Source organism: Rhinatrema bivittatum, chromosome 2, assembly GCF_901001135.1.
Source record: "Rhinatrema bivittatum chromosome 2, aRhiBiv1.1, whole genome shotgun sequence".
Classification (NCBI taxonomy): domain Eukaryota; kingdom Metazoa; phylum Chordata; class Amphibia; order Gymnophiona; family Rhinatrematidae; genus Rhinatrema; species Rhinatrema bivittatum.
The window spans coordinates 213,909,641-214,053,819 of NC_042616.1; positions in this window are offsets into that span (position 1 = coordinate 213,909,641).

Genomic DNA, 144,179 nt, shown 5'->3' on the forward strand with positions numbered 1-144,179 from the left:
GAATGACGGCTACTGCCTGGAGATAATACCCTTATTCAATAAACATACACGGTTAATGCAACTCTAACATTGCTCTAAGCTTCAACGGCAAGAGGTAATGTGGAAAAAAGGATTTGCATTCACAATAAAGCGGGGAGTAGCTTGCTTGTTACGGCGGTTACTACCCCAAACCAAATAAGCCTGATACTTCACTTTCAATGCATATCCAGCATAGCTCTCTGCTTCAACGTCAGAGGAGAAAGACTGATACTTCACGCATATCCAACATAGCTCTCTGCTTCAACGGCAAGGGAGAAAGACCGATACTTCACGCATATCCAACTAGCTCTCTGCTTCAACGGCAGGGGAGAAAGACCGATACTTCACGCATATCCAGCATAGCTCTCTGCTTCAACAGCAGGGGGAATGAAGAAAAGTGGATCTATATACAGACAACAACCAACAAGGACTGAATTACATAGTCTGTGTAAACAAATAAGCATGGGTGTAGCTTGCTTATTGCGGCGGTTACTACCCCTAACTAAGCTAGATATTTCACTTAGATGCAGTTCCAACACTGCTCTCTACATTAATGGTGGGGGTGGAAGGGAAATAGAAATGGGGGTGGAAGGGAAATAGAACCAAAAGGTTACTAAGAGCCAAGAGAAACAGATAAGAGTGAGAAAAAAAAAAGTGCGAAGCTTGCTGGGCAGACTGGATGAGCCGTTTGGTCTTCTGCCACATTTCTATGTTTCTATGTTTCTATGTTCATTAGTTGCATTCATTTTCACTTGCCATTAAAGTCAATGGGGTAAGTATTTGCAGCCTATTTTTGGCTGCAGAATTGGGGTTTTCTTATCAATTCTGATGAAACTTCTGGGGAGCAATCATCAGAATGAGAAAGAGCTCCAAGGTACTTAGACTGTGGCAAAGAAGCACCAAAGTGGCATGAATAGCCTAAGGCACTGTAAATGGGCAAAGGGGTACCAGGAGTGGCAAAAGTGCTTTAACAGAGGTGCAAAGCAACAGCGAGAGTGTAAAAAACACAGCACAGCTTCAAAAGAGAACATCGATAAAAGTTTCATGAACCCTCGAAGGCAGCATGACAGGCAAAGTGGCAGGACAAGTGGCATCAACATCCTAAAGCACAATGAAGGGGGAACATAGCAAGCAGAGTGTCAGAAAAAAACACAAGGCGCCGATAAAGGGACAAAGCAGCAGAAAGACTAGCAGCAACACACTGAGGAACCATGATAGTGTCAAGAACACCACAAGACCTTGCCTCGACGCCACCCGCTGTGAGCATGGGGCGAAAGAGAGGGAGTCCGCCATCCTCCCATTTCTGCAGTGCCGGGATGAACCCGCGCCGGCAACTGCCGTGCGTCTCTGGACGCGTGGCATGTTCGACTGGTGGGCCCGCCTCCTTTTCTCATCCCGCCATGGAGCCGGGAACTGAGGGAACGCCAGCTTCTCCGAAAGGGAAAAAGAGGGTGGGCGGGTTGCCTGGCGCCCTGGACGGATCAACATCCCTGGGGCGGGGAAATTGGCAGGCAGGCGCCGCCTTCCTCCCCGCCCCGCCGCACGGGATGTGGAGGCGTCCGGCAGAGCACCCTTCCCTCCGCGAGTTCCAGGTACTTAAGAACATAAGAAATTGCCATGCTGGGTCAGACCAAGAGTCCATCAAGCCCAGCATCCTCTTTTCCAACAGAGGCCAAACCAGGCCACAAGAACCTGGCAATTACCCAAACACTAAGAAGTTCCCATGCTACTGATGCAATTAATAGCAGTGGCTATTCCCTAAGTAAACTTGATTAATAGCCGTTAATGGACTTCTCCTCCAAGAACGTATCCAAACCCTTTTTGAACCCAGTTACACTAACTGACTAACCACATCCTCTGGCAACAAATTCCAGAGCTTTATTGTGCGCTGAGTGAAAAAATGTTTTCCCCGATTAGTCTTAAATGTGCTACTTGCTAACTTCATGGAATGCCCCCTAGTCCTTCTATTATTTGAAAGTGTAAATAACCAATTCACATCTACTCATTCAAGGCCTCTCATGATCTTAAAGACCTCTATCTTATCCCCCCTCAGCCGTCTCTTCTCCAAGCTGAACAGCCCTAACCTCTTCAGCCTTTCCTCATAGGGGAGCTGTTCCATCCCCTTTATCATTTTGGTTGCCCTTCTCTGTACCTTGTCCATCGCAACTATATCTTTTTTGAGATGTGGCGACCAGAAATGTACACAGTATTCAAGGTGCAGTCTCACCATAGAGCGATACGGAAGCATTATGACATTTTCCGTTTTATTAACCATTCCCTTCCTAATAATTCCTAACATTCTGTTTGCTTTTTTGACTGCTGCAGCACACTGAGCCGACAATTTTAAAGTATTATCCACTATGATGCCTACATCTTTTTCCTGGGTGATAGCTCCTAATATGGAACCTAACATCGTGTAACTACAGCAAGGGTTATTTTTCCCTATATGCATCACCTTGCACTTGTCCACATTACATTTCATCTGCCATTTGGATGCCCAATCTTCCAGTCTTGCAAGGTCCTCCTGTAATGAATCAAATCCGCTTGTGATTTAACTACGCTGAATAATTTTGTATCATCTGCAAATTTGATAACCTCACTCGTTGTATTCCTTTCCAGATCATTTATATATATATTTAAAAGCACTGGTCCAAGTACAGATCCCTGAGGCACTCCACTGTTTACCCTTTTCCACTGAGAAAATTGACCATTTAATCCTACTCTCTGTTTCCTTTCTTTTAACCAGTTTGTTATCCACAAAAAGACATCACCTCCTATCCCATGACTTTTTAGTTTTTTTAGAAGCCTCTCATGAGGGACTTTGTCAAACGCCTTCTGAAAATCCAAATACACTACATCTACTGGTTCACCTTTATCCACATGTTTATTAACCCCTTCAAAAACAATGAAGCAGATTTGTTAGGCAAGACTTCCCTTGGGTAAATCCATTTTGACTGTGTTTCATTAAACCATGTCTTTCTATATGCTCTACGATTTTGATCTTGAGAATAGTTTCCACTATTTTTCCCAGCACTGAAGTCAGGCTCACTGGTCTATAGATACCCGGATCGCCCCTGGTGCCTTTTTTAAATATTGGGGTTACATTGGCCACCCTCCTGTTGTGGAGCGCAAGGAGAGCGATCCCACTCCTGGGTGATGTGTGTCCCTGGGCCACGGCTCGACCCCAGAGGGCTCTGAAGAAGTGCCGTGGGAGGCGTGGCATGCCCGAGCATGGGCTGGACGGGAGCAGGGCTGGAGTGACAAGGAAGACAGGCTCTCCTCCGGACCTGCACGCTTCGGAAGACCCAACAACGCAATGTTGGTCTTGTGAACAGTCCTCCGACCGTTCCTAGCCCTTTCGGACCTGCCGCAGGGTACGGCACGAAGCGGCAGGCCGGATGGAGGCCAGGGCAGCGAAGACTGGAACATGGATTCAGACGAGACTCAGGAATGACGTAGACTCAGGCTTAGACGTGGACTCAGGACGAGGTGCAGGATCCATAGACGTGGACTCAGGCATCGATGCAGGATCCTTAGACGTGGACTCAGGCATAGACGTGGACTTCAGGGACGAGGTGCAGGAAGCATAGACATAGACTCAGGCAAGACGTGGACTCAGGAACGAGGTGCAGGATGCATAGAGGTGGAGTCAGGAACGAGGGCTGAAGGAAGACAAGGGCACCGTCCCTCAGGGCGCCCTACTCAGGCCACCCGCGGGACTGAGTCGCGGACCACCCTGTCCCATGCGTGCCCTACACAGCCCTGGAAGGCTGGTCGCGGACCACGCAGAGAGCGGGAGAGCACAGGAAAGAGGAAGCAGGTTCGCTGCTCTCCAGGCAGCACAAGGCAGGAATACGCTGCTCTCCTGGCAGCACAAGGCAGGTTAGGCATCAGGATCAGGAACAAGGATATCCGGAACAGCAGGAACATCAGGACTGGAACACATATACTGGAATAGGAGACACACCTCTGGGCTGGAACATGGACATCAGGAACATCAGGACTGGATCAAGAGACAGACCTTGGGACTGGAACGGCAGGCAGACATCAGGACTGGAACCCTGAAGACATCAGGACTGGAACACTGAAGACATCAGGACTGGAACAACTTGACAAGAAGCTTCAACAGGAAACATGGAACACAGGACCTTGCAGAAGGCTGGAATGCAAGGCAGCTCCTGGAACGAGGATCTCAGGAGTGACCAACTCCTTGCGAAGGCAAAGACACACTGAAAGCTGAGCCCTTTAGTAGGGCTGAGGTGGACAACGCCCAGGGAGGGGTCAGCAGGGGGCCACACCTGGCTGGCCCTTTAAGAGGAGCAGAGAGGCACGCGCTCGCGCCCTAGGAGGCTGGAGAGAAGAGCTGGAAGCTGGTGGCGTCCTCAGCCACGTGGAGGGCCCAAGGAAGCCGCGGAGCAGCCCTGGACTGGAGCTGGGTGAAGGCAGTTCAGTGGAGCAGCTCCCAGCCGCATGGACAGAAACAGAGAAGGTAAGGCTGGCTGCTGACACCGGCAGAGAGAAGTGCTGGCTGCAGAGGAAGCGGGGGAAGGGCTGACTGCAGGAACGGCTCCATGCCGTGAAGACAGCCCCAGGAGCAGAGGTAAGAGTGCGGGCACTGGCAGGGACGGCTTCCCAGCCAGGCAAGGACCCGGGCTTGAAGCAGGCACTGGGAGAGACGGTCTCGCTGCTGGCTAAAGGTCCCGGGATCGCAGCAGCACATCGGGGAAAAGGCAGGAACAGTAGCAGAGAAGCAGACCGCATGGCAAGAGCTGCGGGGACAGCCCCAGCTGATTCAGGGAGGAAGCAAGCAGAGTCAGCAGCCCGGCTGGCTGTGGCTGTGAGAGGTAAGAGCCTGCCCATGCTTCTTGCGGGCAGGAGCATAACACCTCCAGTCTTCAGGTAGAATGGATGATTTTAATGATAGGTTACAAATTTTAACTAATAGATCAGAAATTTCATTTTTTAGTTCCTTCAGTACCCTAGGATGCATACCATCCGGTCCAGGTGATTTGCCACTCTTTAGTTTGTCAATCTGGCCTACTACATCTTCCAGGTTCACAGTGATTTCATTCAGTTCGTCTGACTCATCACCCCTGAAAACCATCTCAGGAACTGGTATCTCTCCAACATCCTCATTAGTAAACATGGAAGTAAAGAATTAATTTAGTCTTTCTGCAATGGACTTATCTTCCCTAAGAGCCCCTTTAACCCCTCGGTCATCTAATGGCCCAACTGACTCCCTCACAGGTCTCTTGCTTCGGATATATTTAAAAAAGTTTTTATTATGAGTTTTTGCCTCTATGGCCAACTTCATTTCAAATTCTCTCTTCGCCTGTCTTTTCAATGTTTTACACTTAATTTGGCAATGCTTATGTTTTATCCTATTTTCTTCAGATGGATCCTTCTTCCAATTTTTGAAGGATGTTTTTATGGCTAAAACAGCCTCCTTCACCTCACCTTTTAACCATGTCGGCAATCGTTTTGCCTTCCTTCCACCTTTCTTAATGTGTGGAATACATATGGACTGCACCTCTAGGATTGTATTTTTAAACAATTTTGGACTTTTATAAAATATGGAACATGCAAATAGATGCTAATTATGTTCATCTATGCTAATTTTTATACCATAATATTTTGAAAATTCACCTTTATACATGCAAGTTTGCTAATGCTTTAAAGCTCAATTAGACAAATTCATAACTTTAATGATAATCAACACTTCTGTCTGGGATAACCATTCATATTGAGCCGAACTTGTTCTGCAGTCTGACTATGACTCATCACAACTGATGGAGCATTTTGACATTGTGCACAACTACTCTTGATTTTACTCTGGAAAAACTTTGCAAATTGATCAAGCTGAAGATGATCCATCATATCAGACTTGCCAACAAAATTATTATTAGAGCACCTAGTCAAGTGTGCAACAACACAACAATTCCCAAGAATTATTACCTGCCTTTTGAATAGATTTATAAAAAGAGGCTGGTTTTGCTGCCATTATTATCTCTCTATAAATTTTCAGTGCAGCATTATGTTTTAACAGGGCATCTTCTGATTGCTTTTTTCGCATGATCTCTTGCAGCAGCGCAACTGTGCTTTTGCAGCTCTTATGACTCATGAGAAAACCAAGAGGCTCTATTAGTTCTTTTAACATTACTAATTTTTAAAGGGGCAACTTCATTCAATGCACATTGTAATGATTCATTCCAACAATCCACAGATTCCTTAAAGCTTTAGTCTATTTATTTAGTCCATTTGAGGCAACCAACAAAGATTGCAGGCTATCTAAATCAACTTCATACTTTTAAATATACACAAATATTAAATAAAATTAATAAAAATATATGTATATTTCAGAAATTATGTCACAAAGTTTAATGAATATATCATCTATGATGTTTAGGGGTAAACTGAAAAAAAATTATGAAATACATACATTTATAAATTAAAAGAAATTCATACTGCATTGGCTGAAAGCAATTTCTGAAAATGGCTGGCTGAGATGAATATAAATGTTTTCCCCTTATTACTCATACTCACCATACAAAAATAATTTAAATTCTAATGTCACCATAGTAACAGTGACAAAAACCTTCTTTAATTACCAAGTATTTTGTGAAGTAACACAAGATCTAGAAAGTCACTCATAATCTATATAGCAAAACATTACTAACAAAACAACTGTATCACAACAGTACTAAATCCCAGAACTCAAACAGCAAAAACCTTACCTATGAAAAGGCAATATTGTATATATTACATCAGGCTCTAGAACACAAAAATTACTAGTACTACTGCTATTTAACATTTACATAGTGCTTCAAGGTGCATGCAGCACTATACAGATGTACAAAAGAAACAGTCCCTGCTCAAAATGCTCAAAAAGGCTTACATTTTAATCAAGACAGACATTGCAAAAAGCACCTCTCTTCTATAAAATATGCTTGTAACAGCAAGAGCCTGGGGAGGAATGCCATTCTTGGCCTCCCATGGCCTCTTGGTATGCCTGTGCCAAACAGCCAAACATGTGAATTAGTACCTAATAGCACTGGGATGCAGGTTCCAAGCTGGGAATCTGGACACATCAGTATCAGAGCCTCTAACTTTCTGGCTTCCTTGGTATGGTGCTGGGGAGATGCCACTGTCACCACTATATATCCCTTATAGGGGCAACTGTGAGTTGTATGACAGCACATCATCATAGATGAACGTATACAAGGGAGACTTGGGCCCACTATCCAGTAAGGCTTGGGGTGGTGACACATGCCATTTGGAAAGGGACAATGGTTTCAGGCCCTGCTAGCCCCTCTGGCATAAGGATCCCAGCCCAATCAGATGGATTCAGGGGTGACTGTGAGCTATCAACATGTTGGGCTCCTGGGTACTTCCCCTTCTCTGGAACTTTCATTGTTTCCTTAATTTGGGAAGATACATACTCCTCCTCATGCAGCTGGAGGGGGACCTACATTCTCTCAGGGCCAGGGTTAGCATTTTTGCTGTCCTGTGTGAAAAATTGCCATGCTGCCCCCCCCCCCCCCCCCCCCCCCCCACACACACACACACATTCTGGGTTTTTTTTTTAATGCAAAATTGTTGTTGCTTTCCCCAATAACCAACACATAATAGAAACTGTCAGTCTCATGCTCTGTCCCAGGCCCCCTTTCACTGCCGAAAAAAGCCCTGCTCCCTCCGGCAATCCAAACTGTCAAAATTAACACTCCCCACCCAGAACCTATTTTACATCATCCTCAGGTTCAAAATTTCTAAATTGTGCAGGAATGAACCCCAGATGCTCCTACCCTACCTACTAGTACATAAAATTGGTGCCAGCTGGGCCCCGTAACCAGCCCCAGTTTGTTGTACAGAAGGCAGGCACTGCTGTGGTGCCATCCAGAAAAACCTGCAAAAATAGACACTTGGAACCCATATAGTATTAGGACTATTATTATGCGTTAGGTGTGAGTTTATCTTGTGGATAGCCTTGAGTAAACTGAATGACAACAATATAGTAGAATTTCCAACACTGTAAGCACTCAAGAGCAACCCTATCTATTAAAAAGCCAATATTACATCAGGCCCTAAAGCACCTCCCATTAGGAAAGCAGAACAAACCAGTCTGCTCTAAATTCCTACATAGAAACTATACATGCTAGCAGAATACCTCACTTTGCTTACACATGCAGAACCCAGACAGATCCTCACCAAATACAGAATATATATACAAAATATAATAGAAATGCTAGACTCTGTATGCAATGAAGCAATATAAAAACATTACTAGTTCTCATAAATCAAACAATAAAAACAGGAAATATAAATAAATCAAAATAAAACATACTAATAAAAAGAATATTGCCAAACAGATGACAAATAGAACAATATCCAATAATTAAGAATTCATATAACACATTTAAAAACATTCAAAATGGGAATAAAATATTTAAAAATAGCAGACACATCAAATACCTAATAATTATAACAAGAATGGAATAATCCCTCGCTTCTTGTACTTGAAAACTTTTGATTTCCAGTTACCCTGAGCCTGTTGTGGATTAGTGGAGGTGGCACAACCTTTTTCACACACGCCCACCCAAGCAAGCTCCCATTCTCTCACACACACATACAAACACATATACACACCCACCTCTCCCAGGTAGGCTCCCATTCACACATAGCCATACCCCCTCAAGAAGGTTCCCATTCACACATACACTCATACATCCCAGGCAGGCACCCATTTACACACGCACACACACACACACATACCCCTCCCAGACAGGATCCCATTCATACCCACCCATCCCAAATAGGCTTCCATTCACATCCAATCACCCTCTCACCCTAGGCAGGCTCCCATTCACTCATCCATCTCAGGCAGGCTCCTATTCACAACCAACTAACTACCCACCGATCCATCCATCCATCACAGGCAGGCTCTCATTCACACCCAACCCACCCACACATCCCAGGTTGGCTCCCATTCACAACCACTCATTCCAGGCAGGCTTCCATTCACAAACACACGCAACCTCTGCAGGCAGGCAGGCAGGGTCCATGGGATTTCTCTTTCTGCTCCCCTGCTGTCTCCCAATATCTCATTCCTTAGAGGAGGACAGGATTTGTTTCAGAGCTGTAGGAGTCCTTTCTGCGGCAACTCCTTGTGTGCCGGCCGACCCCGCAGTATTTAACACTCGTGGTGTTAGTGCTTCCTCTATGCTCATTTTGCAATGCACGAGATGAGCATACAGGAAGTGCTAGCACCGTGAATGTTGAGTACTGCGGGGCTGGCTGGCACACGAGAAGGAACTGTAGAACAAGCTCCCTCTTTTTCAGCCAGAGTGTGGGCCTATTTCTTCTTCCACTGCCAGTGGCATGGCTGTCCACAAGTAGAGATGTGAATCGGAACTGGAATTGGTTTGGTTCCGGTTCCGATTCAAATCGTGCATTTTTTTTCGTCCGGCCCGATCGTTTTTTTTTATTGACTGCGTCCGATCCGATAAAAAAAAACCCACCCCGACCCTTTAAAACCACTCCCTTAGCCTCCACCACCCTCCCGACCCCCCCAAAAACATTTTAAAATTACCTGGTGGTCCAGCGGGGGTCCCGGGAGCGTTCTCTCGCGCTTGGGCTGTCGGCCAATAAACAAAAAACCCACCCCGACCCTTTAAAACCGCTCCCTTAGCCTCCACCACCCTCCTGACCCCCCCAAAAACATTTTAAAATTACCTGGTGGTCCAGTGAGCTCCGGGAGTGATCTCCTGCTCTTGGGCCGTCGGCTGCCACTAATAAAAATGGCGCTGATGGCCCTTTGCCCTTACCATGTGACAGGGTAACCGTGCCATTGGCCGGCCCCTGTCACATGGTAGGAGCACTGGATGGCCGGCGCCATCTTTAAAAATGGCACGGGCCATCCAGTGGACAACCGGTGCCATGTTTAAAAATGGCGCGGGCCATCCAGTGGACGGCCGGTGCCATCTTTATAAATGGCGCCGGCCATCCAGTGCTCCTACCATGTGACAGGGGCCGGCCAATGGCACGGTTACCCTGTCACATGGTAAGGGCAAAGGGCCATCGGTGCCATTTTTATTAGTGGCAGCCGATGGCCCGAGAGCGGGAGATCGCTCCTGAGGCCCACTGGACCACCAGGTAATTTTAAAACATTTTTTTGGGGGGGGGGAGGGGGTGTCGGGAGGGTGGTGGAGGCTAAGGGAGCGGTTTTAAAGGGTCGGGGTGGGTTTTTTGTTTATCGGACGACAGCCCGAGCACGAGAGAACGCTCCCGGGACCCCCGCTGGACCACCAGGTAATTTTAAAATGTTTTTTTTGGGGGGGGGTCGGGTCGGGAGGGTGGTGGAGGCTAAGGGAGTGGTTTTAAAGGGTCAGGGTGGGTTTTTTGTTTATCGGACGACAGCCCGAGCACGAGAGAACGCTCCCGGAACCTCACTGGACCACCAGGTAATTTTAAACGTTTTTGGGGGGGTCGGGAGGGTGGTGGAGGCTAAGGGAGCGGTTTTAAAGGGTCAGGTGGGTTTTTAGGTTGTGTCCTAACTCCCGTTAGTGTGCACTAACCCGATTAATGATTTTTTCACGATAAATCGGTGGAATTTCTATTGTATCGCACTCTTTAACGATTAATGACGATTTAAAAAATATCGGACGATATTTTAAATCATCAAAAAACGATTCACATCCCTATCCACAAGTGAGCCTCTTACTGTTCACTTTGGTAGGCCCCTTCCACTGCAGCTGCTGCTCTGCTGCCCCATGCAATTGCATGGTTTGCAACCTGAAAGCGCTGGGTCTGCATTCTCTCTTGTAATGCCTTGACCTCTCACACTTATAACACATATCAAATTGCTTATTGTGTCTTTCAGATGTGGGCACATTGCTTCTGGACTGTTTGGGCAGCCCTTCCACTCCTTTTGTGGAGGAGCCACTCTTGTTGGGACATCAAGTCTGATCTGCAGGACCCCCTAGCCTTGACTCCAACTCATGGATTCTAGTCTGGTATTTCTTTTCAGTGGACTAGGTGGGTCCATGGTGCCCTCCCCCACCTCTTTCTTTCTGGGGAGCCTGAACTATAGTGGGGAGTTTCTGGATGATCCAGGAGGGTCTTAACATTTGTCGCAGAAAGAGCTCACCATGATGTCTATTTATAATCTCAAAAGCCAATCCTTGTCTGGATTTTAAAGGCAAGGACTCAAAGTGGAGGACTGGGCTAGAACACTGTTAGAAGTCTCCAATAATGCCATAACATCTAAAGTATTATCACATATAGGAGAAAGTTCCTGATAGCCTTCCCTAGTTTCTTCATTTTTGAAAGGAGGAAGATAATAGATCCTTGCCACCAGAGGCAATGCTTGTTCAGGAACTTTACAGTAAATATTTCCAATAGATAGCATTTAATCATTTCTCTAGCAGAAGTCTGTGGTAACTTATGAAAATTGATAAAGCTCATTCTTCCTTCTAATAGAGTTCTCAATGTTCTCCAATTAATTGGACAAGAAAACCTTGTCTTTAACCAATAAATCCTGCACACATTTGATTTGTCCCACAGAATTTTCAATTCAATTACTTAAGAGGACATTTCTAAATTGGAACTTTCCATGGCATAAACACAATTTTCCAAAGCTAAATTCCTCTCAACCAAAGGAGTTATTTGATATGACAACTTTACCCAACCCTTGTATAGCATCCTATATAGCTTCTAGGGTAAAAACTGATGGTCTTACTAGAGAATAAACCTCTTGACCAACTTGAGAAGCAGATTAAGAAGTAACAAGTACACTGCTTGAATCTCCTTGATGTTCTCTTGCTGGGGTAAAGCCATGGAAACAGTGCTTCCCTCTATCCTGCTCACATGGAAGAAATCACCATAGAGTCTTAATTCGGTGTCTCTCCTCTCAGCAGGGTAGACTCTCTGGCCATGGCAGGAGCCATTGGGGGCATTCTTGTTGCTGAGCTCAGTAATGGTAAAGAGCCTTAGGAGAGATAGAGGTAAATCTTCCCATCTTGAACCCTAGTGGCTCTACTCCCAGCAATACAGTGCTTTGGAGAATATGAGCATCCATAGGCTCCAAAGTTGGCATCTCTGAAGGAGCTGTTGGAAAACTCCCTTGTATGGCCTCTTTTGACCCATAAAGCAGGTAATATTAAAAGAAGAAAACTCCAGGAAAAGCCAGATCTAGGGATAGGGACATGCACATGCCATGATGCCTGCAGCCATCTTGAATCCACCAAAACAGGTTTTTTTAAATCAGCTCTATAAGGTGTCCTTGTGGCAGACTCCCTCTGTATTCAATTTAGAATGGTATTCAGGTATATCAGGAGGAAAAAGGTTTGGGATCTTTCAAGGGGGTGGTGAACAGAAAAATGGCACATGGGTGGCAATAGCATGGATTAACAGAGACTCCTGCATTCTTTAAACTATTTTTCAAAATAATCACTTTAGTTTTATGAGGCAAGAGGCTATTAGACAAAAAATTATATTCCATTCCCATAACACAGCAGTAGTTGAAGCCATTAACAAACAAAGCACTCTACATTAGTGAGATTGTTGAGGGTACTGGTACTGTAATGTCTCTCTATCTACATTATCAGTCTGATCTAAACGTGTCTGCAATGCAGAATGAGATTGCTGATATCCTTTCCCAGTTCAAGTTAACTTCTCTCAAGACATTGGCCTCCAACACAAATGAGAAAAAGACTCCAATAACAGGCGACATTTTGATAAACACATCCTAGAAACAATCTTCAAAAGTCATTGGTATTGGTTTAAGGAACAACGCTGTTCTCATGCACACTTATATGTGACTTGCTTCAGCGTTGGTAGTCAAAGAGGGCTGTACTTGCATCAACAAGAAACACCACAAACATTGTTTACAAAGAAATTCTACAATAAGATCATTCATTTATTACTAGAATTGAAATTGTTGATTCATTTTACATTGTGTAGGTTGTCATATTTGGAGAAATGTTAAATATAAATACAAAACTACCAAATTGGGCAAAGAAAGGGTGCTTCCGTTAGTTTCTATTTAAGAATTCTTTTTTTCTAATTATATTTTTTATCTTATTTTACACAATAAATGTGAAGGAAAAAGACATGACATGGACATCTGGAAAACAGTTAAGAATAAATAAAAACATATTTATTAATTTTAAAATAGTTATAGCCCACTTATAACAAACCAGTCGTGCTAAGCTAGTTGTAATCATCAAGCAGGAAATACAAAATGAGGAGGCCAATATCTAGCACCATTAAGCCAGATAAATAGGGACTTAACCGGCTAAGTGTTAGCCACTGAATATCCAACAGTATTCAGCGGTTGCCACTTAGCTGGATAAGTATTTATCCAGATAAGTAGACAGCTGGATATCTTGGGGGGCAGGCAATGAGTGGATCGAGGTGGGACAGCTTATCCGGTTATCTTAACTGGATACAGTAAGGGGCGGATTTTAAGAGCCCTGCTCGCCTAAATCCGCCCAAAACCGGGCGGATTTAGGCGAGCAGGGCCCTGCGCGTCGGTGAGCCTATTTTACATAGGCTCACTGGCGCGCGCAGACCCCGGGACTCGCGTAAGTCCCGGGGTTCTCCGAGGGGGCGTGTCGGTGGGCGGGCCCGGTCGTCGCAGCGTTTAGGGGGCGTGCCGGGAGCGTTTTGGGGGTGGGCCCGGGGGCATGGCCGCGCCCTCCAGACCCACCCCCAGGTCGCGTCCCGGCGCGCTAGCGGCCCGCTGGCGCGTGGGGATTTACGCCTCCCAGAGGGAGGCGTAAATCCCCCAACAAAGGTAAGGGGGGGGGCTTAGACAGGGCCGGGTGGGTGGGTTAGGTAGGGGAAGGGAGGGGAAGGTGAGGGGAGGGCAAAAGGAAGTTCCTTCCGAGGCCGCTCCGATTTCGGAGCGGCCTCGGAGGGAACGGGGGTAGGCTGCGCGGCTCGGCGCGCGCCGGCTATACAGAATTCATAGCCTTGCGCGCGCCGATCCAGGATTTTAGCGGATACGCGCGGCTCCGCGCGTATCTACTAAAATCCAGTGTACTTTTGCTTGCGCCTGATGCGCCAGCAAAAGTACGCCTATTCGCGTTTTTTGAAAATCTACCCCACTGTGCCTATATTCAGCCTTAACTGGTTAAGTTAATCAAATAAGTTAGACCTACTCAATAGCAGATCTAAAGTTATCTGGATTTAACTTATATTTAAATATGTTTATTAAGTTCAAGGAAACAGATATAAAATCACAAAGCCATTTCACATAAACAGGATCAGGTTCATTGTTTTACACTGCCCAATGCCTGTATACTTATCATGTATTTGGATATAACTTATACCTTCTAAGTTAGCTGGATAAGTTATATCCAGATAATTTAGATAACCAGATCTCTTTGAATATTGGGCCCATTGTGAAGTCCACAATTGAGGGAATAGTGGGTGGGTTGGGATCCTAAGACAAATGATAAGGAACAAAAAAATAAAGAACTATGTCAATTTTATTTTACTTGCTCGCAGAACATTTTATTTGCAACTCCCAACTTAACTAATAGTATCTTCCACAACTGGAGGGGCTAGTAAGGGTGCAACCATGGTTTCCTCAACAAAAATGCTCAGTTGTTCAGGATCAAATAAAAGAAACTTAATCTTAGCATCCAGCAAGGGGTTGCAATTGTTACGAAGGCCGGCCACGAATCCCGGCGGCAGTCAGACAAAGTCGTAGGCAAGCAGAGGTCAGGTTCCAGCAGCGTACAGGCAATGCGCGGCACGGCAAGGATGCCACCACGATTTACCTCTGGGCCTTCACACGCGGCTCCTCCGCCACCAAGCCCCGTTCTGGCCAGGGACTCCCCTAGTGCATGCACGCGCCTCTCCCCGAGGTTTATAGAGGCCACGACGTGCTAGGGCTGCCGGCCCCCCCTTGATGACATCAGCTCTACAGACCTATTTAAGGCAAGCTCTGACTACCATTGCCTGTACGCTGCTGGAACCTGACCTCTGCATGCCTACGACTTCGTCTGACTGCCACCGGGACCTGACCTCTGCTTGCCTAATGACTTTGTCTGACCTGCCTGCCTCCAGCCTCAAGACCTCAGCTCGTCCCTTGACCTACCTGCCTACCTGCTGCCTGCCTTCTGACTTCAGCCTGCCTGTGACCTCATCTGACCTCCAATATCTGACCTCTGTCTTGTTGACCATCCCACAGTCTGACCCCTGGACTTTGACCTTTGCTTGTCTGACTCTGTCCCTAGATTCTGACTCTGTTCCTTGCCTTGTCATCACCTACGCTGTTCTGGTCCTCCTTACTCCATCGGACCTCCAGTCTCGAACCTGATCGCGCTCTCCCTGTCTCCGTGGGCACTCCGGACTTCTACTCTCCCAGGAGACCCTGCGAGGCCCACCTAAGTCCAAGTGGCCCAGGTCCCTACGGGCTCCTACCGGGGGGACCTCAGGCTTCCTCAGGCTTACTACCCCAAACCAAATGTGCCTGATACTTCACTTTCAATGCATATCCAGCATGGCTCTCTGCTTCAATGGCAGGGGAGAAAGACTGATACTTCACGCATATCCAGCATAACTCTCTCCTTCAACGGCAGGAGAGAAGAAAAACTGATACCTCACGCATATCCAGCATAGCTCCCTGCTTCAACGGCAGGGGAGAAGAAAAAACAACCAATAAGGGCTGAATAACATAGTCTGGGTAAAACAAATAAGCATGGGTGTAGCTTGCTTATTGCGGCGGTTACTACCCCTACTACCCCTAACTAATCAAGCTTGATATTTCACTTGGTTGCAGCTCCATCACTGCTCTCTACATTAATGGTGGGGGTGGAAGGGAAATAGAACCAAAGAGCTAAGAGAAACAGATAAGTATGAGAAAAAATGTGTGAAGCTTGCTGGGCAGACTGGATGGGCCGTTTGGTCTTCTTCTGCCGTCATTTCTATGTTTCCAGTTTTGAAGCTCTTCACAGCCTCTGTCTCCTCCAGTGCTCTGCCCCCTGGGGGCAGTTACCTCCTGTTCCCTTTCAGGAGGCGCTCCTTCACTATCCCAGGACAAGGGTCCATCCCTGAGCGCAACAGCAATTGTACACCTTCAGCAAGAAAAGCTTAACTTTTTTGTTCCTAGTTCTAAAATTTTGTCCTTTTAGGATACTGTCACCCACTGTACAAAATATCCAAAGGACGGTCATTACAGTAAATGGTTTGGACTATGGAGATGAAACATTAAGAGGGTTCAAATTTGCCCCAGGCAATTTGATCTCATTATTTTCTTTGGGGATGTATCTGCAGCCCTGATCAGTTCAGGGTCTAATGACTTGATTCTTCCGAACCTGGTTTAGATGGTCTTATTTGTGAGGCCTGCAGCCCAGTGAGCATAAAAAGTTCACCAGGACCTGATCAGCACACCTTGAAAAATGAATCCAATAGCTATCAATACAGCAATGGTCATAATGATATACTCCTAAGGCAATATTTTCTCCAGAGTGCTCAGATGTGCTACCAGCATATATTTGGAGCCTCTGAGGAAGAAAAAAAATGTTTACAGATAGACTATATGCAGTATTTCTCTTGGCCAGATTTTTGTCACTCTTGTCAATGACTTGAGGCAAAAGTAATCAAAGCTTTTGTTTTTTCAAGGACTGGAAGCCTTCAAACTTTTGAATAACAGATATTTAGAGCTTCTGTGAAAAAAACAAAGATGTTTACTTACTTACTAGCTATTCATCTATCCTTTGCGTTAGCAACAGTCATCACCTAAAAAGGAAAGGCATTGTGGCCGTTTGCCTTGAGGAACTATTCAGTCTTCAGTTCTCTTTCTTTGCATTTATGCCCTTTCAAATAAAAGGTTCTTGCCCTCTAAAAGAAAAAAAAAAGTGACTGGCATTTCATTTTGTGGAGTAGAGAAGAACCAGAGAGAGTGAGTGCAAGGAAACAGGAGAAAAGAATGCATCAGAAGCATTATGGATACTGCTTCAATGGTATATACTTCTGATTGGATTGCTAGTTCTTTTTATTACATTGCAAAGCTGTAACAAGCCAGGCAGACCTTTAACTTGTGAGTGTGTGTGTGTGTGTGGGGGGGGGGGGGCTTCTTTATTAGAGGGGGACCTTGCATGCCCTGGCACTCCATTACAAGGCTATGGCAAGCCTGGCGGGCTCACTGGCGATATTCATGAAATATGTACTTGTGGGGTGGTGCAAACTATGCCCCACACAATGTAGAGAAATCAACCTTGCGAATAATAAAAAGAAACCATGGTATACTTCCGAACTCAGAACCCTGAAAATTAACCTTAGAAAACTTGAAAAAAGATGGCTCAAAGAGCAAGCCCCTGCCATACAATCGAAGTTTCGATCCTGCCTCCACGCCTATCGACAAGCCATTGACAAAGCCAAAAAAGACTTCTACTCACAAAGAATTCACCAGTTTCAATTCAACCCACGAGCCATCTTTCAATACGTTTCCAATCTAATTACATCTCCCCTAAATCCCTCCCCCGACCATGACAACCAATCCAAATGCGAAAAACTGGCCTTATTTTTCCACGATAAAATTGTAACACTGATGTCACGCTTCGCCGCCCCACTCACTCCCACTTTCACCCTCTCAACTAACTCTACGTCCAACATTCCCACTCAAACAGCAAACACCACTGCTACACTTGCTTCATTTGAGAATACCACCCCATTAGAAATAGAATCCACCCTCAAGAATATCAAACCGGCAGTCCATCCCTCGGATACCATCCCTACCAAGACCCTCTTCACCATTCCCAACATTATAGCTAAACCCATAGCCAACATTATTAACAAATCCATTTCACTTGGTGTGGTACCAACACAACTTAAACAGGCCATTATAAAACCCATTCTAAAAAAAACAGGAAAATCTTACAAGGGGGGTTACACAGGAGAGACCAGTTTTTGAAAACATGTATATATGAATGTAATGTTTGATAGATTGTAAGTGGAGGTTTCCACAGGGAATCATGTTTGCAAAATTATAGAAGATATTGTTAATACGGGTATATGCTGGCCTTTTGTGTATCTCTCTTGCCAGTATTTTAATGTGTGAATGAGTGTGCGTGTATGTTTTTAATTGTTGGACACATTCCTTATAATTATTTGTGAAAATATATGAATAAAATTGTTTTTCTCTTATGTTGTGTGATGTAGGCTATATAGAGAAAATTTTCTAGTTACCCAATGTATATAATAAGTTAGAACATTTGTGGGATGGTATCCTTTGAGTTGTTGCAGAAAACACTCTCCCTACCTGAGAAAGACAGATTTTATTATCTGCAGATCCAACATTTTTCGAGAAGGACAGAAGCTGAGAGCGACCTGTTAAAAGAGAAGACCCTATGTGATCATGCAGACAAAATGACCAGACTGACTTCTAAAATGTATACCATTCTTAATAGCAAATTGGAAGGAAAGCCAAGCTATCAGTTGGCTTAGGAGAAAGATTTAGGTAAAACTTTGTAAGAAAAAAGAGTGGGGGAGTTGCTTTATATGCACGGGAAAGAACTCTGTTTCTGCTTTACTTATGGAAAGTTATAAAGTAGTATATACAGTGCATACAGAAAGTATTCTGCAAAAGGTGCCTCAGGAAAGTACTGAGTAATGGGTCAGAATACTCCTGTAAATGTGATATTTCATTTTTTTTAAATTAATTTGCACAAATTTCTACCAACCTGATTTCGCTTTGTCATTATGGGGTATTGTGTGTAGATTGAGGAGAGAAAAATGCATATTATCCATTTCAGAATAAGACTGTAATGTAACAAAATGTGGAAAAAGTGAATGGTGTTACGTGCCCCGCCCACGGCCGTCCCGCGCACGGGCCTGCTCACCTTCATAGTTCCACAGCGGGTTCCGGGACGACCTCCCTCGCGGTAGTTGCCAGTCCTGACAGGCCCCGGCGTCCTGCGGCGGCGGTCGCCGGGCCTTCCACTGCGCGCCAGGCCTCACGCCGAGGCTCTGCATCCTCTGCCATGTTAGCCACGCCCCTACTCGCGATTACGTGGACCGCCCGGACTCATGTAGGGCCAGGGGCGGGTTTTAGTTCCGCGGTGAGCCCTGATTGATCCCTTGATATAAGGAAGTTCCTGTCTCTGCTTCCTGGCCTTGGCAATCGGGTCGGTTTGTCCTGATTGCTTCTGCATTTGTTCCTGTTTCTGCTTGTTCCTAGTCTCATTCCAGGATTCTTCTGTTCCAGTTCTGTTCCTGACTCGTTCCTGCATCCTGTTTGTTCCTGTGTTCGTCTGTCTGTCTACCCAGGTAGTACTCTCGGACTTTCTTACTGGTACTGACTTCAGCTTGCTCCTGACTTGCCTGCCTGCCTGCCGTCTGCGTCAAAGACCACAGCTTGTTCCTGACCTGCCTGTCTGCCTGCCGCCTGCCTCAAGACCTCAGCCTGCCTTTGACCTCATTTGACCTGACCCCTGCTTTGCTGACCATTCCTTGGACTGACCTCTGGATCTTCACCTTTGCCTGCTGACCTTGTCTCCAGATTCTGGCTCTGTTCCTCGCCTTGTCATCACCAACTCTGATCTGGTTCTCCTTGTTCCATCCAGCCTCCAACTTCGAACCCAATCGTGCTCCCCCTGTGTCCGTGGGCACGCCGGACTTTCATTCTCTCAGGAGACCCTGCGAGGCCCATCTAAGTCCAAGCGGCCCGGGTCCCTATGGGCTCCTCCCGGGGGGACCTCGGGCTTCCAGTGGTGAAGCTCTTCACAGCCTCTGTCTCCTCCAGTGCTCCGCCCCCTGGGGGCAGTTACCTCCTGTTCCCTTTCAGGAGGCCCTTCTCCACTGTCCCAGGACAAGGGTCCACCCCCGAGCGCAACAAAGGGATTTGAATAATTTCTCAAAGCACTCCAGATGGTACCTAACATCTGAAAAATTATATAAGTTGCATCCTAAATTGGGTGATAAATGCTGGAGACGGTATGGAGGTAGGGGCACATATATACCTTTATGGTGGGGAATGCCCATTGATAGCTCTTTATTGGGACACTATAACAGAGTTTATATACAAAGTTGCTGGGTTAAAATTCAGAAGGGATCCCAGGCTTATGCTACTAAATATACCACAAGAATTTCAAGACTGGGACCCGCTTGATCTTGTTCAGTAGGATCTTAGTGGCAGCAAGATGTGAGATAGCATAGAGATGGAAGGAAACATCAGCATTGGCAAAGGAACATACAGGTGATTGGAGAGAGTGTATTATCTGAATAAGTTAACAGCTTTGAAAAGAGACACTTTGCAGAAGTTTGAGCAAGCTTGGCAGCCTTATGTACAGTGGAAGCAGAATAAAACAATTTCGGACATGACTTGTACATAAAGTGGGAGATGGATTTTCTTCACCAACATGGTTAGAAGAGAAATTGTGAAGACCATGGTATTGCAACAAAGTGAGGGGAGGAAGGGAGGATGCAAAGGGAGTTTGTTTAAACTGATAATGTGACGTGGGATCAACATTGGATATCCTTCTGCAGCAATGGCTGGAAGACTATATGATGACTTCTTGATGTTAAGCTTTTTGGAGTATAAAATGATGAACATGTTTATGTGATGCCATACAATGTTGCTGGTTTAATACAAATTATTAATCACAAAAAAGTAAATATAGAAAGAAAGATATATGATGGCAAAAAAAAAAAAAGACCGTATGGTCTATCTAGTCTGCCCATCTACACAACTGCTCTACAGTACCTATCACACCCTCAGAAATCCCCTGTGCTTGAATTCCAATACTGTCTGTCTCCACCACCTCCAATGGGTGGCTGTTCCACTACTGTTTACGAGTAACATTGATGGTTAGGCTTTTATAGTTGTCCACAGGAGATGGCGTTTGCCAAATAATGTAGCCATTGTGGATTGTTCAATATACTGTGGGTTTAGAGTTTTTCTGTGGTAACTATGTTTGTGTGGCTGAGAGTTTAGAGTGTTCTATGTTTGGCAACTGACAGTTGCCAAAGAAAAATTACCATTTATTTATTATTTATTTGTAACCCTTTGCTGGGGTGTTGGTGGCTCCCTTAGGACCATAAATGTATTTATAAGTCGGGGCTCTCCTTGCCATCCTTCCCCTCCTTCCCGAACTTCCCAGGGAGTGAGCTCTTTCTGTGGGGGAAGAGGAAAACTTCTGTGGCCCAGGTGATGGAGATTCCCTTCCATAGTGTGTGTATCTTTCTGGTGAGGTGTTCTCCTCAGGGACAGACAGGCTGGACTCAGACTTGGTCTTCAAATCATATTTATTGATTAATTCCAAAAGGTCAATCACTGTCCCACAAACATTCAACAGCTGAAACTGTACAGCTGAATTATTTACAAGGTGTGTCTGCTGGGGTGCTTGTGTCCATCTCTCCAGCTCCTAGAAGGGAGCTTGCCACTGCCCACTTATCCATGCAACAGCCCAGTAAAGGGGGAATTCTATGGGGAAGCCCCTATGCCACGAAAAGATCCTACCCGAGTCTAAAGTTCAGTCTGATGCCCACAGCCTGTGTCCCGATCCCTTTGGGGTGGAGATCTGATTGGGAGTCTCTCAATGCATGATGATGTAACCTTGAAGGATCTCTCAGGGAGAGAGGCACTTACAGCTATCTCCACCAGGTTATGCAGAGAGGTGGGACAAAAACCTCCATATGAACAGACAGGGAGAAAAATCCGAAAATCTCTATCCAGAATGTCTCATGCTGGGTAGTGCTGTCATTGGTCTTGCTTCCTCTAGGGAGTAGAGCGGTTGATCACAGGTCTCCAGCCCCTGCTCTCAGGATTAGAGGGGGCTGCTCCTTTCCCAAGGTACAGAGTGTTCCCCAGAATAAGAAAAAACATCAAAAACTACCACGGCGCACGCAAGGGGGGAGCAGTTATGCAATTCCCAAGTGGTGACGCATCACGGCCTTCCCCAGTTCCCTTGCAGTCTGCTCCAATTAAGGAGTAGACTGGGAGGGAACTTCCCTACCCCCCTAACTCACCTTCCCTACCCTTCCCCTCTCCTCCCCTCTCCTCCCCACCCTCTAAACCCTCTCTCCTTCCTTTCGATTTTCTTATTTTATTACTTTCTGCTCCAACGGAGCAGTAGCAACTTGCGTTCACCTTCCGTCCCTTCCCCGGTACAGTGGCCATTTGCAGTCTATAGCCCCGCCCTTCCCCGCCCCCCTCCCCGCCCCCCTCCCCGCCCCTTTAACTGGACCTGGCACTTCAGCGCATAATGAGGGTTACGCGCGTGGCCGGGCCCCTTTGAAGATGCGAGTGGTGTGCACAAGGCCCGGCCACGCCGTAACCCCCGTTTATTGCGCGCGTGGGGGATTTAAAATTTGGCCATTAGTATATAGGTAGGGTCCCTTCGTTTTCATTTGAAACTGATTTTTACCTTTAATTCCCCTGCTTTGCAGCTTAACTACCCTCCCACTATTGGTGGCTGAGGTGTTATATTAAGAAGGGGCATCACTGGTAAGGTGTCCAGACATTCAGTCTGGACACCTTACCAGGACCAATGGGATTTTACCCACCCAAGCAGTCTCTTGGAGTTAGAGGGATAAGGCAGAGGCTTTTTTTTAAATACAAGAGTAAGTGAGATGGAATTACCAGTTTAAATGTTCAAGATTTATTCCTGTTAAATTGCAAATAATAACAACTATTTTCATTCACATAAATGTATAAATAAAACAAGTAACTTATTCCATATATGTAATCTATTCTTTGTTTTACCTAAAAATTACATTCTTATGTACATAAAAATATGACTTTGTGTTGGGGTTTTTTTTATCTTCTACGTATGCACACCTGAAGGACGATACTTCAAGAATCTAGTTCTTATTCAAGACTTATATCAGATTCGTATTAATTATTAACTGAAATTCTTGCATCATATATCAAATTGTCTTTGATAGTTATTCTTAAAAGATTGATCCTTTTGTGTCTAATTTTATGTCCCACAGGTTCTCCGGACCCATAGTACTGACTTTCAGAATACTCCAGCTGAATAAATATTTGTTTATTTCATTCAGGGCTGGCATGTCCTATCAGGCAAACTAGGCAGTCACCTCGGGCGCGACCATTAGAGGGCACTGAAGAGCAGCCATGTGGGGCTGTGAGCGGAGCCTATCCCGCTCGCGGCAAAGAAGAGTAGAGACTCGACGGGCTGCGAGCAGTGCCCATTCTGCTCGCGGCCCAGAGAAGCACACACTTGGCAGGCACGAATGAGGTAGGAGTCGGGGCCGAGACCGGGGTGCGGGCGCAAGGCAGAAGATTCGCCTAGGGCACCTAAAAACCTTGCACCAGCCCAGCTTTCATTATATATATATATTTTTTTTCTTTTCTTTCTTTCCTCTTTTGCTTCTCTGTTGTACATATATAATTGTATCTCTTTTTTCTTTATTCTGTTGTTAAACCTTCTTTCACTTTCTTTTTTTGTCTCTATACCTGGTGTTGACGGTACCACTAGAGTTGGTATGTGCCCACACTTATCTTTGTCTTGATGACATTTTCTTCCTCGCTCTTCTGTCTTGGTTCCTCTTCTTACTTCCTGCCTATAAAAACTCAATAAGAAATTCTACCTCCCTTTACCAACAACTCTTCTGCGGACTATGAAGTTATGAGTTCCCTCGGTGTGTTTCTCTGATGACTTATTGTAAACTGAGTCTAACTAAGTAAAATAAATAATCATAACTAAAAGGGAAGAATGAAAGGGAAGAACTGAAAAAAATGTTTTGCTCATCCACACTTCACACTTCAACACAGTATTTTTTTGGTTTTGTTTTGTTTGTTACCTTACAAAACAATCTAGCTAAATTAGGTAGGGTTAAAGAGTTAATCACTCCTCATAGCTGACTGGTGGGAGACAATGTGAAGTATTAATGTATGGAAGTATCTATGAACTGTGGCAATATTACATCAACTGTGGCAGCATACCATCTGCTATTTTTTTCAATAACTTTCATTTTTCTCTCTCTCGTGTAATTCCAGACACTTCGCTAGCTTCAATAAGCTGCCAAAAGGTCTCTGCATTGCATCATAATATTAACTTTAACTTTCCCTGACCTCATCTTAGCTTTATAGGATACAATGGGGTAGATTTTCAAAGGGTTACGCACGTAATATGAGTGCTTACCCCTTTAAAAACCCTCCTGTGCGCGCTAAGCCTATTTTGCATAGGCTCGGTGGTGCGCACAAGCCCTGGGACGCGCGTATGTCCCGGGGCTTTGAAAAGGGGCGGGAAGAGGGCATGGGCGTGGCACAGGTCCGGGGGCGGGACCGAGCCCTCCGGCACAGCGGCTGTGCAGGGGGATGGCGCACCAGCAGCCGGCCGGCAAGATATGCCTGCCAGAGGCAGTCGTAAATACTTGAAATAAGGTGGGGGGGGGTGGACTTAGGTAGGGCTAGGGGGTGGGTTAGATAGGGGAAGAGAGGGGAAGGTGGGGGGGAGCGGAAGAAATGGGGAAAGCCATCGGGGTTCCCCTAGGGTTCGGCGCGTGCAAGGTGCACAAGTGTGCACCCCCTTGCGCGCGCCGACCCTGGATTTTATAACGTGCTCGTGGCAGCACATGCATGTTATAAAATCGGGTGTACATTTGTGCGCGCTGGGTAGCGCGCACAAATGTACCCTGCGCGCGCTTCTTTAAAAATCTACCCCAATGTGTTTTAGCATTCATTCATACATCTCATTCACTCATATATATAGAGGTAGATTTTTAAACGCGCGCTCGATTTTATAACATGCGCGCACTGGTGCACACATGTTATAAAATCCGGGGCGGCGCGTGCAAGGGGGGTGGAATACTGCAATTTTGTGCGGCAACGCATCACAGCCTTCCCAAGTTCCCTCCCAATCTGCTCCAATTAAGGAGAGGACTGGGAGAGAACTTCCCTACCCCCTACCCTAACCTCCCTTCCCCTTCCTTCTCCTCCATGCTCCCTATCCTAGCTACCCCTGTTTTTTTTATTTTACATTTTGCTCTTCCAAAGGAACAGGAGCAAGTTGTGCGTGCCGGCACAGCGGCAAATAGCCGCTGTACCGGCCGCCTCCAGTCCTTCCCTGCCCCGCCCCCTGGTCCGCTCCTCCCCACCCCCCGGGCTCCTCCTTTGCGGAGGCCCAGCTCTTATGCACGTAACAGGGTTTACGCGTGCGGCCAGCCCCTTCTAAAATGCACGCGGCGCGTGCAAGGCCCAACTGCGTGCGTAATCCCCGTATTTTACGCTCGCAGGCAATTTAAAATCTGCCCGATTTTCAGTTCTTTTTCCTTGTTTTAAAGTGTTTGGTCACTTTTTAGAGGCCGTTTTAGCAGAGCACTTTGACAGAGCTTCTGCTCTCATTAAACTCAGCCTCTCAACTGCTGAAATTCTAAACCGTCTTTTCTTTTTCCTAAATTCCCTGAATCTCTGTGCTGAGATGTCATTGGGCTCTATTTTTCTTTGTTCATATTGGCTATTCGTTTATTCTGCATTGGTTAGCTTATTTAAAACATTGGATCACCCAAATATCACTCATAGTATTTTCCTATTATTCTATTTTAATTCGGAGATGTCTAAATTTTCCTAATGAATTTGTGCTTTGTCCAGTTCCAGTGATAGTACACCGACCTGTTTACTTGTTTCTAATGAAGCTATAACTATGTATCCCCGGGATACAGCTTTGGAATTTTCTTAATTTCTGTTTTTTATGGGATGCTTCGGTCATGCCACTGGTTTTAGGGGGACCAGATGCTACCTTTAGCTGTAGAATATTAATTTTATTGTTACTGTAAATGTTTAAAAGTATTTTTCTCAATCATAATTAAATTATCCTACTTTAATAAAATTTCCACAGGTCAAGTCCAGTCTCAAAAGTCATTTTTAAGTTGTCTGTAAACATTTATTTTTATTATTCAAAATTTTCTAATTCCATCTTTTAAATTCCACCTGGGCTGAAGTTTACTGGGTCCCTCTTGGCATACACCATCAAAATTCCCTGGTCTGCAATAAATTTCAGGGGGGTTTATCCCTCAATTAACAGTCTCTTCTGAATGGGTCTGGCAGAGTTTTTAAACGTTACCCTGGGGATTAATAAGTGGGGTCCATCAGGTGGCCAGGGTCCTTCCACCTGGACACCACCTTTAGTTCACCCAAACTTCATATAATTTTCTCTGTTTTTCACAAAATTGGGTGCCTCCCCAGAGTGATGGGTGTCCCACTGATGTCATTGATGACATTATTGAGCAGGCCCCAGCGCTAATCTCTCCTTTAAAAAAAAATAAAATTAAAATAATTCCTGTGGTGGTGGTGATATTGAGAACTTAGCCAATCGGTGGCAGGAAGTGGTAGCAGGATCAGGGCTGTCATCTGTGATGGCTATCGGTGGTGACAGGATCGGGCCCAGCAGCGCATCAAGCAGAGGCAAGACATCGGGCCAGAAGGTTGTTAATACAAATAAAAAACATACTTTGAAATGTCTGTATGCCAATGCCAGAAGTCTAAGAAGTAGGATGGGAAAGTTAGAGTATATAGCACTCAATGAAGAGGCAGATATAATTGGCATCTCAGAGACCTGTTGGAAGGAGGATAACCAATGGACATTTCTATACCAAGGTACAAATTATATCGCAGTGATAGGGTAGATCAACTTAGTGGTGGGGTAGCACTTTATGTTTGGGATGCCATAGAGTCTAACAGGATAAAGATCTTGAAGGAGATTAAATGTACAATAGAATCTTTATGGGTAGAAATCCTATGTGTGTTGGAGAAGAGTATAGTAATAGGGGTATACTACCCTCAATCTGGCCAAAATGATCAGATGGAAGATGAAATGCTGAGAGAAATTAGGGAAACTAACAAATTTGGCAGAACAGTAATAATGGGAGATTTCAATTACCCAGTTATTGACTGGGTCAATGTAACATCAGGACATTCTACAGAGATAAAATTCCTGGATGGAATAAATGCTTCATGGACCAATTGGTTCGGCAGCCAATGAGAGAGCGAGCCATTTTTGATCTAATTTTTAGTGGAATGCAGGATTTGGTGTGAAAGGTAACCGTGGTGAGGTCACTTGGCAATAGTGATCATAACATAATCAAATTTGACTTAATGACTGAAAACTTTGATAAAATGAGGAAAATAGAAAAAAACTGAAAGGTGCAGCTACAAACGTTAAGAGTGTACAACAAGTGTGGATAGGTTTAAAAATATCATTTTAGAAGTCCAGTCTAGATGTATTCCTCACATTAAAAAAGATGGAAGGCAGGCTAAAGGAATGCCACCTAGGGTAAAAGGTGAAGTGAAAAAGGCTATTTTAACTAAAAGAAGTTTCTTCAAAAATTGGAAGAAGAATCCATCTGAAGAAAACAGGAAAAAGCATAAGAACAGCAAGTTAACTGTAAAACTTGATAAGACAGGCTAAAAGAGAATTTGAAAACTCATAATTAAAACTATTTAAAATATATCCGAAGCAGGAAGCCTGTAAGGCCATTGTGGAAAGACTAAACAGATCTTAGCTTTGGTGTTTACTAATGAGGATGTTGGGGAGATCCCCATTTCGGAAACGGTTTTCAAGGGTGATGAGTCAGATGAATGAATCAAATCACGATGAACCTGGAAGATGTAGTAGGCCAGACTGACAAACTGAAGAGTAGCAAATCACCTGGGCCAGATGTAACCTATCATTAATATCATCCATTGTACCTGAAGACTGTAGTGTGGCCAGTGTAACCCCGATATTTAAAAAGGGCTCCGGGGGAGGGGGGGGGGATCCAAGAAACTATAGACGGGTGAGCCTGACTTCAGTGCTGGGAAAAATTGTAAAAAATATTCTAAAGAACAAAATCACAGAGCATATAGATAGACATGGTTTAAAGGGACACGGCCAACATGGATTTACCCAAAGGAAGTCTTGCCTCACAAATCCACTACATTTTTTGAAGGGTTTAATAAACACATAGATAAAGGTGATCCAGTAGTTTTAATATACTTGTATTTTCAGAAGGCATTTGACAAAGTCCCTGATGAAAGACTCCTAGGAAAATTAAAAAGTCTTTTTGTGAATTGTAAACTGGTTAAAAGATAGGAAATAGAGAGTAGGATTAAATGGTCAGTTTTCTCAATGGAAAAAGGTAAACAATGTAGTGCCTCAGGGATTTGTACTTGGACCGATGCTTTTTAATATATTTATAAATGATCTGGAAAGGAGAACAACGAGTGAGGTAATCAAATTTGCAGATGACACCAAATTATTTAGAGTTGTAAAATCACAAGTGGATTGTGATAAATTGCAGGAGGACTTTGCAAGACTGGAAGATTGGGCATCCAAATGGCAGATGAAATTTAATGTGGACAAGTGCAACGAGATGTACATAGGGATAAATAACCTACTTTGTAGTTTCACAATGTTAGGTTTTCAGTTTACATTTTATTAAAAATTATGAATTGCTAGATGCACATGGCTCTTAGTGATTTACAATAAGAACATGCATAATAAATAAAACAAATCAAGTAAGACATAAAAAGTAACATAAACAAGGCCTAACTGACAAAGTAATACAAAAATGTCACATGAGACCTAAAAGTGAGGCTTGCAGTCACATATAAGAACATAAGAACATGCCAAACTGGGTCATACCAAGGGTCCATCAAGCTCAGTATCCTGTTTCCAACAGGGGCCAATCCAGGCCATAAGAACCAGTCAAGTTAAACAGGTATGTCTTCAGACCAGCTTCCATATTAGGAGTTATCACCCAGGAAAAAGATCTGGGTGTCAAAGTGGACAATGCATTGAAAGCATTGGCTCAATGTGCTGCAGCAGTCACAAAAGCAAATAGAATGTTAGGAATTATTAGGAAAGGAATGGTTAATAAAACGGAAAATGTCATGCCTCTGTATCGCTCCATGGTGAGACCGCACCTTGAGTACTGTGCGCAATTCTGGTTGCCTCATCACAAAAAGATATAATTGCACTGGAAAAGGTTCAGAAAAGGGAGCCCAAAATGATAAAGGAGATGGAATGGATCTCCTATGAGGAAAGGCTAAAGTGGTTAGGGCTGTTCAGCTTGGAGAAAAGATGGCTGAAGGGGGATACGATAGAGGTCTATAAAATCATGAGAGGAGTAGAATGGGAAAATATGAATCGGTTATTTAATTTTTCAGTAATTAGGTCTTCAGGTTTTACACCAGTAAACTAATTTCATTTTAGAACAACACTCTGTGACTGGATTATTTTTGGAGTATAAGAAGGCTGCACTAACCCCAAGGGCCCTGAAGTATAACTTTCCTACCTGTTGGAGAAACACACAAGGGGTCCTCATACTACTTAACATTTCTACAGTGCTGCACGACATATGGAGCGCTGGGGAGGAGCCGGCTGTAGTGGTACATGTGGGTACCAATGATATAGGAAGGTGCAGGAGGGAGGTTCTGGTGGCTAAATTTAGGCTCTTAGGTAGGAAATTGAAATCCAAAATCTAAGGGTTGCATTCTCAGAAATGCTTCCCGTTTCACGAAGAGGACCCCAGAGGCAGGCCGAGCTCCAGAGTCTTAGTGCATGGATGAGATGATGGGACAGGAAAGAGGAAATTTGGTTTTGTTTTTTTTTAGGAATTGGGGAACATTCTGGGGAAGGGGGAGCCTATTCCAACTGAATGGGCTCCACCTTAACCAGAGTGGAACCAGGCTGCTGGCGCTAATTTTTAATTAAGGAGAGACAGCAGCATCAAGGCCCAGCAGTTCCCAGAGGTTTTGAAAGGCATGGGAAGGTTTACATTTATGTTAACTTACTGTTTATCACTTTGTCAGCTGCATTATTACTGTTCATATACCCTGGTTTGGTGATATAATATAATTATGTACACAAATAGAAAAAAAAAAAAAGAAAATTTAGCTTTGAAGTTTATGAAGTGCACCTTTTTGCTTTATCCACATGGTGGGGCAAGATACATGCTTATGAGGCTTGTGAATCCTGCACCTAAGTATTCATTTAGCCTGACGCACTAAAGACTACATCATGCCCTTTCTCTCCACCGCTTGACGCATAGCCCAAGAATGATATATCGTGCTTTAGATTTGCTCATTAACATATATTCCATTCCAAAAAGATTTATTCTGACCTCAATATTGTATGCTTAATTCAAGCGGGTACAAATGTTTAATAGCTGAATTTGTTTCACAAAATAACACTGGGAAAAGTATCTTAGAGATGATAATTTTCAAAGCCGTTTTCATGGGTAAATAATGATTGCTCATAGAATTTAGCCAGCTGAATACTGTCCTCACTCAATACAGTTAAACGTGCGCACTCCTGCATTAAGGAGCGGCATTCCTGGAGGGCATGTTTTGAGTAGAATGAGAAAGTAAAACACGCAGATTGTATTTTCTGTATAAAATCTACCTGCACTAAAAGCAGGTGCATACTTTCCCTTTGAAACTTGATGGAACATGCACAGGCAGAAAGATTTTTTTCTCAGCGATTCAAGGCTTGGCATAGAGCAAAAGGTCCTCTGCTTCTTTTCTAGTGGCTCTCCAGATACCATGGAGCTGCTGAGCAGCTACCCACTAGACAAGGTGTAGGCACCTCTCTCCTATCTCCACTGATGTTTTCCTGTTTATTCACTGTTGTCCTGCTTTCACAGTGCCCTGCTTCCACTGCAGCCTTTCTGTTTCTAATGCTGTGTTCAAACTTTTATTCTACATAGTTTCCTCGTTAATGTTATACTGCCAACTGGTGGTCATCCTGCGTGCTCACAGCTTCTGCTGTATTCGGTACAGCTGGCTCTAAAGGGTTAACCTCTGACTGGGAAACAGGGGTGCCTGGGAGTTTTTGTTTCATGTTTTCAGTCAGCTCTGGTCAGTCTATGGGATTCATCAGCTAATCTAATTCAACCGTGCTGAATTATCCTCATTTTACCTGTCTTTATTTCAGTGGCTCTGACTGCTGGTAGTTGTTATTTGTTAGTTGACTCTGCTGGTCTTTGTTATTTGTTTTACTTGTTAATAAAGTTGGGAGTTGAAGACACGGCCTCCTCTGTCTTCTAGTAAAGACTGAGTTAAGCTATTGTTTGAAGTTGCACCTAGGCATACCTGGAAACTTTTGACTTGTGGTCACCCTGAGATTGCTGCTGATTAGCAGATGGCATGGGGGAGGGGGAAGAATGGAATAATATGTATTAACTTTCTCTCATTCTTTCCCCACCCCCAGCTTTCTCTCTTTCACCCTTACTCCACTCCCACCCCCACAGTCTCTCTCTTTCTTCCACCCATCACCATCACCTGTCTCCCCTCCAGAGATTATTTCAGCATACGTCCCCTTCCTCTTTTCCTGACCTTAGCACTCTCTTTGCTCCCACCCCCTATAAGTTACAGCTGCTTGACTTGTGCATCTTTACTCTTAGCTGAGTGAGTCCCAAGTCCTGGAATCACAGCTGCAGACTGAGTTTTGTGTGTATTGCAGCCCATCTCCAGTTTCTCACCACATGCTGCTTGCAGAGTCTGCTCCAGACTCACCCTATTTCTCCTGTTCTCTGCAGGCTTACTGAGGAAGGGGAGTGGCTGAGCTGTATACAGAGAGGCCCTAAGATTTCTAGTGTTTCCCCTGAAACCCTGCAATTGGTGCAAATTCCCTGAGTATCAGGGTGAAATTCTGAGAGTTCCCAGCTATGCACATAGGAAAAGCAAAGTGGAGACAGAATAAACGCCAGTCCTGGAGTGGCACAAACAGGTTTAGTTTTCAGGACATTTATAATGAATATGCATGAGATATATTTGCATGTAATGTCTCAATTGTATGCAGATTATCTCAAGCATATTTCTTTGTAGATATCCTGAAAACCAGACCTGTTTGTGGCACTCTAGAACTGGAGTTACAGACTCCTGCACTAGGCTCTACAGTGAGTTACAGGCCAGCAGGGTGTGCTGCAAGCAACAGCAAGATAACTAAGAATGTGAAAGTTATAACCCCCTATAGGACACACTAAGGCAGGGATGGTGTACTCCAGTCCTCGAGTGCCACAAACAGGCCTGGTTTTCAGGATATCCACAATGAATATGCATGAGATAGATTTGCATACAAAGGAGGCAGTGCATGCAAATCTTTCTCATACATATTGTGGATATCATGAAAACCCGGCCTGTTTGTGGCACTTGAGGACTGGAGTTCGCCATCCCTGCGCTAAGAGGTTGAATTAGCACAAGTTTGAAACTTGTGAGCAGCAGTGCCAGCTGTCAAGGCTTCAGCCCTTTTAGTGACAATGCATAGTGCTTCAGTTTAGTACTGTTTGCTCACTGCTAGAATTCAACCTAGACTGAATTTAAGGAGGGTAATTTTATAATTCTCCACATAGTGGTAAAGTCTGTGTGTACAGACTTTGAAAATCCTTCCTGATTCGCCAGATATGTGTAGATCGGTCCACGCACAAACTTACATGTGCTCCAAGCAGGAAGTAACTTGTGCAGGGTAACTTAAATGCACACTTTCAAAAATACACTGGGCCAAGGGCTATTTTGTAACAGCCATTTATGTGTATAAAACTGGGTAGTATGTGTGTAAATGGCTTTGAAAATCAGGCCCGGAATAACTGATACTTGTATTAACCTACAACCAATTTTCCAGCATTAGAATATAAAATGCGTTTCTATCAAACCATAGCCAGGCAGTTTGGCACCCATGGCCAAGTGAAAAAATACACCATCATCACATACACAACACACGACAGCTGAGAGACTCTGCTAAATGATTTTTTTTGTAAATTTAAGAAGATAGCACTGTTATTTATAATCCATAAGTAGATGCACATATGACCCTTAGGTCTATATGGATGTGATCTTTAGCCTCCACCACAACTGACCCTTAACATCTACTTAACTGATTAGTATCTTTGCCTTGTTACACAGTAGGGTTGAGAAAAGAGTAACTAATTTTTTATTATATTAAATGACGTAGGTTTTAGATCTTATTTACAGCAAAGCGGACTCCACCTCCACTACCAGGCACATTGGGATGCTCCACAAAATCCTGCCCAAAACACACCCAGAACCTTTGAAACACCTGCCATCTCATAACGGCGCTAACACTCAGCAGCAGCCCTTCCTATGCACTGCAAATACAGTGACGGGCCCTAGAACACCAGTGCAAGCTCTGATGGAAAAAGAGAACAAGAACTAGACTGGTACAGATTCTTACAGAAAAGTTAGACACTAACAAAATCCTTCACCTCTGTCACACATGCAGGTCAAAGACAGATCCTCGCCAAATACAGAACAAGGGACTACAAATTAGAAATAGAAAAGTACGGACAAAAATTGACTGGGAACCCCTATGATGCATACCCGGAAACTTTTGGATTCTGCTCTCCCTGGATAAGCGGGGGGGGGGGGGGGGGGGGGGAAGATTGCAGTGTTCTCCCCTTCTCACCCCAGGATTGACTCCAGCACTTTACCCTCCCCAGGATGGACCCCAACATTCTCTTACTTCCCCCTCCCCAGGATGGACCCCAACATTTTGCCCCTTCCCCTTCTCCCCTCCCAAGACTGGATGAACGCTCTCTCTCTCTCTCCTCCCCACTACAGGCTGATCCCCAGGAACAGCAATTTTCTCCTTATAACCCTCCCCCCGGGCTTGCTGTAGGGATAATGGCACCCTATGAAAATGCCAAAAGTGGGGCTCTCCTCAGCAGGGGCGTAAGGTGACTGATCAAGTTGGTGGTGCATCAGTATGGGCAGGGCTGGGCTGGGTCCCGCCCAACCACCACCCCTGATAAGCATCAGGGCTGGGAACCACCTTGGCGCCCACTCGCCTCCCTTCCCACTGTCATCCCTAAAAAATGTCATCGGTTGACCATGAGACCGCGCCATAATGACATCAAAATGGCACTGGTCTCAGGGCTGGTGAGCTCTAATTTGTTGTACGGCTATACAAGAAAATAGTATTGACTGATCTTTACACCGGCACAATTTTCACCCCGGGGAATCCCCCAGGAGGCCTCAGATCAGGCCCAGGGCTGGTGCAAGGGTATTATATGACCTAGGTGAACTTTATGGCTTTGTATGCGCTCTCCCCTGTTGCACCCTCCTTGCACACAATTAAAATATTATGCATTTATAATAACAGATTTTACATGGAAAAGGACAATGAAAATACAGTCTTATGAGGCAAAAATTATATTTACATGCACTGTTGTGGTGCCAAGCAAAAGACAATGCAAAAAAGACACTTGGAACTCATGTAGTATTAGGCTCATTGTAATACGTGTTGGGTGGCTTGGCCCTCAGAAAGCCATGAGTAAACTGAATTACAGTTATAATATAGTAAACCTGCCATTCCAAAACAGTACTAACCACCATTCACTGCAACTATTACACCAGACCCTAAACACCAATACACCTCCTATTAGGAAAACAGAACAAGCTAGGCTACTAGAAATCCCTACGCAGAAACTACATGCCCTCACTAAGGTCACACTTGTAGAACACAGACTGACCCTTACCTAATACAGAATAAAGACACCATAAAACATAAAATAGAAACATGCAGACAAAAACTGAACTGGAAACCCCATACTAGACCCTGTATACAGTACAACAATGGAACAACAGAAACATCACTATTCGTCATAAAACAAACAGTAAAATCATAATAGTAGAAACAAACTAATAAAAAGAACAAATATTTTAAATCAACTGACAAATAGAATAACATCCAATAAATAAAACTCATGTAAAAATTTTCCAAATATCATGAAAATAATTCAAAACAGCAGACCCATCAAATAATACTCAATAATTAAAACAAATGAGGATTTAAAAAATCCCTCACTCTTCATACCTGGGAACTTTTGATTTCAGATGCCCTGAGATTATTTTGGATTAGCAGGAGAAGAGGAGAGGGGTTGTTGTGCACAAATGTTCTCCTCTCTTTCACCCACAAATGCACATATACACTCTCTCTCTCTCTGTCTCGCTCACACATACACACACATGCACAGACTTGCACGCTGGCTCTCACAAACACACACACAGACGCACATGCTCTCTTGTTCACACATACACTTGCCCTCACACGCAAATACACACATGCACATGCTCTTGCTCACACACATACACTCACACATGCCCTCTTGTTCTCACATACATACACACACGCACATGTTCTCTCACTCTCACACATGCTCACACAAACATACACACACACTCACTCTCTCTCACTCCCCCTCTCTTCTAAAGGCACATGCAGTAGCAGCAGCCTCCTTTTTCAGCTCCCACAATTGATGGGATGCTTCTTAATTTTTCTGGCTATGGGGGCTGCAGCTCTGCTCTTCCTCCTGTTCCTGGCCATACACAGGCCCCATAGCTTTTCATACTGCTGCTACTGAGGTCACTGGCAAGCCCTGCGGCTCTTTCTCCTGCCACTCCCAAGGCCCCAGCTGGGCTCCGTGGCTCTTCCTCCGGCTTCTTCCATGGCCACAGGCAGGCCCTGCAGCTTTTCCTCCTGTTGCTCCTAACACTGGGCAGGCCCGCGGCTCTTCCTTCTGCTGATTCTGAGGTTGGATGAGTCCTGCAGCTCACGTTTTTTTGCTGCTCATGCTCATTATTACTTAAACCCATGTAGTAGCATGCTCGTGGGGGTGGGGGGTAGAAGCAGCCGTAACATTTCCTCCTCCCCCCCCCCCCGCCTACACTACTTCAAAAACTACATCTACTTCCACTTCCATAACATTTCCTTTTTTCCACGCGGATGGAAAAGAGGAAATGTTATGACCAGTGCCGGCCCCAGAACAGTAATCCCTGGGCCCCAGCAGAGGTTGGTGGTACATGGCACACCACTTTTCTCAGCTGGTGGATCCCTGTGCACCACTGTGCACTAAGGACAGTTTGCCCCCTGCTCTTCAGAAAATTGGGATCGGGGAGAGGCTAGCTGTAACCATTTCGCATCAAGTAATAATAACTAAAATTCAACATTCATGTTATGTGTAAACCGTTTTCAGCAGTGGCCTAGGGCTCAGAGCAAAGGGCTGAGAAGCATGGCTCATATCTCACTTCCTCCACTGACATTTGTTGTGACCTTCAGTAACTCACTTTATCTCCTTTTGCCTCAGGTACCAACTTAGATTGTAAATTCTTTGAGAAAGGTACTTATTGTACATGAATTCTTTAAAACATGCTGCAAGCTACCTTGCAAAAATACATTAAATATGGTAAAAAAAAATATGTTTCACTTATGTTTAATGTGATGGGTGGGCCATCCTGTTCCTGATGTTCCAATCTGAATTAAAAACTGATATGCTTCCCCTATATCAGGTCTGTTCCTCTTGCACATTTTCCCCTCCATCTCAAGTGCTTACTCTCAACCCCAACCCTCATCCTAACCAAGGGGGGATATGATAGAGATCTACAAAATCATGAAATGATTTGAACGGGTAAATGTGAAACGGTTGCTTACTCTTTCAGATAATAGAAAGACTAGGGGCACTTCATGAAGTTAGCAAGTAGCACATTTAAAACAAATCGGAGAAATTATTTTTCACTCAACGCACAATTAACTTCTGGAATTTAAGGCAGCTAGTGTAGCTGGGTTTAAAAAAGGTATGGTTAAGTTCCTGGAAGAGAAGTCCTGGAAGAGAACTGCTATTAATCAATATTTATTTATTTATTTTATTTATATGTTTTTCTATACCGAAATTTAGCTATCTGCCTTCACTCTGGTTTACACATACAACAACTTAATACATTCTAACAGAAATTGATACAAACGGGTTAGAACTGTAATTAGACCGGAAGATGGTCACCAACTAATACATTTTGGCAACGACTGATATAAACAGGGATAACTGGAATCAACTGGGAAAAGTGAGTATGTAGTATAGATCCTGGTGGTGAACTATCAAGTTTAAATGTTCTCTGACATAGTCTTTAGATTGTTCTTGCATAGACAGAGGTCAGGATCCAGGCAGCGGACAGAATGGTCAAGGAGAAGGCCGAGGTCAGTACCAGAGAGACAGTCCGAGGGTACTATCTGGGGAGACAGGACAGACAGGCGCTGGAACAGAAGGACGCTGGACAAAGCTGGAACAGTAGGACGCTGGAACAGTAGGACGCTGGAACAAGACTGGAACAAGACTATGAACGCGGAGGCAATCTAGTACACTTACAGTGCCGACCCGATTGCCAAGGCAAGGAAGTGCAGGCAGGAACTTCCTTATATTGTTCGTTCAAAGATGGCGTGCCGCGGAGCTAGTACCCGCCCCTGGCCCTACAAGAGGCCAGGTAGTCCGCGCGCACGTAGGGGCATGGCCAACGCCACTGGAGACACTGAACTGGAGAGGCCTGGTGCGCAGTGACCGCCGCCGCGGGATGCCGATGCCTGGAGGAGCTCGCAGCTGCCGTTGGGGAGGCTGACCCGTGACCCAGAGGAACTAGCGAGGTAAGCTAGCGAGGTGAGCAGGCCCGTGCGCGGGCCGGGCGCGGACGGGGCACACAGCACCAGCACTGGGACCTGGCCTCAACCACGCTCTGGCATCGGACTCAGGCCTAGGCGTAGGTCCGGGCCTGGTCCTTAGATCCTGGGCTCATTTTTCTTTTACAGTGAATTCAATGGAGCCTTTCCCCACTGACTTCATTGTAAAACAAAAATGAATGTAACAGATGAACAAATTTTTATTGTTTTGAAACTAATGAAAAAAATTGAGGTGCCCCCCCCAAAACAAATTAACGAACCAAACCATATTTTTCCCCTCTTCATGTCCCCTCTACCTAGCTGTACCAAACCTTGGGTCCTATTCATTAAGGCTTTTCTCCTATTTGTGCCTATGGGAAAAGCCCTTAGTGAATCAGGTCCTTTTTGCAGAGGAAAGACCATGGAGGGACATCATATTTTTTCACTTTTCAAAGCTGGATAGTTATTCAGAAGAGCACCTTTTCAAAAGAAATGCATTGGGGAGGGGGGTTTGAACCAAGGCCATCTAGAATGTCACACCTTCTTGTTTTACAGATTCTAAAGAGCTGCATCCAGATTTTCAGCTATTACCAGTAGACGGGCCCAGAGGAGGTTTTCCTTACCAAAGAACCTCCTGCCAGGGTGGGCAGTTATACTGATGACTGAGACTGATTTCTTGGAACTTTATTTTCTGCAGTAACTGTGCAGTAAACAAATCTGAACCCTCTGTGAATTTTGCCTGTAATCAAATTTTACCAGTAAGGGATTTTATTGTGAACAATACTTACAGTGGTGATGTGTGCCTCCTACTGGACTGTTGCAGAGGACCTCCAGAAAAAAAAATTCCTAAGGACTTTGAAAGAATTGTGGGAATAACCTGGGAGCGTGGGAGCTGGAACAGCCCATGACCTATCTCATGAGCCCTTGTCGCCGAGAAGGAGTTGGGCCAACTAATACAAATAAAATTTGAGTTTGCCTTCTCTTCTTCTCCATTTCCATTAGTATGCAGTGAAATAAATATAAAGTTCCGAGTATATTACATTCATTCTCTTAGCAGGATTACTGCTCACTTTGATTTGTTTTTCATAACAAACGTCAGATTATGCTCTTAGAGCCCATACTCAAGGAACATATTGTTCCAAATGTTCAACAAATCTCTTGATGTCAGCAGGAGTTTCAAAACTTCTGTTGTTCCTCTTGTGAGACTCCAGCAGCTTTACTGGGTATTTTGCTAGGTGAATTTGCTATCTTTCTCGAATAGCTGCAAGCAATATAGGGAGATTTCCTTTCTCTTTGCAGTGACCTGTGCAAAGAAACCCTGAAAGGGAAGCGGTTTGTTACCTTGGTGCTCGAAGTTTCTCATTGATTTGTACACACTGAAAAGCGAAACGTTTTCTGCAAAGTTAAGTATTCTGGTAATAACTGGCCTGGGCATAGACGTATTATCTCTGAGTGCTCCAGGCCTATGAATTTTCTTGAGTTTAATCTGCATGTTCTCCAGTAATCATTTTCTCTGGTATTAGCCGTTTCACAGAAGTGTGCCGGCTATCTCTATTGTTTATGCCTTCGGGAACACCATTAAACATATTATTACGTCTATTACTGTCCTCCTGGTCTTTCATTCTTTCTTCTAGAATCTGGTTCTCTTTCTCCAAGGTTGCATGCCCTCTTTAATTTCTTCTTAAGCAGAGATAACAATTTTCTGTTTCTGTGATGAGATTGTTCAGGGTGGTCAACTGCGAAGATTCCACACCGCGTGCATCTTCTGTAGTCAGCAGCAGGGAAGTTTGGTTTACGAAGCACATTCCTTTCACTGCACAGAACCAAAAACCCTAGCTCTAGTCAAGTAGTTCTTTAAACTCAGCCAGATCCCAGCCTAGCGTGTGCCTGGTAGTCAGATCCCCTCTCGAGTGGTCTCTCTGCGTTTCCCTCCTGTAGGCTGTCTCAGCTGGGAAAGGTGCTAGTGAAAGCCCAGGCCTTTGTCTCCCATTTCCTGTCTTTCCTCTTTTTCTCACCTTGGGAGTCTTCTTCTAGGGCCTGAACTGTGGAGTATAGACTATGTACAGAATGCCTCCATAATCATGCAATCCCTCCTCTCAAGTCACTACATTGGCTCCTCATTCACTTCTGCATACAGTTCAAGCTTCTCTTACTGACCTCCAAATGCATTCACTCTGCAGCTCCTCATTACCTGTCTTCTCTTATCTCTCCCTATACCCTTCCTCGTGAACTCTGTTCATTGAACAAGTCATTCTTATCTGTGCCCTTCTCTTCCATCGCTGAATTCCAATTTGGGTTTTTCATCTTGCTGGGCTATATACCTGGAAAAGACTTCCTAGGTGGTGCTTCATGCTTCCTCTCTGTTCATATTCAAATCTAGTCTAAAAGCTGACCCTTTTGAGGGCTGCTTTTAAATCTTAACCACATTTCTGTAATCATTTCCCATAGACTCTTGTTTGTCTCATCTTTGTGTCTCGATTAGATTCATGGGCATAGCATTCATAGTGCACAATGGTGCACAGGCACCACCAACTTTAAAACGGGGTCTACCGTGCACCACCAACTGCGTGTACATCTAGGAGAGTGGTGATAGAGAAAAGAACGAGGCCTGCAAGGCCGCTGGTGGACCCCCATCTCCCCACTGGCTGAGAAAAGGAACAGGCCCGAGAGGCTGCCGGCGGACCCCATCTCGCCAGCAGCTGAAAAGAGGAAGATGCCCGGGAGGCTGCCGGTGGCCGAGAAGAGGAAGAAGCCTGTTCTCCTGCTTCTGTAAGTGTGCCAGCCTTCAAACGATGTAAGGTCAATGTGCTCTATGCTGATCTCATGCATCACAAAATCAGCATAGAGGAAGAGCTAGCCCCGTGAATTTTGAATAGCGTATGGCAGGCACATGAGGAGCAGTGGAAGAACGGGGGTTCCTTCCTCTTCTGGGGGCCTCCTGGGTCTGTGCCTCTTCTTGGCCTCTGGCGATATCGGGATTGCCGATGGCCTTCCGGACCTGATGGGGAGCCTGCCTATGTTTTGTTTTTGTGTATGTGAGTGATTGGGAACCTGCCTGGTTGTGAGTGTGTGTGTGTGTGTGTGAGAGAGAATTGTAACATACCTGTGTGTGTGTGTGTGAATGGGAGCATGCCTGGGTGTGTGTGTGTGTGTGTGTGTGTGTGAATGTGAATGGGAGCCTGCCTGAGTGTGTGTGAGTGAGAGAGAGAGCATGTGGGTGTGAGAGCCTGTGTGTAGGTACAAGGGAGTGTATGGGTGTGTGGGCATGTGAGCCTGAATGTGAGAATGAGAGCCTGTTTGTGTGTACATATGTATGGGAGTGGGAGCCTGCATGTGAGAGAGAACATATAAGAACCTGTGTGTTTGTGTGGCAATATGAAGTTTTGAGAGAATGTGTGTGTCTGGGGGGGGGGGGGGGGGGGGGATGGGAGCTTGCATGTGAGAGCCAGCATGTGAGAGTGAGAGCCTGTGTGTGTGTATGTGAGAAAGTGGCAGCCTGCATGTGACAATGAGAGCCTGTGTATGTATGTATGTATGAGAGTGGGAGCCTGCATGTGAAAGCCTGTGTGTCTGTGTGTGAGACAGCAAATAAGAATGAAAGCCTGTGTGTATCTGAGGGGGAATGGGAGTGTGTGAAAGAGCATGTAGGTGTGAGAGCCTGTGTGTGGGAGGGAGTGGGAGTGTTACACTTTTCGCCCGCAGCCGTCCCGCGCACAGGTCCGCTCACCTGCATAGTTCCTCAGCGAGTCCCGGGACGACCTCCCTCACGGTAGTTGCTAGTCCAAATAGGCCCTGGTGGCCTGCGGCGGCAGTCGCCGGGCCTTCCACTGCACCCAGGCCTCACGCCGAGGTTCGGTGTCTTCCTCCATGCTAGCCATGCCCATACGCGCGCGCGCGTGTGCGTGCGGCCTGCCCCAAAACTTGTAGGGCCGAGGGTGGGTCGGGGTTCGCGGTGCGCCCTGATTCATCTATGATATAAGGAAGTTCCTGACTTCACTTCCTTGCCTTGGCAATCGAGTTAGTTCTCTGCTAGATTGTCTTCGCGTTTGTTCCTGCTTGTTCCTAGTCTCATTCCAGGATCCTTCTGTCCAGTTCCGTTCCTGACTTGTTCCTGTATCGTCGTTCCTGAGTCCTGACTGTTCCTGTGTTCATCTATCTGCCTTCCCAGGTAGTACCCTCGGACTGTCTTCTGGTACTGACCTCGGCTTGCTCCTGATCTGCCTGCCTGTCTGCTGCCTGTCTACAACCCTTGCTAGTTCCTGACTCGTCTGTCTGTCTGCAGCCTGCCTCAAAGACCTCAGCCTGTTCCAGATCTACTCGCCTGTCTGCTGCCTGCCTCTAGACCTCTGCTTGCCTTTGACTACATCTGACCTCCAGTATCTGACACTTGCTTCGGTGACTACTCTTCGGACTGACCTATGGACATTGACCTTTCGTCTGCCTGACCACGCCTCCAGATTCTGACTCTGTTCCTTGCCTTGTTGTCACCAACTCTGTTCTGGTTTTCACTGCTCCAGCTTGAACCTGACCACGCTCCTTCTGAGGCTGTGGGCACGCCAGACTATCATTCTCCCAGGAGACCCTGCGAGGCCCACCTAAGTCCAAACGGCCCGGGTCCCTACGGGTTCCTCCCGGGGGGACCTCGGGCTTCCAGTGGTGAAGCTCTACCTAGCCTCTCTCCTTCAACCTCCTGTTCCCTTTCAGGAGCCATTCCATCCTTGCCCCAGGACAAGGGTCCACCCCCGAGCGCAACAGGGAGTCTGCATAGGAATAAAAGCATGTAACAGTGAGAGCTTGCGTGTGTGTGGGAATGGGAGTTTACAAGTGAGAGATAGTATGTGAGAATGAGATCCTGCATGTGAGAGAGAACATATGAGAGTGGGAGCCTGTGTGAGAGAAAGCTTGTGTGTGGGAGCCCGCATGTGAGAGACAGCCTATGTGTGTATGGAGGAAGGAAAGAAGACAGGATGAGAGAAAAGAAACAGAAAGAATAAAAGAGACCCTGAAAAAGGAATAAGGAAAAGCAGACAAGGGGAAAAAAGAGTCTGGGACCAAGTGATTAGAAAAATAAGATCAGACAACAAAGGTAAAAAAAAATTATTTTGCCTTTCACCGGTTGGAATATGCCATCTTTGGGAATGTGCATTTCTTATATATTTGTATTTTGCTTTTTCTTCAGTATTCCAGAGTTCACAGAGTCTGGTTTCTCTGGCTTTCCATTTCAGTTTTTCTTGCTTGTTTCTCTTTCTAATTTGTAGTCCCTTATTCTGTTTTAGGTAAGGGTCTGTCTGTTATGCACATGTGTGACAGAGGTGCAGTATTTTGACTAGGGTGAAGTTTCTCTGTACAGATTTGTGTTATGGTTATGAGGTATTGTAGTGGATTCTTGGGTACTGCAGTGATGGCCACTCCCATGGGGAGGAGCCCCGTGAGGAACCTCAGTACCAGGCTAGACTCTATACATGCAGACACAGAGAAGTTGTATTTATTGTACAGCTCGATGGTACTGCCCGGGGAGTGGGCTGCAGTGAAGGTAATCCAGTGACGTAGTCCAGGGGTCCTCAGCAGAGGAGACCAGTCTCGCACGGCGTAGCAGAGACAGGTCCCAGATGTAGACACAGAGCGCTGAAGCTGAAGGTGAGACAGACTGAAAGGGTTAGTACTCACTGAAGCAGAAAGCTGTATAGTTGAAGGTCCTGGCAGGCAGAAGTTGTTCAGTGGCAGGCACCAGATTAGGGAGAGCAGGCCCTCGAGGAGTGAGTACCCGGTATCCCAAGATAGGTACCTGAAATAGAGCAGAAGGGCCTCCGAGGAGCAGGTACCCAGGTTAGTGAAGAATTACCCCGAAGGGCAGAGAGAGCTTCCTGCAGCAGCTGGGAAGCGGCAGAGCAGCTTAGACGGAGCGCACTGTTAACCTGCCCTTGGACGCGCATTTTCCCTTACCCCTTATTCAGTAAGGGGCGGAAAACGCGCGTCCAACTCGCGGCACCTAATAGCGCCCTCAACATGCAAATGCATGTTGATGGCCCTATTAGGTATGCCTGCGCGATACAGAAAGTAAAATGTGCAGCCAAGCCGCACATTTTACTTTAAGAAATTAGCGCCTACCCAAAGGTAGGCGCTAGTTTCTGCTGGCACCGGGAAAGTGCACAGAAAAGCAGCTTTTCTGTGCACCCTCCGACTTAATATCATGGCGATATTAAGTTGGAGGTTCCGAAGGGTAAAAAAAGTAAAAAAAAAAAAGAAAAAATTTTTTAAATGGGCCGGCGGCTGTCGGGACGAAAACCGGATGCTCAATTTTGCCAGCGTCCGGTTTCTGAGCCCATGGCTGTCAGCGGGCTCGAGAACCGACGCCGGCAAAATTGAGCGTCGGCTGTCAAACCTGCTGACAGCCGCCGCTCCGGGTCAAAAGGAGGTGCTAGGGACGCGCTAGTGTCCCTAGCGCCTCCTTTTGCCCGTTTCTACCACACCACCTAATTTAAATACAGAATTGCACGCACAGGCAAGTGGCCTGTGCGTGCGCCGGGAGAGCGGGCGTTTGTCTGCTCTCTCGCGGACTTTACTGAATTGGCCCACTTGTTTGTTAGCAAACAAAGGGCAGGCTAAATACCAAGACGTGATGACGTCACTTGGAGGGGACGCCCCCGAGGTTTTTGCCATGACGTGGGTGGCGTGCGCACGCGCTCTCTACGACGCCCTCAGGAAAATCATGATCACCATTGCCGTTGCCGATCCGGAGACCCAGAGAGAGCGGCATGAAGACACGGCAGCAGCCATCTTCCCAAGACTTGAGGAGAGAGAAGGAAGAAAGGTGAGGCACAGAGGTCGAAGCCGTCTGAGACCGACGGACGTAACAATTTGTAGCAATTTGGCTTTTTCTGGTTGCCCAGTAGGCGGTGTAATAGTGTTCTAGGGCCTGGTGTGACACACACAGGCATATGTGCAGGAGAGAGAGCCTGTGTGTGAGAGCATTGTCATGTACAGTATATGAGAGAGGGAGTGTGTGAAAGAAAGCATGTGTTAGTATGTGTGTGTGAATGGGGGAGGTAGGAGATCTTTCTCAATCTATGATAATCTCAGGGGGAATGGAAATCAAAAGGTCCCAGGTGAGGAGAGCAGGACATTTTTTAATCCTTATTAGTTTTAATTATTAGGTGTAATTTGATGTTTCTATTGTTTTGAAATATTTTATTGGGTTTTTTTTGGAAATATTAGAATATTTTTTAATTATTGGAGATTTTATTCATGAGATTTTTTGAAATATATTATTAATGACTGGGAAATATTAGAACAAATGTATGCAAGTTTTTAAAATTACTGGATATTCTTTGGTTGAGTTATTCTTTTTATTGGCATGGTTTTAATATTATGAATGATTTTATTGCTTGATGTTTAGCAAGGAAGAATAATACAGTTGGGCTTCTGGTTTCCAGTACAGCTTTTGGTGACACATTTCTAGTTTGTATTTGGTGAGGGTGTGTCTGTATTTTAAAGGTCCAGTTCTTGTGTAACTTGAATTCTTGCTGTGAAAATAAAAGCTTTAACGGCATTATGGTCCTCTTGTCCTCATTTCCATTGTAAACAGAACTTTGTTCTTTATTAATTTCATTTGCATGCAGAAAGCGATTTTGAAGAAGGTACAGAGAAGGTACAGAGAAGGGCTACCAAAATGATAAGGGGAATGGAACAACTCCCCTATGAGGAAAGACTAAAGAGGTTAGGACTTTTCAGCTTGGAGAAGAGACGACTGAGGGGGGATATGATAGAGGTGTTTAAAATCATGAGAGGTCTAGAACGGGTAGACGTGAATCGGTTATTTACTCTTTCGGATAGTAGAAAGACTAGGGGGCACTCCATGAAGTTAGCATGGGGCACATTTAAAACTAATCGGAGAAAGTTCTTTTTTACTCAACGCACAATTAAACTCTGGAATTTGTTGCCAGAGAATGTGGTTAGTGCAGTTAGTATAGCTGTGTTTAAAAAAGGATTGGATAAGTTCTTGGAGGAGAAGTCCATTACCTGCTATTAAGTTCACTTAGAGAATAGCCACTGCCATTAGCAATGGTTACATGGAATAGACTTAGTTTTTGGGTACTTGCCAGGTTCTTATGGCCTGGATTGGCCACTGTTGGAAACAGGATGCTGGGCTTGATGGACCCTTGGTCTGACCCAGTATGGCATTTTCTTATGTTCTTATGTTCTTATGAATGTTCTTGCAGAAAATATTTTTTCATTCATATATTTTTATTGTAACTGCTGTTAGTAGTTTAGGCGATTATTTTAAGGTATGGACTTAGCTAATTTTCCCTCTAAGGGTTGGGTTGCTATGAGCATAAAATTGATAGGCTTTTTGCATTAGAGAACGTAGTGGTCACAAGGTAATGTAGGAGGGTGGACTGTGTTCTAGGGCACCTGGCAGCAGCAAAGTTTTTGGTGCAGCACCAACTTCAACAGTCATCATACGCTCTTATGTGCATCTGTACTGCGCTGCTTACATCTAATAGCATTTTTTAAATAGGCTGTAGCATGTAGCAGACTCTGTCAAAAAGCAAGAACTCTTTGAGTCTGTCCAGAGAAAACTGAATTTTGACCAATTTGTTTGGTAGTGTATCACAGACTCGCTTTGAAAGTTACTTAGCAACTTTCATTGGATAAGATGAAAATAGGGTGAACTGCTTCCTCTGCCATCTTCTCATCTCTCTGTTTTTCTTTCTCGGCTGGAGCCTTCTGAGATTTGGAGGTCATTTCTGATTATTTTTTTTTTACAACAAAATTATCCATAAACCATCAGGGTGCGTGTTAGATGTACTGTATGCTTTTCACTTGTACAGCAAAAGTTAGCACGAAATTTGGCATTTAAAGAGCTTAATTGGGTACATGGGAGTTGCTATATTGCGAGATAGCTCACCATCAGATCATCACATGACTCACCCAATTTGCATATTATGGTTATCTTGAAAAACAAACCTGTTTGTGGCTAACGTATAATTGGCCTTTTTAAAACTGATTTGTATTATGTATTTTGTGACTGGTCAGTCACTTCAGGTATGTATTGTAAACCGATATGATTTGTTAATGATACAAGAATGTCGGTATATAAGAATTCTAAATAAATAAATAAATGTATATCCCTGTCACTAGAGGGCATGCCATCTAAGGGGGTCATATACTTAATTGTGGTATTTTCCCCAGAGGGGAATACTGCAGCTTAGTAAACCCTGCAGTATTTTCTTGAGTGAGGAGGAACCGGAGCTGGTAGACCGAGGCGCTAGGTGAGCAGGCCCAGTCGTGGCCCCCAGTGCGGCCGGGATGCAGAACAGTTTGCCCTTCTCCAAGGAAACTGGCTCAAAATCTAAAACTTCAAATAATTTTCTAAAACTTTAATCTTCAACACTCCACTCTCAAAAGCTCCAACTCTAAATACATTTCACTCTCCTTGGGCACCATCCACCAGGGAAGCTGACCAACCCTTCTGGATCAATTCTCTTTGGGAGAGACGGTGACCATGATTACATGCTCAGGGAGAAATTTATATCCCTGAGCCACAGCACACAAAAGGGCAGGAATATTGCAGGGGGAGGACCCCCAAAATGCAAAACTAGTAGCGGATGCTACACGCTGTTTAGCTCGTCATTGATAAGTAGCATCCTCATGCTATTTAGCCAATGCGTTTTCAGGTTTCTATGCATGAGAACAGCATGATTAATCTAAGTTATATCTGACATATTTTACCACATGCATGCTAAATCTTTTTGCATGGCTCACTAAGTTGCTTTGCAAGTTTTGCAGGTCCATACTAAAATTGGTTTTGTGTGAGTTTTATTGCATAGGACTCAGAGTATTTTAAAAAGCTATTAAAGAGTTCATCCAACATACAACAATAAATGAAAATTTGTGAAATTTAAATGGGAATGAAGTGATATTTAGATTGTAAATTATTTCCTATCTTTGTTCTTTTTCTTACCACTCTGTTCTCACTCTCTTCTCTCCTTTCATCTTGTTTGTCTTAACCAGAGATTAGCTATCCCGGGTCTCCTTGCCTTCACTGTGTCTATTCTTTTTTTCTTCATCTCCACCTCCCCTCCAGCAGTCACAGGCATGTATACTACCTCTCTCATGTCAGTTCTCATACAGGTAGATTTTAAATACCACATGCAGCCAAGGCAGAAGATGTGCTTGTGACTCGGAAGCGCCCGGGCTGCACGGATTTTAAAAGGCTTGTGGCCACGTGCATATCTCCAGGCCAATACCGTAAATCTCCGGGTACTGCAGCAAAACCAATCTGCTTGGACCCAGAAAGAAGAAAGGAACATCATTGGTCTTGTGCGGCTGAAAAAGGAGGAACTCGACAGTGATTTCTACCATCTCCAGACCTTTTTAACTCTTAACTTCGCTTCCTTGTGACACCACCTGCTCCTGCACAGCCTGTTTCCTGTATCCAGCCACTTGCCCGCCCCATCCTGTTTGCCTTGACCAATCGACATTGCGATTTCCTGCCCGTGCATCAAACGAGGAGTAAGAAACAGGCATTGTCCACTTCCGCAGAACAGGAGGAGAAGGAAGAGGCTGCTGCTGCTCCAGGAGCCCAAGTTAGAGTCTGCTGCTGCTAGTGTGTTATGAAAGGGGGGAAAGAGAATGAATGAGCATGTCTGTGAGCGTGAGTGAGTGTGTATTTGTGTAGGAAGAAGAGATCTGAGAGTGTATGTAGGTGAGTAGGAGAGAGCTGAGTACAAGTGAGCTTGGGTGTGAAAGTGAGTGGGCATGTGTGTATGGAACAGGGAGAGACGTAAGTGAGTGTGTGTGTTGGTGGGAGAATGGCAGAAGTAAAGGTGTAAATGGACATGTGAGAATGTGAGAGAATGAGCAGTGAAAGTAAGTCTGACATGTAAGAGTGTTTATGTGAGCAAATTTGTGAGCATCCGGTCCCACTGTGCAGTTGCCCTCCCCCCGTTCCCCCTCCCTTCCCCCTCCCTTCCCCCCCACGCTAGTCCATGGTAATCTCAGGGGGACTGGAAGTCAAAAGTTCCCAGGATGCATATCTCCCAGTACGTGCATTAAAAATGTTTTCAGAAAAAGGGGCAGGACGTGGGCATGTTCTTGGTGGGGCATGGGTGAGGCATGGGCAGGCCGGGATTGCACCATCAAATCAGTTCTGCTCACAAGCGTGCGCTGGGATCCCACGATGTGTAACTTGCTTCTGCTATGGACTGCATGCAAGTAATGCAATAAAAATAGGGTAGTCAGCAGGGTTTTGGGAGGTCGGGACTAGTATGGTAAAAGGGAGGCAAGTTAGGTAGAGGGTTTAGGAAGTCCGCTTCTTTACTGGGGCGAACTGGGAGGGAAGTGGGACATAGGCCTAATGTGTCGTCACGCGTACCTACTAAAATTCCCCTCCTTACGTGCTTCACACGGCATTCGCGTGCACATGCTGTGAACCTGCCTGTAAGGAGCGCGGGCAGGTCCCTTACCTTCGTGGCCAGTCGGGCCGCTGACGCCATTTCCAGCTGCTCTCTTCCCGCGGCAGTCCGCCGCCAACATCCTCCGCGGTCTGGAGGCTGCGGCGTCTCCTGCCCTGCACAGCAAGGTTGAGCCCCACCGGGAACCTCTCCTCGCAGCCGATGCCGCTCCTGCTCCCCGACGCTTCTTCCGGGGTCCTTGGACTGCAGGGAGCCATCCTTGCCAATGCCGGGGTCCTTACCCGGCAGGGAAGCTGTCCCTGCTGGTGCCTGCAGCCCTCCTGCTCTCCCTGCTTGCTTTCTTCGCGGCTGGAAGCCGCTCCTGAAGCCTGCCAGCGCTTCTCCTGACCTTCTTTGTGGCATGGAGCCGCTCCTGCAGCCTGCCTTCCCTCCAGCTTCACGGCAGGGTTGCGTCCGCTGCCTGTCTCGCTTGCTGGGCCTTCCACATGGCTGGGAGGGCGCCACCAAAGATTCTGCTCTTCTCTTCCAGATCTCCTAAGGCACGGGCATGCGCTTCTCTTCTCCTTTTCAAGGGCCAGCCAGGTGTGGTCCCCTGCTAGCTCCTCCCCGGGCGTTGCCCCCTTAGCCCTACAAAAGGGCCCAGCGTTCATTTCAGCTTTGCCTTCGCAAGGAGTTAGATGCTCCTGGATGTTCCTGTCTTCGCTCCAGGAGTTTTCTCTGTTCCAGCTCTTCCTCAAGGTCCTGTGTTCTTTGTTTCTTGTCGGAGCTCCATGTCTCGTCCTGAAGTCTGCAATCCGTTCCTGATGTCTGTGATCCAGTCCAGTTGTCCTGAACCCCTGGTTCCTCATTGCTACCTTTCCTGGCGTGCCACGTCGTGGTCCGCAACCAGTCCCAAGGGTGGGCTGTGTAGGGCGCCTCATGGTGCAATGTCCTCCTCACTTCTGCAGCACAAGCCTCCGGGAGACTTCCACTTGTATCTTTGTCCCTGGTCTACAGAGTTCCTTGTGCTTGCTCCGTTCCAGTGTGGTCCGTGACCAGCCACTGGTGGCTGTGTAGGGCGCGCCCCGATGCTGGCCTCTACAGCTTCCAAGACATATTCCTTTCATTACTCCACATCTCGTCTAGAGGCTACTTCGAGTCTAGCATGGTTCGTGACAAGTCCCGCGGGTGGACTGTGTAGGGCACCCTGCATCGCAGTCTCAACCCAGTACTTGCTTGACTCTCCTGAATACCTTGAACCTTGCTTGACCCTACTGATTACCTTGAACCTTTGTCCAAGTTCCTTGTTCCTGAGTCTTCGTCTGAACCACCAAGTTCCGGTCTTCGCTGCCCTGGCCTCCATCCAGCCTGCCGCTTCTTGCCATTACCCAGCAGAAGGTCCGAAAGGGCGTGGAATGGTCGGAGGATTGTTCATAAGACCACAATTGTGTTGATGGTCTTCCCATAGTGTGCAGGTCTGGTGGAGGGTCACTCTCTTCAGTCATCTGTCTTCAGTCCAGCCTTGCTCCTGTCCAGTCTATGCTGGGGCATGCCTTGCCTGCCGCGGCACCTCTTCGGAGTTCCTCTGGGGTCGAGCCGTGGTCCAAGAACACACAACCCCCTGGAAAGTGGAACCTCTCTCCTAGCGCTTCCTAACACATGTGCGTGTTGATATAAAATTGTGCGCACATGTACATGCGGGTAGCTGATTGTATAACATGCGTGCATAAACGAGTGTATAAATCGGTGCATCCATGTGCACGCCGACAAACACGAGCACATGTGTGCATAAGTTTGAAAGTTACCATCATAATCTTTTTCTCTTACCTGTCTTCAGGGGTTAATTGGCCTATTGGGGGATTGGACATCCCCCTGGTGGGCCTGTAGCTCTGGTCACGTGGTTTCTTCTCAGCTCCTGCTTACATCACGAACCCCTGCCTCTTGCAAACAAAAAAACAATAGGGGATGCAATAGAGTCCATCTCGCCGTGGCCCGAAGAAAGTGGGGTTGCAGTGGACCCAATCGCACCATGACCTGAAGAAAGAGGTCTGCAGGGACGCAGTGAAGCCCATCCAGCTGTAGCTGAAGAGAAAGATTTGGCAGGACCATGGCAGAGCCCATCCTGCCACGGCCCAAAGAGAGGGGGAGACTCTGAGAGTGTGAGTGTGTGAAAGCCTGTGTATGTGTGTGGGAGAGGGAGCTTATGTGATTGAGACAGGAAGTGTGTGAGAGATCATGGGTATGCGTGTGTGTGTGTGTGTGTGTGTGTGTGTGTGTGAGGGCATGGATGTTTGTGAGTGTGGGCTTGTGTATCTGAGAATGAATGGATGTTTTTGTGTGGGTGTGTCTGTAAAAACACCGGTTGGTGTGTGTGTGTATATGACAGAGGAGAAGGTTCATATGCCCTTTACCCCCATTTCCCCTCCCCTCCCCCAATCTACAACAATCGCAGGTTGACTGGAAATATAAAGTTCACAGGTATGGAGAGCAGGAGATATTTTGTCTTCAGTTTTAATTATGACCTGTTATTTAATGTTTCTGCTGGTTTGAAATATTTTATTGGTGTTTTGTTAATTTTTAAAAATTGTTATGATTTTTTACTATTGGATATAATTCCATTCATCATTTGTTTTGAAAAATGTATTCTTTGATTAGTATAGTTTTACTGTTATGATTGATGTTTTATATTTAATTATTTTATTGTCTGATACTTTATGAGGAATGGTACTGTTTGTTTTTTCCATTGTTGCATTGCATACAGAATCTGGCTTGTGGTTTCCAGTTCGGTTTTTGTCTACAGGTTTCTGTTTAGACACTGCCTCAGCCTGGGTCCTGCTTCAAGCTTAGGCCTAAGCCCAGGCTCAGACATTGGTGATGGGACTCGGGCTTGGCCAGGTTCCAGAGTTGGATCCCAGGGCCTCGGCGACTGGGACCTGGCGTCAGGCCGGATCTAGGTGTCAGTCCTAGGCCTATGCCAAGGTCTAGGCCTAGGTCTTGGTGATGGGACCCAGCTTTAGCCAGGCCATGGTGTTGGATCCAGCCCTAGGCCTGGGCCTCAGTGACCAGGACCTGGTGTTCGGATTGGCTGCAGCATTGAACCTAGGCATAGGCCCAGGCTCTGTCCTTGGTGAGAGAACCTGGCCTTGGGGACGGGACTGAAATGGACAGGGGTTTAGGCTAGGATAATCTTGTGGAGACCTAGGGGTCATGTGATAGGAGGCGATATCCTTTCGTAGATTACAAACTGATTAAAAGATAAGAAACAGAGAGTGAGATTAAATAGTCAATTTTCTCAGTGGAAAAGAGTAAACAGTGGAGTTCCTCAGGGATCTGTACTTGGATCAGTGCTTTTCAATCTATTTATAAATGATCTGGAAAGGAATATGACGAGTGAGGTTATCAAATTTGCAGATAATACAAAATTATTGAGAGTAGTTAAATCACAAGCGGATTGTGATAAATTGCAGGAAGACCTTGCGAGACTGGAAGATTGGGCATTCAAATGGCAGATGAAATTTAATGTGGACAAGGGCAAGGTGTTGCATATAGGGAAAAATAACCCATGCTGTAGTTACACGAGCTACCACCCAGGACAAAGATCTAGGCATCATAGTGGATAATACATTGAAATCGTCAGCTCAGTGTGCTGCAGCAGTCAAAAAAGCAAACAGAATGTTAGGAATTATTGGGAAGGGAATGGTAAATAAAACGGAAAAAGGTCATAAAGCCTCTCTATCGCTCCATGGTGAGACCGCACCTTGAATATTGTGTACAATTCTGGTTACCACATCTCAAAAAATATATGGTTGCAGTGGAGAAGGTACAGAGAAGGGCGATTAAATGATAAAGGGTATGGAACATCTCCATTTGAGGAAATGCTAAAGAGGTTAGAGATGTTCAGCTTGGAGAAGAGACGGCTGAGGAGGGATATGATAGAGGTGTTTAAAATCATGAGAGGTCTAGAATGGGTAGATGTGAATTGTTATTTACTCTTTTGGATAATAGAAGGACTCGAGGGCACTCCATGAAATTAGCAAGTAGCACATTTAAAACTAATCGGAGAAAATTATTTTTCACTCAATGCACAAAAAAGCTCTGGAATTTGTTGCCAGAGGATGTAGTTAGTGCAGTTAGTGTAGCTGGGTTTAATAAAGTTTGGATAAGTTCTGGGAGGAGAAGTCCATTAACTGCTATAAATTAAGTTGGCTTAGGGAATAGCCACTGCTATTAATTGCATCAGTAGCATGGGATCTATTTAGTGTTTGGGTACTTGCCAGGTACTTATGACTTGGATTGGCCACTGTTGGAAACAAGATGCTGGGCTTGATGGACCCTTGGTTTGACCCAGTATGGCAATTTCTTATGTTCTCTTCCTAAAGTCATATCTTAACTAGAGGTGGATGTTGTTTATTGGTATCTGGATAGTCATTGTTAGCTGTTCCTTTAAGTTCCCACAGTGATAATTGTTATGCAGTCCCCTGTTCCTGTGGAGTTTATGGTCAGTCCCCTTTGGCGGCAAAGTGATACTTTATCCCTGGAAGTCCTTGCCAGCCACTGATGTAATTCTGATGAGCAGCAGAGACCGAGCTGTTGCAAATTCTGAATAAAAGCCAATTTGCAAGCACAGCGTTGTAGCTGTAAGTTATTATACCCAATTCTTCAGAGTGCTCATAGAGTGAGGGATGGTCAAATGCCAACGTCCTTCTGACTCAGGGCTGGCAGATTTCCCTCTCCAGAATCAGAAAAGTTAAACTACATAAAAAAGATTTTTAATTAAATCAGCATCAGGTGAAATGTTGCAAAATTAATTTCTCTCCCTGGCATCAATGGCCTGGATGTGCCAGGATTGGCTGGGACCCTTTCTGATGCCAGTCCTTCTCTTTGGCAAACATCTGACACACATGTTTTTTGGTCTGGTTTGTCCTTTCCTGAAAGTCTCTTCTTTCACTTCTCTATCGGGGTCCAGATGCTCCTTGGCTTTTGCCCCTCAGCACTGATGACCAGAACCAAGGTGGTCAGGCAAACATTTCTGCAAACTTGCAGAAAAGGGTCCGAGCCATAAGGGAAAGCAGACCGAGTGGTGCACATGCACACACGGATATGGGAACGTGCGCAGCTGTTTGAAAGTTTCCCTTTCTGTATATATGTTACAGTCATCCTACCAAGCTTTTAGAGCAGGGCTTCCCAAACCTGTGCTGCGGACCCCACAGCCAGTCAGGGTTTCAGGATAACCACAAGGAATATGCATGAGATACATTTGTGTATCATGGGACTCCATATATGCAAATGTATCTCATGCATATTCCTTGTGGATATCCTGAAAACCCGACTGGCTATGGGGTCCGCAGGACAGGTTTGGGAAGCCCTGTTTTAGCATGAGTGTGAATGCATGTGTAGAGACACCAGGGGGATTTCCACTGTGGGGCTGCTGCACTAGTGGGTCCCTGCCTGCTCACAGGCAGCACCTGTGATCCGGGTACGATTTTTTTGTATAGAGCTTGAAGTGACCTCCCTACTCCTGTTTAGCTGGGGCTCACGTTTCTGGATGGTGTATGCAGTGTCTCAGTGATCTTTGAGTTTTAAGTGGTTTTGATTTTGCCTCTTCTTGTTTCCCCTAGTCCTGCTCAGTGTGGGAAGCACCCCCTGGCTCTAAGGAAGCCTAGGGAAGGAGAAAACCATTTGCTCCGGTTCACACTCAGTGGGCGCCCAGGAGGTCTCTGCATTTTAAGGTTTGTGGCGCTTTTGTGGCCTTCAGTTCTGGGAAAAACGTTTTTGCTCTCACCCTTCCTGCCCAGGAATGGGATTGAGAAAGAAGTTTGTTTTTCCCTGTGGTGCTGAGTTGTGGGACTTTCAGTCTGAAAGATGCAGTTACTGTCTGAGAGGAGAATTAGAAATTCTGAAGGAAGAGCAAATAGGAGAGACTGGAGCCCCCTGACGGGAGTCCTCCCCCCCTGGCAGAACCAGGACTGCAAGAACTGGAAGTTTGGGGAAACCAGCAGTAGATCACAGGTTTTTTTTTAGAACGAGGGGACCACGTAGGCCAAGAGATTCCCCTAAATCCCTGAGCTTCTGGGACCCAAATACCAAGGGACGCTTACACAGAGCAAGCTGGCTTTGGAACATGGATACTGAATATGGCTGCAACAGTGATGAAATGTGTTTGGTGACAGCTGATGAACACTGACAAAGTATCACTGTCAAGTTTTCTTTTGGAACACACAGCCTGAGTGTCCCAGCTGTTTTGTTTCTGGCACTGAGAATTTACAGCTTTAAGAACAGAGAGTACATCTTCAGAAAAACTTTCACACCATGCCTTTGGTCCTGGATGTCTATGCTCTCCTCTGTTTGGATAATCCAAACCAGGAATTGTTCTGACTTTGTCCGGACTTAGCCCCGGGACTGAGTGTGACCTCCACCATCATAGCCCGCACTCGAAGAGGGCCTTCGCATACTGAAGGCTTCTATTAAGTCTTTGAAAATTCATCACAAATGCTGCGATGAATTAATGTCAGGACGAGCTATTTTAATTTTAATCCTAGAGAACACTTTTTAAAAACTGTTTTTCTGCCACTTTTTATTTTCGTTTATGAGGCAGCAATTTCTAAACACCAAAAGTTATTTATACGTTTGAGGTCCTAAATACAATAATATATGTGACGGCATCCCACATTCATCCTCACGGCTCCCTCGTTACGGGCTCAGTTCCCTCCTCCCCCTGCCTCTGAGCAGTGCCAATAAAAGAGGTGCCGTATTTCATTTCCTATCATTAAAATATATTATATGTAACAAAATGTGAGTTTTTGACTAAAAGTTAAGAATTCCTTGCCGAGGTTCAGCGCTTACCCTCAGCTGAACTATGAGAATGATTTACCGCCTTGTAACTGACTCATAAGTATTTATTATCCTGTGTATGAAAGGTCAGGTTTTAATGTTGCGTGTGATGTATGTACATGCCTCACGATCAGGCAATTTTGACTGATAGAGCTGAAATTACGATTCAGTGCAAGGAGGCTAGGAGTCCCAGCTACAGCTGAAGAAGTCTGAAACCTACCTGTACTGGTCCATGGCTACACGCATGCGTCTGTACATGTGTGTGTGTGTGTGTGTGTGTGTTCATTTCTGTGAGGGAGGCAAGAAAATGACTGGAAGGGATGAAGACTCTCTCTCTTGTCTCTTGCTCTCCCAGTTCTTTGAGTTTAAGACCCTACCAGACTAACGTAAACTCTGAAAGGCCCCTCCCTCAAAATGCTCAGTATTTCATATGAAGGTTTTTTTTCCCCCCTCCCTTGTCCTGACAGCATGCATTTAGCAGGCGAAAAAAAAGCATCAGTGCTTTTAAAAACTATCTAAAGCAGAGCTGATGAAGTCCATATTGAGTAGACCAGCGAGCAGCAAGTTACCTGCCAGATACGTCTCCTGCTGAATATACTCAGCTGAAGTTACCTGAACCTTTAACCTAACCAGCTATATTATACGTTTGTCCAGAAAGCTTGAACCTTAACCGTCTCTATGTTGCATTGTGTTGCATTGTAATCCGCTTAGAGACCAACAGGTTTGGCTCAGGCAGAACATAAATGTTTAACATAAACAAATAAATAAATAATGTGCGGCATACAGCTGCTTAAGTAAAAATAGTGAAGAAAACAAAAATGACAGCCATGCAGGGTGAACCTCTAACGTCCTCCCCCCCACAATGAGTAAAACGCAGCGCTGGACAGGTTCCCATCTTACTCTTCGGGAATCGAGGAGATTCCAAGTGGGTTGGGAGGGTGGAGGTGGGCGTTCTAAGGTGTCAGGAAGGTGGAGAGGAGGGGATCTCAGAGCCATATTTGAGTTTAAATATCTCGGTGTGGGGGGGGGGGGGCAGGAAGGCGTGGCCTCCGGTTACTCTGCCAACTACTTCTTTCTATTAATTTGCGGGGACTGAGGTGGGGGTTGAATCGGATTCTACACTCCAGTATAATTGTACTTATTTTAGGTGGTAGGAGGTTGCACTTAATTGACTAGATGCCGAGTATCACCAGTTAATTTTCAAGTTATTCAGTTAAATGTATCCGGATAGCTTTAGGACTGCTCCGAACTAGTCCTAAACTTAACCAGATAACACTGAATATTGGTGTTATCTGGTTGATTTTTCCACATAAGCTTGGCCTACCCTAGAAAGCCCCCTAATTACCTGAATTAATTTTGTGCAGCTAATCACTTAGGGCTAGATTTTCTAACGGCGCAGGCCTCTTTGAATCGCGCGGTACCGGGGGGCGGGGAGGCAAAGCAGGGTGGGGGGGGGCGGGCCTGCGAAAGCCGGCAGCGATCACACCACCACGGTGCTATCGCTGTCGGCTTTCGCAAACCAATAGCGCCACCGTGAAAGGTGGTGCTATTGGGTGCGTTATTGACGGCGATAAGGGTCCTTACCTTTTCGCCATCAGCGAAGTCTTCACGGGGTCCGCCCCGACTCCTCCCCTTCCGATGCCGACGCCACCCAGAACGTTTCTCGTGCGATCCCTTTAGAAAATGACTCCCTTAGCCGGATAACTTGGAGCAGTCAGACCAGTGGGAAATTTAAATCCCTGGCATTTAACAAGCTAAGTCCCAACTTAGCCATACAGACATCTTTGAATATGGCCCTAGAAGTACGCAAAAGTATCTTTTATTTTAAAAATGTTTATTTGCATTTCAATTTTAAATCAAGTGCAACCTGACAAAGTAAAGAAGCACAATAGTGATTAAATACAATATCCAAAGCAATAAGATTAAAGCATAACTAGAAAATATATACCCGCTTTAGAAAGAGATTCACAAAGAGAGCAGGACCAAACAGAAGAGCTAACACAGATAAATTTAAAAAAAATTACTAAATGAAAAGCCATCTATTTATTAATAGGAGAGAAAATGTGGCATAATGAAGAACTGTTAAGAAAAACACAAGGCATCCTAAAATGAACTAGCATCAGAATTAATGGGTTTATTCAATTTATTATTATTCAAGAAAAACCTCAACTGAGAAGCTCAAAATATGTTAACCAGCACCTGAATACATCTACGAGGGAATCTAACAAAAGCTGTGCCTAGTGTTGCAAGTGCCTAATTCATATTAAAAAATGTTCTTCTGTTCCTGTATCTCATGAAATAAGTCTGATAATATCCATACTTTCCAGGCCATAAAAACACTTGACAATTTCAAAAATACAGTCTCAAAATAGTCTCGATCCTGAGGAACTACAAATGAGACCAGAAGTGTAGATCTGTTGATTTCTTCCTTTAGATTTTTCAAGAGAACTTGCCAAGTCAAGACTATCAACTGAAGGATTAAACGACTGCACGTTCAGTCCCTACTGACACAGCTTCACCTCAAAAGTTCTGATGAAAAGGCAAAACTATAGAAATGAGTGGGATATCAAAGTCAGGAGTAATCAAAATTTCTCCCAGATATTTTACAAATAATTCTTGTAGAGATAACATGGGGGATTTAGGAAATTCAGTATACTAAGATTTAAAACATTAGCAGGTTTTCAAATGCTCCAAAGTACAATGTTGTCATCTTGTGTCAAACTTGCTTGCACAGATGCAATTTGCTCAAACGTGTCTTATAGAATATTTGTGAAAACTGTTAACATTTAGCTGCTGTATGTGGCTATTCTTACCCCAATACAAAGGCAAAAATGAATATCGGATGCCAAAGTCCTTAACTCCTAGAAGAGAGTGTATATACTGGGTACTTACTAAGAATGACTAAACCGCTTCCACATGGGATAAATCCAGTTTTGGCTCTATGAATACATACCTTGAATTTATTCATATATTTAGAAATGGCCTTGACTCAGGACAAATCTTTTTTTTTTTTAATCTGGATTTACTCAGACCCAATTTATGTTTACATGAAAATTCACAAATTGAATCCATTTGAAATGTACAATGGTAGTGCAAGGCTTTAAATATGCCAAGTGTGTAAGTGTGAAACTGTTGAGTACATATTTGCATCCTAAAAGTGTTGCACTGCGATGGAAGGGAGCACTAGGGGGCATTTCCCAATGCGGGACGAGAGGTGGATGCCCTTGCGGTGAGACAGGTCCATGTCTGGGAGCGGAGCGACGACCAGGCCTCTGCCAACCTGCACACCTCGGTGAGACCAACCACGCAAGGTTGGCCTCTGAGTAGTCCTCCGATCACTCCAAGCCCTTTCAGACCTGCTGCTGGGTAACGGCAGAGGCGGCAGGCCGGACAGGAGGCTAGGGCGGACGAAGGCTCTGGTAAGCGTGGTCACTGGAAACAGAAGTGCTGGAAGAGATGTAGACTCAGGCGTTGAGGAAGATGAAGACTCAGGCAAGGCACGATAAGGCATGGCATGGTAAGGCAAGGCAAGGCAAGCCAAAATCATCAATTAAAAGTCTGAAACCTCCAAGAGAATGGAGAACTCCCGACGCTTGGACACGTGGCAAAGAGCAGCACAGAAGCACAGGATGGACGGCAGCCCCTCAGGGAGACCTGGAACAGGAAGAGGGCGGACAGGCAGGCAAGGTCCCTCAGGCACCCTACACAGCCCAGCCGGTCTGGTCGTGGACCACACTGTCCCCTACATGCCCTACACAGCCAACCGGCTGGTCACGGACCACGAGGGGTGCGGGGCAAGCCCAGGAGAAGAGGAAGACATCTGGACTCATGGACATCAGGAACAAGGCATCAGGGCAGACGGACATCAGGACCAGCAGACATCTGAACATAGGAGATGAAGGACGTCGGAACATCAGGAACCAGGGCAACGACAGGAACATCAACGAAGGACATCAGGATATATCTGGAACAGGAGAGACATCAGGAACATCTGGCAGACAATGGGACAAGATGAAGGACATCCAGTGAAGAGACCAGGAAGACAGACGACGACGACGACGAGGGATACCACGAAGATACATGAAGAACAAGGAAGCCTGGCAGGAGCAGAGAGCAGGAGTCCAAGAGAAGACCAGCTCCTTGCGAAGGCAAAGACTGAAAGAGCACAGAGCCCTTTCATAGGGCTGAAGAAGGAAGACGCCCAGGGAGGAGTCCAAGGTGGAGCCAGAGGGGCCACTCCCTACTGGCCCTTTAAATCCAGGCAGACGATGTGGCCTCGCCCCTTAGGGGAAGCAGGAAGAAGGAAGTGCAGGTCCCTGGACAGCGGCGTCCTGCCGGCTCAGCACAGGAGCAGGAGAAGGGCCGCAGGACAGGCCCCAATGTCATCGTCGGCGTCCTGCCACAGAGGAGGGAGCAGGGAGTGGCTCCCAGCGGTAAGGGAGGTCGGGGACTGTGGCCTCCGGACCGCAGCGATGACATCAGCGGCTCCCGCTGCAAAGACAGGACGACGACGGCAGCTCCATGCCATGAATAGCAGTAGCAATGGTGGTGGCCTCCAGGCTGCGAAACGGAGGAATGACGGAGGCGGCGGCCCGGGGAATGTCGGCAGCCTCCTGCCATGAAGGTAAGCACCTGCTCGCAGCTAGGCCCACAAGCAGGAGCGCAACAAAAAGATTCAAGCAGGAAGAATGCAGAACTGAGATTTCAAGTTGTGAATAGTCCTGATTTAGCAGAGATGAGCTGTGAATATCCCAGATTTATCCAGGCTTGTTTGAAGTCTATCCTGGGTCTCTTACGATTATCTGCACAATGTCTTGCTCTACCGTTTGGATGGGCTTAGATTCCAACAACTGCTTAATTCATCTCTACTATTAATAATTTATCAAGATGGTGTTTTATTTTTCAGGCACATCTTATGAAGCTTTGCCAAATTTTTTGTGATTCGCATGCAACAGATATGCATTTTTTTGGTGGATTTTTTAAATCGCTTTCACTTTTCATATTAGAGATAATTACTTTCCACAAAAGTATATTTTTTTCTTTTTCTAGTTGCTTTCATTCAGGTGTTTTTAGGTCTGGAGGTAACATGGTCTTTGCCATTTTGGAATTGGTACAAAACATCATGGGCTCGATATTCAAAGCGCATTCAGCGCTATTTAACTGGATAAGCGGGACTTAGTGGCTGAGTAGTGGCCACTGAATATGCGCCTACATTCAACGGCTGCCGCTTAGCTGTATAAGTCCCTTATATGACTAAAAGTTACATGCACAAAAAGTAGGCTTGTACTGGGCAGATCGGGGCGAAGCGAGTTATCTAACTACCAATATTCAGAGTTTGCTGCATAAATATACCTATAAGTTTAGACACCCCATAGAGCAGATCTACACTTAGCTGGGTAGACTTATACAGCTAAGCACTCAGTTATACGAGTATATTCAGTGGCTTCATCGTGCCGCTGAATATATATCGTAGCTTAGCCGGATAAGTTCTAATTGTCTAAGGGGGTTATTTCCTAAAGCGTTATCGCGTGCGTTAGGGCCCTATCGCACGCAATAAGGCCATATCGCATGCGAAAAGGGCCTTTTCGCATGTGATATCATGCAAATTAGGGGAGGGGAGGAGTCGGGGCGGGGAGGGGTTGGAGTCTGCGGTGCATTCACTGCCGGCGATAATGTTACTAACATTATCGTCGGCAGTAGCAAGCCGAATATCACCACCTTTCACGGTGGCACTATTTGGTGCGAAAGCCAGCAGCCGGCGCACTGCCGTGGTGGGAAAGCTGCGGGCTTTCGCAGGCCCTCCCCACCCTTCACCCCTCCCGTTTTCGCAGGATTCATCATTCTGCGAAGAATGGTGAATCCTGGCCTAAGTTACTTACATGACCAGCTGTGAATATCTACCCCTATATTAGTGGAAAAATCCTCCTCTGTCTTCTCTTTTGAACAAACTTGAATTCTTTACACCTTTGAGCCATGATGAATAACAACTTCTGCAGTCTATGCTATGCTATACGGTAGAACTTCAGGCTCTGCAGATTAATATTATTTATTTCCTGCAACCTGTGCCAGCCAGCCTCCTGGGGACCTGGGGTTATAAAGAGATGCCAAGATTAAAAAAGCTATTTTTATAGACATGCACTGACTTAGTTTAACTTTTTGGTGAGAAATAATTGGAAAAATAGCATATTTGCTTAAAGCAGCATCTGAATGCCAAAGCACATTCAGCATTGTCCTTTTTTTTTTTTGCTTCTGTGCCTGGATCCAGCATTGTGGCACAAGCCAGCCTTATGTTGCTGCAGAGCAGGAGGAAGCTCCTTGCAGAATTAATTTTCATTTGGCCGGCAGATGCTCCCATAAAAGCAGGATTTGATTCCACTTTTTCTTCAAGGGTTGGGAAGCTCAAGTTGCTGGTGCCTGAGCTGAAAATTAAACCTGTGCTGCCTGTCGGGCCACTGGGTCAGTCCCATGAGAATCTGTAGAAGACTTCACTCTCTTTAAGGAAAAACAAAAATGCCTCTGTCCAGTATGGAGGTAATTTTGTGACAGCTCACATAGATCAGATGGCAAAAATGTGCTTAAGCTACACCAGTTTTCAAAGTGAACTTACGCGCAGAAGTGCGCTTGGAAAGTTATGCCACTAAACGTACCTGCAAATGTTCCATCTGCTATTATGTACGAGGAGAATTTTGTGGAAAATTAATGCACATACCTTTGAAAATCCAAAAGTATGCATCTCAATCCAAACCCTCCCTGATTCCTGCTCTGGGAACGCCCCTACTGAGTCTGGGAAAATTTACCCATGAACAGGACAGTGGCTTAGAGGAGCTCATGGCTGTTGACAGTAGATAGAACAATAATCGCAACCTGAGAGGTTAGAAGGATCAGAATATTTGTTCAACCATGAAAGCCTTCACCTTGAAGGCCCAACTAGTCAATCAGCTTTTTGGGCCTTATTAGCATCTTTACAAAAAAAAAAAAAAAAAGTAATAATGTACTGTTCTCACAATCCGTAAGCTTCTGCTTGAGTTGTTAAACAGTCAGCTAAACCGTTTTCCTTTTCCAGATTTCAAATATCAGAGAGAACTGGGTTCTTAATACCAAAACATTTATTGGAAGATAATCACTTTAACATACACTGTGAATAGCATGATATCAAGGATAGCCTCACAGATAGCAGACCTGGTAGAGCTGTGATAAGAATCTCCGAAAGCTCAGTCTTAGGCAGACAATTGCAGCTATAAAAGAAGCTGTTATCTACTAGTGCATAGCAGGGGCTAGCAGCAGATGGGAACTAAATAGAGAGAGGTGATAAGAGTGTTGCTTCTAGGAGCCTGTAGAGGATATAGGAGAGCTGTTTGTTTTCCAAGAGCATTTTTCAACTAAACTTTCTGCAGGAAATAAACTCTCCCAGGCATTCCTAGGGGGAAAGGACCATGAGGAAGAAGCAAGGGAACATATAGAGAGAGCGCGAGAGGAAACAGGAAGGAGCTCAGAATCATTCAAAAAATAGTCAGGAAAAGGAGTTCTACACATGCAGAGATTATAAGCTAAGCAATATCATAAATTGATGCAGGTAGCATTGCAACAAGAAAACACTGCAGAGGCAGAACAAGTAATGAATCGATTGGAAAAATGTCCAGACTGTTGCACGTGCTATATTCACAGTTTTATTAGTTTCGGATTAACAAATAAGTGGTAATTTTGCGTTATAAATTGCAGAAGGATGCCGTGTTTCACCGTATTTGGATTTAGCAGTGTTTCACTTTGTAACATGCAGAGGTTGAGTCAGCTTCTGTTCACTTAGAGATTCACTGAAACACACAATTTGACCATGGGTGCCTAAACTTTTGCACACAGCTGTATTCATCATTATTTTAATTAATGCTGCTATTTGTCTATTTGCAGTATGAGCCAAATGGGAATGGAATAGATGGGCGGCACACCACTGAATAGCACCCTTGATATTATTTAGCAATCCAGACCTAGTTAAAATGTTCCAGGTTAAATCTGAAGTCTGAAGACCCCGTTTAAGTGTTCATAACATAGGAAGCCTATTCTTAGACAAATATGTTTTGTTAAATATAAATAAACTATATCACTTGGTAATAATTTAAGCCTGGCTAGAGATGTACTTCAAAGTTTTCCTCCTGTCTATGTGGAGAAATGCCTTTCCAAACTGGGGCAGGATGTTGCACACATGACGCTGAATCCAGGGATTATGGAATGTTACATTTATAAAAAAAAAAAAAAGTTCCAACTATTTTTATAGTTTTTATATTTTTAGCAGATGTGTCTTTTTGTTGACTTAAACGTGGCAATGTTTTTTTGAAAGGCCTGATTTCTAAGATGATGTGAGGAAACAAAACTTGGAAAAATAAATTTTCTCCTCCCAGATGAGCCACTTATTCCATAAGATTGAGGATTATTCTTGGGATAAGTAGTTTGGAACCTTATCTACCCCTTGGGATCCTGCCGGGTACTTGTGACCTGGATTGACCAGATGAGATGACCACTCTTGGAAACAGGATACTGGGCTCGATGGACCTTTGGTTTGACCCAGTATGGCAAGTCTTATGCTCTTAATATTAATTCTCCTGGAATGGCTCTTCAGGTCCCTCCTGGAACTCATTCCCAAAACGCTGATAGGAAGGAGCACCCCTCTTCTGTCCTTTCCTTCCTTAGAGCCTTGAAGAGCACTGACTCTTGGATACCTTTCTTATGCTCCCTGGAGTGTAGGAGAGAGAGGGGGGCAGAGAGAGTGTAGTAGAGAGAGGGGGGCAGACCAGGGCTGTTGAGAAAGGCTCAGCAGGCAACTTCCTTGAGTGCCAGACCTGGGGGGGGGGGGGGTCACTAATGTGCCTCTTCAAGAGGCTGAGAGCCAGTGCTGCAAGCCACCACTCTAGTGGCATAAGCACACCTTAGCCCCTATGTGGTCACTAGCTCAGCTGGCTGGGCTGGTCATTTTATCCAAGGAGGATTCGCCTCCTCCCCATGGCCAGCCATGCCACGAGGACAGCTCAGCAACAGAGCTGAGGGGAGTAGGGATGTGAATCGTTTTTTGACGATTTAAAATATCGTCCGATATATTTTAAATCGTCAAAAATCGTTAGGGCCACGATACAATACCAATTCCCCCGATTTATCGTCAAAAAATCGTAAATCGGGGGAAGGGGGAGGGCAGGAAAACCGGCACACTAAAACCCCCTAAAACCCACCCCCGACCCTTTAAATTAAATCCCCCACCCTCCCGAACCCCCCCCCCAATGCATTAAATTACCTGGGAGTCCTCCGTAGCGGCGGTCCGTGGCTAAATCGGGGGAAGGGGGGAGAGCACGAAAACCGGCACACTAGATCGTGAGGTCTTCAGCCGGCGCCATTTTTCAAAATGGCCGCCACAAAATGGCGGCGGCCATAGACGAAAACGATTCGACGCAAGAGGTCGTTCCGGACCCCCGCTGGACTTTTGGCAAGTCTTGTGGGGGTCAGGAGGCCCCCCCAAGCTGGCCAAAAGTTCCTGGGGGTCCAGCGGGGGTCAAGGAGCGATTTCCTGCCGCGAATCGTTTTCCGTACGGAAAATGGCGCCGGCAGGAGATCGACTGCAGGAGGTCGTTCAGCGAGGTCCGGAAATCTCGCGAGGGAGAGAGGTTGCTGGGTGGGGAGAGGGCGGTCACTACAATATGCTCCATGCTTATTTATTACCATCCATTCCTTCTGTTTTCTTTTAAATTTCGTAATATTGTTTACCTGGCTCCGGTCTGGCTACAGCAGCCAGTGGTAGCAGAGGAGGAAACACCAGGTCCTGATGGCTCCAGCCCAGGGCCAGGGCAGTGTGATGCTGGGTTGGGGCCTGCGGGAGGGAGGCTGTGACAGCAGTGGAGCATGACAGAGCTGTGGCAGCGGCCGTGGGACCGAGACAGGGATGTCACTGCCGACAGCCCTCAGCGCCCGTAGGAGTCACCATGCCGGATGAATGGAAAGCTGAGGTAGAAGCTGTCTCCTGCAATGAGAGGCAGGGTCCCATGGAGTTGAGAAGGAGGGAGGCAAAAGCTGTGGCAGAAAGATGAAACGCTATTGGTTTCAGCTTGAGCACACTCTCTCCCCTCTTGCTTCTTTTCCGATTGTGTGAGAAACCTAAAGGAAAAAGCAGGAAGCTATGACTGGTGCAGTGCAGCAGGGGTACAATTGTGCTTCAGAGATAGGGGGGGGGGGGAGCCAGGAGCAGGAAAGCAGCCGGCAGAGGATTGTTATGATGGACTGGCAAGCTGCCCAGACCCTGGCGATGGCATCTCAGGTTGGTCGTGCATGGCACGTAGCTCTTGTAAATTGGTGGTGCCTGTGCACTGTGGATGCTATGCCCCTGCTATTGATTCTCCCTTTAGGAGATGAATATTTAATATTGCCCAAAATATCCATTAAATCTCTTTAACCTCCTCTTTCTAGAAGTTTCCTACCATTTCTCCATAGGAGGGCCTAGCCAGCCCTATCTATATCTATATTTATATAAAATTGATTTTGAAAAGGTCTAGTTGTGCCACTTAAGTTCAGGAGTTAGGTGTCTAGACTGGCCCCTTTGAAAATTGACCGGGGTTGAGTGGCTAAATTGAACCCTCAAAAGCTGGCCAGTCCTGGAGATGTTGCTGGGCTGAGGAAGGACATGGGAGATTTGTTTAGTCTTCAAAGTGAGTGCATGATATGCAGGCTAAAAGCTAGGAGGGCAAATCTTTGGCTGCCTAGATTTAGGAAGATTTTTACTTGCAACCTGGTTGTAGCAGAAAATGTACTTAAATCCAGCCAATCATTTTTGGCTGGATAGATCAGGCATTGAGCTTTTTTTTTTAATTGACTCCATGGTTTTTGAAGCATGCTCTGTACCCATAGTTCATGTAAAGAATGTTTTTCAAATAAAAACAGTTTATTTAGCAATTTATCACAATTCTTGCATTCAGGAAACTATTCAGATGCTTTCTTTGTGTTTCTTGGCTACTGCCAAATGCTGCTCATGATTAAAGGCACACCAAGCCTAGACCTACTCATTAGTCACTGCACGCATGTTATTAATGCAACATACCACATTAATGAGTGTTTCAAGAAAGTTTATTTCCTGAAATCTTTGATCTGTAAGGCTCTAACACAGTGAAATGATGTACTGGCCTTTGCTGCCTGTTTGCTAGGCTTTGCTATATATATATATATATATTTTTTTTTTTTTTTTCTGCTCAATAACAGGATATTTTGGAGAAGTCTTCAGTATGTTCTTCACATGAACTTGCATTACTATTCTTTCAAAATAATAAACAGCTTTGGGCTATAAAACCTCTCAAATTGTTTTTCACAGAAGGGATTTGCATGCTGACTCATTGCTGCTATATTTATAACCCATTGCCAAACCACTGCAAATGCAGGATTTCTAATAAAGCTATGGAAATTACATGCATCGCAATGGGAGTTGAATAAATTTACATTTGAAGTGTCTTCCCGTTTCAAAATTTATGGCATATTACCTTGTTTGTGCATGCCTGTACTTTAATAGTTATTTTTATAGCTTAAAATTGTGGCTTACTATGGTATTCCCAGTAGAAATGCATTATGAAGCAAGCATATGGGGGTATCGTATAAAACTAAAATTTGCTCAGAGATTGGGCCATTCTGTGATGAAAACTTTAGCACGTAAGAACTGGTGATTAGAAATAACCTCCGTTAACATGAATTTTTGTATGTTAAGATGAATAATTTTTATTTTGTATTTTGTCCTCATATGTCATCAGATTTGGAGGTTTTTTTTTTTTTTTATTAAGGTACTATCAAATTCTGTCTGACAAGGTTTTCCCTTCATAGGGTTATACACGGGTCTATGTTCTTCAAGGTCAAGCATCCTTATATGTGCAGATTATGAGTTGCTAATAGAGTAATGTTATCCTGCATGAAAGAAAAAGAGCACTCTAGTAGATGACCTTTAAAGATTCAGTGATAGTCAACAGCTAACATGCTACTTTCTTGTGAAGTATTAGTATGTTACCAATTAGAACAAATAATTTCAGGTCCAGGAACTAAAAGTTCCCCCTAAAAAGAGATTTAAAAGACCGGATGATCTGCTGTCAGTGCTACAGTATTTCAAACATATTTCCCAAAAACTATGTGAGCATATTATTAATTAAAGTTGCTCACTGGGAAACAGTTTTGTGGCAAACAAGTATTTTTATGTGAAGTCTTAATAAATAATCGCTTCAAATAGAATTCATAATTTAGATTTATCATGATTATATTTTTCTTGTTTGTTTTTTTTTAATATATATTTTTTTGACAAAACAATTAAATGCTAAGAAAAGATTTGTTTGAGTCGATTGCATGACAATGTGCAAACCTGATACCGAAAGTGTGGGGAGGGAGCATTCATTTTCTCATTCTGTCAATATGGAGTAAAGATGGAAATTGAGTTAAAAGCAGGCATTGCTGAGCCGTGGCCGTAAGCCCATATAAGTCTCCTCAAACAAGCCATCGATTTCCACCTGTTACCTCAACATTCAGCAAAGCAGTTTCTCAATGCTCTTCTCTCAAGTTTTGGAAGCAAACTACATTGAAAATGTACAAACTTCAAAGGCTGGTCTGAGGCCTGAAACTGTGCATTGCCAGAAGAAAACGCAGACTGGACAGCTTTGCCTACCTTCCCCTTTAATTCCATTCAGAAAACATGACAGCCATCCAGGAAGATTTAGCTGTCCAAGTACTTGTTACAGACTGTAGGCATATTTATTCGGCTCCCAGACTCTTGCTGCTCATTTGATCAGATAGTCAATGTTCTGCATATTCTGCTTAATAGAATTTTAAATTATTTTGATTAAAGTGTCAAGGGATGAGGGCTGAAGATTTATCAAAAAAACTAGTGTCATGCCAATTTTATCCAGTCGGTGTGATTGAGAAGATTATTACAAAGAAGACTCAAATGAGATAGTGCCACTCAAGTAAGCTTTATAGGCAGGTGAAGAGTTTTGTGATCATTTTCCTGTTTTATTTGGAAAGAGGAATTAAACAAGGTGTTGAGAGGTGCATGAATTGCAATGTGTGTGTAAGTGTACAATGAAACTTACGCCATTGTATCCTTAGGTGACAATTTTAAGTTCTTGTCACAGTAAGCTGAAGTGTGTATCTAGGATCTTTACCCTCAGTCTGACATTCAAGACTTTTCTTATCTGAGATACTTGGGATGCACTGGTATGCCATCCAGTCTCTTGGGGGGAAAGTCCAATATCATAACCCTTAGTTATACCTCAGTTTCTTAATGAAGTTGAATGATCCTCCCTAGAGAAAATGAAAGAGCAGCAGGCCATCCTTACAGAATGATTCCTGTATGAGGATCCCTTCAAGTGACCTTTTGGTCTCAAAATGAATAGATACGAGACAAACTCACTTAATGAAAATCTAGGTCCTGTGCATGCATGTCAGTCGCAACGGCACCCTGCAGCGCGCGGGTGGTGGCAATGGGGTTTATTATATATGTAAACACAAATGGTTCCTGTGTTTCAGCAGTGAGGTAACATAAAGAGGTTTTCACAATACAGGATAAGGCTTGCATCTAATCCAGTGAAACAGCCCAGGTCTTTACACAGTGATTCCTTCCAGTGACAATACAAACAGTTTGAGTTAAGACTTTATAATACAATTCCATATATATATATATAAACTTCATATAAGGAAGACTCACAGGTCTCCTCTAGGATCCCACCGTCTGGTTTGGTCACTGTGCTGTCTAAATGCTGGGAACACCTGTGAGGTGCTCCAGCAGTCTTTTTGAGTCCCCAGAGAATCAATCCAGATCCTCAGGGGTGGTGCCATGTAGGAGGCTATCTCTATAGTAGAGGTAGCTCTCTTTGTGTTAATGTGTAGTTCTATAAGGAAAACACTGGTCCTCAAGCAGGTAGAGCCTGGTTCAAAACCAGTAAACAAACTTTTTTTTCGCAATACAAAGCTACCACTGGTTGTAAATGATCATAACAAAAGTCAAAGAAATATGTTTCTGCAGAAATGTATATTCTCTGTATATATTTTCCAATGATTACCTATCTATTCATAAGAAAAAAACTGGTTGTAAGTGGTTTTTGGTTACACCAGAAAATAATGCATGCAGATTTTATTTCCAAATCTACATACAAATTTTACCTGCAGGAAAAAACAAGTGCATATATATATAACATACATAACATAACAGAGAAATGACGGCAGAAAAGGATCACACGATCTATCCAGTCTGCTCAGCAAGCTTCTTAGCAGGTCGATTTTAAAGGCGTTGCTTGCGCAAAAACAACCACATCCACGTGAAGTGGTCCTCGCACGAGCAACGCGCATTTTAAGAAGCCGTGAAATACATGCGTACATTACCTGTGCGCATGTCAAGAAGAAGGGAGCGGAAAAGGAGAGAGGCACGGGGAATCCAGGGCGGGGCCAACACTTACGCATATAAGTCCGCATTTTAAAAGAGCTGACCGGGGCACTCATTGGCTTGTTAACCTGATTAGCTGCAAGTCCGGAGATCTCCAGTTTTAGGGCTTTTAGCACAGCGTGATGGTTCGGGGTCACGTAGGGGGCTTTGCAGGATGAAGAACCAGGGGGATCTTGACGACCTCGATATGAACTGGACAAATTGGCGGACCACTTGGAAAACCTGTTTTTTCCCCACACGCGAGCATGTTATAAAATCCCCCTGCATACACGCGTAAAAGCCGCTAAATTCCTAGCCGAAATAAACGCGGGAGGGGTACTTTAAATGATACACGCGTACTTGCAAGTACGATTTAAAATTGTAGCGTATCTCCGCTCACACGCCGATATGCCTGATGTTTATGGGTGCACTTGCGTTCCTTTTAAAATGACTCTGTAAGGGAGTAACTGCCATTCTGTGCAGGCCACTCCCATGTTTTTCTTAAGGGCAGTAACTGCCACTCCATGCAGTTATCCTCAAGTCTTATGATAACCCAAAAAAATGTCTGTTAGCATTATATCTGTGGGTTCTTGGTACCAATGGCAATTGTCAAAAGCAAACTACGTGCCTAATTCCCCTTTGAAAATTAATTACAAGGCTGCAGCTAGGTGGACACTTTGAAAATGCCTCAAACTATTCTGAAATAGTCTGATATCAAATTAATGTTTTCTACATTAGTAATGCTTTAGTCACTGTATTGAACTGCATATTGTGTCAGGCATTACCATTCTTGAAAACAGCACATGCTTTTTGTAGTACAATTTTTCATAAAGTCATGGCTAACATTTGCTGATAATTGGCTACAGTGTGTCATTTTAGCTGGCATGCTTCAGTGCTGGCAATGCAATTTTAGGTGGGACATAATACAATACAACGTATCTTAAACTACACATACACACACACACACAGCACCATACTCTCTCTCTCTCTCTCTCTCTCACACACACACAGCACCATACTCTCTCTCACACACACACACACACACACACACACACACACACACAGCACCTTACTCTCTCTCTCTCTCTCTCACACATACACACACACAGTATATATTAACAAGAGCCCAATGGAAGTGACTTAGTGATGCAGAATTTTCATCCAAGCTAACACAGATTAACATTTTTTATTCAGCTCACTATGGGAACTGCATAATAACTAATGTCCTATATGTGTATAATTCTACTCACATATCTTTGAAAATCACCATGAATCTGTGATAACCATTAGACTTCAAAAATCCTTTATGTATTGACAAATAACATGTGTCACATATGAGTTAATTAAGGACTTATATAAGTTATGAGTAGCCCTCTGCTAAAATTACGGAATGAACTTCAAATAGCTGTAGGACAAAATTGCAGATTAGTGGTTCATCATCAGGAAGCAGCTGATCAGCAAGTCCTTATTTAAATCCAGATTTTTACAAAAGGGGCAGTTCCCACATCATTAGACATCTAGCACAGTTTAAGTAGGGTCTTACTTATAATATAAGATTCTGGTCATCCTTGACTCCATTATGTGCCGTAGACTGCCATTTCTCACACAATTTCTCTCCATTTCAATGACCGGATAAAACATTGTTGGGGAGACAGACTGAAAAATCTCTTCTCTGGCCAAGCTCATGATCCTCACTGAATATCAGCTGTAGATTACAGTCTGTGAAAATGTTAGCCCTGTGTGATGGGCCAGATGCAATACCTATAAACTCTGGTGAACATTATACAAGAGACCCAGGTAAACAAATACTCAATTGCATATTGCCCTACAGATTTCAAAGAACTTTTCTTACCTGTGAGAAAGAAAAAAATAAAAAAAGCAGGGCAGGGGTATTGGATCCTGGTCTAGTACAGCGAGGAATTAGCACAATGTACTGGGAACAATGTTCGGATTTCGTGAGGAGGTACTTTGTATCCACAGGCCTGCAAGTTTATTTTCAAAGGGAAGCTCCATTTGGAGTTTCCCTTTGAAAGTCCAACCTGCAAAATCCACGGGTACAGAATAACTCAAGAACTTTGCGCCTGCTATTTGTGCAGGTCATGGCTGCAGAAAAAAAAACATGTGCGCAGAGATTTGATAATCAAATATCTGCAGGAACTTTCATTCTCCCTCATCTTCCCTCTCCCTGGAAACACCTCTTTCTTTCATGGGTAAAAAAGTATGTGTGCTATGAAACAGTGATTGTATTTTACCCGTGCAAGATGGCCTTTTGAAAATTGCCACGTCCCTGTGCTAATGAAACGCGTTTCCCTGCTTAAAATGCTTTGAAAACTTTATCCTCCCCATACCTGCAAAGAAAGGCAAAACATGTTTGTCATTTTAAATATCAAAAGATTTACTGCGGATGCCACGTGCACCTACCCCTGTGCCCTCAAAGTTCCCCCTGCGGATTCTCCCTATTTTGACTCCGAATATTTTACAGCCAGCTGCAGGGAGAGGAGACACATGGCTACAGGAATAAGGTATAAAGTTTAATGAGAAGGGTTAAAAGAAAATATGTAGGAAAAATTATAAACTGACATGAATCCTCCTGCATGTATTTCCACAAATTCCATCTAAAATATTGCAGTTCTGCTACCAGTTGTGGTATTGGCATATATTTGGAAGGTGAACACCTCTCAGCTGCAATAAACAAGTGTTTTTTCCAGTCACTGGAAGTGGATAGTTCACCTCTTGATACAGCAAAGCAGTTCATGCAACCGGATTACTTTGATTAGTTCACTGATGGGTTTGTATCACATGGAAGTAAAGGTGGCTTTGCTCCCTTACTGATGGTTTTTGCCTTTTTCCAGGGTTTTGCATTTTCTGAGACCTTTGCTAAGACTTTTCCCCACCCAGGGTAATGGGATTGGTCAAGCTCCCCCTTTATAAATTGGGTTGAGCCTGCTCAGCGAGTGGTTTGTTTCTTGGGTTTTGGCGGGTGAAGAGTGTTTTGATAGTTCCCCAGATTCAGGGCCCCACACAGAGAGGTGGACCTTGCCCTGCTTGCCAGTGGCCTTCACAGACCTGGAAGAGGGACAGTCCAGCTGATAGAGGAAAAAAGAAGAGAGTTTTGCCTTTTGAGAGAATCGTTTTTGATTTTTGACCTACTCCCAGCTCAGGAGGGCCTTTCCCTCTTTGCCTGAAGGGGATTGGATATAAGATGCTGGTTTGCCCAGCGCTCAGCTAAAGTGGACACAGTCATTGCCAAGAAGTAAGAACTTTGTCTGGAGACATTTTTTTTTTTTTTATTCTTGGAGGGTAGAAAGGTTATTTGCCACCACCTTCCTACCCACGTTTTGGAGAAGGGAATTTTCAATGTTTCCTGTTACCAGGAAGTGACATGGGACATTGACTTAAGAGTTGGGAAGAAAAGCACTTGTATACCTCAAGCTTTATTTTTGTATTTTGTGATTTTCCTATTTTCGCTTTGGGTCAAATTCTTTTAAGTTTTGGTAAATGTGTAATTTGGACACCCATTCCAAGTGTTCAGCTTGCCTTTCTCAAGATGTCGAGGAGTACTATGTATGCCAGCCAACTACTGAGACTGATTGAATTTGAGAGACTATGTACTGATGATTCCCACCCAGCGTGCCCCTAGGGTCCCGGAGGCCTGTCCCTCTCCTCACCAGTGCTTGAATGGCAAGAAAAGTGAGGAGTTCGGGGCAGTGAGATTGGCCCTGGGGACGGTGTGATCCCTTTTATTCTGGCACTCAGCTGAAGAGGGGGATTACATAATACAGCAAGTGCAATACGACTCCTCTTTAATTAAAAGTGGGATTACTCAGACCTGAACAGAAAATTTACCTGTGATAAGGGAATTCCATTCCTGGTTAAAAGAAATGGTGTACTTGACAGCAATAAGTTCAGTGGCAGCTCGTTCTGCAGACTTGTTTCAAAGGCATTTTGGGAGAGATTTCAGCGAGGATTATATTTTACCTGTATGTAAACCATTCTCCCTGCCTGTTCTAAACCGTCTCTCTGCATTGTTTGTGGCGTACTTGTTCTGGATGTCTTAAATCTTCATCTTCTCCTGCGTACGTGTCCTGCTCAGGGCCGGTACTAGGTTTTTCGCTGCCCTGTGCGAACAATTACTGTGCTGCTCCCCCCCCTCCCCCCGATTCATTCAGTCTGTGTCCCGGTGCATCAAATAAAGCCCAGCTCCCTCCTGCAATCTATGGGCCTTATTTACCAAGGCTATTGCAGGCTTGCGCTGTTAGCGCAGGCCTGCGCTACCTAAATTGGGGCGGAGTCGGCCCCGGAAGAGGAGGAGTCGGAACATCACTATTGGGTGCGAAACCAGTAGCGATTGCACCGCGGCGGTGCGATCACTGCCAGCTAGCGCAGGACCGCCCCTCCCCCCGCTTCGACCCCCGCCCCCCATTAGCACAGGTTTCTAAAGTATCGCAGGCCTGCGATACTTTAGAAAATGAGGCCCTATATTTTTAAAAACTGACACCCCCACCCATCCCCTTACCTCCGTCATGTATGCAGAACATGGACAGACCCTGACCAAATACAAAATGAAGAGATCAGGAAGTATAAACAGAAACGTGCTGAGAAGAACTGAACTGGAACCCACAAAAAAACAGCCTCTACATGCAGAGGAACAATGGAAAAACAGGAACATTACCATTCTTCAAAAAATATTAAATAATAAAATCAAGAAATATAAGACATCAATCGTTATAGTAAAATCATAATCGTAAAAAGAATATTTCAAACCAGTTAATGAATAAAATATCCAAAATTTCCCAAACACCAATAAAATAATTCAAACATCTGAGGAATAAAAAATTCAATAATTATAAAATGTTCTGTTCCCTCCCTCCAAAAAATTTAATATTTCAAAAGAGCAGAAACATCAAATTACACCCAATAATTAGAACTAATAAGGAATTAAAAATATCCTACTCTCCATTTCTGGGATCTTTTGATTTCCAGTCACTCTGAGATCATCGTGGATTGGGGGTGGTAAGCCATACAAATTTTATCTTCCCTCTCATACACACGCACAATAACACATTCATTCTCTCACACTTTCTCTCTCTCTCATACATAGGCTCCTTCTCTCTTACATATACATTATGTATGTGTGTGCCTGTGAGAGCCTATATGTGACACTTAAGCTCTCACAGGTACACAAACATTCACAAACACACCCACAAGCAACCAGACTCTCATAGACAAATTTGCAGGCACACAGGCTCTCACACATACACACACATACATAGGCTCTCATTCACACATATGTGCTCACACAGACACATAGGCTCTCACACAGTCATGCACAAACACACACATAGGTTCTCACACAGACAAACACATAGGCTCTCACACAGAAACATACAAACACAAACATAGGCTCTCACATACACACACACATACATATGTGCTCATCAAGTCACATAGGCTGTCCCACAAACACATACATAGGCTCTCATACAGACACAAACACATAGGCTCTCATACAGAGACATACAAACACACACAGGCTCACACACACACACACACACACACACACACACACATATGTGCTCACACAGACACATAGGCTGTCACATAGACACACACAAACACACATATAGGTTCTCATACAGACACAAACACATAGGCTCTCATACAGACACATACAGATGCTCTCAGACAGGCACACACAGATGCTCTCAGACATATACACACCTGCTCTCACAGACACACACAGTCTCTCACTCACACACACAAAGCTCACACATATACATACAGGGCCTCCTATGGTCATCAGGCCATGGCTGGATGAGCTCTACCTCGGCCCAACGGCCTTCCTGCTTGGGGGGAAGGGGAGCTGAAGTTGCGTGTGGGAGCATGCACACACAAATAAAAACATGGGTCTCTCCTTCAGCCACTGGCAGCCGGCGGCCTCTCTTCTTCAGCCACCAGCCACCAGCGGCCTGCGGCCTAATCCTTCCTCGCTGCCGGCGGGTTAAGCTCCGCTGGCAATCTCCTTCTTCAGCCGCTGGTGGCTTCTTTCCTTCTTCTGCCGCCAGTGGGTTAAGCTCTTCAGTAGCCCTGTGGCCTCTCCTGCTGCCGCCGGCCCACCCCCCCCCCCCCCCCCGGGTGTGCCACCTCGTGCAAATGCACGGTATGCACACCCATTCGCACCGGACCTAGTCCTGCTCATGGGTTGAGGGTCTCTCACCCTAGCTGCCTTCTGTTGGTCACACACATTCCCCTGCATGAACCTCAGGCCTTAATATCCTTGTGAACATATTGATCCATGTCTTCCTTTTTTGGTTTTCCTTTATTCCTTTTCCCTTTTTCCTGCATTTCTCTTACCTTCTCTTTGAAGTAGCTTTCATGTCTTCTCTCCATGTGTCCCAATCCTACCAGATCTCAAACATTATCAGTTTTTTCCTAATGTCTTCATTCCTAACCCTATCACTTCATGTCACCCCCAACTATCCAGTGTAGCACTTACATCTCCCTCACACCCATTTCTTTCTCTTTTTTCTTTTTCATATTCTAGCACTCTGCTCTGCAGAATATGAAGAAGAAACAAGAGCAAGAGAAGGGTGTGATGGAGATGTGAATGCTAAACTTTTAAAGTACCCATGGCACATTATTATTATTACTATTATTATTATTATTTTATTTAATTAATAATTTTTGTTTAAGCTAGTAATTATCTAGCTATTTAGCTAAATTTATGTACATTTCAATTTTATTTTTATTTACATTTTATTTTACTTCATTTTAACTTTTTGTAAACCGTTTTGATAAGATTTTATTTTAAAAAGCGGTATATAAATACCATTAAATAAAATAAATAAAAATAAACTGGATACTTGGTGTGACACAACGTGACAGGGTCAGAAATTAGGACATTAGGTAAAGGCTCCTGGGTATTTACAACAGTCCTAAAGCATGAGGAGACAGAACACAGAAAAGACAGGAAGTTTAAAATTTTGGGACTTCAGGCCCAGGAACGGTGGTGAGGGATCAGCCAGACCTGGGGATATGTGCTGCACTAGTTTGTCACTACAGAGCTTGGGACCGGCATATGCCTGAGGGAAGGGAGTGCACCATTTGGAGCTGCTCCTGATGTGTCAGTACTGAATTTTTATGACTCCTGCGAAAAGGAAAAAAAAATCATCAGGGTCCACCAAGAGGCCTAGGGTATAAAGACTGGGAAAAGGATATTGGGAGAGTGATTTGGGACTGCAGAGGTTCTGGGAGTTACAAAGAAGAGTGAAGGTGCAACTTCTGGGAAGGAGTAGAACTGGGACTGTGATTTATGGTGAATTGAGCAGTATGGGAAAGAAAATGTATTTTGAAAATGGACTGTAATTCAACATTGAAGTTTTCTCTACTGCTACTTTAGATTTTTTTTGTGTTTAAAAACATACATCTATTTTTGGAGCACAAGAGAAGTGTGGATATTGGATTTATTTTGAGAGGTCCTCCTCCCAGTTTGACCTTACAGGGAAACTTATGTCCCTTTTCCTGGGGGCCACCTTCCCCAAGGCTGGGAAAGTGGCCCCCAGGAAAAGGGGGGGTTTCACTTGGTTCATTAATTTGGGCCTGCTCATATTCAGAATTTGAATTCTTGAATCCCTTCTGGAGGTAACTCTGTCATATGAGATCTTTTTGTAAGATTTCCCTTGACAAATCCGATTTAGTCAATGCCCTTAGTTGGGGGAAATTTTCAGTAGACTGTATGGCTAATTTCAAAGGGAAACTATCCAGGGACTTTGCACCTGTCTTATCTGTGGATGGCGCAACAGAGGCAAAACGTCACATATTTAGTTGAAAATCAAATCTCTTTGCATTGTTTATCGTCCCTGACTTAACATCACCACCAGGCAACATTTCTTTTTAAGCCAGCTAAAAATATGTTGTTCTTATGTTAATACTTTTATACCAGCTTCCTTGAAACAAGTTGAACCCAAGGTGGTTTGTGCAACATGGAAGTTCATGCACACTTTTCTATATGGAGTGGGGGTGGGGTGGGGGGAGAGGCCTATGGCATTTTTACCCAGGGCAATCCAACCAAATTGCTCAGGTAAACCCCTTTGAAAATTGTCCTCATTATGCATAACATCTCTAGATCCGATTATGTGTCATACATAGATGATCCGTGTCAAAGGATGTCTGGATACATGAAGATCTTGTAAACCTGAATAATAGGACATGCTGAAGAGCAATTTAAAGTGTAAACCTTGACACTGCTAGGAAACAGGATCCTTACAGAAGAGCAGACACTTACAGTAAAGTCGGGTGGCATGATGAATAGCTTTTATTGTTTATTGCCTCTCTTTTGAATGAAACTAAAGCTGTTCGATGATAACAGAATTACCTAAAAGTCACATAATCTGCAAGCTGCAGGGAGAACTTTCAGCAGATCTGTAGTCTTATTTCCTCAGCCTAGTTCTTGTAAGTTCCTTTTATGGCTAATTGGCTATTGCTGTCACTTTCATGTAAAGCTGTTAAGGGTCGTCACCGCATAGCAGACAGATAAGCTAAATGCATTCTTGCTTTATGCCTGAATTCCAAGACACCGATTAAGTGACCTGTTAGTGGCAGGCCAGCTATATTTTCTTTTTCCTGGTGGAGAAACTCAACTGTCAACGGAGCACATAATGCTCCTTAAGCCTTAGTCTATCCACAAAAGCAATTTTTGAAATTCTCCATGTAACACTAGTTCTTGAGTGAAAGTTTCTGCAGTGGATGAAATCTGAGCTAGGAGAATACAAAGCCTCCAGGAGAGCCATTTTAATGTGTGACATGTAAGATGAAAAACATTACTTTTCGGTGGCAAAATGGCATAGCTGTACAAAGTATATTCCTTTCCAATTAGACCCTGCCTGCCTTTGATAATCATTTTGGCAATCTGTATTAGCAGATGCTTTACTGAATAATATCAGTGCTAAAGAAAAACAACATTAAAACTGGGACTTTTCAAGTAAGTATCCATTTTGTAGAATGTACGTGCCTCAAGTCTTCTTTAACGGGGCGATAGATAAATGGAATAAATAAATAAGCATTCAGCAATATGCTCAAAGTTGTTACAGACATGAGATCTCTCATCCATAATAACACAGTAGATGACAGAAGACAAAGACCATCTGGGCCCATCCAGTGTGCCAAGTTATTCTGTCCACACTGCTAAAGATGCATCCCAGCTGTCAGACATAGAATGTGACCAGTCCACCCCCTGCAAAATTTCTCCTTATCCCGCATAAGTCTTGTTCTGTCTTCCTTTTTTGTACTCCACCCTCTCGGGTCGAAGAACATCCAAGTGGTTTATGTAATCTCAATGTTAAACTTTCCAAGGTTTTGTAATAACAGATCTGATGTTATATTGATACTATACGAGATGGATAAATGAATGATGCAACCCATCATTTTAACATCAGGAAATGATTCAATTGTAAAGCCTACTAGGATTCACTCTAGATTAACATGTGGAATTTTTCAGCAGGAGGTGTGTAGGGGAGGGGGGTGGGGGGGGGGGGGTATAGCCTAGCAGTGAATGATTGACATGGGCAGTCCCCCCAGGATGGGTCCCTTTTCTCAGTATCTATATACTGTAGGTGTCTTCACGAGACCCTAGAGGGAATGCTTGCTCTCTAAAGATGTTTCTCTCCACCTTCTCACTTTTTTTCCCAATGAGAGGTGGGCCTGTTTCCCAGTTTTGTGACTGTTTTATGGGAGTGGAGAGATTCTTCTTGCTTTTTTTTTTCCACCAAGGGAAGAAAGCTGAACCCTTTGCAAACTATCTTTTGTCATGGGATCTTTAGTGAGGTGCTAGAAATCCACAGGGGCGAGCTGTATTCTAATTTTGTGCAAAAAAAAAATAAAAATTGGTACAGTCTTTGCAAGGTGCCCGTCTCAAAGGGAGGAGAGTGGAGCCGTTGCTGAAGGACTGCTGTAGCTTAACCTGTAAGAAGCTGAAAAAGTAACCGCAGCGTGAACACTATTTCTGGGGAGGTCTTGGAGGGAAAGGGAAAAGCAAGAAGGGGTTCCTGGAATCCATTTTCAATGCTCTGTATCTTTGTTTTTTTTCTTGTTGGACTATGGAACTGTAACCTTTGGGGAGAATTCAAATTCTGAGCTGGATTTTTATGGTTGTCTGCAACTTTATTAATTTTCAGTAACCTCTTTGTAAATGTCAGTAATCCATAATCACAGACTTGTGTAAAATGTTTTCGTTGATTGACTGTGTGTGTGAGACACCCTGGGGCTTCCAGCATTGACCTGTACCCCATGGAAGAATCTTGATGCAGTTCTGCCGCCAGTTGTTCCCCCTACACTGCAGCACTGGAAGGTAGCCCCTTGCCTATGTACAGACTATGAAGTCTCCACTAGATGGCCCTAGTTCCCAGCCCTCATTAGACAGCAGCAAAAGGGCAAACTATCCGATACAGCGCCACCCCAAAGATTGCCTGGAGGCACGGGAGGGAGGGGGGCTAGTCCAATTTAGGTTGTGTCAGTGATTTTGAGGGAGAAGGAGTGATTTCATTGTGATTTCCATGTTAGGTCCCCGGCTTAGCACAGAAGAGAGAGAGAGAGACACTGCCTTGCCAGGTCCTCTGATAGGACTGGAGGGAAGAGAGCGAGATTCGTAAGGATTTTTGCTGTTTTACGTGATCTTTGCAGTTTTTGACCTGTACCATTCCTGGCAGGCTGTATCGGGTGGACAGGAGGGAACTGCCTACCTCTTCACCCAGCTTAAGAGGAGGTTACAGTGACCAGTTAGGAAAGAGAACGTTTTCGAAGATTACGTTTTTGTCAGGCTACAGAAGAAAGAAGTTGTTTTCTGTCACCCTTCCTGGCCCAGAGCTGGAAACTGTGAGGACTGCTTTCAGTAGTTGGTCTATCCACCAGGAAGGTCTGAGACTATCTTTTGGAAAGGAGTTGGAGGGAGAGAAGATAAGGGTATCTGGAGACCCCCAACGGAGTTTCCAACCCAGGACACTGCTAGGATGGAGTGCGGGATACTTCGTGGACCTCAGATACTGTGGTAGGGGGATCCAGTCACAGGACACCCCAGCCCACTTGGGACACTTATCATCCTCATCCATGGAGGACAAGCAGGTTTCAAGTCCCGGAATGGAGGAACACATCCACAGAAATCTAAGGACCCTGGACGTAATTCTTCACTTCATTTTTTGCATCTCTTGATTCTTTTGAAATCAATCACAATAAACGTTAATTTGAACACCTATTCAGAGAGTCCAGCTTGGTCTGTAAGTGTACCCGTCCCAATGAGCTATGGTAACACGCAGACACACACAAGGGAGAATATTATTGCCTGAGCCAAAAAGGTTAACATTCCCCCCACAAAAAGGAATCCACACCCTTGAGGACAGAAGATTTGTGGAATTGGCAGAGAAGGTAGCCTCTAAAGCAATTCTTTTGTGTGCCCTTAGAAATATAGTGACAATACAGAGAAAAGGGTTACATCTGTTTTTAAGGGGTGCCCTGAGAAAGGGGTTTACACTATGAAGATAAGTAATTTGACTTTTTCATCCCCTTTCTTGTCAGTTATGCGACAACGAGCATTTTGAATCAGGAGAGATGTGTGAATCTTAAAAAGCAAAATTAAAGGAATTCCATTATATTTTTTTGAAAGTTTTGAGAAGTCACAAAAATTCTGTTGAACTCGAAATATGTTTGAAAATCCAGTGGAGCTTTTGATTCCATTGATCCGCAGGCAAATTTTGTGAAATCAAAAAGATCAACCAAAGTTGAGATTCATCACAGAGGCTACAAAAGGAGCTATCTGTAGGAAGTATTTGGGTAGTCAGTTTGGAGAAAAACAGAAGAGAAAGATTGAGAGAGAAAGAGAGAGAGAGAGAGGAAGAGAGAGCGGAACAAATGATTGAAACCAACCAGAAAAGTGCCTACATGTAAAAAAAGACTTGACATCTCTTAGAATAAATCAATTCTCCTTGGGAAAGATAATTTCCTTTAGAATATTACCAATAAAGGGCATGAAGAGCAGCATTGCGCAAAACATTAACTCTCAATTGCAGGAGGACTTTCAGATACCCAAAATAAATTCCATAGCCCCTCAACAGGACCTCCACTGTGATGAGAGCAAGTCCATGCATGGGGGTAGGGTGGGAGGAGGTCAGATTATTTGCCAGTTCCCTTAAAGATGACACCCTGGGCCATGACCCATCTAAAACAAACAAGGAAAGTTACCCCCATATAGACCCAGGCAAGAAACAAGAACAGCAGCAGCAGCAGCAGCAGCAGCAGCAGCAGTGCTTTTCCAAATACAGAACACAAAACCACTTTGACATCTCAGCAGCACAGCATCATATACACCCAAGATGGAGAAACATCCTATACAGAGGATACCAGGAGAACAGGACCACAGGCGATTAAGCATCAACACAAGACCCTCCATAAAGAAATACTACAGAGGGTATCACAAGAACAGCAGGACGTGGACTGGACACCGAAACCATGAACTTAATGACATAAAAGCAATGCGGACTATCCTCTGTGGGGGAACTCTTAGAACACAGAACTGGAAAGTGCTATAAATGTGTATGTAGCAAAATGTTTCATAAACATCTATATCCTTTATTACTATACACCAATACATGAAAAGGCAAAGTTTGTATTTCATAGCCTAAGTCGTCATTATACATTTTACTGTTTTATACCGTGCACTGCACTGTTGCACAGTATCTATAAGATGAAATCATTCTCTATCACTATCTGGAGCAGCCAAAGTTTGACAGCCTCAGCCTGCAGATAAAAGCAGAGATCCTAATTTTATTGATAGTGTCATAATAAAGGAAACCCGGGTAGACAAAGATTCAACTATACATTGCTATACTGGCTTCAAATTCTTGCCATAAAGAAGAAAACCAGAAGAGAAAATCAAGGGGTAGGGTCCTAGTCTTCTATAGAGAAGAATTAGCAAAATATATTACACCTGAAAAGAACAGCAAAACACATCTGGGAATTTAAATTTCAAAAGTATGGTGTTTTACAGTCATCCAATCTTGAAATAGCTATCCTCCAAACAAAAGATAAAATCATTCTGTAGAGGGATCTAAATATGTGTACTCAAAAGGACCTGGATTTCATTTCCAGCCAGGGTAAGAAGCACATGCAGGTGGACAAGATGTCTTACTTTAGTACCATAGTAAAGCAAAGTAACAACTATGGTAATGTAATTAACACAAACTGGAAGAGGCTCTTAAATCTATGTAAAAGCCCTAGCATTTTATATTCTCAATTGGAGAGATGGAGTGACTCCCTGGGAAGATTTACTTTCAGCTCAGTTCAGGCCCACAGTGTCATTGATTATGCCATAATGGACCTAGACATAAAAGAGATAATTGCACTGATAGTGAGATCCCCAATCTTACCTAGCAAAACGCATCCAAATTATTAAGTTTCCTAGCTAAGCTGGTACTCATGAATAGGAGATAGGTTGTTGCAGGGAGAGAAGACTAGAGTGCAGCAGAGCTGAGGTCAGGCCTTGCAGGGAAAGGCTTGAAGGCGAGCATAAGCAATGGCTCCTTGCCTGGTGCTGGTGCTAGAGTTGTCACCAGGGCTGGAGCTCTGGTAGTAGCTGTGGGTGGACCTTGGGGCCGAAGCTGGAGGCAGAGCAGGAACTGGGACTGAGCTGTAGGTGTATCTGGAACCCAGACCTGGGAGCTAAAAATGAAGCTGAGGCCAGAACTTGAAGATGGACCTGGAAATTGGAGCTGGAGCTGAAACTGGAGCTGGATGACAAAACACAACCAGGAGCAGAGCTTTGCAGCTGTAGCAGAGAGTTCACCTCATTAGGGGGCTTGGGTAACCAGTTGCTGGAAACAACTTCCTGGTTCCCAGCAATCTCTTTTAATATTGACTTTAGCCAATCCAGTTTACCGGGGGAGTGGCTGCCATACTTTCTTCTCAATCTCCTATGGCCCCTGGCCCTGCTTGCTTTCAACTTGCTGGTTAACCATGTCAAAAAGGATTTGGCTCTTTATCTTCTGGCTGTCACCAGTTTGAAACCCACTGGTGCCTTCCCAACACCTATACATCAACAGAAATATCAGCACCCAATGCCTCACAACAAAACCTTCACACATTTCCACCAAAGTACATCTGAATACTAGAAAGTAAGGTAATATGTCAAAGAATGTTAGAAAAACTCACTAGTACAGGACCAGATCAACACTTTCCTGGACACTGATCAAGCAGTAAGTTTTTTAAATGCAAGTTTCTACAGAACAGCAAGGGAATCACTAACAACAAAAGCAGGAATAAAAAACACCGAAAGTAGCTTAGTTTGATAAGGAATGGACAGACCAGACAAAAGGTAAGAGAATTCTCTAACCTGAAACACAAAGAACTTCTCAGAGAGGGTTACACAACACTCACATTCATAACAACTTGTACAAAGTAATTTACTTTAGTAAAAAGGGCAGATGTATACTCTAGCACAGAGAATGTTACAGTATGGTGAGTGTGGTTAGTGGTTTAGACAATAGGAGCAGAACCGAGACCCTAGAGGAAAAGACTCTATTCTTTAACCAGCCAAGCTAGTGAGAGGATGCAAAGGCTGTGTTGGGCAGATTCTCTTGCAGAAAGCAGAGAGAAAAGAGAGGTGTATGGGATTTCAACGAGGCTTGAGTCCTGATACTGGAGTGAAGGGAGCTGGTCCTACTGCCTGTATTGTTCCTAATCTGAAGTAAGCCAAGTTCTTTGAAAAGTCAAAAAAAGAAAGCGACTTTCACTGAAAAGTAAGGTGATAGTGAGCTGGGAGCTGTTGCAACAAGCAAAGGTATTTCCAGCAACCAAAGTGTCCTGCAGTAGAGGGTTGTGAAAAAAAGATGTGCCAGCTGTTCAGTCAGTAAAAGTCATGAGGCTAATTTATACTAACTGTGATGTTCTGTGATCTCGTCTGGCCCTGTCTCTATAGTAACCAAGAACCCTACCTGGATGGTTTCCGGTAACTATGTTCATTACTCCCAGCGTCCAACATATTATTCTAGAGCATGAATAGAAAGAAGAGAGTATCTTTTCCCCTGTGACAAGAACTTGTGTGTGTGACCAAAGTTCTGGGTGGGTACACATGAAAAAACAAAAGCTATCAAATCAAGAAGGCTATAAACACCAATTCCTTCTAGGTCATGTAGAAGGGAATTAACCCAAAATCAAATCCAATTTAGCAATTCAGACTAAACAGTTCGAACTCTTTTATAAAGAGATCAAAACTGATGATCTCACACAAGATAAAAAAACATAGCCAACAGAAACTAAACCTGCTGGAAAGTGTAAACAAAGATTTTGAAATATCATTGGATACTCCAATTACAATACAGGAAATCAAAACATTTCTCTTGACACTTAAGCCCAGAAAAATATTTGGATCTGATAGGATACTAAACAAAATGCTCAAATATAGTAGTATACAAATGCAAAATGTGACAGGATCACCAGTTGTATCCTTGTTCATTAGTTAGTATTTCATGGCCTTTTGGGTGGGGGAGACCCTGAGATGTCCTTGATCCAAAGTTACTAGAAATGTTGATTGGGGATGCAGTACTGCTGGATGGCCACTGGATGGCTTCAAGCATAGTGCTAAACTGTGGATTGCTATGAGGCCGCTATTCAGAAGCCATTTAGACGGAGAACTGAAAAGTTATCCATCTAAATGGCAAAGCAGTGATATTAGAAGCTGTATGCGGCTACATTCTAGCCACATAACTCGGGAGTGGTACAATGGTAGGTGGGAGGCATTTCGGGGTGGGCCAGAGTTAGCCACTTAATTGATGTGGCTAACTCTGGTCACGCCATAGGGCTGTCCTAAAGTTAGCCAGACATACATATCCAACCAAATTTATGATAGCTGGGTATATTCAATGCTGTGGCCGCAGTGCTGACTATTACCATTAAGTTAACTGGATAGCTATATTCAGCTAATTTAACTAGCCGCTCTGTGGCTGAATATCGGCCAAATTGTGTTTTTTGCAATTGTCGCCAACCCTTTGATTAGTCACTAGAAAGCCCTAGGTCCCTTACCATCAAGACTAGTAACAGCTAGTGAGATTTTCTATTCTCATTTAGTCTCTCCAAAGAGCAGACTGTGATTGGCTATAGCAAGGGCATAAGGTAGAGCTAAAGGTAGAGAGAGAGTGATCATTTTGAGTTGCCTCTTGAAGAGTAAGGAGCCGTTTTTCCTTTCACCTTACTGAGTGTAGGCCTACTAACCCCACTTGGTATTTTTCTTGCATTCAGAGGAGATTCCTCATCAGTACACTTCCTGTCTGATAGGGTCTGCCTCCCCTTTGAAGAAAGAGGTGGTTGGTAGATTTTGGTCAGGTTTTTGATGTTTTCTTATTCTGGGGAACACCCTGTACCCTTTGGAGAGAGGCAACCTCCCCAATCCAAAGAGCAGGGGCTGGAGACCTGTGAGCTACCCCTCTACTCCCTAGAGGAAGTGAGACCAGTGACAGCACTATCTGGCATGAGATATTTTTGGACTTAGTACCATTTGGGTTTTTCCCCTTTTTGTTAGTGTGGAGGTTTATCCAACCCCTCTTCACAACTTGGAGGAAGGAGATAGAGAGCTTTGGTCAAGACAGAACATCAGGCTTCACTCCCAGAGAAGTCACGCTGAGTGGAAGGAGAGAATGGGATTGAAACATCAAGATCTGGAGGCTCCCAACCGGATCTCTACCCTAAAGGGCACAGGCTGTGGGCAAAAGACAGGAATTTGGAATCAGGTAGGATCATTTTGTGACGTGAGGCTCCCCCTAGGATTCCCCAACTTAATGAGTTGTTTGTGTACAGATGAGGAGACAGTGGCAAGCTTCCTCCCACCAGCTACAGAGATGGACACAATCACCCCAGCAGAGAGGCAATGTAAATAGTTTGAATGTACAGATTCGTTTGTGGAAAGTTTTGAAAATAATAAGTAAACCAGCCTGTTTGTACCTGAGGAGAATACTGCAGCTATGAGATTCACACACGTCAGGAGAAACCCTCCAGCACCTGGGCCACAAAAGATTTCCTTTCTCCCTCAGAAAGGGCTCACTTCCTGGGAGCTGTGGAGAGAAGGGGAAGGATGGAGAGAATAACCCTGAAGAAAAATTGCTTTTCTGGCCATAGGGGAAATGACAAATCCCCCAACAAAGGGTTACAAAAGTCAAGACAGCAGAAATTAAGGATGTGCAAGCCATTTGGATGCAAAAGGGAGGAGGGAGATGGGATGATAGTTAGCAGGGAAGATAGAGACAGTGTGCGGCCTTGAGAAGTACACAGTCTCTATTTCTCTTTGCCGCGAGCGGGATAGGCACCACATGGCTGCTCTTCGGCGTCTCGTACGGCTCGGCGTCCTGAGAAGCACACAGTCGGTGCCAAAACAGGTGGGGGGACTCGACCGGGGAGGAGGCGCGACTGGGGGGGGGGGGGGCGGCAGTGCAAGGGTCGCCTAGGGCGCCCAATACCTTTGCACCGGCCCTGACTTCAGGGAAGATAGAACTAAGGCACCAAGTGGGACTAGGGTCAGAGGAACAAGTAGTGAATTTCCTTCTCCGTGATTTAAGAAAAGGAAGCAGAGGTAAATGAAGTGGGGGTGGAGGTGGCGATCTAGAGGAGAATTCTATACAGAGTGGGACAAAATCCCAATACAAATCCTGCACCTCCAGTTCTGTAACAAATCCTTTGTATCTACAGAAACTCCCCTAACAAACAGTGCGGAGCAGAGAGCAGCGGCTCCAGAAATGTTTGTAGGGGGGAGCATAGAGGGGGCACAGTGAATTTCAAGGTGGGGAAGCACTAAATGATTTTTACTCCAAGCAAGGTGTCCAGCCAGATTGGGTGGTGGGGATGGGGGCAAGCTCCTTATCTGGGTGTCATCACTCCCCTGGTCCCTGGGCCCCCTCCTTCTGGAACTACCCCTGAGAGCACTACTAGGATACTTCCCATCACTACTCACCATAGAAAAAATAACATGTAAATTCTTATATCATCTCAGTAACAGCGATACAAACTCCCTCCACTAATACACAGCCCTCAAAACACACAATTAGCTCCAATGAAGCAAACATGCTATACCAAAATAGCACTAATTCCAAAGACTGAAACAACAACAACAACAACAACAACAACCCTATTTATGTAAAGGCAAAGAAAATACTGAAAATTTGAAATCTTATTAAAATAGTTTTGGATCCATACCTTAGATCTGGGATGGCACTGGCTTTGTCCTTTGTATCCCTGAGTTGGAGTGTAATTTGTTGTTGATCCACAGGATTAATAATAGAATGGCACCTGATAGAGTGTGGAGTTGCCTAGGGTTGGAGACAGTGAAGAAATGCAGAAACTTGTCTCAGGATAGAATATGGATTAAGCAAGCTAATCTAATTTATAAATTAAAGTCTGAGGACTGAGGTGTCTTGCCTGAAAATGTATTTATTTTATTTAAAATCTTTTATATACTGGTATTAGTCGAGACATCACACTGGTTTACATTTGAACTGCAGAATGGAAAATACATTATAACAGGGAGTGGGAACTGGGAAAGGGATAACAGTAGTGCAGTATGGAATAAAGGTTAACACAGTAACAATAGATGAACATAGAGGTCCTTAACAGCAGGACAGTGGTATAAATACATAGATGCGCGTGGAAAGACATTTTTGTGAGCAGGACTATTCCGGGTAGGCACGTTTGAATAGCCAAGTTTTTAATTTTTTTTTAAACTTGATTGTCAAGCTAAACCCATTATGTCAACAAATCATCACCTGGATATGGGATTAAGAAATATGTTGCATCTGAAACCAGAGTTCCTGATGATTTAACTGGGATATTTATCTGGGACCTAGGAATTCTGTAAGAATGCCAAGATATTCCATCTATTGAGCTGACAGCTACTCCATTTTGTATTGCACAATTTTATTATGTTCAATGCCCTATTCCTTTAGGTACATTTTCACTTCTTATCCTTAGTATTCTCCACCATTAGCTGTATGGGTTATTTATGGTTTCTGTTGAAATGTATTGCTTGTCACCTCCACAAACTCCTGAAGTTTTTCAAGCATCTAGTATTTCTGCTTCATGAGATAAAGTAATAGTGTACTTGGAGTAGCCATCAATGAAGTTATAAGAACAGAAGAACATAAGAAATGCCATATTGGGTCAGACCCAGTATCCTGTTTTCAACAGTGGCCAATCCAAGTCACAAGTACCTGGCAAGTTCTCAAACATTAGTTAAATCACAAGATACAGTTGCTTATTAATTACCGTAATAGCAGTTTATGGATTTTTCCTCTAACAACTTATCCAAACCTTTTTTAAACCCAGTTATACTAACTGCTGTAACCATATCCTCTGGCAGTGAATTCCAGAGCTTAACTATGCACTTAGTGAAAAAGAAATTTCTTTCATTTGTTTTAAATGAGCTACGTGCTAACTTCATAGAGTGCCCCATGATCCTTCTATTATCTGAGAGAGTAAATAATTGATTTACATTAACTTGTTCAGGTCCTTTCATGATTTTGTAGACTTCTATCATATCCCCCCTCAGTTGTCTCTTCTTCAAAATGAATAGCCCTAACTTCTTTAGCCTTTCCTCATTTTGGTTGCCCTTCTCTTCACGTTCTCCAGTGCAGCTATATCCTTTTTGAGATGCGATGACCAGAATTGCACATAGTATTCAAGGTGTGGTCTCACCATGGAGTGATACAGAGGCATTATGACAACCTCCTTTTTATTTGCATTCTCTTCCTAATAATTCCTAACATTCTGTTTGCTTTTTTGATCACCATAGCACACTGGGCCGACAATTTCAATGTATTATCCACTATGACGCCTAGATCTCTTTCCTGGGTGGTAACTCCTAAGATAAAACCTAACATTGTGTAACTATAGCATCGGTTATTTTTCCTTATATACATTACTTTGCACTTGTCCACGTTAAATTTCATCTACCATTTGGAAGCCATATTTTCCAGTTTTGCAAGGTCCTCCTGCAATTCATCACAATTTGCTTGAGATTTAACTACTCTACATAATTTTGTGTCATCCGCAGATTTGATAACCTCACTTGTTGTACCCTTTTCCAGATCATTTATAAATATATTAAAAAGCATCTGTCCAAGTACAGATCCTTGAGGTACTCCACTGTTTACCTTTTTCCACTGTGAAACTGACCTACTCTCTGTTTCCTGTCTTTTAACCAGCTTGCAATCCACAAAAGGACATCACCTCCTATCCCATGACTATTTCGTTTTCTTAGAAGCCTCTCATGCAGGACTTTGTTGAATGCCTTCTGAAAATCCAAATATACCATATCTATCGGTTCACCTTTGTCCACATGTTTATTCACCCCTTCAAAAAATGTGGGAGATTTGTGAGGCAAGACCTCCCTTGGGTAAATCCATGTTGGCTGTGTCCTATGAAACCATGTCTATCTAAATATTTAATGATTTTATTCTTTATAACACTTTCCATGATTTTTCCCGGCTCTGAAGTCAGGCTCACCAGTCTATAGTTTTCCAGATCACCCCTGGATCCCTTTTTAAATATAGGGGTTACATTGGTCATCTGCCAATCTTCAGGTACATCAGATGATTTTAATGATAGGTTACAAATTAATTGAAATAGGTCTGAAATTTCATTTTTTAGTTCTTTCAGAACCCTGGGGTGTATACCATCTGGTCCAGATGATTTACTAGTCTTCAATTTGCCAATCAGGCCTACCACATCTTCCAGTTTCACCCTGATTTGTTCAGTTGATCTGAATCATCACCCATGAAAACCTTCTCTGGAAGGGATATCTCTCCAAAATCCTCTTCAGTGAACATTGAAGCAAAGAAATCATTTAGTCTTTCCACGATTGCCTTATCTTCTATAAATGCCCCTTTAACCCCTTGATCATCCAACGGTCCAACCGACTCCCTTGCAGGCTTTCTGCTTCAGATATATTTTAAAAAGTTTTTATTGTGAGTTTTTGCCTCTATGGCCAACTTCTTTTCAAATTCTCTCTTAGCCTGTCTCATCAATGTCTTACATTTAACTTACCAATGCTTATGCTTTATCCTTTTTTCTTCTGATGGATACTTCGTCCAATTTTTGCAAGGTATTTGTTCCTTCTTGGTGTGGGGAACCACTGTCCCAATTTGTGGACGTTTTTCTAAAATCTTTGGTACCTCGCATCAGGTCCTTTGTCCGGGACTCTTCCCATTTTATGACACTGCTATCAGATATTGAGGTTTCTCAGCCCATTTTTCTCATTACATTGGATGTGGTTTCACTTTACTCAAACATTCCTCAAAATGAGGCCCTTACTGTCATTGAAAAAGTGTTGAACACACGTCCACCACACAGGGTCACTACGTCGTTTTTGGTACAACTTGCGGAAATTGCATTGACCAAAAATTTTTTTCGTTTTCAAGATGTTATATACCAACAGATCAAGGGGACAGCCATGGGGGCCACCATGGCGCCCAGTTTGGCGTGCCTATACATGGATGAGTATGAAACCACTCATATTTACGCATCTAGATGGTCCCAATTCATCCATGTATGGCTTCGCTATATTGATGACATTTTTGTCATTTGGACAGGTTCCAACATACAGTTTTTCATGTTCTTGGACTGGATGAATTCAATTAATTCCCATATCCAATTTAATCACTGTATTCATCCCTCCCAGATATCCTTTTTGGATATTTTGATTTCTTGGAATGGGGATTGTTTTGAGACTACCCTATTTCGTAAGAATACCTATCGGAATACACTGCTTGCCTATAACAGCTGTCATCCCCGGGCACTCCGGGATAACATACCGACGGGGCAATTTTTAAGGCTTCGGCGCCTTTGCTCTTCACGGATGGAATTTCTTTCCCAATCAGATGGCATGTTCACTCGGTTTGTTGAAAGGGGATATCCAGCCCGGATTGTGAAAAAAGCCCTTAAACGGGCCTTGTACACACACCGGGACTGGCTCTTTAGTTCTTCTACACAGCCTGATGACATCTCTTATAACTGTATTCTCCCCTTTTCCACTGTTGGAAGATCCATTGTGAACATGATTAAACGTCACTGGTCGGCCCTGTCTCTCACTGACTTAATGCATGGTCCCCCTCGCTTCACTTTTAAAAGAGCTACAAATCTGAGAGATCGTCTTGTTCATACATCTTCATCACTTACGCAACGCCACTCACGCACCATTGGTGGTCATAACCCCTGTGGCCGCTGCACGATGTGCAGCCACACTGAGTCACTGACAGTATTTAAACACCCTGGGTCTGGACGTGAGTTCAAATTACACTCCCAGTCAAACTGTTGCACAAAAGGTGTTGTCTACGTGATTCATTGTCCCTGCTCGCTCATATACGTGGGGAAAACCTCACGGATGATTAAGACACGCATTATCGAGCATTGCTCCAACATCAGATTATCCAGAATTGACGAACCCCTTGTAACGCATTGGATCCATGCTGGTCACTCCATCGCTGATCTCTCCTTCCTTGTATTAGAGGTGGTCTTGCCCCCCCTACGAGGTGGAGACTTTCCCGGTATGCTTGGTCGGAGAGAGCAGCGTTGGATTTTTACCCTCAATTCAGTCTCCCCTCATGGTCTTAACAAAGATATTGAATGGTACCAGTTTTACTAGGATCGATGTTGATTTTCTAATTGGATAGGTGTCTGCCTGCCATTCACAGCATCCTGGGAATACGTGTTTTTTGCGCCTCTTTTGCCCTTTAAATGTTTGTCAAATGCAGAGGGCGCGAGCTCTCCTGATGCCTGTTTATATGAGATGTTAACACTCACTGTAACTGGTTTATCAGGATCTTAATTTGTTAATCCGATTACAGGTGTCTGCCTGCCACTCTCAGCATCTCGCGAGAGCTAGCCTTTCGCGCCTTTTTTTTTTTTTTTCCCTTTAAATGTTTGTCAAATGCAGAGGGCGCTCGCGCTCCTGATGACTGTTTATAAGGTATGTTATTACTCACTTTAACGTGTTTTCTAGCAGCCTGCCTTTTTCCATGTTTGATTACTCATGTTATATTTCAGATTTTGAATGTTATCCGGTCCCTCCCGATGCAGCCACCGCGAAACACGGGACCGTGTCGGGGGACTTGTAACTCTTGACTGTCACTTTGTATGGAGTTGCCACAGTAAGGATATTGGAACCTTTTCAATAATAAAACTGTTATTTACCATTGAATGGAAATATACTTATTCACCTGCACCAGTGATCCCGAGTACTTGCTTATGTGCAAGGTTCGCTTCTGTTTACTATTGGATTCTCATAAGTCCCCAGATATCACTGTAAATGATTTCCAAGGAATGTATAACCTTCTTTTGGTTCCTTTTTGGAAGTGGAATACGTGTTGACTTTGCTTTTATACAACACATGCATTTCATAATTGTGTGGCACAATACCATTGTTGCATTTGTGGACCCTTAGGCTGAGGTGGGATTGGTGCAACCTGCAGTAAGGAGCCCTGCAGGATCCCATTGTCTGCAGTTGGACCCAGACAAAGCAGAGATCCAGCTGAAGCTTTGCCTATACCAGCCCTCGTTTCCCTTGAGTTGAGCCTTTGGGTGCTGGGACTGGCAGGTCTTAGGTGAGGTCTCTGCTGTGAGCTGGAGAGGAGATCCTTGGAAAGCAAGGATGTAGGTGGGCAGTGATCCGGTGTGTTGGGAAGCAGGCAGAAGTCAAGGGAAGGAGTTGGTCAAGTGAGTCGTGAAGCAGTCAGAGGTTGGTGGCAGGCAGTGGGCACAACGAGATCCAAGAACAGGCCAAGGACAATCCAGATATCCTTCCGAAGGGAAGAAGGGACAGAGAGTAAGGGAGGTCAGGCAAGAAGAAGCACAGAAGTTAAGAAACACTGAAGACAATGCTGAAGACTCAAGTTGAATTGAAGACAAATGCTGAAGCAGCACGCTCTACTCCTAATAGTGGGACCTGTTGCTGAGGCATGTTGCAGCTGGAGCATTGCCCTTAAATAGGGCTTCATTGCTGATGTCATCAAGAGGGGCCATGGGGATTTCCCACTGTGGTCCCTTTCAATATGAATAGGTGATGCACGTGTGCCTAAGAAGGCTGTGCTGTGCTGAGGTCTGTCAGTGACATCCCTGCTGTGCATAATGGCAGTGTCCTGCTGCATTTATCGGTGGCGCTTTTGTCGCATAGTTTCAGCCCGGGGCGGAGGTAAGAGCAGCAGTCTGTGGGGTGTAGCCTGCAGACTGCCGAGCACAACAGTACCCCACCTTAAGCCCCCTCCTAGAGGCTTTGAGTATCATGGGATAACTTTGATGGAATTCTCTCAAGAGTTTCTTGTCCAAGATATTGGAAGCTGGTTCCCAGGAATTTTTGTTCGGATGTAGTTTTTCCACGAGAGGAAGTATTTGAGCCTCTTGCCTCTCCAACGGGAGTCTAATATCTCCTCAACTTCGTATACAATGTCTTCATCAATAGATACATCCTGAGGTTTGGGTAATGCCCTAGAGGACCATGAAAGTACCACTGGTTTGAGGAGTGATACATGGAAAACATTGTGGATTTTCAATGTCAGTGGTAATTTTAGTTGATAGGTGATTGGTCCTAGTTGGTGGAGTGCAGGAAAAGGTCTGACATAGCACTGGACTAGGCACATGGAAGGAAACCATAAGCATAAATGCCGCATGCTTAATCAGACTTTCTATCCAATTTTGAACTGAGGTGCTGGTCTCCTATGGGCATCCGCTGTCTTTTTTGCTCAATCAGCGGATTTTACAATCAGACAATTGGTCCAATCCCATAGTTCATGCAATTCCTGGGCAGAGAGTTGAGCCGCTGGTGAGGCACTGTTACAGGCAGTGATAGTGCAGGCAGGGGTTGCTTTCCATAGACCAACTGGAATGTAGAAGATCCGGTGGCTACGCTGATATGGGAATTGTGAGAAAATTCAGCCCATGGCAGAAAAATGGACAAGTTATCCTGATGCTCGTTAACATATGAGCTGAGGAATGTCTTGAGGGCGCGATTGGTACTCTCTACTTGCTCGTTCCCTTGCAGGCTGTGGTATAATCAAGAATAATGCCAAATTTCCTGCAGAGGGAGCACCAGTAGTGCGAGGTAAACTGGATTCTTCTTTTAGACAATATGTGCTTGGGTAAGCCATATAGACGAAAGACACAGAGAGTGGAGAGGCGTGCCAGTTCTAATGCGGATGGGAGACCTGGTAGGGGAACAAAGTGCGCCATCTTAGAAAATCAGTCTACCATCTCCCAAATCATGGTGGCACTGTTTGAGAATGGGAGATTCATGTTGAAATCTGTGAACAGGTGGGTCCAGTGTTCTCTGGGGGCTGGCAATGGCTGTAAAAGTCTCCAGGTTCAGCCATGCAGCACATTTAGCTGTGCGCAGGTAGGGCCGAGTCAATATAGGCCTTAATGTCCAGCTTCATCTTAGCCACCAATAGTGTAGCTGAAGCAGCAAAATGGTTTGTGTGGATCTCTAAAGACTAGAAGATGGATATGAGAAAAGCATGCAGGGGGGTAACTTGCTGGTGTGGCGATTACTACCCTTAGCAGAATGCATGTAGATTACTTTCCTTAACTAATATGTCTTGATGCAACTGTGACATTACTCCCCGCTTAGACAGCAGGTGAGGAAAGAGGAATTGGATTCAGATGACAACCGAGGGCCCCAGCTTCTACAGTCTGGGATACCGATATGCAGACATAAGGGGAAAGCACAGGATTGCTTCTATGGCCAAATCCTAAATGAAATGAAGAAAGTAAGCATTGGGGTAACTTGCTGGATCGGAAGCTGCTACCCTTAGCAGAAGGCGTGGAAATTACTAACTTTAACCAATAAATATCGATGCTTTTCATGTAACTGCAACATTGCTCTCCACTTCGATGGCAGGGGGAAAAGGGGAATTGGATTCAGTCAACAACTAAGAGGGCCTCGACTTCTAAAGTCTGGGGTACTGATATGCAGACATAAGGGAAAAAGCACAGTACTGCTTCTACGGCCAAGTCCATAAGCATAGCACATCAAGCAGCACTGTCTCAATTTTCAAGAAAGCTCATCAATCAGTAAAAAATGTTGCTAGCTGCAATTTGTATGGGCTATCATATGACTTGGGGATAACTGCACGGAGCAACAGTTACTACCCTTAAGAGAAACATGGGAATAACCTGTACACAGTGGCAGTTACTACCTTAAGAAACTTGCTGGGTAGACTGGATAGACCATTTGGTCCTTTTTCTGCCTCTTTTCTATATTTCTATGTTCTATTGGCCTTGAGAGTTATCTCTGACAGATCATTCTCTTCATCTCCCCTATTTTCTTTTCTGTGATTATATTCATCCATTGGTTTGCCCTTGATGCATTCTACTGTTAATTCTGATTCTGATGGCCTGAAGGACATTAAAGAAGGCACTATATAATGGCATAGTAACAATGTTGCTATATAGGGATGAGTATTTGTTTTGATCAAAATTGAAATATGTGATTAATGAATCAATTTTTGGTTCAGTTTAGGTCAATCAACCCATATAGGTGCAGGCTCCAAAAAATCCAAATTTTTTTTATTCATATGGTTTGATCCTATTAAAGTCTATGGGAGAAGAAAAGCAATGTATTTTTTGTATTCCAAACCAGACAGAGCAGAGCCAATTGGGGATGGGACAAAAAAGAAGCAGGACCAATCGTGTTTCAGCACTTTTTCAACCATTCTGATATGTCATGACTACATTTTTTTTTCATCAGTTTTTTTTGTGAAAGTGAAACTAAGAGCATTTTGAGCATTCCTCTGTTGGATCTCAGGAAGAGAAGGCTGCAGTTCTGAAGTTTCTTGCCTTAAACTTCAGAGTAAATAAAAGCTTATTTAAAAAACTATGTAGATGAATATGACATAGAAATATAGAAACTTAATAGCAGAAAAAGATCAGATGTCCATTTTGTTTATCCATCCACTCAATTGAAACATTGAAACATAGAAACAAAGAAATGATGACAGAAAAAGAACAAACAGTCCATCCAGTCTGCCCAACAAGCTTATGGTAGCAACTACTGTGAGCCATATAAGTCACCTTTATAATTATCAGTTTCCCAGATTGTCAAAGTCAGGGCTCTTTTAGATTGCTGTTTGAGTCCAATTCCGCATTACCTCTTGCTGTTGAAGCAGAGAGCAATGTTAGAGTTACATAAAAAATATCAGGCTTATTAGTTAAGGTAGTAACCGCAACATCAGCAAGTTAGCTCCATGCTTATTTGTTTTCCCATACTGTATAATTCAATGTCCTTGGTTGCTGTCTGAATCTAATTCCCCTTTTTCCCCTGCCATTGAACCAGAGAGCAATGATGGAGTTTCATCAACAGCATAAAGGCTTATTGGTTAAGGATAGTAACGGCCACACCAGCAAGTTACCCCCATGTACTCTTTTCTTCATTCCCATCCCCTAGCCTTAAGGGATCCACAGTGTTTATCCCATGCCCCTTTGAAATCATTAACTGTTTTTGTCTTCACCATCTCTTCTGGAAGGGGATTCCAGGCATCACCACCCTCTCCATGAAGAAATATTTCCTGACATTGATTCTGAGTCATCCTCCCTGGAGTTTCATTTCGTGACCCCTAGTTCTACTGATTTCTTTCCAATGGAAAAGGTTTGTTGTTGATTGTGCATCATTAAAACCTTTCAAGTATCTGAAAGTCTGCCTCTTATCTCCCCTGTATCTCCTCTCCTCCAAGGTATACTTATTTAGGTCCTTCAACCTCTCCTCATAAGTCATTTGATGGAGACCCCCCACCATTTTGGTCGCCCTTCTCTGGACTACCTCCATCCTGTCTCTGTCCCTTTTGAGATACGGTCTCCAGATCTGAACACAGTACTCCAGGTGAGGCCTCACCAAGGACCTGTGCAAGGGATTATCACCTCCTTTTTCTTACTGGTTATTAGGGATGAACATTCGTTTGCAATGTATTAGGAAATAGAAAGGTTATTTCCTATTTCGTTGCGTTTCGGGGGCCTGACGAACCGATAGGAAAACCCATGAAATTTCGTGTAGTTTTCTTGTCGTTTCTTGGGGGGGGGGGGGGGGGGAGAGAAAAGGCACATAAAAAAAAACAACCAACCCAAACTCACCCCAACCCTTCAAATTCAATTAACTACAACCCCACCACCCTCCCGACCCCCACAAAACTTGCCAAAAGTCCCTGGTGGTCCAGAGGGGGTCCCGAGAGTGATATTCCCCTCTCAGGCAGTCAGCTGTCACTAATCAAAATGACACCAGTGGCCCTTTGCCGTTACCATGTGACAGGGGCTATAGGTGCCATTGGCTGTCCTCTGTCACATCTTAGGAGCAATGGATGGCTGGTGCCTTCTTAAAAAATGGCGTGGGCCATCCATTGCTCCTACCATGAGACAGGGGCCGACCAATAGCTAGGAGGCTGAGACAATTTGAAAAGAAGTTGGCTGTAGAGGCAAAAACTCACAATAAAAACTTTTTTAAATATATCCAAAGCAGAAAGCCTGTGAGGGAGTCAGTTGGACCGCTAGATCATCGAGGGGTTAAAGGGGCACTTAAAGAAGATAAGGCCATTGCGGAAAGATTAAATGATTTCTTTGCTTCGGCGTTTACTAAAGAGCATGTTGGGGAGATACCCGTTCCGGAGAAGGTTTTCATGGGTAATGATTCAGATGGACTGAACCAAATCACAGTGAACTTAGAAGATGTGGTAGGCCTGATTGATAAACTGAAGAGTAGTAAATCACCTGGACCAGATGGTATACACCCCAGGGCTCTAAAGGAACACAAAAATGAAATTTCAGACCTATTAGTAATAATTTGTAACATATCATTAAAATCATCCATTGTACCTGAAGACTGAGGATAGCTAATGTAACCCCAATATTTAAAAAGGGCTCCAGGGGCGATCCGGGAAACTACAGACCGGTTAGCCTGACTTCAGTGCCAGGAAAAATAGTGGAAAGTGTTCTAAGCATCAAAATCACAGAACATATAGAAAGACATGGTTTAATGGAACAAGGTCAGCATGGCTTTACCCAAGGCAAGTCTTGCCTCACAAATCTGCTTCACTTTTTTGAAGGAGTTAATAAATATGTGGATGAAGGTGAACTGGTAGATGTAGTGTACTTGGATTTTCAGAAGGCGTTTGATAAAGTTCCTCATGAGATCTAGGAAAAGTAAAAAGTCATGGTATAGGTGGCGATGTCCTTTCGTGGATTACAAACTGGCTAAAAGACAGGAAACAGAGAGTAGGATTAAATGGACAATTTTCTCAGTGGAAGGGAGTGGGCAGTGGAGTGCCTCAGGGATCTGTATTCAGACCCTTACTTTTCAATATATTTATAAATGATCTGGAAAGAAATACGATGAGTGAGGTAATCAAATTTGCAGATGATACAAAATTGTTCAGAGTAGTTAAATCACAAGCAGATTGTGATAAACTGCAGGAAGACCTTGTGAGACTGGAAAATTGGGCATTGAAATGGCAGATGAAATTTAATGTGGATAAGTGCAAGGTGATGCATATAGGGAAAAATAACCCATGCTATAATTACACAATGTTGGGTTCCATATTAGGTGCTACCATCCAAGAAAGTGATCTAGGTGTCGTAGTGGATCTCACATTGAAATCGTCAGTTCAGTATGCTGTGGCAGTCAAAAAAGCAAACAGAATGTTGGGAATTATTAGGAAGGGAATGGTGAATAAAACGGAAAATGTCATAATGCCTCTGTATCGCTTCATGGTGAGACCCCACCTTGAATACTGTGTACAATTCTGGTCGCCGCATCTCAAAAAAGTTATAGTTGCAATGGAGAAGGTACAGAGAAGGGCAACCAAAATGACAAAGGGGATGGAACAGCTCCCCTATGAGGAAAGGCTGAAGAGGTTAGGGCTGTTCAGCTTGGAGAAGAGACGGCTGAGGGGGGATATGATAGAGGTCTTTAAGATCATGAAAAGTCTTGAACGAGTAGATGTGCATTCCATGAAGTTGGCAAGTAACACATTTAAGACTAATGGGAGAAAATTCTTTTTCACTCAACGCACAATAAAGCTCTGGAATTTGTTGCCAGAGGATGTGGTTAATGCAGTTAGTGTAGCTGAGTTCAAAAAAGGTTTGGATAAGTTCTTGGAGGAGAAGTCCATTAATGGCTATTAATCAAGTTTACTTAGGGAATAGCCACTGCTATTAATTGCATCAGTAGCATGGGATCTTCTTAGTGTTTGGGTAATTGCCAGGTTCTTGTGGCCTGATTTGGCCTCTGTTGGAAACAGGATGCTGGGCTTGATGGACCCTTAGTCTGACCCAGCATGGCAATTTCTTATGTTCTTATGATATCCTCTGTAACTACAGCAAGGGATATTTTTCCCTATATGAAACACCTTGCACTTGTCCACATTAAATTTCATCTGCAATTTGGATGCCCAATCTTCCAGTCTTGCAAGGTCGTCCTGTAATGTATCACAGTCCGCTTGTGATTTAACTACTCTGAATAATTTTGTATCATCCGCAAATTTGATAACCTCACTCATCGTATTCCTTTCCAGATCATTTATATATATATATATATATATATATATATATATATATATATATTGAAAAGCTCCGGTCCAAGTACAGATCCCTGAGGCACTCCACTATTTACCCTTTTCCACTGAGAAAATTGACCACCATTTAATCCTACTCTCTATTTCCTGTTTTTTTAACCAGTTTGTAATCCATGAAAGGACATCACCTCCTATCCCATGACTTTTTAGTTTTCTTAGAAGCCTCTCATGAGGGACTTTGTCACACGCCTTCTGAAAATCCAAATACACTACATCTACCGGTTCACCTTTATCCACATGTTTATTAACCCCTTGAAAAAAATGAAGCATATTTGTTAGGCAAGACTTCCCTTGGGTAAATCCATGTTGACTGTGTTTCATTTAACCATGTCTTTCTATGCTCTATGATTTTGATCTTGAGAATAGTTTCCACTATTTTTCCCGGCACTGAAGTCAGGCTCACTGATCTATAGTTACCTGGATCGCCCCTGGAGCCTTTTTTCAATATTGGGGTTACATTGGCCACCCTCCAGTCTTTAGGTACAATGGATGATTTTAATGATAGGTTACAAATTTTAACTAATAGATCAGAAATTTCATTTTTGAGTTCCTTCAGTACCCTAGGATGCATACCATTCGGACCAGGTGATTTGCTACTCCTTAGTTTGTCAATCTGGCCTACTACATCTTTCAGGTTCACAGTGATTTCGTTCAGTTCGTCTGACTCATCACCCCTGAAAACCATCTCCGGAACTGGTATCTCCCCAACATCCTCATTAGTAAACAAGGAAGCAAAGAATTAATTTAGTCTTTCTGCAATGGCCTTATCTTCCCTAAGAGCCCCTTTAACCCCTCGGTCATCTAATGGTCCAACCGACTCCTTCCCAGGTTTCTTGCTTCGGATATATTTTAAAAAGTTTTTATTATGAGTTTTTGCCTCTATGGCCAACTTCATTTCAAATTCTCTCTTCGCCTGTCTTATCAGCGTTTTACTCTTAACTTGACAATGCTTATGTTTTATCCTATTTTCTATCATAATGCCTCTGTATTGATCTATGGTGCAACTGCACCCCGAGTAAGGGGTGCAGTTCTAGTCGCCACATCTAAAAAAAAACATAGTAAAACTAGAAAAAGTACAGAGAAGGGTGACTAAAATGATAAAGGGGATGGAATGGCTCCTCTATGAGGAAAGGCTAAACTGGTTGGGGCTCTTCAGCCTCAATAAGAGACAACTGAGGAGAGATATGATAGAGGTCTATAAAATAATGTGTGGTTTGGAATGGGTAAATACAGAACTATTATTATCCTTTCCAATAGTGCTAGGTGCTAGGATTAAGGTTCCCTCCATGAAGTTAATAAGTAGCAGTTTTTAAACAAATCAGAGAAAGTATTTATTTCACTCAGTGCACAATTAAACTGTAATTTGTTGCCAGAGGATATGGTGAAAGCAAGTAGCATAGCTGGGTTTAAAAAAGGGTTTAGACAAGTTCCTGGAAGAAAAGTCCATAAACCACTATTAGTCATTTGACTTGGGAAAACCACATAAGAAGGCTGGACCTAGTCTTTGGGATCTTACTAGGTACTTGGATTGGCCACTGCCGGAGAAAGGATGCAGGGCTTGATGATCCTTTTGTCTATCCCAGTATGGCATTTCTTATGTTCTGGGCGAAAGCACAAAGGGAGAGCGGAGTAGAAAGCACACACATTTAGGTAAATGGCAACAGAATAATATGCGGCAAATAATTATACTGAGCAATAACAGTTATCAAACAAAATAATTTTTATTTTACTTGTGCACACATCAATTGTGCACAATATTAAATACCACAGTGAATAATTATTCAGATATAATGTGAATAATTATTCACTGTGGTATTTAATATTGTGCATAAATCATAGAGTATAATTATTAATTCCTAGATCAACCAATAAAAAGCTTGATGATAGCAAACCAGACACAGTGGTCAGGGCCGCCATCAGGGCAGTATTCTTGGGCCTGCAGTATGGGGCCCCAGGATCTACTGCCACATATGGGGGCCTGCCGCAGCCGCCAGGCAGCAGGTGCGCTTGGGGGATGTATTAGTTCATGGCAAAGAGGCCCACTGAGGCTCTCTCCGACAGTCTGTCGCCCAGGGGCCTACTGAAACCTGGAGCCGGCCCTGGGTGCGGGCCCCAGAGAAGGGAGAGAATCAATGCTATGCGTGTCTTTTAGACACACATAGCATTGATTTACAGAGCACCGCAGACAGAGACTCGTCCGCGCGCTCTGTCCTGCCAGCGTTCACTGTCTGTGACGTCACCGCCGCGTCAGACAGTATGCGCCGGCAAAGCGTGCAGGCCGTCGCTGTCTGCTTGCTGTATGGGGCCTCAAAATTCCTGATGGCGGCCCTGACAGTGGTAAAGAAGATAACAACAAAACAGCATTACTAACAGAAGTGTTGGTGCTAAGTGACTATTCTGTAATATGTGTTGAGAGAGAGGTGGTCAAAGTATCAAGAAACATAGTCAGAAACCAAGAAAATGTGACCTAAAAATATTTGGGCCCACTCTCCTGATTAAAAAGAACTTCCAAACTCACCTTGATATGTTGCCTGTGTATATTACACTATACCAGCTTCAGAAAGAAGCTGTTTTGCACAATGCAAGTATTAAGCAGTAGGGATGTGCAGAGCAAAATTTTATGTTCATATTTTTTATGTCCGAAAGGGGGTCCCACTTGCGGCCAATATGGACATAAAAAAAATCCAATGAGTTGGGTATATGTACATATGTGCAAAAAAAAAATTAAACCCCCTCACCCTCCTTAATCCCCCCCCCAGACTTACCACAACTCCCTGGTGATCGAGCGAGGAGTGAGGACGTCATTTTTGCAATCCTTGGCGAGAAGCATGTGACGTCGGTGGCACGTCGAGTGACGCGGCGTCACGTGATTCCCGGCTCGTTCGCGCCGGACGGCTCGTTCGGCCCAAAAAGAACTTTTGGCCAGCTTGGGGGGGCCTCCTGACCCCCCCAAGCTGGCCAAAAGTTCTTTTTGGGCCGAACGAGCCGTCCGGCGCGAACGAGCCGGGAATCACGTGACGCCGGCGTCACTCGACGTGCCGCCGACGTCACATGCTTCTCGCCAAGGATTGCAGAAATGGCGTCCTCACTCCTCGCTCCATCACCAGGGAGTTGTGGTAAGTCGGGGGGGGGGGGGATTAAGGAGGGTGAGGGGGTTTATATTTTTATTTTGGCTCAACAATCGCGATTTCCCACATATCGAACATATCTATGTTCGATATGTGGGAAATCCGATCGTTTATGTCGAATCAATTTTTTAAGTAAAAAAAAAATATGAGTTGCGTTTTACTAATGCGGTCAATCCGAATGCACACCCCTATTAAGCAGAGCACTAGCAGTAAATCTGAGAGTCTGAGCTCATAACCAACGCAACCTGGCTTATGAGTGAGGCTCACTTATGTTTGTATGTGTAAGACAAACCAAATATATATCCTGTACTCCAGTTCTGTAAATATATAGGGGCAGATTTTCAAAGGGTTACGCGCGTAACCCCGAAAACCTGCTCCTGCGTTCGCTGAGCCAATTTTGCATAGGCTCGGTGACGCGCGCAAGCCCCGGGACGTGCGTATCTCCTGGGGCTTTGAAAAAGGGGCGGGGCTGGGGTGGGGCACCAGTCCGGGGGCAGTCCAAGGGCAGGACCGAGGCCTCCGGCACAGCGACCGTGCCGGGGGATGGCGCGCTGGCAGCTAGCTGGCACGCACAAGTTATGCCTGCCAGAGGCAGGCGTAAATAATGAGATAAAGGTAGGGGGGGATTTAAGTAGGGCTGGGGGTGGGTTACATAGGGTTAGATAGGGTTAGATAGGGGAAGGGAGGGGAAGGTGGGAGGGAGTGGAAGGAAAGTTCCCTCCGAGGCCGCTCCGATTTCGGAGCGGCCTTGGAAGGAACGGGGAAAGCCATTGGGGCTCCCCTAGGGCTCGGCGCACACAAGGTGCACAAGTGTGAACCCCCTTGTGTGCGCCGACCCCGGATTTTATAACATGTGCATGGCTGCGTGTGCATGTTATAAAATCAGGTGTACATTGGTTCGCGCCGGGTAGTGCGCACAAATGTACTCCTCGTGCACAGGTTATAAAATCTGCCCCATACTCTGTATCCATAGAACCCACCCCTCCCTGCTCCCACACCCTCTCACACCTCCAACCATGGGGGCAAAACAAGATATTTCCTTGTACACCTCACCATCCAAAAAAAAAAAAAAAAATCATATTCTGGTGTCATCTAAGCAACAATAACACAAACTCCCTCCACTAGCAAGACATTATGAAATACAAAATCCTGCAAAAAAATGTAAATACTCAGCACATGTATAGCAAATCAGCCATACCCTAGCAGCACTAGCTCACAGGACTGAAATCACAAAAAGACAGCATTGGAAATATTACATGGGGCCCTAGAACACCAATACACCTCCTGTTGGGAAAACACAAGGCCCTAGAACACCAATACACCTCCTGTTGGGAAAACTGCTATAGATCCCTATACACTAGCAGAATACCTCAGTTCAGACACATTTTCAGAACACAGAGAGACTTCACCAAATATAGGATGGGGCTATTCAAAATCTAGGAAACGAGGAGGGTTTGGAGATCTTAGTTAAACTTATTAGCATGATATCCAGTTAGCAACAGCAGGTGGATAGCATAGCCGCAGAGCAGCAAGCAATCCTGCTGTGGCTGAAATCACCCTCCAGTAACAGGAGGCAGCACCCAAAGATCCAGAGAGGGGATTCCGCAAGACATCAGAGCTGTGGAGGCAGTTTAGAGTTATGCAGAATCAGCATTTTTCAGATTAAAATCATTTTCAAAAGGCTATCAGTAGAGGGAGGATACTGGACCATTTTTCAAACAGAGGTATGCTCCATCATTAGCAAAAACAGCACCCTGAAGTCTCCTCTGACCCCCCCGCCCCCTCCCTCTCCCCTTCCCGGCAACCACTTACCTCTCCCATGGGGTCAACTGCAAAGAAAAATGGGCGGGAAGGATGCCCACTCGCCTCCTTCCCCATCCATGTAGTCTTCATAATGGCATGACACTAAAATAGTCGTGGGTATGCAGACGAATCCAGTAAATATTAATAACAGATGTACTTGCAATTTCGTTCAAAGTAATTAATGTCCGGAGAAAAGCTTGTATCTTATAACTTATGTTACAGGGACCATTATGCTACCCTCGCGGATACTGGGGCCAGTATTTATGGTTTCCAGTTTTCTCACCACTAAGGGTGCACTTTAATCATAGATCCCATATGTAAGCGTTTTCAATTTTTTAAATATTTTTTAACTTTTTATTTAATAAAAAGCGAGGAACTTCCCCCATCTGGCTTAGCCCGACATGATACCACGTTTCGCGTACGCCGCCTCAGGGGCCGCCGATGTAATTCTTCAGTCGGCGGAAAGGAATTTGTATCTCAAATGTTGCGAAGAGCAATCCTCTGCAACAAGTTAAAGACAATTAGATATGCTGGCACACTTTCGGGGCAAATGCATCGAAAATACTTTCGAGGCATATTTATTTATTTATTTATTTATTTATTTATTTATTTATTTATTTTGCATTTTTATATACCGACATTCTTGTATCAGATACAAATCATACCGGTTTACATTAGAAACAGAGTATGCAGGAAAATAGGTTTCCTAAGTCAAATACATTGAACATAGTTAATAAACAATGGATTACTAAACACTATGAAAAAGGTTAATTAACAAAGGAAAACTTAAGGGAATTAAAATAAGTGTAGCGTGATGACGTCGGGGGGGGGGGGGGGGGGCGGGTCTCTTCATCCCTGAGTTCACAGCATTCTCAGTTTCAGCGCGAAGTGTTTTTTCAATTTTTTTGGTCTTTTTGGTCTCTTTTTCTCTCAGCAATTGCCCCTAAAGGTGCCCGGTACTGGTGGGCTGCCCCTCCGCACCACTGTCTGGTGGAATGTTTCTACTTTGTTGTTTGCATATATATATATATACATCAAGAACATGTGTGACATACACTCACTATATACAGTGCAATTATACTGTTTAAGTTCAAAGTGCTGGAGGCCGTTTGAAGACGCTGTCTGGCAAACTTGAGTGGAGTAATGAGCATGTGCGTTTTTAAATGTACACTCACCTGTTATGTCATTCATATGTCACCTGTCAAAACAAATGTTTTAAGGCCCCTGATGCTCCGGTGACGTCAGCGTCAGATGGCCTCGGTGTTCCCGCACTCCCCCTCGGGTCCAGGTCCGGCGGCAAGCAGGCAGCCCATGAGGGATGTTTTTAATGCCCGTGACTGTTCCATGAAGCTGCATGGCAACACAATGGCACCCATTTAAAGCTCACTAATGTGAGTGGGAAGTTCTGACCTGCGCTTTTTATCTCTTTACAAGAGATTAGTCACACACTTCTGATATTGTAAGTTAGAGGGCAAGTTATTATAAGATACACTTGGGGTAGATTTTAAAAGGATACCCGACGCGCGTACATATACGCCCAATTTTATAACATGCACGCGCAGATGCGCGTGCATGTTATAAAATCCAGGGTCGGCGCGTGCAAGGAGGTGCACAATTGTGCACCTGGCGCGCGCCGAGCTACGCTGGCTCCCTCTGTTCCCCCTAGCCTGATCTTCCCACCCCTTCCCCTAACCTTCCCCCCTCAGCCCTACTCTAACCCCCCCCCCCCCCCGATCTTTATTTTACATTTTGCGCTTGCCTCCAGGCCGATCGCTGGCACATGATCTCTGGCACAGCAGCAAATGGCCACTGTGCCAGGAGCCGCTGACCCCGCCCCGCCTCTTTTTTCAAGCCCCGGGACTTACAAGCGTCCCGGGGCTTTATGTGCGCCGCCGGGCCTTTTGAAAATAGGCCTGGCGCGTGTAACCCCCCCCTTCGGGCATAAATCCTCCTGGATTTACCCACGTAGGTCTTTGAAAATCTGTCCCATAGCGTTTCTACTTTGTTATTTGCATATATGTATATATATATATACATATATATATATATGTATATATATATATATATATATACATATATATATATGTATATATATATATATATTATAGAATGGCTCCTCACCTCAATGTTAATAACTCAAATAAAGTACTCTAATCACTTGAGGTACACTGCAACAATAGCAGAATGTAACATCATTTATACCCTTATCCACAAATTTGTTGAAGATAACACCGACGGAGAGTGGTATCAGACTCTTATATGGTGTATCCAATCTCATGGGCTCTTGCCCTCTACAGGGCTGCAACCCCTCTCTTGTTTCAAACACCAGTTGTTCTCACCTCATTTACCAACTCTCCGAAGGTGAAATTTTCATTTTATCTTTTTTATAAGTGCAAAAAATGCCTCTCTTACTTCACCAGTGCCCTTGTTTATTAAAAACTATAATCTAATCTCCCATTTATCCCTTAAAAAATCGTGTTTAGCGTAATTTAGCTCATTGAGCTATACTATGTTTCTACTTATCTTTATGCTATGATCCGCCCGACATTGGCAATGTTTCGGCGCGCCCGGCGCCTGCTTCAGGGGCTATTAATCGTTCTTAAACTTTTCTACAAAGAAAACAGAGTTATAATAACCACTTAGTTTCCTAAAAATCTTTTCACTGCTTATGCAACAGTACTTACAATTCAGCGTGTTCAAGCTCTTTCAGCTCTTTCAGCTTTCTCTTTGTTCAAAAATGGCGCCTAAACGCCTTCATTCACCCTCTACCGGAAGTCAGCTGTTTTATATTCAATTCCTTCAAGCTATAAATAAACTGACCAATCGACTTCCTTGTTTAAACCCATGGGGGCAATGGTGTTCAATTTAAAGATCCAGCGTTGTTCACGCTGGAGTAAACAGAGATTTAGATCTCCTCCTCGCTCATTTTGCTCAACGCTTTCCAGGACCGTACTATTCAAACTGTCAAAACTGTGCGATTTGTCCACGCAATGTTGCACCAATGGTGCCTCCATCCGACCACGTTTCAAAGCACTCTTATGTTCAATTAAACGCGTTTTCAACAATCTTGTAGTTTTCCCTACATATATGAGTCCACATGGACACCAGATCGCATATACCACGTTTTTTGAAATACAGGATGTTGATTTAAATGGTTTAAATTTTTGCAATTTGCTGAGAGGAATGTCTGTATTGGGATGGGCCAATGGACACATCGCACAGTTCCCACAAGGGAAATGTCCCTTTACCTCTTCAGACCTCTCTACTGCTGTCTGAAAATGTGAGTTTACCACCTGATCTTTTATACTTAAACCTCTTTTGTATGCAATTAGAGGCTGTGCCTCAAAAACTGGATGTACTTGTAGTACATTCCAGTGACGCCGAATACTTCGCGTCACCTCATTTACCTTCAATGAGTATGGTAATACACATGTCAACCTATTGGTTATCCCCTTTTGCCTTGGTTGTAATAGTTGCTCCCTATGATTCCAACGGGCTCTTTTACACGCTTTCCGTATCACAGATAAGGGATAACCCCTATCTGCAAACCTAAGGCTCATCTCCCTTGCTTTTATTTTATACTCTTGGGTTGTAGAACACAACTTCCTGAGCCTTAAGAATTGGCCAAAAGGTATACTGTTCCGTAAGGGTAAAGGATGACAACTTGAGTATTCAAGAATGGTATTGCGATCGGTGGGTTTCTGAAAAATTGTAAACGAAAATTTATTAACCTCCAAAGATATCTGAATATCTAGAAAGGAAACAGAAACTTTATCAAAGATGTACGTGAACTGTAGAGCTTGTTCACACGAGTTTAACCAAATCATAAATTCTTTGAAAAGGATCTCAGACCCATGCCACACAATAAAAATGTCGTCAATGAAACGGCGCCACACTAGGATATTCTTTTTATACGGAGAAATTGCTAGCCATTGGGATTCAAAATGTCCCACGTACAGGTTTGCAACGCTGGGGGCCACCTTCGGAGAGTTGGTAAATGAGGTGAGAACAACTGGTGTTTGAAACAAGAGAGGGGTTGCAGCCCTGTAGAGGGCAAGAGCCCATGAGATTGGATACACCATATAAGAGTCTGATACCACTCTCCGTCGGTGTTATCTTCAACAAATTTGTGGATAAGGGTATAAATGATGTTACATTCTGCTATTGTTGCAGTGTACCTCAAGTGATTAGAGTACTTTATATATATATATATACATATATATATGTATATATATATATATACATATATATATATGTATATATATATATATACATATATATATATGTATATATATATATATATATATATACATATATATCGAGAGAGATATTTTCACTTAACTGTTTTTTTTTTGTTTTGTTTTTTTAAAATCATGGAACTATTTTGTATCTAAACAAATAGTAAAAAATATGATCACAGAGATTTTCATTATATTATACACAACATCTTCTTTTCAAGTGCTGTGGTATTGTATCTTTCATGTCAGTGACTGCAGTTAATTGAGACAGCTTAACAAACTCATGGCATGTTTCATCCTATGAGATGGTTTTCACTGCACAGCCAGGAAAGCTCTGATTTAAACTCGGAATCCTTATGATCTAAATACAGCAGCTCTAATGAGTGATTTGAAAGGGAGGTAACACCACGAAGATATTCTTCCTGTGTCTTGCATGAACTAAGATATGCATATGTGCAGAAGACATTAAGAATATTTTTATGCTAATGGATAAGTACAATTTTTAAATACTTTTCCCTTGGCTATCAGCCTGTACAGGGGCCTTACTTCTTCATAGTCCTGTAATCTGAGTATGCAGCTATTTCCTAAAGTTTAGGGGAGTGGAGTAGTTTTTCTAGTTGGTGCAAAACAAATCATTAACATCTGTGTTTTATGCACACATTATTAATTTTTAGGAGAGTGCATGGAATAAATTTATCACAGGAAAGATAGTGGTTAGTGCTGCTTGTACTGTACAAAAAAACTGCCTCCTAGGGAGCCCATAGATATTTTGTCATCCACATCTACTGAGATATACCCATTCAGTTTTCAAGACTTCTTTGATTAGCCTGCAAAATATTTGTTTCTTTCCTGGTTCTATTTTGCACTTCTCCCTGCAGTCGGTACTGAATTGCCCAGATTCTTCCTGTCACCAAAATAAACAGAGAGGAAGGACAAATGTCCAGGGTCACAGCTGGAATGGATTGATGGAGAAATACAAACCACTTCTTCCATCGGTCCCTTGCAAATTGGGTTGTGTTTCTATAATCTTTGTGAGTAATGTCCTGTCAAAGCCTCATCAAAGGTTATTAGGTTGTCAATGAACTGGCAACTTGAGTATGTAAACTTGCAGGGGAATGGATTTAATTTGCTGTGCCAATGACATCACATAGCTGTTATTTCATTGTAGGCGAATAATTGATAAGGCTTCCTGCAGGTACACTACCAAAGGAAGACATCACTTGCTGGAGATAATGATCAGTGGGGAGTTAAGGGCATTAGCATAGTGAAGAGGTTTTATAATTTCTGTCACTTTTGCAGGAATTATATTTCAGCAGACCAGTGGGAGGTAAAAACCAAGTCAATAATCTAATGGCAGAAGATATTTAATTCTCTTTAAATTGACTGCTATTCATAAAACATTTTTTCCATTTTTTGTAAATATTTGACGACCTAATGGAATAATTTAAAGTAAGCATTTTTTCTCCAAATTGCAAAAAAACCCCAAAACTCTCAACTGATTTTGGAAGGCCTTATTAAAGGATCTATCTGTCTTTTTCTTTATGGTTTATTTAGCTCCTTAGGTTTCAGAGGAAAGAAAAATGTAGGTCAGTGATCTATATAGTGTTATCACTGTCCTATGTGAACAGTTCAGTAGATTACATTTAATATTTCTTTCAGATTCCAGCAACAGCCTAATATTATAATTTGCTCTGATCAATCAATTTAGTATTTACTAAGAATACCTAAGAACCCTGTTTTAAAAATAGCTTTATTCTTTTCTGCTTTCTATGGAAGGGGGGGGGGGGTGGGGAACAGAAGGAATAATCATTTGAATAGAGGACTGATAGACTTGCAGAAAAGTGTTTCTGTGGATAAAGATTTTGAAAAGATTTAATGAAGGAGAGCTACAAGCTTATAAAGGTATTCTGCCTGGGCATTTTAGCTGAAGTAACCCAGGTATTCTCAAAAGGTGATTTGCAACAGCATGTTTGAGCATTTCATATGTTGGTCAAATAAAGGTACTGTACACAGTTTTCTCCAGGACTGCTGCTAGAACTGAGCACTACTGTATGCACACATAATTAAGAGAAGATTTATTAACAGGAAAGAGAATATTTCTTTCCCTGTCCCTTCCTGTGGCACGCACGTTTCCTTGACATACGGAGGAAATGTTCCAAAGTCGTTCCCATAGACAAAGCAGAACTTTACCCCTGGAAATGGAGGGTGTGGATGGGCCACTATGTGTAATTTCACCCCAAAGTGAAGCGGGGGGGGTTATTCCTAGGGGTAGGGTTGGGTTTTGGAACTAAGTGACTTTTGAATTTTCAAAAGCATGTGCGTAGTTTTGACTGGAGAAAGTATACCTCGCACAAATCAGCAGGTGCAAATAGCAGGCGCGAGGACTTTTCCTGGGGTAATTTTCAAAGCAAAAAAAAAAAGGTTTGTGCGTGTTTTTGCTTTTCGAAAATCAGTGCAAAGTGCATAGGCAAAAAGTACCTGCTGAGATGGCACTTACGCGGCCAGTCTTAAAGCTGGACGGCAGGTGGCGGGCAGTTTTCCAAAATCTATTTATTTGCCCAAGTATGCCGGTTATCTGAAAATTGCCCATCCTGGACATGGGTAAAAGTGTGTGCGTTGGAAGACAGCACAGGCCCTTTTGCACGCATCAAGCTGAGGCCTCCCTGGGATGGGGGGGGATTAGGGCGGGGAATGCAAAGATGTATACAGTTTTGCATTTTCAAAACCAGGCATGGTATTTTTCTCAGCAGACAAAGTACCCACAGAAAAACAGGGGTAAATGTCTGTGGATCGTTTTACCCCCCAGGAATGATGTTTAAAGGGAAAGCAGCACACTCGTCTTTTCCCTTTGATAACTGGTGAAAGCCCACGGGTAAAAACACAGTTTTGAACATTTCGCCCTTACTGTATTACTTTTTCAAGGTGCTGAAAATTTGATGTGATCTAGGTTCAAAACTGTGATGCTGACTGAGGTTCAGGAGTAATGCTTGCAATAATGTTGTTGCTTGTGAAAACTAAACATAGAAATAGAGAATACGATGGCAGATGCGGGCTGTAAGATCCTTCTAGATTGTCCAGTTTACTTCCTGGCGCAATGCAATAGACCCCCAGTTGATCTCTGGCTTTCTCTTCAATTCTTCATTCATTTTCTTGAATTCTGTTACAGCTTTTGCCTTTATCACTGCCACAGGAGGGACCAGTGTCATTTTGAGCTAGAGGCCCAAAGCAGAAAGAAGCCACTGGTTTAAAAAAAAAAAAAAAAAAAGAAAGAAAGAAGATAAAATGCTATTGCTTCTGGGCTTCCAAACAAAAGCAATGGGTTTGGGCCCTGGCTCTTGAGGAAAAGCAGTCTCCTGAATGTGAGCAGGAATGCTAATGCTGAAGTAAAGCCATTAAAGGGTTTTAAATGTGCCACCACAAGCTTTTCAGAAATGGAGTCAGAATTACTGAGAAATGAGAAATGTTTTCCAGCCGAGTTATAACATAATGATAAATTGCTTTTGCCTTTTCAAAAACCAAGCTCGAGAACCTCTGTTCACCTCTATTATCTGCTCATGGTCTCTAAAGACGTATTACCATATTAATTCATTGTATTATACAACTTGAGCAACTAAATGAGCCTTACCTTGTGCCCTTTTAATAGTATTTCCTTTTAACATTAGCTTTATAGAATATATTTTGCAGAACAGGATGCATGAAGAAAATTAATTGAAATTCAATTTAAAAACAAGCAAACAAACCCCAAAAGTACGAGTAGCCCCCTCTGGTTGAACAAGATGTAAAGTATGGGATTTTATACAGGCAATATCTCTGATTGTTAAGACAATTATCTGATATTGAAGGGAGACAGTTCACATAAGAGTCCTGGCAGCATCATGACAAAGAAGCAATAAAACAATGCCGCACGGCTGCAAATTACCCGGGACTGGATGTTGCAGAATTTGCCATTAGTACCCGATGTCATCCGTCAGTGAGCCTAGTGCTCCTGGAACTGCAGCCACAAATCAAAAAATGGAGTCATGCGGCTGAGCCAGATGAATTTTGCTTTGTGTGATTGCTGGCACTGCTCTCAGCCCCTTCCCGCTGCCCACCTTTCCCACCAGGGCTCTGAGACCGGCTCACGTTCTGATTCACCGGCGGTCCATTGAATGCTGCTATCGATTTCATAAGAGAAAAGAGCAGTGCAATTCACAGAAAGCCTGCATGAGATTTACTGTGGGTATTAAACTGTTTCTCTTCCTCTCTTTCCTCATTAACGCAGCAGCTCTATGACTGGATCTGGGTTAATTCTCTCTGTTAGCAATGTGCTAGATTGGTCTGCAAGAGTCAAGAAACAGGCAAACTGATATTTTAATCAACCTAGATCCTTCTGCAGCTTTAGGTAACAATATCTTTAGACTGGATTTCATTTCAAATAATCAATATAGTCCATTAGAAATATATCTTTAGATCTGTAGATCCTGTTATACCGGCTAGTAGGGCGTAGGGACTTATATGGGAGCGCTGGGGCCATGCTCTGAACCATGATCCCTGGTTCTTTTCACAACATGGGAGAAAGTAAAAGTCTTTCAGGGCCCTTAGGCTATCTGGAGGTCAGCCGCTCTTGGGACTAGAAACAGTTTGCCAGTCTGTGAAGTGCTATTGCACTGATTTTACCTTTTTCAGTAACTCGAGGTGAGGTTTAGGTATTAGTGTAGGGTGTTAGGGGCCACTTTGACATTCAATGTGAGACATACGAACAGAACAGTGGTCTCGTGTGAAGATTTGATGATCTACGGAGTGAGTTTCCTCACTCCAAGATGAGATTTGTGCAAGGTTCTCTCAACCTAGCTTGATGGACTCTCTACCTGGGTAACATCAAGCTAGGTGGTCCCCTAGTGGTTGAATGCAGGAAATACAACAGTTATCGCAATTTGCACTAACTTAGCTTTTCACATAGGTTATTAGCATAAAACATGTCCCTTTTGCTATCGCATGCGATACTTATTGTATTTTGATAAATCCAGGCCTTGGTTTTTAAAAGCCTGGAGTAGGACACCTGTCCTTCTCTCTCAACCAATTCCCTTGGGAATGTTGGGCGAGATCTGATGTTAAGTAAGCCTGTTTGCATGTAACTCCACAAAATGCAATTAAAAAATAAAAATGTAAGGTACAGTATCGATTTAAGAAATTATGAAAAATAAAATTTAGGAAGGATATCATAAATAATAGCTTCCACATTGAAAAAGAGAAACCATGTGCAACTGATGTTAGGAGATATCGCCTTGGCATGGGTTCTAGGGTTTTAATTTACTAAGTGGTCAATGAGATGTCAATGAGATGTAGTAAATGTTTCACTGGAGGGTGAAACATTTACTGTTTAAGGATGAACAAATGCCTCTGTGGATGGGAAATCCTCTGGGGCAACACTGGTGTAGTTTATAGAGAAGTCAAGGTGCTAAATGGAATTCTTTGCTGTTTTTAGTTGACTTTAAAGTTAACATGGGACAGATTTACATCTCAAACAACTTTACATAGGATATTATTTCAAAAAAACCCAAACATACATACAAACCAATTAGCACCATGACCATTTCCCTGTTTTTTCTAGTTTACATATATTTTGGGAAATCAATAATCTGCTTTACATAATAGTAACTTAGTAGATGATGGAAGAAAAAGACCAATCGGCCCCTCCGGTCTCCCATGCTGTTCCTGTTTATACTGCAAGTATATAGCTGTAGGGCCTTACAAGGTCCCTAAGAAATGAATTCCTTTCAAAGATCAGGTAAGCAATGTAAGGGTAAGAAGAGCCACTGTGGAGGGCTGTAGTGGTTGCTGCCATCCTCTATAACAGGTAGAGATCCCTAGCGAAAGTTTAGTGTTTTCTTGTAGTTCCTGTTTCTTTTCCTTTGGCTTTTTTGTTGAGGTGAGAAGAACTCCTAGACCCTACACCCTGCACATTGTTGTCTAGGTCAGGGGTGAGCAAACTGGAGGGGGGGGGGGGAGGGGGAGGAGCTTGAACAATCCTGAAGGTGGGGGCTCACTGGCTGCCCAATCAAGGAAGGATAAAAATTGGCTAAGCTGTTGAGCCTTGGTGCCATGGAGGCACTGCAAACTCAAGAGGGAGGGAGTTGCCAGAAAGTAGTGACATCATTGTAAGCATGCCATGACTTACAGGTGCAAACTTACAGGGTAATTTTAAAAGGGAAATGTAAATGTAACATAGTATTCTAGCAATTTTCAAAAGCCCGTTTACCCACGTTAAATACACTTAATGTGGGTAAAACCTATTGACAATTCAATAGCAAATATTGTAGCAATTTTCAAAGACTTTTGATAGTACTCTACATTTACATTTTCCTGTGAAAATTACCTTGGGGCCCTCTGGGGATAAAGAAATAACTACTGTACCTGAAAGCAATCTGCTTTGAAATGCCTGAAAAGTGAAATTTAAATCAATCAAATAATAAATAAATAAGATTAGCCGTGTGTCTCTTTTGGCGGGCCAGAGAGAGGAGTTGCTTCTACTGTGGTAGGCCTGGGGGGAGGGCACTGACTGTGCGGCAGTACTGGACATGGGATCAGCCACTGCTGTGCTCCACAACTCAGCCTCAGTCCTCCTTCTGCCAGGTTCTCTACCCAGGACGAGAGGTCCCAGCTGTTGCAAAAAGGCCAAAGTGAGGAAGGAGGGGGGGGAAGGGAGAATGGAGGCAAAGAGTATGAAAAAGTTAAATAAGCAAATCAAAACATGAGAAAAAAAGAAAGAAGAGCAAAGTAAGAAATACACAAACTGAAAGTAAAATAGGAAAACTTTGTGAAAGCAATAAAAAAAAACTTTGGGCAAGGCAGCATGGAGTTTTTCTTGGATTCTAAAATTTTTGATTGGCACCTAAGTTTAAAAAAAAAAAGTCCATCCCTTACCATTGTGGTGTGTCTGGGTGTGATGTGGAGCTATTACTCCTTGATACAATAAATCTCCGGGCACCCAAGGCACATTTTTTAACGCGGCAAATTTAAATCCAGCCCCGGAGCTGGCATTAAGTCATATCTCGAGTCAAGGGCTCTTGAGAAAATAAAAAATACTGTTCTCTGTGGCTCCTCCACAGTGGAGGAACCACAGACAACAGCAAATATACAGCTTGCATTGATTAAGAATTAAAAAATAATGTAATGAATTGATTAAAAAAAAATGTATTGACGCACAATATAATATACACACTCCAGGCCAATTTCGCCCCTTGCTATTGTGCATGTGTATTGTGTATGTAAATCATCTGAGGCGGGATAAAATGGACGCTCCTATTGAGGGCCCGTTGTAGTTGTGGGCACACAGCCATGTCTCCTGGGCACCCAAAGCAGTTGAGCGCTAGGGCACACAATTTCTCTCTAATGTGTCCTTTTTAACGCAGCAGCTCATTTTAATATAGTATCAGGTGCCCAAGAGAGATGGTTCTGCACGTGTTAGGAAAATGGGTTCTCAATACGGGCGCCTGTTTTACCGCACATTTTATTGCATTGGCCTATCTGTGGTGTATCCATGTGTCTGTCTTCTGTCTGGGGATGGTGTGCTTGTGTTTTTCTATTTAGATGTGGTATGTCTATGTCTGGGTGTTGGGTTTCTGTCTCTCTATGGGGTGTTTGTGTCTGGGCTTGTGTTGTCTTTGTCTCTCTGTGTCTGGGCATGGGGTAACTATGTGTATGAGGTCTCTGTGTCTGTCTATGTTTGTCTGGGTGTCTGTTGTGCTCTCTGTTGTCTGGGTGTGGAATATCTGTATCTCTCTCTGTGTCTGTCTGGATATGGCGTGTCTGCCTTTCTGTGAACATGTATGTGTGTGTGTGTGCATGTATGTGTATGTAAGTTTACTTCTTTCAGTAATTTGAAGATAAACAAAATGGGGGCTTTGAGCTATTGTTAGGCAGTGTGGCTGCCTGGTGAATAATACCCTTCACATATGTATGTGTGGGTGTGTGTGTGTATCTATCTAGCTATACACTATGTATAGTAACACATCTTGGAGGACCCCCAGCAAACTACATGAATGGAAGTGGGGGGAAGCAGCTCAAAAACCTTGCTCATGCCTAGTCTAGGTGATGAAGCGGGGTTAGGAAACTGTGGGTTTTATTCCTTTTGAGAAAGGAATTGTTGCTCTGTCTTTTCGATTTAAATAAAAGATGTTTTCAACCCACTCTTCCTTTTGTTCTGGATTTGGTTGATTGGTCATGTATTATTGGACTGTTCTGAAAGATACCCTCATTCTCTCCAGGTTTGGAGGAAAGAATGGACATCTCTGCTAAAAATGTAACAAATGAGGCTATTTTTGGTTCATGTAAATGATATGAACCAAAAATAGGCCTCTGACAAATATACCCAAAAGCTTCCATGTACATGGGTATGCATTTTCTAAAATAAATACCACTGATCTCTGGCAGAACAGGCCCATGGTATAGAGACCTCAAAAGCTGGATGTGTCCTGGGCCTCACTGGACCTTTAAGAGGACCTGTCTATGTTCTCCTGAAAACCTCTCTCACTTGGGCTCAGATATGCAAATTAAGTATGAGGGCCCATAAAGTGTCCCACACATGCAAATGAATTTTGCATTAATTTTCAAGCATAAATTTAGTGCATTTTAATGTTGACATTATCACAAAGATTTAACTTCGCCTCCCAGATGTGTAGTTAAGCTTTTAGTGTTAATAGGTTTCTGTTAACTTTTGAGAGTTTTATTGTGCATTATTTTTCTGTGTTCTAATAGATAATGAGCTGTTTTGCATAATTTTGCATGTTATTAACTCATTAGAGTAGATTTTTGCTTTAAGGAAGTAATTTTCAGAGGTTCTTACATGCATGTCAACTCGGTTCCTATCATGGTCATAAAATGTGACAGCTGATAAGGACCATCTAGGACCATCTAGTCTGCTCAGTTTTACTTGTACAATGCCACAGTTCTAAACCAGTGTCTGGCTTTCCTCTCATTTCTTCACCTCTGTGCTTACCCCATGCTTTTTTTGAATCTTGTTATTGTTTTGTTTTTCTTCACAAACTCCACTGGTAGTCCATTCATGCATCTAACACCCTTTTAGTGAAGAAATATCTTCTAATGTTGCTCCTGAGTCTATCCTTCTGAAGTCTCATATCATGACCTCGGGTTCTAGGTTATCCTTTATCTGAAAAAGGTTTGCTTCTTGTGCCTGATTTATACTTTCCAGGTAGGGGAATGTCGATATTATATTTCCCCTGTATACTATTCTGTCCTCTAGGGTATACATACAAGTTTTTAGATCCTTGTCTCATCTCATAGGTCTTTTTATGCAGACCTCACACCATTTTGGTAACCCTTTTCTGGCTTTAGGGATAACAGTGCCCTGTGCGAGTGTCAAAAATGATGTCCCCCTCTGGAAAATGAGGGGAGGGAGGAGAGAAGACAGCAGCTAGTTACAACTCTTTTGCATTAAGTAATAACTAAAATTAGACATTCATGTTACATGTAAACCATTTTGAAAATATGTGACATCCTGGTTAGAGCAATGGGCTAAAACCAGGATTCAAATCCCACTTCCCCCACTGACACTCCTTATGACCTTGGGCAAATCACTTTCAGGGCAATTTTTAAACAGCCCACGTGTTTGCCATCCACAGGCATACTGTACCCGTGGCCTGCAAGCACATTTTCCCTTTGAAAGTGCAGACCAGCAGCAGACTCTGTGATTCATGCATGGCGATTTCAAAATGAAAATACCCGCGCATCTGCTGGCTCCATCTACCCCTAACTTCACACCTTTTTGGCATGGATGAAAATAAAATGTTTTAAATGTTTTCTCTTAGGGGCCAATGCAATACAGTGTGCTCAGCTGAGTGCACTGTTTAACCCGCTGTTGGACGTGGGTTAAATAGGCGCTAATCCACCCCTAATGCAATAGGTGGATTAGCGCCTATTTAACGCGCGTCCAACGTGGAGTGAATGAGTTAGCGCTCATCACATGCAAATGCACGTGAATGAGGCTATTACTCATTTACTCCGCATGCAAAAAGATAAATGTGCGTCTCAGATGCACATTTATCGCTCAGATATTAACGCCTGCCTGGAGCAGGCGTTAATACCTGAGCGCAGGTAAAAGAAGTACAGAAAAGCAGAAAAAACTGCTTTCCTGTACTTCTTTTTTAAGTAAAAAAATAAAATAAAATAACTCCGCAGACCGCCGAGTTATGAAGACCGACGCCGATAAACTCGGCCTGGGTTTTCACAACCGGCCATCTGCCAGTAATGAATTAAATACTACAAAGAGAAAACAAAACAAAACTTTCAGAAAAAATCTTAAAACCTGGCTATTCAAACAAGCCTTTCAAAAAGAGAAGGGAGAATAGAAACCAGGGAAATGCAAGGTTTAAACCAGGTAAGTGCAAGGGACAAAACACCCACACAAACAGGAATCACTAAGGGTGTATGTTTTTGTTTTTAATAGAATTCATCAGTAAAGGATAAGTTACTTATAGAATGAGTCCTTGACTCAAAACTGCTATAGAATCGACCGGGACATGATAGTGTTCACTCTCATTTAACAACTAACATTGATTAAAACTATGTTACCGAACATTATGGCACCTGTGTAAACGGATAGAGGTTAATAGCATTTCTTTTGTGCCTTACTGTAAACCGTTGTGACGGTACCCACCTTAACGACGGTATAGAAAAAGTTTTAAATAAATAAATAAATAAATAAATAAAATAAAATGGCTGCCGATAAACTCGGCAGGTTATGAAAACCCAGGCCGAGTTTACCGGCGTTGGTCTTCATAACCGGCAGCCGTGGCGGGTCTCGTAAGCAAGGAGGCGCTAAGGTGGCGCAAGCGACCTTAGCGCCTCCTTCCCAGCGCGACCCCCCTAATTTACATATTGCATGGCGCCCCCCCCCCCCCTTGCAGGCGCCATGCGAGCATTAAGAAAGCAGGCGCTGAAAAGTCAGCGCCCTCTTTCCTCGAAGATTATTGCATCGGCCCCTTAGATTGTTTTATCTTTGGAACAGGAACTTATTGTACCTGAATTTACAAAACAAAAGCAGTAAAGCTGCCTTGAACATTATTTGGAAAGGAGGGATAAAAATTTAAAAAAATAAATATGTTTAAAAAAAAGGTTCAGGCTGTTTCACTTTCATCTGTTGTAATAGGTGGGCCTGCCAGTTCCAGATCTTCCCATCTGGATCAAAAGATGAAGTGCTGTCTCCATAGCCATCCTATTCTTTTGGTGCTTTCTCCCTCTCTCTTTCTCTCCTGTTAAGTGCTCACTGTTTCACTCCAGCTTATCTTGCTCCCTCTCACCCCTCTAATTGCCCCTGCCCCCCTCCCCCCCGTTCTTACCCTCACTCCCCCAGACTCCCTTGCTCAATCACTCAATTCCTGTCCCCCTTACTTGATTTAACCCCTGCAGCCCTCATTCGCTCTCTCTCTCGTACCTTCAACCTCCATTTGTTCACTAACTCACTTCTCCAGCTCCCTTGCTCATTCTTTCTCCATTCATTTTGGCCCCATCCCTTTGCTCACTCTCTCTCTCCTTCTTTTCATTCCCCCACCCCATCTTTCCTCTGATATCCAGTTAATTTTTTGTCAGCACACTTTCTATTTATACTTCATGATCTCTTTGTTTGTATTTAGTGAAGGTCTGGCTGTGTTCCTCATGTTTGATCAAGATGAGGTATTTATTCTCCTAGCATGTAGTTCAGTTTATTTACTTTCTAGATAGTTTTTAGATCCCTGCACCAAAAAAGAAGCTTGGCTTGGTCTGTTTCCTTTAGGAGGTGTATTGCTGTCTTAGGGCCTGGTTTAACATGTGCAATGTTGATTTTTCATAGGTAGGGTTGTTACTGTTTGATTGCTGGCAGTTAGTCCTGTTTTGGTATGGGAATTTACTATATTGTAATGGTAATTGCTTACTCATACATTTCTGAGGGCTAAGCCCATACCCAATGTGTGTTACAATAGGCCTAATCAAAAATAGGAGGATGTGGGGCATCAAAGTATAACTTCAACTTTATTAATTTTAAGCCAGCAGGAACTACACTTTTTTACAATATACAATTATTAGCTGTTAAGCCCGTAACAACGGGCTACATTTAAAAATGTTTTTCGGTCCATTTCCTTCCCACTCATTCTCCTTCCCACTAGCTCCCCCTCATTCTCTCTCCCACCTCTATTCTCCCTCCCTCCCTCCCTCCCTCTCACCTCCCCCCTCTAGTCTCCCTCCCTCTCCCCTTCCTCCCTCCCCCCTCCCCTCACTCTCTCCTCCCTCCCCCCTTCCCTCCCCTCACTCTCCCCTCCCTTCCCCTCCCCCCACTCTCTCCTCCCTCCCCTCCCCTCACACTCTCCTCCCTCCCCCTCTAGTCTCCGTCCCTCTCACCTTCCCCCCTTTCCCCTCCCCCACTCTCTCCTCCCTCCCCCCTCTAGTCTCCCTCCCTCTCACCTTCCTCCCTCCCCCTCCCCTCGCTCTTTCCTCCCTCCCCCCCTCACTCTCTCCTCCATCCCCTCAGTCACTCCCCGTCTCAGATCATCCACAACCGGCAGACGGAAGATCTCCGGGGGGGGGGTGTCCCTTGCGCGCACCACCGGCGCTACTGCTCCTCCCGCTCCTGCTCCTCGCTGCCGCCGCCACGCTCCTGCTCCTCGCCGCCACTCCTGCTCCTCCCAGCGCCATTTTTTTTTCGGGCACGCTCCACTCTGACTGACGTGCTCGCCCGCGCATGCGCGGTAGAACTGCTCTCTACTGCGCATTTGCGGGCCGTCGGTCAGAGCCCATTTATAAGGTAGATTGAAGTGAAAGCACATATTGAATATTTATACTTTGATGCCCCACATCCTCCTATTTTTGATATTCATTTGCATGTGTGTGTTGTTTAGTCCACATCTTCAGTTTACAATAGGCCTAATACCGTATGGGTTCCAAGTTGCATGATATGAAAAAATGCAGACTGATGCAAAAGAGGGGGAGGGGAGTAACATCGCCCTCGGTCCTCAAGTGTCCAGTCATGATCTGTGGAAAAGTTGGCAACCCTAGATAGCACTTCTTATGTGTGACTGCCTGATTTCTCCTCTGCCGGCTAAATGTGAAGCTTGAACTGCCCAGGGGGTCCTGTAGCTGCATGGGACCTGCTGGCACTGCACAAGCTTCACAGTGAGCCGGCAGAGGAGGAAGCGGGCAGCTGCAGGTAAGAAGTGCCGCCGCTGCTTTCTTCCTGCCAGTGGGAGGGCAGGGGAGCAGGGGGAGGGGGCAGGATTATGGTGGGGAGGATTGATGAAAGTGAAGGATCATGGGCCGGGGATGTCTCTGAAGAGGCTGCCGACTGTGATGCGTTACCATTCACACCAGCGACACAAGGATTAAGGGTGTGGGTGGAGCAGGCACTCCCCTTCCCTATCGCGCTCTGTGCAGCCACACAGGTTGCACACACCCCAAAAGCTGGCCCTTTTCTGGATTGCCTGCAGTTTGTTTGCACCTATTTGGAGATATGGCCTCCAGAATTAGATACAATATTCCAGATGAGGTCTCACTGATGACCTGTGTAGCGGTATTGTCACCTTCTTTTTTTTTTTCTGCTGGTGGTTATTCCTCTCCCTATCCACTCTAGCATCCCTCTGTCTCTGACCACGACCTTATCACACTGCATTGCCACCTTGATTTCTGCACACACACTATCACCCCAAGGCCTCTTTCTTGGTTCGTGTTCATTAGATTTTCTCCACACATCCTGGACTGCTCCCTTGGATTTAACTATCCCAAGAGCATAACTAAACATTTTGCATTGAATCTCAACTGCTAAGTGCTTGATACCCCTTGAGCTTTCTTAGATCACATCTCATTCTACTCTCTCAGAGGTTTCCATTTTGTTGCAGATCTTAGCATCCTCTCCCAAGCTGCCCAATTTATTTCTGAGTCACCTATTTGGGACAAAATTAAAAAGGCGCTGCATGCTCTTGATCTAATTCTCTAATCACCCTATTAAAGAAGTTGATCAGATTTGTTTAATATGATCTACTTCTGATAAAATCTTGCTGCCTCAGATCCTGCAACCTGCTGGACTGTAGATTTTTTATCCGCCTTTTCTTCAGTGGAGTCTCTATTGATTTTCTCACTACTGGGGTTAGATTAGCTGGCCTGCAGTTTCCAGCTTCTTCTCTCTTACCAGTTTTATTAAGAGGGACCACATCTGGAAATTACACTGCTATAGAAATATGGCATTGATTCATTTTAGAAAGAGATAGCCCGTTTAATTTATTAAAACATGTGAAAAGGGGTATGTTAAGAAGGATAAGTAATATGATGACTCGCTAAGGCAACTGTTGTGTGGAACTTCACTGGCAGCTTTTCTGCTGTCTCCCTCTTTTTTCTGAGATCATGGGCAAGTCAAAGAGATACCCTCAGAGCCCCTAACCCTCAGCTTTGGCTTCTATCTTTCCTACCAGATTCTCTATTTGGAAATGTCTGTTGCTGAGCTTAGCCAGCGAGCAGCTGGTCGGCTGGGAGCCCAAGTATCTTTAAGCTCCGGCAAGTGAATTGTTACTCCTGTTCCAGCTTGCTCGAGTTGTTGCCATCACTGGCAAACTCTCCAGGAGGTGAGGGATGATGATTGCAGAGGATGTGCTAGTGTCGGTACTCATGAGAGAGAAGAAGGATCCTTACAAAGCAACTGCTGCAGGCAGTGAAGAGAGGTGGCATAGCAGGGACAAAGCTCTGAATCATTATTGTAACCACATCAGTAGAGCTGTTAGACCTGTTCTCGAGGTAAGACCTACTTCACACTCAGAGTTTACTGCTACTGTCTCTAACTTGACCATGAGGTATCCTCTAGTGAAGCCTAACATTATCACATTGGAGAGCATTTGGACTGTTCTGATCTCAGTGGAACAATGTATTTTTTTCCCTTAAGATGTAATTACCTCAGATATTCATTCTCAAAAATGTAGGAAATCAACCTGTCTGACCAGGCAGGAAGATTGAAAAACTTGAGTTATGTACTAAATTTTCATCTATACAACAAGTTTAATTCAGGATAAAAATGTCACTCACTGTAGGACTGAAAACTTAGAAAATATTGAAACATCTGAACCTATGTATCCTGAGCTTTTCACAAGCTCCTTTACTTTCCCCACTAGACTTGTTTAAGAAATATCTATGGGAAATTTGGAAAGTCCAGTTAGTAGACTTTTTTCTCCCTTCTGGGAGAACTGAGTTTATGAAAGCTGGAATTGGTGAGGTCAATCTTATTGCAGAGAGAGCTACATTACTAGTAACATTTGTGTTCCCTCAATATCAGGATGCTATTCTGGACCTATTCTTCCAAAATAGGCAGGCTTTGTTTAAGGGTACAAAGTATAAAATTTTCTGAACCTGTATGAATCAAAAAAGGAATATAGAAAGCAGTTTATGAATCTGCCCCCTGAGGCTTTATCTCTGGGTTTAACTTTCTTGATTCATTTTCCTTGTATAAGGTTGATCCCTAAGAATGTTATTTTACTGTTTATTTCTTACTGTTTCTTTTAAGTAATGAACTTAGATACCTTTTAGTGCTATTTATTTTTATTAGATGGTTTATGTAATTTTATTCTAATTATTATATTTTTATGTTTTTATTTTATATTATTAATATGTACACTGTAGTGATAGAAACTCGTTTCTGTACAAGGGTATAGAAAAGTTGTATAAATAAAATAAATAAATAAAGATTGCTGACTGTTCAATGTAAAGTTAGTATTCTTTAAGCCCTTTTAATTCATGTTTTCTTAGATTCAAAGAAGCTTGAGAGTCTCAACTGCAGGTATTTGATTTGGTTGTATCAGACTCTATTGTATGAGGTAGAGTATTGTATGTAGTAACATAGTAACATAGTAAATGATGGTAGATAAAGAGCAAAATAGCCCATTCAGTCTGTCTAGTTAAGATTTGGTCACTTTGGGTAGATGTACATATAAATTCCCCCTGCAGACCAACTCCATCTCCCCTTCTTCCATTTCTTTTCTCTGACCTGTCAACTTTTTTCTATAACAGCAAAAATAGAAGGCGGTAAAAAAAGAAAAAAAAAACTAAAGATAATGAATGAATACTTGAAAAGGGCAAAACTCAAACCAAAATCTAATAAAGGTCAAGTTTTATCATAAAAACCATGTCTAACTGATGTGTAGATATGCACAGCCCGATCAGATCAATCATTTTCCTTAAAGGAAAACCAGTCTTGTTGCTTTTTTCAAACTTTTCCAAATTGCAAATAAAATGGCAACATCAAGCAGAACAGTCAAATCAAAGCATCCTAGCTTCATAGAAACAAATTCAAACTTAGAATCCCAGCCCCGACATCAGCCCTTGTTTTGGCATCACCTGCATTAGGGAGTTGTGAAAAATTAAGTATTCTTAGTTTGATCTCGTGCTTTTCTTGAGCCAAAATAACTCACATAATGTATAAGAAAACGCGGAGCCCCAACATCCTCTCAAAGTCCAACCAACTTTAAACATATCGAATAATGATATCACACGAATAGCAAATACTGATTGACAGCCGGAAGACAGCCGGAAGACTGACTTACAGTAGAACAACCAGTAGTTAAATAGAAGGTTGTATTCCCCACCGTTGGCAGGCATAGCTGGCTGAAGTAGAGGCTCAACTGGAGCTTCACCAGTACCAGTCCAGGTTCCCCTTAGGTTGAGCCTTTGGGTGCCGGGGACAACTGAATTAGGTGAAGAACTCTGTGGAGATGACGATCCATTGAGTCAAAGGGATGGTAGGCCAGCACTGAGCAGAGGATAGACAAAATCAGGGTCCAGCAGCGGTCAGGGCAGGCGGCAGGCAACTAGGTCAGGTATGGGCAGCGGTTGGAGGGAGGCAGAGTAAAATTATTGTTGGTTTCCAGGCAAAGGTCGGTGGCAGGCAGAATTCAGTCATAAATGGTAAACAGGCAGTGATCAGTGGCAGGCAGAGGTCAAGCAGCGTTGAGGTCCAATCGAAAGTCAAAAGCCAGAAGTCAATGGTACACCCGTTGGTCGCAGATGGCTGTGACCACTATTGCTCACCTCCTTCTTTGCTTCCCTGACTCCATGGGGTAGATTGGCAGCCTCTGCTAGCTACCAACAACCTGTCTATCGCTCCCAGGCCTCCTGGATTGACACAGACGCCACCGACCGCCATCTTGCCATCGAGTCCCTCTAGACGCGCACGCACACAGGCCAACCTTATCCACATCATGACGGGAACCTCGGGGTCGTCCCCTCTAGATGACGTCATTCCTCTCAGATATTTAAACCAGCTGGCCCTGCCTAAGGATGACTTGGCAAAGAGTTTCATCCTTGCTAATTCCAACTCGCTTCCTGAGGACCTGCATTCCAGTTCCTGCTTCCGGCGTGGACTTCTCAGGTACCTGCTCCTCGGGGGCCTCTCTCTTGTCCTGGCTATCTGCTCCTTGGAGGGCCTGACACCTGGAATCCTGCCTGCCCCATTCCCCGGGGCTTCCCTGGAACCTACACTGCTCTTTCGTGAGTACTGCGCCTTGCGGAAAACTTTCTGCTCTACCAAGTGCCTCCCTGGTGTACCCCACGCTGCGGACCACTACCATCTCTATGGAGGTCTCCTTCGGAGGTCCCCACTCTGCGGGCCTTTACCACTCTATCGAGGACCGCTACGAGCTCTACCGAGGACTCACACCGGTGTACCCTGCTCTGCGGGCCACTACCACCTCTACCAAGGACCTCGTCTGTGCACCTCACTCTGTGGATCGCTGTCATCTCTATTGAGGACTCCATCAGCATACCCCGCTCTGCGGGTTATTACCATCTTTACCGAGGATATCCTTTGGTGTACCCCGCCCCGCGGGCCACTACCATCTCTACAGGAGACCTCTTCGGTGTACCTGCTCCACGGACCACTACCAACACTATGGAGATAATTTCCCTTTCCACCGACCCTGGATCTCTGGGTCTTTGTGACCATCTCTCTGGCACCCCCCCCCCCCTCCCTGCTCTGCGGGGGTACTTCTATCTCTTTATTAAAGACTCTGTATTGCCTGTGTGTCTGACCTCAGCTGAGACCTAGCCTCCTGACAGTGAAGCTCATGGGGCTCCTCCCCGTGGGCAATACCACCTCTCACTTCGGCCCAGGGTTCACATACCAACTGATCCAACAGAATCCTAACAAACTGCCAAGTCCATGGACCTGGCACAAGTCTCAGCCTGGCCTGGCCCAGCAAATCACAGAGCAACAGAAGATCCTAGAGACTTTGGCTAACGCCATCAATCAACTGAATAATCGGCTGGATTCCATTCCTATGCCTGCCATGCCTGACCCAGCTATGCAAGCGCCGCCATTCCGGCCTCCAGTGCCCTTGACGGCACCTCCTCATTTCGCAGGTGACCCCTTATTATGTAGGGGCTTCTTGAACCAGTGCAGCATGTACTTTTCTCTACAACCTGCATATTTTCCTGATGTAGTCTCCAAATCTACATATATCTTATCCCTTCTGGATGGAAAAGCATTGGCCTGGGCATTGCCCCTTTGGGAACATACAGATCCCATCCTTAATGACCTACCTGGTTTCCTCACTCTCTTCCGAACTGTGTTTGATGACCCGGGTGAAAGGCCATCTCCAGATCTACACCCTTGCATTTTCAGCAAGGTTCGAGATCACTGACTATTATATCATTGAGTTTCAGACTCTCTCGTCAGAATTACACTGGGATCTGGGCTGCCTGCGAGCCATATTCCTTGAAGGTCTAAGCCCACACATTAAGGACGAGTTGGCAGATGAGAGCTCCCTGAGGCCTTGGACCCCCTTTTAGATCTCGCTGGACACTTAGACCGTTGTCTTCGTGAATGTTCCCAGATCAGAAGAACCAAGAGAGTGGCTAGTGCCCCACGTGTTCGCCCAAAGTCCTCTACCCAGGTCATTCCTACACCTAACACTGAGGAAGAGGAACCTATGCAAATGGGCTGTAGTCATTTATCTGCAAAGGAGAAGCAGCGGCGCCAGAAGGCCGGTCTCTGCATGTATTGTGGCCAATCGCGTCATGTGGTACCTTCCTGCCCTCTCCGTCCGGGAAACTCCCAGGCCTAGGATCCACTGGAGGACTCCTCCTAGGCCTAACTGTTGAAAATTCACACTCCACAATTTGATTAGACTACTCTCCAACTCTCTCATTGGGGTGACTTCTGCCATAAGAAATATTTGGAGACAGTGTCCCCGATGCCTGGCCACGCAGCCATCTGTCCTGGGACTTCCACCACAATATTCCTCTCTCCAGGATGTATTTTCTAAGAAAGCTGCAGACATCCTACCTCCACATCACTCTTTTGATTGCACGATTAATCTGTTGCCCAACACTGAGCCTCCTCAAGGAAGAGTCTACCCACTCTTCCTTGAGGAGGCTCAGTGTTGGGCATGTCCACGTCCGAATATATAAAGGAAAACCAGGTCAAAGGCCATGTCCGAATATATAAAGAAAACCAGGTCAAAGGCTTCATTCACCCTTTCAAATCCCCTGCTGGAGCAGGGTTCTTTTTTGAAGGGAAAAAGGATGGCTCCCTCCGGCTGTGCATAGATTATTGTGGCTTAAATGACATTACACAAAAGGATCGCTACCCCTGCCATTAATCTCTGAACTGTTTGCCAGGCTTCAGGGGGCCAAGATATTCACCAAATTGGACCTCAGGGGAGCCTACAATTTGATCAGGATACACCAGGGCGATGAGTGGAAAACCACTTTTAACATCCGCGATGGCCATTTTGAATATCTGGTCATGCCATTTGGTCTCTGCAATGTGCCTGCGGTGTTCCAGAATATGATGAACGAAATCTTCAGCGACATGCTCTACAGTTGTATCATGGTCTATTTGGATGACATCCTGGTTTTTTCACAAGACCTTCAAAGCCACCGCTGGGATGTCATCAACGTCCTACAATGCTTAAGGGAGAACCAGCTGTATGCCAAGCTGGAAAAATGCTCTTTTGATAAGGAGTCCGTCCCTTTCCTCTGCCATGTGGTCTCTAGCCAGGGATTTCAAATGGATCCACAGAAGACTAAAAGCATCCGAGACTGGCACCAGCCACTGGGTCTCAAGGCACTCCAAAGATTTCTAGGCTTCGACATTAACCACCCCGCTCATGGCTATGACACGAAAGGGAGCCAATTCATCCCAATGGTCACCCGAAGCTGTATCCGCCTTCCAGAAAGTTAAGGAGACATTCCTGCAGGAACCATGCCTGCTTCATCCTGACCCCTGACGACCCTTCATCATTGAGGTAGATGCTTCAGAAGTTGGTGTTGGTGCTGTACTCAGCCAGCATTCCATTTACCATACATTACACCCATGTTCGTTCTTTTCCCAACGCTTCTCCCCAGCTGAGAGTAATTACGGGATCAGGGACAAACAATTGCTGGTGATCAAATTAGCCTTTGAAGAATGGTGCCCCTGGCTCGAGGGAACACAGCATCAAATAACAGTGTACACTGATCACAAGAACCTCAAGTACCTACATCACGCCCAGTGCCTGAACCACAGACCCGTTGGTCTCTATTTTTCACCTGATTTAATTTCCTGCTTCAGTACCAACCAGCTAACAAGAATGTTCGAACAGATGCCCTCTCTTGTTCATTTACCACTGATGATGTCCCAGATGTTCCCTGGCACATCATCGACCCCATCAAGGTACTCCTCGCCACTGCCCACAAGGTGCCATCTGGGAAGATGGTGGTTCCCCAACCTCTTCGTAGGAAAATCCTCCAATGGGGGCATGACTCTTTGCTCTCTAGTCATCCTGGGCAACCCAGAACACTCGTGACACTCCAGAGGTTCTATTGGTGGCCAACCATAAGACAGGAAGCTCAAGCCTATGTGGAATCATGTCCCACTTGCACTCATCAAAAGCCACCAATAGGCCATCTCTGGGATCTCCTACAACCTCTTCCTACACCTAGCGAGCCGTGGACACATATATCCATGGACTTTATTGTGAACCTACCTTCTTCCAGTGGCAACAATACCATTTGGGACAACGTGGACTGCTTTTCAAAGATGGCTCACTTTGTGGCATTACCCGGTCTGCCTTCAGCTCCAGAACTAGCCAAACTATTCATCAGACACATTTTCTGCCTTCATGGACTCCCAAGACACATCATTTAGGATAAGGGTGTCCAATTCACGGCCAAGTTCTGGAGATTGCTGTGTAAAACATTTGGCATCGCCCTGGACCTCACATCGGCCTATCATCCACAGGCCAATGGACAGACCGAAAGGACAAACCGCACCCTGAAGCAGTTCCTCCGAGCATACGTGAATTCCCGGCAGAACGACTGGTCTGATTTATTGCCATGGGCCGAGTTCGCCTTGAACTCCCATCAGTCCGCGGCCACTGGATCTTCTCCCTTCCAAGTTGTTTGCGGACATCAGCCTTTGCCTCCTCTTCTGATATCTCTGTCTGTACCCTCACTGCCTGCGCAAGCCTCCACTCAAGAACTGCATCAGCTGTGGGAGCATACTAAGCAACTGCTGCAACAAGCAGATCTAAAATCTAAGAAGTTCTACGATGCCCATCATCGGGCAGCTCCTCAGCTGAAACCTGGAAACAAGGTGTGGCTCAGCACCCGCTTTATTCATCTAAAATTTCCTTCATCTCGCTTTCCTCCCAGATAAATTGGGCCCTTTCCTGTACTTCGCCGGCTGGGGCCGGTCACTTACAGCGTTTGTCTACTCACTTCGCTCAAAATCCATAATGCTTTTCACATCTCACTGTTAAAACCACTCATCCTATCAGAATTCTCCAAGAAACCTCCTGAACCTCAATCTCTAACCTCAGAGGATGATATCACCTATCAGGTTGAGGACATCCTGGATGTAAGAAAGCGCAAGAAGCATTGGGAAAATTTGTTCTCATGGGAAGGATTTGGCCCCGAAGAGAACAGCTGGGAGCCTGCTACTAACATCCTTGACAAGGAGTTGATCAAACAGTTCCATACTTCGCATCCTGGAAAACCTAAACCCCCTGGGAGGGGCCCTAAGAAGGGGGGTACTGTTACGCCTGTCAGTCGCAGACGGCTGCAACCACTATTGTTCACCTCCTTCTTTGCTTCCTTGACTCCATGGGGTAGACTGGCAGCCTCCGCTAGCTACCAATGACCTGCCTATCGTTCCCAGGCCTTCCGGGTTGACACGGAGGCCGCCGACCGCCATCTTGCCATCGGGTCCCTCTAGACGCGCACGCACACGGGCCAACCTTATCTATGTCATGGAGGGAACCTCGGGGACATCCCCTCCAGATGGCGTCATTCCCCTCGGATATTTAAACCAGCTGGCCCTGCCTAAGGACGATTTGGCAAAGAGTCTCATCCTTGCTAATTCCGCCTCGCTTCCTGAGGACCTGCGTTCTAGTTCCTGCTTCCAGTGTGGATGTCTCAGGTACCCACTCCTCGGGGGCCTCTCTCTCATCCTAGCTATCCGATCCTCGGAGGGCCTGATGCCTGGAACCCTGCCTGCCCCGTTCCCCGGGGCTTCTCTGGAACCTATACTGCTCTTTCGTGAGTACTCCGCCTTGCGGAGCACTTTCTGCTCTACCAAGTGCCTCCCTGATGTACCCTACGCTGCGGACTGCTACCAGCTCTACCGAGAACTTGCTCTGCGGGCCACTACCATCTCTACCAAGGACCTCATCTGTGCACCTCACTTTGCGGACCGCTGTCATCTCTATTGAGGACTCCATCAGCATACCCCACTCTGCGGGTCATTACCATCTTTACTGAGGATATCCTTTGGTGTACCCCGCCCTGCGGGCCACTACCATCTCTACAGGAGACCTCTTCAGTGTACCCACTCCACGGACCACTACCAATGCTACGGAGATACTCCCTCTGGGTATTTCCCTTTCCACTGACCCTGGGTCTCTGGGTCTGTGAGACCATCTCTCTGGCACCCCCCCTTGCTCTGCGGTGGTGCTTCTATCTCTTTAATAAAGACTCTATAATGCCTCTGTGTCTGACCTCAGCTGAGACCTAGCCTCCCAACAGTGAGATTCACGGGCCTTCTCCCCGTTGGCAATACCACCTCTCACTTTGGTCCAGGCTTCACTTACCAACTGATCCAACAGAATCCTAACAGTCAATCCAAGGAAACGAGGAACGATGAGGATGAAGAACCAACACAAGCAGGGACAAAGACGCTGAAGACAGACCAAGGGAAGACTGACTATAAAGAAGACTAGAACTCCAACACAGACTGGACTGCCAACATGGGAACCAGAAACAGGGCAGTGGAACACAGGAACATGGAGCACGAACAAGCACAACAGAAACTGGGAACCAGGAGCAGGAATAGGAACAATGCTGAGGCAATGCACTTCTCCGATGGAGTTGACTTATTGCCGAGGCAATGACTGCAGGGAAAGGCAGTCTTAAATATTGTGAGGGCTCTGATGTCATCAATAGAGTACTACGGGCCCTTTAAATAGCAGCAAGTTGGGCACATGCACTTAGGAAAATCACTCTGCATCCATTGGCGTCGACTTAGCAGGCCTTTGTTGTATGGCCGTGTCTAGATGGGGAGGCCGGCTGCGGCGTTGGAAGGCAGGATGAACAGGTCCAGGCTGGAGGTAAAAGCGGTGATTTATGGGCCTAACCCATGGACCACCAAATGCAACAGCACCAGTGGGCACTCTCCTCTCATGTGCAGCACACTTGAGTCAGTAGAAAATCATCTGTTGGACAACACCTTCATCTCCTTCTTTTGCTTATGAAAGCCTTCACTTTTCAGGCTCTTCCTAGGTGAAAGACACCTCTTTTTCCCAATGGATTGCAAACTGATTTTCTGGAACCAAGGGCACTGAGAACGAAAGGAACAATAATAGACTTTGAGTCAAAAAGGAGAATAAAACAAAGAAGAGACAGGAAAGGTGGAAAAAACATCCTTGTCTCTCAAAATAAGTAGATAGTTACTGAAGGAAAACAACTTAAAATGAATCTCCTCTGCATCGACTCACTGACTGATCTATCCACTGGAGAATAGCGGAATCCTATTTTTCATGTAAAATCTGTTATTATAAATGCATTTTTAATTATGTATAAGAAGGGTGTGATAGGGTGGGGGATGCAAGGCTGTAAGGTTTTTCTAGAGCACCTAATATTCTTGCACCGGCCGTGGCCATTGCTGTACAAACATTTAACAAAGTCTTCCAACTCGTTGTGTTGTGAGGGCGCAGTTTTTCACTTGGCCATAGGCGCCACATTGCCTGGCTACGGCTCTGCAGGGACTCCCCAAAACCTCTGTGAAGGGGTACCAAGACTCCCATGGGGAAGGTTTCCAAAAATGGTTCAAGACTAAAGAAGCCAGAATTAGAACAGATAAAAAATTGATCCCACAAGGGTAACTCAGGAAAATCCTTTGAACTAAGTTAACAAAAATAATTAACAGTATTGTAACTATTATTTTATTATGATGTTCTTATGTCAATGTAATTTTATGTATTTTGATTCTCAGTGTTTGTAAAGTGATTCAGATACATTTATAGCTGCTATTCTTGTTTAATTTTTTTGAATCCATGTATTTAAGGGAAAATAAGGGGAGGAAGAGACTTGAAAGATCCAGGATAACTGATCTAAATTTGACGCCACGTGCTTCTTATGTTGTTGAGAAGACTTACTAAACAGGTGTAACCTTACCCAGGTGTGCAAGTCCAGCATGGGTGAGGCCATAAAATAATTTATGACTCTTTGGGGCAGGGACCCTGGCTAGCTCTTCTGTCTCCCTTATTTCCCAAGGTATGGATTCTTTTGATTGGGGGGAAGAAAGGAGTCCTCTCAGGTCTCAGTGCAGAGTGACTGACCTCCTCTTCCAAATTCCTAAACACTGTGTGCTGAGTGTTGTGTGCCAAAGAAGATGCAGGCACCACTGGGTTAATGTCCAAAAATAATACTTAACTGCTAATGCTCAGTTACAAGATATTGTACACCTTTGTAAACCGTTATGATGGCTCAACCGAATAACGGTATATAAAACTCATCAAATAAATAAATAAATAAATAACAGTTTTGGATCAATGACACAATAAATGTGAATTTCCAGCTCCATAGTTCTTTCTCGTTCTCTCTTCCTTTACTTACAATTCTGTGTCCTCTTTCAGTGCAAGAGTCTCCTAACAAGGCCGGAAATCCAGCCACCCTTCTGGATTAGACAGAGCAGTGGTTCCCTTTGGTTAAGGCCCCCTTGAGTTGGCGGGAAAGCCTTCCCAGGTGGCAAAAATCTGTCTCTGCACAGAAAGTGAATTTCTCTCTTTCTCTTCAGGGTTTTGTGAAGACTCCAAATGGGTGTCCTTTCTTTTTAAAGATGATTTCTTACCCACAGTTAGATGTCCTGGATCTTGATGGGATCCCTAGTAGAAGGGATTCTTGATGGAACTTCAGATATCACAGGTTCACAGATGGGTAGGAAGAGGGGCAGAATAACACTTCTTCCCAGATCTTAAGAACATAAGAACATAAGAAAATGCCATACTGGGTCAGCCAAGGGTCCATCAAGCCCAGCATCCTTTTTCCAACAGTGGCCAATCCAGGCCATAAGAACCTGGCAAGTACCCAAAAACTAAGTCTATTCCATGTTACCATTGCTAATGGCAGTGGCTATTCTCTAAGTGAACTTAATAGCAGGTAATGGACTTCTCCTCCAAGAACTTATCCAATCCTTTTTTAAACACAGCTATACTAACTGCACTAACCACATCCTCTGGCAACAAATTCCAGAGTTTAATTGTGCGTTGAGTAAAAAGAACTTTCTCCGATTAGTTTTAAATGTGCCCAATGCTAACTTCATTGAGTGCCCCCTAGTCTTTCTACTATCCGAAAGAGTAAATAACCGATTCACATCTACCCGTTCTAGACCTCTCATGATTTTAAACATCTCTATCATATCCCCCCTCAGCCGTCTCTTCTCCAAGCTGAAAAGTCCTAACCTCTTTAGTCTTTCCTCATAGGGGAGTTGTTCCATTCCCCTTATCATTTTGGTAGCCCTTCTCTGTACCTTCTCCATCGCAATTATATCTTTTTTGAGATGCGGCGACCAGAATTGTACACAGTATTCAAGGTTCAGTCTCACCATGGAGCGATACAGAGGCATTATGACATTTTCCGTTTTATTCACCATTCCCTTTCTAATAATTCCCAACATTCTGTTTGCTTTTTTGACTGCCGCAGCACACTGAACTGACGATTTCAATGTGTTATCCACTATGACACCTAGATCTCTTTCTTGGGTTGTAGCACCTAATATGGAACCCAACATTGTGTAATTATAGCATGGGTTATTTTTCCCTATATGCATCACCTTGCACTTATCCACATTAAATTTCATCTGCCATTTGGATGCCCAATTTTCCAGTCTCACAAGGTCTTCCTGCAATTTATCACAATCTGCTTGTGATCTAACTACTCTGAACAATTTTGTGTCATCTACAAATTTGATTATCTCACTCGTCGTATTTCTTTCCAGATCATTTATAAATATATTGAACAGTAAGGGTCCCAATACAGATCCCTGAGGCACTCCACTGTTTACCCTTTTCCATTGAGAAAATTGACCATTTAATCCTACTCTCTGTTTCCTGTCTTTTAACCAGCTTGTAATCCACGAAAGGACATCGCCTCCTATCACATGACTTTTTAGTTTTCATAGAAGCCTCTCATGAGGGAGTTTGTCAAACGCCTTCTGAAAATCCAAATACACTACATCTACTGGTTCACCTTTATCCACATGTTTATTAACCCCTTTAAATGAAGCAGATTTGTTAGGCAAGACTTCCCTTGGGTAAATCCATGTTGACTATATTCCATTAAATCATGTCTTTCTATATGCTCTACAATTTTGATCTTGAGAATAGTTTCCACTATTTTTCCCGGCATTGAAGTCAGGCTCACTGGTCTATAGTTACCCAGATCGCCCCTGGAGCCTTTTTTAAATATTGGGGTTACATTGGCCACCCTCCAGTCTTCAGGTTCAATGGATGATTTTAATGAGATTCAATACAAGTTTCTCATGTGCGCATACATCTCCCCAGAGTGAGCTGCTAAAATGAAAATTTCCAACACAGATCGGTGCCTCGAATGCAGTGCTCCTAGAGGTACCCTGGGGCACCTATTTTGGACATGTCCAAGCATACAAAAGCTCTGGAGCCTTGCTCAACAATATATCCAGGACGTCACAAAAGCCAATATCCCCTTAGAAGCAAAGCCCATGCTTTTTAATGATTTGAGAAACGTCCAGTTTCCCAATCCATACCTTCGTTTATGGATACGCAAAGCTTGGCTTCTAGTTAAAAAAAAACATTCTACAGCATTGGCTTTTGCCAGAAGCACCCACCCTCACACAATTGAGAATCGCTCTTCTCAAGCTCTGTACTGTGGAATTTTACATCGAAAAAGTAGACCAGACAATCAAGCATAAACCATTTCTCCTAACTTGGCAGGCATTCCTACAAACACTGCCTCACAGAACTCGCAGCTTTTATTTGAACTCTCTTTTATGAAGGATAACTTACTATTTCCCTGTGTATACCCTATACTTTAACTCTCTCTTAAGACGAGCAGCCACACTTGTCCCTGTGCTTGGGTTGTGGGAGGGGGGAGAGGAGGGTTTAGTTTAAGATTTTTGGGGATGTTCTGTATTATTATGTTTTGTTGATCCTGTCTGTGGGGGTGGGCGTGCAGAGTAACCACCCCTCCTACATCTATCTCTGATTGTAAACGATATGTTTTTTGTGAAAATTTAATAAAACAGTTTGAAACATAAACACAATCAATAATAAAGGTGAAGAATGGCACCTAACCAGTGATTGTCCACAAGGGTTGTGCATTTTCTTTCATAATGTTTCAAAATGGAATGAAAGAAAGACCAACAATATTTCATTGGTTTTTCTTTCATTCCATTCAGAAAAAAAAGGTAAAACCCTCGGGCAATCTGAGGCTTCTCTGGGCAGGTCAGAGGTTTCCTCAGGGCATTCCCATCAGGCCTATGCCTGATTCCAGGGCCCAGCTAGGAGACTGGGTTCCATTGCTGAGACTCAGACCTAATGCTGGGGCCTCATCACAGGTCTAACCCCCTCACGGTAGCCTGCCCAGAGACCAGGTCCTGTCACCGACCAGGATTGATGCCAAGTTCCATTGCTGAGGCCCAGACTCAGGCCTGATTCTAGGACCCAGCCCAGAGGCTAGATTCCATCACCGAATCACAGGCCTTGGCCCAACACCGGAGCCCAGCCCAGAAACAACTTCCATCGCCGAGGCCCAGGCACAGGCCCAGGTCAAGGTCTAGGCCCAATGTCAGGACCTGACTTGGAAGCTAGATTCCATCACTAAGGCCTTGGCCAAGTCCTAGGCCTAAGCATAAACTCAGGCTAGGTGCCAAGATCAAGCCCAGATGCTGCGTCCCTTTGCCTTGGCCTCAACCTAGATCTAGAAACAAGCCCAGAGGCCTAGGACCAAGTCTCTATATGTTCTCTTCCATCTGAAGTCCTTTTGAAATGATGCCCTCCTCTTGGTTGAATGGTGCCTTCTGCTCAGGAGTAAGATGCCAGAGTGATTTCTTTCTGGTGCATCTTCCAAGCAGAGGGTGTCATTTCAAGAAGAGGTCAGATGGAAGAGGACATACAGAAGCTTCATCTTAGGCCTCTAGGTCTGGGCTTGTGCCTGGGCCTGGAAATCAGCCTCTGGGCTGGATTCTGATGTCAGACCTAGGTCTGGCCTAGGATTTGACAATAGGATCTGGACTCTGAGCAGGGACCCAGCATCAGTCTTGGCTTGGGTCTCAATGATGGGACCTGACCTCTGGCCTGGGCCTAGGCATTTGGACCCAGCTTTCATGACGACAGGGTCTGGGCCTAGGCCTTGGCAATAGGACGAGGCCTTGGGTCAGGCCCCTAGCGAAAGAGCAAGGCTGTGCTGACAGGACCTTCCCCTCACAGATGGGGTAAATGGAGGCTGATGACGTTTCTGGCCCTGACAATGTTTTTGGGGGAGGGGGTGTCGATGAGATAGGTTTCAGGGGGACATGGGAGGCCTAATTTTGATTTTTTAGTTTTTTTTTTGTGGGTTTTTAAAAAATGTTTATTTCATTCCTGCAAAATACAGAAATGAAATAAACATTAAATGAAACATTTCCTGGGGGAAAATACTTCCCCCCGCAAAAATGAAAAAAAAAAAAGAATTTTTTTTCCCTGCACATCCCTATTATCCACTATCTATGTCTATCTATCTATGTCTATCTATCTCTCTCTATATATATATACATACATACATAGATATCTATATATATTGATATATATAGATATATCATTCTGATATTTGAACAGGAGGAGAGAGATACCCTATCAGTATCACATGGACTAACAGTCATCAGAGGAGAGTGGATTGGTATTTCAAATCATTAGATTCAAGATATGGACAATTGGGAAAGTAATTTTGGACTAAACGCCCACCAGTATTTTTACCAGTTAGAGGAGGCTTCACAACTGCCCAAACTGGGAGGGATAAATCTGATTGGGACTATTAAGAAAAAGATCAAATTACAGAATTACAGATTTATCTAATTTAAAATTATGTAAGCAATGGATTTACTAAAGGAGCTTTTATTGAATTATTGGACTTCTTTACCTGCTATCAACTCAGTAAAGTTACGTTGGAATCTATTTCTAGACTCCAGGGTGATTATTATTTTATTTGACATGGGCGTTGAGTAAATGCCCAGGGTTTTGGAGAGTATCCTCTCCCTCCCCATAGGGAATCCTGGAAGTAACGTGAGTGGCTGTTGGACAAACACCAATGGGAAGAAATGAGGTTACAGGCCCCACGACTTGTAAGTGCGAGCCTTTGGACTTCTCATTGAGGACTTCAGCTTGGAGGTTACATACATGCAGAAAACCCACTACATTACCGATTAGTGTTCCAAATTGTAATTCCTTAAGAGCTCGTGCGATTTAAAATATATTAGTAAACTCTTCTATGGTTTGTTGGGAGTGAAATTATATCATGTTGCTATAAGCTGTTTCTTTTTATTTACAATATATTATGATTGTATTTCTAGTGCACACATATCTATAGATAGATAAACAGATAGATATATAGAAACAGAAAACAGCTTCAGTCAAAACTAGTTTTCCTCATATGTGGCACAGCTTTCAGGAGCATCGATGCATAAATATGAATAAGTCATCTGAATTTCTTTCTAGTGCAGCAGAGGGCAGAGAGGGACTGGGCGGAGGGGGACTGGCTAAGGCAGCAGCTGAATTTATGCAGGAGCGTGCTTTAGCCATGTCTCCAGGATACGTGAATCTCTTTGTAAAAGCAAATGCAGACTGAAATAAGCGACTCCCCTCCCCTTCTCCCCCAGCCAAAATGTTAGCACTTGGGGAAGGTTTTTGGTCTAAATGCAAAATGTCAGGCTAGATGTTTGCTTATTTCCTCAGATTCCTGGGCTTTGCCGTTACTGCTGCTTAATGGATGCTTTTGAGCAGGGAAGGTGTTTCCATGGTGACAAGAAGATGTGATGTTTATTTACTAGGCAGGAGGGAATGGCGCCACCAGCCAGTGACATTTTTTTGTTCTTTCACCCCCTACCCCCGCCCTCCTTCCTTGGATAGAGATTTCGTTTGGTTAATGAAACTGGCGGCTTCTATTTCTCGCCACGGGTTCTGTGGCGCAAGGAAACGCAGACCGCAGACCAGGATGAACATGTTGTTTCCAAGAGATACATGTTTGAAAAGATGTGGAGGTGTTACGGAAAAATGCCAATAATCAGCAAATCCTAAGGAAAAATCATAAATCAATTTCAGTTGCTCAAAAGAAGGAAGGAAGAAAAGGCTTCCTGAAATATCAATGTATCTAATATTTACAAATATTTGAAAGATACTTTTAATCAGAACATGCTAAATAACCTATTCCTGTCTGACAGATGTCTTGAAGAAATTCACATTTGTTTCAGTGAAAAAAAAAAATTGGTCTTCTCCAGTCTTAGTTTTTCACTTTCTTTTCAAGTTTTGATTAATCTTCCCTCCCGTTTTGAGTTCTTTGTTTAGATTATGAAATACAATCAGTTATCAAGTAGTGATTATCTGAATCACATAAAGGCTATATTTGCTAAGGGCCAAGATGAGATTTATCAATGTAGTTGGGTGCTAATGGGAATAGATGTCATTTCTTTTTAAGATTTTAAAAATAGTGTTATGAGGTTCAGCATGTCTGGATAATTTTGTATAACAGGGCTTTTCATGGCTTGTACTTTGGACCACTAAAGAAAATATCTCCCTCATTTCACTGCCACCTTGCCTCAATTTCCTGTTTTTTGGGCGTGACCTTCCATTGATAATATCATGAACATCTGTAAAAGGGGTGGGGGATACCATTGAGCATGTCCCAGATGCTGTCAGCATGGAGTTTGGGCAGAATAAAGCCAAACAGCACTTGCTCATAGTTTACATTATAAAAAGGGGGAACATTTCTTTCTTTCTTTCTTTCTTTCTTTTTTAAATTTATTTTAGAGTGGCCCAATCATGTAAGACTGTGCAAGGCAGTATAGATCTTGGTCATAACCACAAGCAGTGGCAAAATTAAGGAATTATACGCGTTAACAAAAAGATCAAATTCTTTCTCGCCAAGCTTTTATTTTACATGGGTTTTATGCATTCAGAAATCACAAATGTACTTCTAGACAGCACCTGCAATTCCATACATACGTGTTCTATTGGCACTGAGTAACTGTCTCATATTCTTACCCTTGAAAGGCCCTTGCCCTCTTCCATTGTAATGCGGTTGCCATGATTATACTGTCATGTAATCTTCTCCTGGGATGTTCTGTTCATCACTAGATCAATCTTATCAAGGACCACACAGAAGAAACTTCCTTTCAGTTATACACACCCTCTCCATTTAAGGAAGCCAGTAACAGACTCATATAGAACGCACACTGATCCTACAAGATCAGATCCTTCTCTATTGAATGAAAAAGAACATACTTAGGGAAACATTTCCCATCTTACTTGGCAGGTCCCAGGCAGCCAGCTTGCCTTTATGCATGCCTCAAAATTCCATGCAATTCAGATGGTCGGCTTTCTCCTTCTCTTCCCTGTCAGCATCTGCTGATCTCTGAACTCTAAGGTCCCTAAGAAAATGTCTGCAGATTGTGGAAGGGAGGAGAAGGAAAGGTGGTATCTATGTTATGACAGCTTCAGATTTACAGCAACAATTATTCCATGTCTTTGGACAGAAAATAAAAAGACAAGATAATAATGGCAATGCATATACATTTTTCTGTCATCCAAAAATAAAATTGCTGAAATAGCTGGCAAATATGGAATGTTTATGGTGGTCCTTCCCACTACATACACAAGCGTAAATCTCTGCCGGACAGAGACTGAATATCTCCAAGCTGAACCAAATATATATTTTTTTTTTTGCAAAACAAGCAAAGCTATCAAAGGCCAATTATCTCATTTAAGCACTCATGAATTTTGCAAAATCGAGTCCATGAAAGAATAATTTTAGGATTGCTCTGTAAACCTAGGTCTGATTTCATTAATGCTAATCTGTGTATTCTGTAATACTTTCAGATAGGGCTTCACTTTTTTCATTATGGTGATTAAGAATGTAGGGTGTGTCATGTTGGATCGCCTAGCATCTTGTTTCCAATAGTGGCCATCTGGGTCACTAGGAAGAACTCAGCAGATCCCAAAGAATAGATCCATTTCTTGCTGTTCACTCCCAGGGATAAGTAGCAGCTTTTCCAAGTCTGCCTGGCTTTTAATTGTTAATGGACTTTTCCTTCAAGAACATGTCAAAACTCGTCTTAAACCCAGCTATACTAAATGTCTAGACCACATCCTCTAACAACAAATTCCACAGCTTGATTGTGTGTTGAATGGAAAAAATAAGAACATAAGAACATAAAAATGCCACACTGGTTCAGACCAAGGGTCTGTCAAGTCCAGCATCCCGTCTCCAACAGTAGCAAATCTAAGTAGAATCCCAAAGAATAGATCCAGTCCTTCTTGCTCATAACCAGGGATAAGCATTTGCTTTCCCAAGTCTTCATAGTTAATAATGATTTGTGGATCTTTCCTCCAGGAACTTGTCTAAACCCTGACTATGCTAACAGCTTTCACTATATTCTCTGGCAAGAAATATCACAGTTTAATTGTGCACTGAGTGAAAAGATACTGGGGCAGATTTTAAAAGCCCTACGCGCGCCAAGCCTATTTTGCATAGGCCTGGTGATGCGCACAAGCCCCGGGACATGCGTATGTCCCAGGGCTTTGTAAAAGGGGCGGGGTGGGGGCAGGGCGGGGGCGGAACCAAGACCTCCAACACAGCGGCCGTGCCGGGGGATCGCGCGCCGGCACTTGGCTGGCGCGCGCAACCTATGCCTGCCCAGAGGCAGGCGCAACTTATGGAATAAAGGTTAGGGGGGTTAGGTAGGGCTGGGGGTCGGGTTAGGTAGGGGAAGGGAGGGGAAGGTGGGGGCGTAGGGAACAGGGAAAACCATCAGGGCTCCCCTAGGGCTCGGCACGCGCAAGGTGCACAAGTGTGCACACCCTTGCACGAGCCGACCCCGGGTTTTATAACATGAGCGCACGGCTGCGCGCTCATGTTATAAAATCGGACGTAGATTTGTGCGCACCAGGTTGCATGCACAAATCTACGCCCGCACGTAGGTTTTAAAATCCGGTCCACTTTCTCTGATTTGTGCTATCTATACTTCATGGGGTGTCCCCTAGTTATTCTCTGGCGCGCGCAACCTATGCCTGCCCAGAGGCAGGCACAACTTATGGAATAAAGGTTAGGGGGGTTAGGTAGGGCTGGGGGTCGGGTTAGGTAGGGGAAGGGAGGGGAGGGGGGGCGTAGGGAGGGGAAGGGGGGGCGTAGGGAACAGGGAAAACCATCAGGGCTCCCCTAGGGCTCGGCACGCGCAAGGGAAAGGGTAAGTAACTATCCCCTATTTATCTGTTCTACCCCCTCATGATTTTATAAAACTCTATCATATCTCCTCTCAGCTGTCTCTTCTCCAGGCTGAAGATCCCTTACTTGTTTAGCCTTTTCTCATAGGGGAGATGTTTCATCCCCTTTATCAATTTGGTGACTCTTCTCTGTACATTTTCTAGTTCTGGGTCTGGGTCACATCGCATTCAGTAGGGCCGTCGGATGCCAGCAACAAAAATGGAGCCGGCGGACCTTGCCCTTTCTATGCTATGTGGAGACAACAAAGACGTCGGTACACCATGTGACATAGTAATGGCAAGAGCCCGTCGGCGCCATATCCTCAGTGGACATTTGCCCTTACTAGGTCAGGAATCCTGACGCACCACTTTC